This window comes from Xenopus laevis, chromosome 8L, assembly GCF_017654675.1.
Source record: "Xenopus laevis strain J_2021 chromosome 8L, Xenopus_laevis_v10.1, whole genome shotgun sequence".
Lineage (NCBI taxonomy): Eukaryota > Metazoa > Chordata > Amphibia > Anura > Pipidae > Xenopus > Xenopus laevis.
Genome location: NC_054385.1, coordinates 37,317,716 through 37,461,894, shown reverse-complemented (window position 1 = coordinate 37,461,894; position 144,179 = coordinate 37,317,716). Strand labels below are relative to the sequence as shown.

General features: G+C 39.5%; 4 protein-coding genes across 5 annotated transcripts; all 4 read right to left on the bottom strand.

Moving 5' to 3' along the window:
* Positions 1-36,054: 36,054 nt before the first annotated feature.
* Positions 36,055-49,707, bottom strand: LOC108698370 (APC membrane recruitment protein 1). The gene is made up of 3 exons (XM_018229798.2): positions 49,528-49,707; positions 45,730-45,821; positions 36,055-42,139 (listed from the first exon to the last, which is right to left on the bottom strand). Exon 3 carries the CDS (start codon positions 42,062-42,064, stop codon positions 38,813-38,815), a length of 3,252 nt encoding a protein of 1,083 aa, XP_018085287.1. The 5' UTR covers positions 42,065-42,139; positions 45,730-45,821; positions 49,528-49,707; the 3' UTR covers positions 36,055-38,812.
* A 2,837-nt stretch (positions 49,708-52,544) lies between these two features.
* asb12.L (ankyrin repeat and SOCS box-containing 12 L homeolog) lies at positions 52,545-57,406 on the bottom strand. The gene is given in 3 exon segments (NM_001093794.2): positions 52,545-52,968; positions 54,633-55,441; positions 57,386-57,406. Coding segments are annotated over 2 exon segments (891 nt in total). The 5' UTR covers positions 55,390-55,441; positions 57,386-57,406; the 3' UTR covers positions 52,545-52,834.
* A 3,478-nt stretch (positions 57,407-60,884) lies between these two features.
* Positions 60,885-73,526, bottom strand: asb12.2.L (ankyrin repeat and SOCS box containing 12 L homeolog). 2 transcript variants are annotated; one of them, XM_018228608.2, is made up of 4 exons: positions 73,489-73,526; positions 72,899-72,958; positions 64,946-65,789; positions 60,885-61,158 (listed from the first exon to the last, which is right to left on the bottom strand). In XM_018228608.2, the coding sequence occupies exons 3-4, from the start codon at positions 65,763-65,765 to the stop codon at positions 61,013-61,015; spliced, it is 966 nt and encodes a 321-aa protein (XP_018084097.1). In that variant the 5' UTR covers positions 65,766-65,789; positions 72,899-72,958; positions 73,489-73,526; the 3' UTR covers positions 60,885-61,012.
* A 13,023-nt stretch (positions 73,527-86,549) lies between these two features.
* LOC108698369 (myotubularin-related protein 8) lies at positions 86,550-115,359 on the bottom strand. The gene is made up of 14 exons (XM_018229797.2): positions 115,042-115,359; positions 108,957-109,079; positions 108,146-108,308; positions 105,494-105,651; positions 103,320-103,448; positions 98,923-99,057; positions 97,481-97,613; positions 96,316-96,425; positions 94,353-94,478; positions 92,592-92,641; positions 91,860-92,060; positions 89,764-89,889; positions 87,995-88,121; positions 86,550-87,492 (listed from the first exon to the last, which is right to left on the bottom strand). Exons 1-14 carry the CDS (start codon positions 115,063-115,065, stop codon positions 87,169-87,171), a joined length of 1,929 nt encoding a protein of 642 aa, XP_018085286.1. The 5' UTR covers positions 115,066-115,359; the 3' UTR covers positions 86,550-87,168.
* Between the last annotated feature and the right edge of the window lie 28,820 nt (positions 115,360-144,179).

The window sequence follows — 144,179 nt, the reverse complement described above, 5'->3', positions numbered from 1 at the left end:
CTGCTTCCAGTACCAAGTGCATTCATAAAAAACCTTCACCACCTTTTCAAATTGAAATTGTTCATTGAAAATACACACTGTAGGTGCAGCAATACGTGTGTATGGCAAATAAGTGGTCCCTGAAGACAGTGGGCTAGGTAATAAAAGGCCCTATGTTTACCTAGAAGCAGTAACCCATAGCAACCAATCAGCAAGTAGCATTTCCTGGTCACCTGTTTAAAAGCAAACCTCTTATTGGTTGCTCTTGGTAACTGCTCCTGGACAAACTGCCTATTAATAAATATGGGGGTAATAAGAGTACGAAAAGGAACTAGCCAATAGTGTGCACACCCCTCAGTGTGCAAGCACACACATTATGGGGATTACTGGTGAGTGGTGGGGACAAGGGCTTGAACTAGGGGTAATTGACAAAAGAGGTATGTGCCAGTGAACCACTACAGTTACACCCTAGGCCCGTGCCTCTTCTGCCTACAACCAGTGTCGGACTGGGACACCAGGGGCCCACCAAAAACCTTAGACCAGGGTCCCACCAAAGAACCATAGACCAGGGGCCCACTCTCAGTACTATTATTCTTCCTCTCCTCACTCAACCTCTATTCTTTACATACTATAATCTATTATTCCATCTATTTAGCAGCATGAGGGGTCACTGACACCTCGGCCCACTGGGAGTTTTCCTGGTATCCCTGTGGGCCAGTCCGACACTGCTTACAACTAATTCCGGCCCTGGTAATAAAGCTGGCAAATACATGGGAATTTGTCTTTTTACACTGGTGTGGCTTCCCAACACATTTTATAATACAATTTTGCTCACATGGGTATAAAGTAATATATTTAATTACTCTATGGGCCCCGGGGCCTGTTTTACATCCAGGCTTTACCTTGTAGAACAGACACTATATTTATTACCTGATGCACTGCAATATAATACTCCCTATAAAGAAATAATGTAAGTGATAAAACAACAAAAGAATTTACAGCCTAAAAATATACAGAAGAATCCAACTATTATCCTACCCAGAGTCTGTGTAAAGCATTAATTGTATGCACAGCCCTTGATGCATGAGCACATTGTAAGCCTTGTGGTTCAGGGAGGAATAAAAGCCAATAAAAGTGGCAAGCTGAATCATGTGTGCATAAGAATGCTTTATATAAAACATGAATTACATTATCATATAATTAAGAATGTATTGAACTATCTAGGATAGAGAGAGCTTCATGGGGCAGTGATGTAGTGACCTGCAGTGGTGTAAATGTGACAACCTTCCATGCAATGGAATTCCAAGAACTTAGAGTAGATAGTCAGCCATTAATTCTGTTCCAAAACAGCACTCAAAGTAGAAACATGGTGTAAAGGAGTATTAAAGGGGGTGTTCATATTTTAGTTAACTTTTAATATGATGTAGAGACTGATGTTCTGAGACAATTTGCAACTGGTTTTCATATTTTTTTATTATTTGAGGTTTTTGAGTTATTTAACTTTTTAATTCAGTGGCTCTCAAGTTTGCAATTGAAGCAATCTGGTTGCTAGGGTTGAAACTACCCTAGCAACCATGCATTCATTTGAATAAGAGACTGGAGTATGTATATGAGGGGCCTGAATAGAACGATAAGTAATAAAAAGTAGCAATAACTATAAATTTGTAGCCTTACAGAGAGTTTGAAAGCTGGAAAAACTATAACAAAAAAACATAATGAAGACCAATTGAAAAGTTGCTCACAATTGGCCATTCTATAACATACTAAAAATTAATGTAAAGGTGAACCAGCCCAGTTGGCCAGGCTCTATATAAAGCCTTATGCTCATCATTGCTCCGATATAATGATATGAAAGAACCATTTGACACATAACTCAAAGGAAACACTTGCAACAGGGCAGATTTATCAAAATGTGAAAATAGAACTCACCACAGAAAAACGTACTCACTTTCTATTCATTCCTATGGGATTTATTTTTAAAGCATATTGATCAAATGCTGAACGCCATTGATAAATACGATTCTAAAAACCCCATAGGAATGAATAGAAATTGGTGGGTGAGTTTTTCTGTGGTGAGTTCAAATCTCACGCTTTGATAAATCTGCCCCTTGATGAATAAAGGACGGGTAACATTACAGTGGGGGGAGCACACACTCTGGTAATGTGTTGGAGTTCGATCAGCTCCACAATATAAAATATCTCTTCATTGGATTACACTGAGGGAAGCAGGTTTTGTTGCTTTTAATACATCCGAAAGAGTGGTCTCATGGCAATGTGGACAATGTTGTGTAGCTGTGATCTTCTGGTCTACAGCTCATGACCTAGTCGTATATCACACTGTACCTTTTTTGGTTCTAAAGTAGTACGTCAGGACATGCTTCTTCTGTAATGCAGAAGTTCCGTAGTAAACAATGCAGCTCCGACTGTAACTGCTATAGGCCAGTATACAATTACTGCTGAATGGTTATGCTGGGCTAATAGATTTGGCATACTTGACTATGTTACTAGATAGACCTCTGCCAGTTATTCCCAGTATACCATGTATAATGTATTTCCACAAAACCAGGATGGAAGTGTTTTACATTTTACTATTGTTTTTCCAATGCAGGCAGTAGAACAAACATATGAGGCCTTTCATGTATCGCAGCCATTCAAGTATTTCACCTAGGTAAAAACAGGGAATACCCATATCCACAGACAGGATATAATGAAGATTTAGGATGGATTAAATTCCCTGAAAACAGACAAACTGCTCTCTATTCATATTCTCCAATAGAAAGCATTCCATTGGCAGCTGCCCCAAGAAATATGTCACCCTCCTCCCCTGCTCTGTGTAATAAATTAATCGTCTGTAACAGTAGGTGAAAGAGTGTATAAACCAGACTGGACTGAAAAAACAAATAACCAACGTCCAGGGTTGCCACCTTTTCTGGAAAAAAATACTGGCTTTTCAATATATTTATGGTTTTTCCCTATAAATAACATTGGCATCAAACAACATTTTTACTGGCCAGGCCGGTAAAACACTGGCCAGGTGGCAAACCTACCAACGTCCCACTAATACTACTGGAAATGACAAGTCACTATATAACACAGCAGTGAAAAGTTGCTTGGCTGTAACTTGTGCCAACATTTCTGAATTTGTCCCAAATAAATCTATTTCTATTGATTGTACACCCGGTTTAACAACTTATTTTTTGGCACAAATCATTTTATACACAGAGAAGAATATGGCTGCAGGGTGACTTATTAACTGTTCCATTCTGGGACTCAATACTAATGGCTCTTGTTGCATTGTCTATTTTTACTTGTTTACATGATAGTGTTTTTCTCTCTCTGGCTGTACAGGGGTAAAGATATCCAGAGCAGACAACAAAAGACAAAGACATAAAAGAACAGAATTCCCAGAGAGAGGAAAGATGTTGGAATTACAGGAATCCTATAAACCAAACAAGCCCTGTGCTCTGCCCCGCTCTGGCCTGCTCATTCTTTCAGAAACAATGTCACGGCTTCCTGTTCTGCCCGGCAATGTGCAACAGGGAGGGTTTTTTTTTTTATTACTTTGTGTTTGTGTGGAATTACTATAGAATAATAGAGAGGGACGTCAGCCTGAAGTGCAACTATCCTGAGCATGGGCCTTCAGACGGGCAGGGGATTTTGGTGATTGCGAGGCAGACACAGTAAGAATGGTGAGCACCAACATAAAACAATGCTACACAATTTGACTTACTTGAGCATTCTAATGAGCTGACCCATTGCCACCGGAAATCTAAATCAAACTGTTTTTCTATGATAATGGAGAAAAACACTGGGACTAAGCTAAAGGCTCCAAGGTGCAAATGTCTAAAATAAACCAGACATTAAGGGGCATATGTACTAAGGGTCAAATAACGAGGTTCAATTAACCCTCGAATTCGACCCTCGAAGTTAAATCCGTCGAATTCGAATATCGAATTCGAAGGATTTTGCGCAAATACTTCAATCGATCGATCAAAGTAAAAATCGTTCGATCGAATCGATCTTCGATCAGAAAAAGCTTAGAAAACTTATGGGGAAGGTCCCCATAGGCTAACATTGTAGCTCGGTAGGTTTAAAGTGGCGAAGTATGTAGTCGAAGTTTTTTTTAAAGAGACAGTACTTCGACTATCGAATGGTCAAATTGTCGAACGATTTTTAGTTCGAATATAAGTCGTAGCCGAAGGTCGAAGTAGCCTATTCGATGGTCGAAGTACCCCAAAAAAAACTTTGAAATTCGAAGTTTTTTTAATTCGAATCCTTCACTCGAGCTTAGTAAATGTGCCCCTACATTTACAGTAACTCGTAACATATTTACTTTATACACCCATACACCAATTTTAGGCCAGTTCCATAAATGTAAAAGAATGTTTACAGAATAAATGCAGCCAAATGGCAATGTACAAGACCAGGCCCAGATTTCTATTTGGCCCGCCCCTAGGCCAAGGGCCCCCCAGCATGCCCCCCCCCCAAGAGTGTCCCATCCATTGCGAGCATGTTCCCCTCTTTCATGCACAGGCTACCTCCAGAACACTGGGGATTAGGTGCACAGCACTGCGTCCCCAGTATTTTAAAAAAAAAACGGAATGTGTCTGGACGGCATGGCACCCCTAAAGCCTTTGGCCAACTTCCTAGGGTCCAGCAAAGCAGGGAATAGCTGGCATAGTATGTATGTATGTATGTTGTATAGTAGGGCATATCGTTTTTTGAGCAGCAGGCGGAACAAACAAACATTTGATTACCATGAATCACTGCCTGGGTGCAAAGTTGCTCAGTGTGAATAAATATTTAGGAAATATCTATGACCAATAATGTGAACCATGTCCAGTGCATAAAATGCTTTCAAATTATCATTACATATACAGGCTGAATGTTACAAGGTGCCGGAGCTCATCTTGGCAGCTTTGCTAAATTACCAACACTTAAGTACATTTTCCTGAAAGTCTTATAAAAAAAAATTACAGGACGTACAAAATGTGTTAATTACTTTTGTTCCAATGTGAATACATTACTCCCAGCCCAGCATATGCCAGACAGTAAGAGGATAATGAGTATGTGTACAGGGCAAGTTGAATCTTAATAAAGTGGAGAATTGAAGAATAGGGTAAAATGTTTGTTGCACTTGGAGAGTTATTTTAGGCTAATCTTTGTTCTGATCCCATCCTCCTCGTCTCTCTCTTGAAACCCCTCTTCCTGCGCTTTCGACACTCCCTTAAATTATAAGAGGGAGGAAATCTCTCTTAGCTATTAAGGTAACTTGGCCAAAAAAAAGGTCCTTGGTGTTTTTGTTAATATCTAAATGGCAGAAATGCAATAGAATATATACGTACACATGTAAAAAGGTTATCTCCGGTGCCTTGCAAAAGTTCTTTACCGAGTAACAAATCCTACACAAATATTGTGATATTTATTGTATATCAGAGTACTTGGTACTTGATACTCCGTCTGCAGAGACTGGGCATTTTGCAAATAGGAAAACTATACCCCCTTTTTTGACAAATGTAAATACACATAAATACTGTGTGAACATCCAGATATAAATAAATTGTTTATTATTTATCTACACAGACTGAACGGAAACCATGTTGCTCATAATAACCATTCCCAACATAAAGGTGGCCATAGACGTGCAGATTTATTTTCACATCATTCGGTGCCATCTCCTGACCTGCCACTATCCATTCAGATCAATAAAAGAACAGATCAGACGATGTTCTGCCCCTGACAGCAATTGTACGAAAGTTTTGTCTGACAAAAGTTGGTGACAGTCTTCCCCTGATATTGTCAAATCAGCAATACATGCAGAGATATTATCGGTAGCCGACAGAAATTTCTAACCTGTCCGATCGTCTGAACGACCGCTCGCCATGGCACGAAAAATGTCGGGACACTCCACACACGGCCCAAAAATTCTTACGATCAAATCTTTGCGTCTATGGCCAGCTTTAGGCTCACAGTGTAATGCAACACCTCCCTCACCAGGTACCATTGTGAAGTGATAGAGTGTGGGATCCCATAGGGCAGTGATCCCCAACCAGTAGCTCGTGAGCAACATGTTTCTCCCCAACCCCTTGGGTGTTGCTCCCAGTGGCCTCAAAGCAGGAGCTTATTTTTTAATTCCAGGCTTGGAGGCAAATTTTGGTTGTATAAAAACCAGGTGTTCTGCCAAACAGAGTCTCAATGTAAATCAATCCACATAGGGGATACTAAATGGACAATCACAGCCCTTATTTGGCACCCCAGGAACATTTTTCATGCTAGTGTTGCTCCCCAACACTTTTTACTTCTGAACGTTTCTCATGGGTTCTAATGGTTGGGGATCCCTGCCATAGGGGGTCCTGCACTTCTCTGGAAAGCAGAGTTCCATCAGTTCTCAATAGAGATGTATTTTTTCCTCTTTAAAAGAGCCAATGCTAAATAATAATGTGGCTTTGAAGTGCTGTGCAGGTATGGGACCTGTTATCCAGAAAGCTTGGGAACCGGGGGTTTTCCAGATAATGGACTTTTCAATAATTTGGATCTTCATACCTTAAGTCTACTAGGAAATCATGTAAACATTAAAAAGCTGGTTTTGCTTCCAATAAGGAATAAATATATCTTTGTTTGCCACAAGTACAATGTGTTGTTTTCTATTACAGAGCAAAAGGAAATTGGAAAAAAAAAATCTGCATTACTTGGATAAAATAGATTCTATGAGAGATAGCCTTTCTGTAATTTTGAGTTTTCTGGATAGTGGGTTCCCAGATAAATGATCCCATACCTATATTTTATATACTCTACCAGCCAAGTTTACCATATTCCAAGTTTTATATACTCTACCAGCCAAGCTTGCCTTCAAAGCTGTACACAGTAGGTTCCCATATTCTGATTTTGGAAGGCCATCTTTTCAGTATCAGTGACTGTAGCCTCATTCTTTGTTGAGCTTTAGTCTTCCTTTAAAATAGACAGAAGAATGGTTGCTGCACAATATAGGGACAAACTGCTAAAAAAAAGTTGATTTGAATATGTGTATCAAATGTATCGAGTGAAACAAGAGAATATTCAATAAGAATTCTCATTCTGTGTCTAATAGAATTATTAATAGGTGAATATATATTTATTTTGCTTTTGTATTTTCCCCATTGAAGGTATAGATGTACCTTGAAGATTTAGGTGGTTATGTAATAAAAGGTGCAAAGTTTGCTAAATACCTAATCAACTTTAGAAACCAGTCAGCAAATAGCATTTCATTGTCAGCTGTTTAAAGGGGAACTATCATGAAAATGAAAATCTAATATAAGCTTAATCATACTGAAATAAGAAACTTCTAAATACAGTCAATTAAAAATTCTGTACTGTTTCTCGGCATCTGCTTCTCTTCATTCTCTCTTCATGCAGGAGTGGGGTGTCAGATATTCATTGTCAGTTAGATCCAATATATCTTATAGGGGGGCTCCTTTTGCCTAGAAGATGTATTAGAGCTCACTCTATAAAAATCAGCAGACATCATGTCTCTCTACATGCAGGATTTGTGCAAAAGGTAGTTATTTTTGTGTACTGGAATCATTTATTTGAGTGAGCTCTAATAAATCTGCTAGGAAAGGAAGCGCCTTATAATGTGACATTTCTATTCTATGTGTACTGTATGTGAGTAAGTCCCTAAGCTGAGTAAGTGACAGCAGCACAGAGCATGTGCAGTGAATCAGCAGAAAAGAAAATGGGGAGCTACTGGGGCATCTTTGGAGACAAAGAACTTTACTGCTAAAGGGCTGTGGTTGTCTTGGGCTGGTACAGAAGCACAAAACATAATGTACAACATTTCTAACTACTTCTTTAGTTAAGCTTTACATCTCCTTTAAGCCATGCAAGAAGGGGGTGAAGTGTCATATTATTGTGGGAGAAACAAAATGAACAAAGTATAAATGAACCTCCTCATTGCAGAGATAACTCCATATAGTTTTTTCATTGCCTGTACAGTCATAAACCATAAAGCAGGACTGTCCCACTGGAGACCCCTGGGCCGGATGGGCCACCTGAAGGATTTTTATGGCTCAGAGTCTGCTCAAAAGCTCCATAGACTTCACTGTATAACATCATGATATTTTAATTTCAACTGGCCCTCAAACATGCTTATGAGAAATTATCAGCCCATTCCATGTAATAAGTTGGACAGTGCTGCCATAAAGTATACTGCGCTACCCCTGTGCTAAATACAATTCTGTGGCCATTTAAAGGGTGACTCCATTTATAATGGCCTGAGGGTTCTCCTGTGCTTGTGGGCAGTGAGTTAAAGTGGTTGTTCACCTTGGATTTAACTTTTAGTACAATGTGGATATTGATATTTGGAGAAAATTTGCAATTTGTTTTCATATTTTGTTTAATTTATTAGCTTTTTATTCTGCAGCTCTCCAGTTTGCATTTTCAGCAATCCGGTTCAAATAACTCTAGCAACCATGCATTGATTTCAATAAGGGACTGGAATATGAATAGTAGAGGCCTGAATAGAAAGAGGAGTAATAAAAAGTAGCAATAACAATACATCTGTAGCCTTACAGAGCATTTGTTTTATAGATGGGGTCAGTGACCCCCATTTGAAAGCTGGAAAAAAGAGGATGGCAAATAATTCAAAAACTATAAAGAAAAAGTGAAATCCAGTTGAAAAGTTGCTTAGAATTAGCCCTTCTATAACATTCTAAAAGTTAGCTTAAAGGTGAACCGCCCCTTTTAAATGATGTTTAAGTTTTAGCTCTAGCTTCCTGGAACTGGCTAGGTTTCATACTTGCCCAAATCCATCTGTACTTACCAGCTGCTGTTGTAATGAAATGCAGAGGAGGAAGATTAGCAACTAAGCTAAGAAAGGTGCAACATGACCATTTCTAGTAACCCCATAACAACCAGTCAGCAGTTTCTGAAAGTGCACATGTATGATATGGGTTACTACTCGTGGTGTAAACTCGAGCCTCCTGTTATATTCTACTATAGGTCTTTCATCTGTTCACTACTTGTATAGGCCCCTGCTCAATGGAAAATAACAGCCTTGTTTATCTGGGAGAGAAAACAAATAAGGAGTCTTTCCTTGCCCTTTATTGCATCAACGTTATCATTCTTTTTTACAAGGGTTAACCATCACCTTGGTTGATTTCCAGTTAGTGTCCATATAAAGGTATAGGACCTGTTATCCAGTATGTTTAGGACTTGGGTTTTTCCGGATAACGGATCTTTCTGAAAATTTGGATCTTCATACTTTAATTCTACTAGAAAATTATGAAAACATTAAATAAGCTGGTTCTGCTTCCAATAAGGATTAATTATATCTTCGTTTGGATAAAATACAAGGTAATGTTTTATTATTACAGAGAAAAAATCATTTTTAAAAATTTGGATTGTTTGGCTAAAATGGAGGAGACGGCCATTCCATATGGCCGGGTTTCTGCATAACGAAGAACTATAATAAAATGTTATAGCACTATTACCTGACAGACCTGCCAATAAACGTTGAGCAAAGTTGTCCTGTGTGATGCATGCCGTGCAATCACTTATACAATATGTATGGGGGAAAGAAAAGAGACGCTGCCCCGGGCTGGGGAGAGCCATGTGCGAGTCTCGTGTAGCACTGAAAGCCGGTATAATGAATACTGGTGTGTGTAATATTGCTCCAGGCCTCTTTTATATCTGATCCTCCCTGCTTCTCCCACGCACGAATCACAGGACAGGGCAAAATCCATTTTGTATCTGCAGCCAAAGCACCTGGGGAAAATGATCCAAATGATACTTTCGGATCTACAGTAGGGCAGTATAAATATAATACAATGTATATCTTATTCAGGGGCGGATTAATGCCTAGGCTAACCTAGGCTATAGCCTAGGGGCCCCACAGCGCTGAGGGGCCCATGAGACTTTTCAATTTGTTTTTGTATTGCTTAAAAATTCTTCCCAAGCAGACCGAGCAGGCTTCGGGGGGAATTGACCCTTTAGCACCAATTTCCACAAACTGTGAGAAAGTCGATCTGTTCTGTACAAATGTATTGAAACCAGTCAAAACCCCATCATGGACCCCTGTATTCTCCTGGGACTGCTAGCAGCTGCTGGGTCTGCTGTTGCCCAGAATATCACACACCCAGTGACGTAACTAGATGTTACTGGGCCCCACAGCAAATTAATTTTAAGGCCCACAACATATCCAGAGATTGTCCTGAAATATAGTCTGAAATTTTAGGGCCTCATGGGGCCCCTATACCTCCTTGGCACCCCTGCAGCCGCAGGGTCTGCTTCTGCTGTAGTTACGCCCTGCATACAACAATATATTTGCAGTGCAGTTGGGTTACTGTATGTTCCAGCAATAAAGAAAATATGGCATTGCAGCTTTAGAATAATTTAAGCACGGCCCCATGTGGAGCTTGTCACGCCTGTGACCTTTTAAAGGGGTTGTTCACTTTAAATTAACTTTTAGTATGATGTATAGAGTGATATTCTGAGAACTTGCAACTGGTTTTCATTTTTTACCATTTGTGGTTTTTAAGTTATTTAGCTTTTTATTCAGCAGCTCTCTTCAATTTGCAATTTCAGCAGTCTGATTGCTAGGATCCAAATTACCCTAGCATACACTAATACACTAACACTAACCCTAATACACTAACACTAACCCTAATACACTAACCCTAAACCTAATATACTAACCCTAACCCAAATACACTAACCTTAACCCAAATATACTAACCCTAACCCAAATATACTAACCCTAACCCAAATACACTAACCATAACCCTAATAAACTAACCCTAACCGTAATACACTAACCCTAACTCTAATACCTTAAACCAAATACACCAACCCCAACCCTAATACACTAACCCTAATACACTACCCCTAATACACAAACCCTAACTCTAATACACTAAACCTAACCCTTATACACTAACCCTAATCCTAACCCTGGAATATGAATAGTAGAGGGCCTGAAAAGAAAGATGAGTAATAAAAAGTAGCAATAATGATACATTTGTAGCCTTACAGAGCATTTGTAGTTGGAAAGAGAAGACAAATAATGAAAAAAGCTATAAAAAAATACATAATGACCAACAAGACCAATTGAAAAGTTGCTTAGAATTGGCCAGTCTATGACATACTAAATGTTAACTTAAAGGTGAACCACCTCTTTAAAGGGGAAGTATGCCAGCCTTTACTATGAAGCATTTATAGGTTTACATGGTAGGTGCATGGTAGGTAGTACCATGTAGTTGTAGACATTAAACAAATTTGAAGCAGAAACTACATCTTGGTGAAAGCTTCCAAACTAACACAAAAAAATTAAAATAACCTTACACTGGCCAGGGGTGTAGCATGATTTTTACTGCTATCTATCCCAAGCCTAACTCAAAACCGTGGGGGACCAACAACTACAGGGGAGCACTGATTCATTACAGCCCATGGCTAATGTTACAATTGGCAGAAATAGTATGGCAGCTCCCATTCATATTTGCTGCAGCAGAAGGGTTGTATGCAGATTCAATTATACTCAAGTGTTTAATATATCCTTTGTAGAAATGCCTTTTGAACATTAAGCTGAATAAGAAATAGAGCTTAGTTCAGCTTTAATCTTTTTTCTAATTTTATATGGGTTGCCGAAAGCCTCTGTCAGGTTTCCCTTTGTTTTTGTATAATTAAACAATTAAGAGTTAAATGTACATTTATTTTAACATATTAAGATCAGGGTTGAAGAAAGACTCCTACCTATCTCCCAAATTATCTGTAGGAAAGTGAAAGGACATTGGAATTTATCTTTCTGTTTGCCCCTGATTGAAACACAGGCATACTTAGAGGATGTTAGTAACAAATAAAATATCATACCTCCCAACAGTTTTTCACGGGACAGTCCCAATTTGGACAGCTCAGTCCTCAGCCCCTGGTTGTTACTGAAATGTCCCGACATTCTCTTTGATCTCCTTCACTGAACAGCTAGAAATAAGATATAACATTTCTAAATACAGAATAGGTGTACTTTTGTAGCAATTTAAAATAAGCAAAGAAACAATTGTAACAATTTAAGATAAGCAGGTCTCTTGGGGAAACTGTGACTTGCAGCTTAAAAGGCAATTCACATTCATTAGTAAAACTGCAATAGCACATAAAAACCACAGAAATGTGTTATTGCAGTTTTACTAAATTTTCATAAGCTGGCGCCAAATTTTGTAAAATGAACACGCTAATTAGGTGGCCACGAAAATGGGCTTGGTAAAAAAATTTGCTGCGCTACATGCATGAATATTGATTTACTATAATTTGTGTGTTTAAAGTGTTCAAGCAAAGAATAATAGCCAGACAGGCGCCCCCTTTCTTATGGCACCCTGTTGCGGGAGTGCTGTCTATGGCCATGGAATGTATACTGGCCCATTTAAAAAAAATCATGTTTCTACTAATCCCAAGGGTTTTAAAGGGATACTGTCATGGGAAAACATGTTTTTTTTCAAAACACATCAGTTAATAGTGATGCTCCAGCAGCCTTCTGCACTAAAATACATTTTTCAAAAGAGCAAACTGATTTTTTTCTATATTTAATGTTGAAATCTGACATGGGGCTAGACATATTGTCAGTTTCCCAGGTGCCCCAGTCATGTGACTTGTGCTCTCATAAACTTCAGTCATTCTTTACTGCTGTACTGCAAGTTGGAGTGATCTCACCCCTCCCTCCCCCCCAGCAGCCCATCAGCAGAACAATTGGAAGGTAACCAGATAGCAGCTGCCTAGTAGACATAAGAATGACATTTTATATGGTAGAGTAAATTATTTGGAGTGTAAACAGTGTAATTTAGAAATAATGGCCCCTTGAATATTCCTGGAATGTGATTATATCCCCTTCCAGATTTACTCTAGCTTTTGACCTAGGTTAGTTTCAGTTTTGAGTAAGGCTCCACTGTTGACACTGGATGGCCCAAAACGTTTCTGTGTTCTAGACCAATCACAAGTAACCAACAGGGAGCATAACTTGGGGCCGAATGATGTGATATCACAGGGGGTGAGATGCATATATCAGACTGTATGTGGCACAGGATTAGCAGGAACACTCTGTCAAATGGGAACATATCGGAAAACTCAATGTGCAGGGCTTTGCTGCTTTATTGGAGCCTCTAGGTCCAGAGGTTGAATTTTGGAAAGTTCCCAAACATATGGCCATCCACTTGCTCATCCACCTGTGTTGCAGTGAGGATATCCTGTACACGTGGGCTGCTGGTGCAGTTGAGAGGCACCACATTAATAGCCAGTCTGACTTCCCAGGAAACCCATGTTTATCTTTCAGGTCAGTGACAACAACCTGGGAAGACTGGGGTCTGCTTTCCATCTGGAATTCTGAAAGTGCAAATTGGAAAAATCGGATTTAAGGTTACGCTAACATTCATACGTTACGAAATTAACTCAATCATGTTATAGTCAGGCAGTTTTCTTGTTCCATTTGACAAAAGCCACGAGTAAACTCGGCAGTAAGAAGCACGGCTGCCCAAAAGGTACACACATATTGTGGATTTTTTTCCCATGTGGTTTCCATGCTGTGCACTTTTGTGTGGCTATAGCAACACATGATCTGATATCTCTCAATGGCAGAAGACCCAGAGAAGACAAATGCTGTATCCTGTATGCAGTATAAGTTGGTCTTGCTTACATACAGTATATATACATATACACTAGCTTCAGTATAAAACTTTATTATAACTTTATGGCATCACTATCACTGATGGCATTGGTATAGTTAATAAAGTACCCCCTATTGTAATATAAGGATATTATAAGTCACAGAGGAGTTCCATGACAGGTCATGACAGTCAGAGGTGACAGTTAATATCCTTATATTTTACAACAGGAGGTACTTTATTTATTATTAATATCATACACAAGTTTCAGTGAGTCAAGTGACAGAAATGACATCACTAAGCTCTGATTATAACCATTGACATCACTAAGCACCATTTATAAGGATATAATACAGGATATTCATGGCTCTTGTGTAGCATAAGGATATACAGGACATCGTTATAAATCCTTATAATCTGTAGTCTGGTCATTTCCCTATGGGACCAGACTGTAAATTATATACTTAAAAACGGCGCGTTCTGACGTCAGAACACACGGTTTATAACAGGGGGTCCCTGGCCGGTGAATTTGATGCATCACGTACGAATTTGACTCCGCTCGTACGAATTTGATGCCGACCCCTCCGATCCCCCCCAACCCCCTCCCGGCATTTCACACACAATGTAGTTTATAATGCATAATTTACCCCCTACTGAAATTTATAAAGATATAAGAAGTCACCTCGGAGTTATGTGACCTGTATAAAAACACTCGGCCTACGGCCTTGTACTTTTATATGGTCGCATAACTCCTCAGTGACATAATATCTTTATAAATTACAGTAGGGGGTACATTATCCACTATATAATGCAGGATATATATATATATATATATATATATATATATATATATATATATATATATATATAGTAATAAAACAGTACCTTGTACTTGATCCCAACTAAGATATAATTAATCCTTATTGGAAGCAAAACCAGCCTATTGGGTTTATTTAATGTTTACATGATTTTCTAGTAGACTTAAGGTAGGAAGATCCAAATTACGGGAAGATCTGTTATCTGGAAAACCTCAGGTCCCGAGCATTCTGGATAACATAAAAGCAGGATATATTAATATATTTACTATAATACAGTAATTAACCAGTTCATGACATTACATCATTTGATTGCAACCAGTTCGCAAATGCTGCAAGCAAATAAAAAAGAGAGGGGATTGATCAATGCACATTCCCTGGTCTCGTTTCATAAGTAATCTAGTATCTATGCATGTATTTACAAAAAGAACAATTGCTGCAGTCCTGTAACTTGCATTTCTTAGAAGTGTCCCTGTATTCTGAATGCATTTTTTATTTTTCATGATGCGGTAGCCTTGTAAACCACTGTGCTGTAATCTTATATAAACTCTGTGCCTTTGATTCTATTCCTTGTAAAGGTGAGACTGCTAAAAGTGCAGATGCAGAAAAAAAGAAGGGCTGCGTTTAGCTTTACAAAACTGGGGAATTCCTTTAATAAGGGCCATGTTTCAAAAGCATGCCTTACATACCCCATGAAAGACGGAATCCTGACCTTCCAATAAATCCAGCACATAAATCCTAGCACCTTGGGGGACAGTTTAAGTGAGAGCTCACGTTCTTACCCTGCCAGCCCCTGAAATATTCTGACATGCACTTGTGCAGGCAAATACAGTCAAATTAGCTTTTCTGGAATTCATGGTTTTTGTTGCCCCAGTGTATATTTGCACCAGACATTAAATGATATAACATTATGGTCACTATTACCCAGGGGTTCAACAACTTGCACATTTGCTATAGGTTCTGGGTTATTAGAGATCACTATATCCAGAATAGTATTTTTTCTGGTTGACAACCTGTGCCATAAAATTGTCATGCAACAAGTTTATAAACTTATTCCAATTAACTGATCTGCCAGTGCTGTTGCTCCAGTCAATATCTGAGTAATTAAAAAAATACAAATAATGTTCCAGGCGCTAGAGAAACACAGCCATATATGCCTTTGTGCACTCTCCCACTATGCACAAGTGCTGGTTGTAGAGAAGATGCACCATGTTTTTTGCACTCTGCCCCTTCCCTTAAAAAAATTGCCATTTGGCATCACTGTTTTCACAAGGGACAGGGGTGAAACATAGGTATCTCTTCTCAAGTCCCCTACCAATCTTTTAGATGACATAGAGATGCACTAATATAATGCATGGCAGAAATAACAATCCAAGGACGATTACCTGGGTTTAGTTAATTCTACCGGCACATTGAATCATCAGCTTTAATATTACATAATGAGCTGTAATTGCTGAAACCACTGGCAAAGAAAATAGAAATGCAACATGACAAATGATTGTTTCATCAAGTTCTGACTCGTCTAGTGAAGTTTACATTGCCCGGTCTAATGATCTATAGAGATGCACAATTTCACCCACAACTCCCTGAAAGGAGTTCTATTGCAAAAACATAATTAGATATACATATTTATCATTAAATTCCATACAGTACTAACAATACTTGTTTAAAAAAAGCCTTCTATACACATTTGTAGTGGCTACATAACAGGTAGAATAGTGGTCTCCAGATTGGGCTGGCTGGGTCCCATGGGGTAGCCAGGAGCAGAGGTTAGAGGGCCCAGTCTAAACGCCAAGTAGAGTCATTTTTGCATGGAATTCCCAGTTTCTCTCCTTGATACTGTACTTATTTGTTGTCTAACTAACTTCAATAGTACATCATTGTCGTGACTAAGAGGTGATCCTGACCAAAAATTGGACTTTAAACTAAAAAACTGTCCAAAGCCTCAGATGTTGAACAGGAGGAGCTAATTTGCCCCCTACAAATAGATAGTCCTCTACGGACGGTAGAGCAGTTGCCTTTGCCTGTACTGTACTATAGACTTCTCTGCGTTGCTCCCTTAAACCCAAGCTCGTATTATTGACTAATGTCTGTACCCACTCCAGGAATGCCACAAGCAAGTAAATGTCTATGTTTCTGCTGTCCTTAGTATACATCACAGAGGCCTGGTGGGTAGAAATTTTGATCTGCTGGAATGTAGCAGACACCTGATGCTCCTATCCTTCTGCATGTGTTGGCTTGCCTTATAAGTGAGCCCACGAGCTTTACACACAAAGACCTATCCTGTACAACCAGGAAACAGTGACATAAATCAGCTTTTCCTTCCTTGTCTCTCATGAACGGCTGTATTCTGTGTGAATGCTGTAAGAGCCATTGCTCACAATGAAGATCAGATCCTTCAACTCATACCGGCTACCCCACCCCCCTGTAAATTCCCAATAGGGTTGAGTTGCCAAGTGGCAACTTGGCATGCACATATTTTGCAAGAATTTGGAACTCTACAGAACCATGTCTGAGATTCAATTCTTTCACAATTCAGTTGGGTTTATAAAGCCAGGCACCTTCCATAATGGTGCTGCTCCACCCAATGCCGCTGGACTACAATGTCCAACATTCTCCAGGATATTATCATGAGTGAAGAGCATTATGGGACCAGCAACCATAGATATGAATTCTTAAAGCAACAGTTCACAATTCAAATATTTTCTTGGCCTCCAGGGCCAGCGACCCACTGTATGCAAGCGGATGCTCCAATGAAAATCTTGTGAGCACTCTGTTTACACTTGCTTCTCTAATCTCCATTCCATACAAAAGATTTCAGTAACTATTAGTAAGTATAAAATGTGCTTTAATCCCAATCATAACAAGGAAATGACTGACCGTGCTGGTAAGGATGATTTTCACTGGAGATGAGCTTGGGATTTCTGCTTTGTGGTGCTTGGGGAAGCAAAAGAATCACTTTTAGGGAGGTTTATGCTCACTTTAACTCACACAACTATGTGAAAGAAACTGCTTTACTTGTATGAAGACTGTAAGCTATGCGGTGCAGAATGTTCCTGCTCCTTAGAAATTCTGTTTACTGTCATGTGTTGAGAAGCCCGAGCAATAAGATACCATACTATCAATAAAAAATACATTTCCAGATTCAACAGAAAAGCAAATAATTCATTCCCTGGCAGATAAATGCTCAGGATCCTCTATCTCCATTCCCTAAATCATAGCTGTCATATTACATACCACAGCTGAAAATAACTATATTGCCTTGTTAAATGACGCCCTAAGGAACCAACCGCCACTATTCATTATTTTGTCTCCTGTCAAGCCAAGGTGTACTTGCTTCTCTGTTATTAAACTGAAGTCAGTCACACCCATACCATACTATGGGGTGAATATCACTTTATCCAACACTGTAAAATTTCAATGGGGAACAATGGCCACAGCTGTATAGTGCATGCAAAAATTCTATGTATTTGTGGATGGTGCAATTCTGAGCAACAAGAATGTGTAAGCAAAGAGGATCCATCTTGGGAATAATATCAGTATAATCCTGTAGCTCCTTACTGTCCTTATAAATGCAGTGGGTCAATTCCTAGGTAGCACAATTTACGTGTACCATGTTTATTTCCCCTTTGTTTTTGCCTGAACATTACAGACTTCAGGATACCCAGAGAGAGGGGAAATAAAGAAACCAGTCGATTGTAGGGGAGCGTCTGTCAAACTCACAAATCGTTCATCAAACATCTATCCCCAGGAAAAAGAAGCAAGAATCAAGGTCCAGCAGGGAGGAGATACAGCGATGTGTTCCGAGACGGCTGTTCCTAATTTACAGTACGATCAATAGGACTGGCTCATACTTGCCCTGTGTTATGTGAGTGCTAAATGTGACACACAAGTAGCACATTCACAGAGAGATATCTCCAAGGAAACCTAGACTAGAGGAATCCGCAAAGAAAATATATGTGTGTGTGTGTGTGTGTGTGTGTAATATATATATATTATACACACACATATGAACAGATGCAGAGGTAAATGCATATTTACTAAGAGCCTCATTTAATTTATAGCCAATGCCCCATGGAGCTGCCATTATTTCTGTTGCATATTAAGCCCTACACCCCATGAGCATCCAAGACTATCCTGGGATACTGCTAAACTTCCCTTTCTTTCTATCTGCTGCCCCCAACAGACATCAAGGAGAGTAAATATTGCACGAGTAGGAAGTGTGCTCCATTAGACATGAATAGGAATAATGTTTCCCTGGTAAGCTCTTGGCGAGGAGGGTTTCTTTTCTCGTGTATTATAATTGCACTTCCTTCTCCATATTAGGGAGGAATACTGTTCTACCCAGCATAGTACTTAAATAGCATAAACAAAATACAAATGCTCCTATAGTCATGTCTCCTGTATGCTAGCACAGTTGCCAGTGTTGTTGGCTATGTGATCATTTACTGCCCCCTAGTGGTCCTTATATGTGAATTGCAAATGATCTATTTCATCCCAGAGGGCTCGTTACTTACAGAAATATTATTTTAGCAAGTAAAACTGCATAAAGTTGCAAGTTGTTCAAATACAGATCTGGTGGCAGTATGTGCGTATTTTTTGTGCAGCAGACTATGTCGGCACTACATAAAGAACAATAATAGTTTCCTTGGAAATTATTCAAAATAAAATATATTTCAAAAAATATTATTTTAATGGCTTATAAATAAAGTTCTAATAGTCTTGTCTACAATCAGTGTGCAATGTTCGGAGAAAAGAGCAGAGAAGGAGATTTTGCAGAAGCAATAGGTATCAGCTGCAAAGGGTATGCTGGAATTACTGACAGATTCAGGATTGCTGGTAATGGCAGGGTTCTCAGGTCTATGCACTTTATTTTAACACTTTGCCTCTGTAAATGAGCCTTTATGTTGGTCCAATAAAGTACTGAATTATGTGTATAAGGGCTCTTACTGACGAGCGGTTGTAGCTGCGCTCCCCCGCGTTCCGTTTTTCTGCATTCAGCCGCAGGGTAGCGCAGGAATAGATGCATTACATTTTTTCCAGTGGAGCTGTACTCACACAGGAACGTGTAGGCGCCGAACACAGAAAAAAGGAAGCATGTTGCATTTCAACCTGCGTTCGGCGCCTACACCTGCCTGTGTGAGTACAGCTCCATTGGAAACGTAATGCGTCTATTCCTGCGCTCCCCTGCAGCTGAACGCAGAAAAAAACGGAACGCAGGGGAGCGCAGCTACAACCGCTCGTCAGTAAGAGCCCTAAGGTTAGGACTACATGGCTGACATTGATGCGATCCAACGCGACACGACTGTCGGATACAGACGCAGCTTGCAGCATTTGCGTCCGACAGTCGTGTTGCGTCGGATCACCGTTGCAACACAATCTGACTTTACATTTACTTACCTTGTTCCTGTCACATCCGACTTAACACGTGCGTTTAGTCGCCCAGTGTCGGATCGCATCAATGTCGGCCGTGTAGTCCTAGCCTAAATTGGAAATTTACAGTGCACACGGAGAGGTGACTGACAAACAGACTTCCACTCTAGTGTTTTGGCACAGAAGCCCATTTGTCACTGTTCCATGTACATCAATCCGAATTCTATTAGGGCCAGGGGTGCTGCTGCCATGAGGCGAGTTGAGAAGGTTCTGTCTCAGGCAGCAGCCCACAAGTTACCAGGGGTGGAAAAAGATTGGAATTTCGGCTCATCTAGTCTCTCTGCTGATCGGAGTCAAAAGAAACACTGCATTTCTTTCTTTCTATTGTGTACCTATGGGCTTCTGTATCAGACTTCCTGTTTTCGGAATAAACATCCAGAGCTTGGGCTTGAGCATGCTCAGTTTGCTCCTCTCCCCCCCTCCCTCCTCCCATCTGTAATCTAAGCCCAGAAAAAATGAGTGAGCAGAGACTCAGGCAGGAAGTGATGTCACACCAAGCTAATATGGCAGTTGCTATCCTAAACAAACAGAGAGAGTTTCTAGAGCTGTTTACTCAGGAATGGTAAAGCATTTTGCAGAATAAATATAGTCTTCTAGTTGCACCATTGTGGCTAATCTATTGGCAATAAATTGTCTCTGTAGCTTTCCTTCTCCTTTAACCTGCTCCGACACAAAAAATCAAAGCGGAGGGACGGCATCAACTTGACTGCCACAGGGGGACACAGGGTCCTAAAATGCCCCTGATTAAGGCCCATACAAAAGTGCATTTGTTCCTGCACCTCCCTGTGGTTATATGTCATGGGGGCTCCTTAGTTTTCTATACAGAGCCCCAGAGCCTCTAGCCCCACATGCTTATCTCTTCTATATTAACACTCCACAACTGTTATTTGAACCAGATTGTAAAATAAATATTCTATATTAGATAACTGCCTTTCCTACTGAAGAAACTGCCAGCGGACAAAGATCAGGACAAGATACCAGCCTGAAAATCTTGTATCTGGCCACTGAGCCAAGACAAATAGTAAAATCTAAATCTGTTCCATTTCTCCTATTTCTAGATAAAACCACACATTGCAGTCTTTATGCTTTTTTTTCAGGTGCCTCTTCAAACGCTATGAAAGGAATAATTCAGCAGAGAAGTGGGCCTGTGTGAATGTGCCGCTACTCTTTTAGCCCCTTTCTCTTGAATAAAATTGGAAAAATAAAAGATGACATTGCATATAGAACAAAAAGGGATACATTATGCTTCTCCCTTGTGTCGCTCAAAGACATTTCTGAGTCAGTGCAACATCAGAGGCCTGAAACTTTGTGTCTCAGATGAGAAAGAACTGTTGCCTAATCCCAGGGTGCTGCCGGGAAAATACCTACAGATGCCTGCCGCTCGCAAGAATGGCCATTCATCTGACAAACAGAGCAAATCATTTAGGAAAAACGTTTGAAATTCTGGCTAATAATAGGATGACAGCTGTTTTAAAGGGGAAGGTTTTCTTCCTAAAGGGGTTTTTCACATTTAAATCAACGTTTAGTATGATGTAGAGAGTGATATTCTGAGACAATTTGCAATTGGTTTTTATTTTTTATTATTTGTGGTTTTTGAGTTAAGCTGGGCATTGACGCAAAGATACGAACGAATCATCTCTCGACCTGCCACTAACCATTCCGATCAAATAAAGTAGAAAAGAACAGATCAGCCGATGTTCTGCCCCTGACAGCAATCGTACGAAAGTTATGTCCGACCAAAGCTAGTGACAGTCTCCCTCTGAAAATCGTACGATCGGCAATACAAGCAGAGATATTATCGGCAGCCGACAGAAATCTTTTAACCTGTCTGATCGACCAAACGAGCGATCTCTGCTGGACCAAAAAATGTCGGGACTCTCCACACACGGTCTGAAGATCTTTGCGTCTATGGGTTTATTTAGCCTTTTTTTTTTATTCTGCAGCTCTCCAGTTTGCAATTATCCCCAACTGGTTACTAGGGTCCAAATTAGCCTAGTAACCATGCATTGATTTGAATAAAAGACTGGAATATGCATATGACAGGGACTGAATAGAAAGATGAGTAACAAAAAGTAGCAATAACAATACATTTGTAGCTTTACAGAGCATTTGTTTATGGGATGGGGTCAGTAACCCTCATTTGAAAGCTAGAAAGAGTCAGAGGAGGAAGGCAAATAATTAAAAAACTATAAAAAAAAATAGATCATGAAAAACCAGTTGAAAAGTTGCTTAAAAGTGGCCATTCTATAACATACTAAAAGTTAACTTTAAAGGAGACATTTTGCGTAAAAACTTAGAATGTACCAGTGCATTATACTCATTTAAAAATAGAAAAATTATGCTTAAAAATGTAGTGTTTCAGGCTGATTTATTGAATATTTCTGCAAAAACCCTACTTATCCCTCCCGTCTTTTCCACTTCCTGCTCCCTGAATTTCCAGGCTGTGCAGGGGAGCCGGTGGCTCTCAGCTCACTGCACTGTAGGACTGGAACCAATCAGCAGCTAGCAGGACCTGAAAGGGAACTGAAGCTGTCTGTGCTTTTGTGAGTGCAGGGCTGTGATTGGCTGTCCCCTCCTACTGTGCTACTGGCAGGGACCTTTAGGACATGTCCACCTCTCATTTGTAACACAGACAAGGACCCGAGAACATCTATAGGGAGCTCCAATACAGGGGCTATTTTTAAATATAATATTAATTTTTAGCACCATGTAAAATCAACACCATATTTTACTTATAATTGCCTACAAAATTATTATTTTTTTTTATTTATCCTATGTGTCTACTTTAAGGTGAACTACCCCTTTAATGTTAACATTTACCCATTTTTATTTTAATTTTTACTCTGCCCGTGTTTGGCATTTAAACAGCTGGTTGCTAGGGATACCATTCATATCTTTTTGTGAGAGAGAGAGAGAGAGAGAACCAGTGGCGTAACCAGTTGTTACTGGGTCTGGACTGAGAATTAAAATAGGCCCTGGCATTTCAGGTACACGCAGTGGCGTAACTAGATATTACTGGGCCCCACAGCAAATTATTTTTCAGGCCCCCAAAATGTTTAGAGGTTGACTTGTTTCTCCAATATTTATTGAAATTGTACATGAAATAGGGCCTCATGGGGCCCCTATACCTCCCCTATACCTCCTGGGCCCCCCCACAGGGTCTGCTTCCTCTATAGTTACGCCCCTGGGTACACGGAGGCCCAATCAGCCGATATAGAGGCCTACTGACTTTCTATGAGACCTTATAGCAGCCCCTCTGGACAGAACCCACAGATTGCCAGTCCGGGCCTGTGGGGCCCCCTATAGCTGCAGCATCTGCTTCTTCTGTAGTTACGCCCCTGGATAGAACGTCAAATAATTAAAAAAACTCTCCAATATAAGCATCTTACCAAGTCACTTACTTTCATATTCAACAAAAGTATCCAGTCAAAATCCTAGCAAAAATTTACAGGTATGGGACCTGTTTTCCAGAATGTTTGGAACCTGGAGTTTTCTGGATAAGAGGCCTTTCTGTAATTTTGATCTCCATCCCTAAGATCTACTAAATTAAATATTAATTAAACCCAATAGGCTGGTTTTGATTCCAATAAGAATTAATCATGTCTTTGTTGGGATCAAGTACGAGGTACTGTTTTATTATTACAGACACAAAGGAAATCATTTTTAAAAATGTAATTATTTCATTTAAATGGATCCTAGGGGAGACAGCCTTTCCGTAATTCGGAGCTTTCTGGTTAACGGGATTACAGATCGTGAATCCCATACCTGTATCAGTATGCGTGCTCTTATGTAATGTGGTAAGATTGATAGTTATAATGCTGTTTTATTTGGCTGTTCTATACCACCAGAAATATGTTTAAGGTTTTCAAGACTCTCACTGGAGGATCCTTCTGCATTAAGTGGGCTGCTGGCCATGGAGAGCTACATATCACACCCCCAGCCCTACAAAATAGACATTGGAAACTTAATTACAGATGCAAGAGAATTCTCCAATGATCATCACCCTTACCAGCTCCCTGTCTCTCATCTCACTGTTAGGCAATGTTACTGTGCAATTTGCCAATACTACTTGCCAATATTAACACTGCAGTCAGACTTCAGGTAGAGATTCAGCATTTTTTTTAGCCCTATCAGTGCCAGCACAAGCCAAAAGTCAAATCAGATATATAGAATCTATGGCATTGGCACAAAGATACTTTTAAATGGATAATGGCAGGATGCTTATTGAAGGATCTTCTTGCATCAGTTGGTCTAATGGCTCAGGAGGACATGGAAATGGTTCATTTCTCTATGGCTGCTGGACTATTACTTCCATCATGCTTTAAGTCATAGTAGTTGCTGGATGCTGTAGTTCAGAACATTTGGGACCTCTTAAAAAACCCAGCTCCAATGTTTTTAAAATCCAGCTCCTGGCTCATTTAATGTTGATAATACAGGAATGGGACCTGTTATGCAGACTGCTTGGGACCCGGGATTTGTCAGGAGAAGGTGTCTTTCCATAATTTGGATCTCCGTCATTTAAACATTAATTAAACCCAATAGGACGGTTTTGCCTCTAATAAGGACTAATTATATCTTGGTTAAAGTACAAGCTACTGTTTTATTATTACAGAGAAAAAGGAAATCATTTTTTTAAAAAAATTAAATTATTTGATTAAAATGGAGTCTATGGGAGATAGCCTTCCTGTAATTCTGAGCTTTCTGGATTACGGATTTCCAGATAACTGATCCCATACCTGTATTTTGGGGAATGGTAAAACAGCACTGATATAGGAGGTTTATTTGAAGAGAAAAAGAACCCCACTGGGCTGATATAAAATGCAAGTGCAAACAATCAATATGAATACAGAATTGAGTGCAAATAAATGCTATTAAGGTACCTCCACATGCTCCTTAGCAACTGTGCTGAGCACCAAAGCAACGGCTTAGTCTGCTTGCTCTGATAAATTGCGGGCAACAGTAGGCATGGATGCAAATATATAATATTAATACATGCTTTTTATATTTGTTATTTATATAATAGATAAACATATGTTTGCCTATGTATCTATTGTGTAGGGATTGATTATCCTTGTACTCAGGTGCATTAGATATAAGAGATAAAATGAGTGAGACCATTCCACTGACCATCTTTGCATGTCTTTTTTATAGTTTTGGTCTTTTTCAAATGATGTCACAATAAAGTGTGTTTTTTTAATAGCCAGTACACCTGTGTGAGCCCTCAGTAGGGAGTATTCTCTGTTTCTATGCGGTTTCCTCCATATATCTTGTAAAATCTGGCCACCCAAGGGTGCTACCACTGGATGGGTCATTAAAGGGATACTGTCATGGGGAAAAAAACATTTTTCAAAATGAATCAGTTAATAGTGCTGCTCCAGCAAAATTCTGCACTGAAATCCATTTCTCAAAAGAGCAAACAGATTTTTTTATATTCAATTTTGAAATATGACATGGGGCTAGACATATTGTCAATTTCCCACCTGTCCCAAGTCATGTGACTTGTGCTCTGATAAACTTCAATCACCCTTTACTGCTGTACTGCAAGTTGGAGTGATATCACCGCCCCCCACCCTTTTCCCCCCCAGCAGCCAAACAAAGAAACAATGGGAAGGTAAGCAGATAACAGATCCCTAACACAAGATAACAGCTGCCTGGTAGATCTAAGAACAGCACTTAATAGTAAAATCCCATGTCCCACTGAGATACATTCAGTTACATTGAGAAGGAAAAACAGCAGCCTGCCAGAAAGCATTTCTCTCTTTAAGTGCAGGCACAAATCACATGACCAGGGGCAGCTGGGAAATTGACAAAATGTCTAGCCCCATGTCAGATTTCAAAATTGAATGTAAAAAAAATCTGTTTGCTCGTTTGAGAAATGGATTTCAGTGCAGAATTCTGCTGGAGTAGCACTATTAACTGATGTGTTTTGAAAAAAACATGTTTTCCGATGACAGGATCCCTTTAAGTTTTTTCTAATGAAGGCAATAGAGCCCTGGAATAACCTAACCTGAACTCAAGAGATAATTCGAAAGTTTCCTTTAGTGGCTTGCGTTCATAGCTGCAACTGTTTGGACGCAATTAAAGCCATTATTTATGCCATGTGCTGGAAGTGACACCATCTGGACACAAAGGCAGTAATAAAACTTAGTGGTGCACCGTGCAAGTGGTTTGTCATAAATGACAAGTAGTTTTGTGCATTGATTGCAGGTTGTATTGAATGATACAGTGAATGAGCATCCATTACACTGGAATTCTGGGAAAATGATGTATTATGGTGATTTTGGTGCAAATGTTGCACTTTGCACAGTGTTGGTAAATGAGCCCACAGTGGTACAGTTACAAAAATACCATTAAGTTTCAATAATTCCTCCAAACCTGGCAAACAAAACTCCTCATCAGACAAAATAAACATTTAAGAATTATTTTTTTCTTTCTTTCTTTACTGCTGACTTTACTGCTGCATCTGCCTGACTTTACCACTCACACCCCCTGCCCTGCTCTCCCCTCTTGCACCCCTCTCTCCCAACTGCTCCTTGTCCATAGTATTGAATACAAGACAGCTGCTCTGTTGGCAAGCAGGAGATTTCAAACCAGTTGGAGTTGTTAGCCTCGTTGCTGGAATACAGTTTAATTTCACATATGTAGATGACACAGTATGCACCTAATTAATGAGCAATTTCAGTATATCTTGATAAAACAGGTCAACTAACCAAACTTTTAGGGCTTAATATTGCGTTTGCTTAGGGGTCCGATATAAAAACTATTCTTTGTGGGTGGGAGATGCGGGCCAAAATGCATTCCTGATAAATTTGTAATATTTGTATTATAGGGGCAAGGTTGGGCAAGATGCAATCTTACCTGCTATATGACTAAAGAGACAGCATGCAACTACACATGGGTAGCCACATACTAGTGTTCCTTTTATTTAGGTTGAAACTTCTTCATACTGACATATCAAAAGCCAGTTGACTAGTAGAACAGCAAGGTAGTGTGCTGAAAAATGACAACCACTAAGCCAAATTAAATGCTAAATAAAATTGTCAAGCTCAGCATTTTCAAGATCCTGCATCCCCAGGAGGCTCAGTTTTTACTAATACTAAAGCAGTGATCCCCTACCAGTGGCTTGTGAATAACATGTTGCTCACCAACCCCTTTGGATGTTGCTCCCAGTGGCCTCAAAGCAAGTGATTATTTTTGAATTCCTGGCTTGGAGGCAAGTTTAGTTGCATAAAAACCATGTGTATACTTCTAAACAGAGCTACCAGTCCACATAGAGACTACCAAATAGCCAATCGCAGCCCTTATTTAGCACCCTGGGGACTTTTTTTAATGCTTCTGTTGCTCCCCAACTCTTTTTACATTTGAATATGGCTGACAAGTAAAAGAAGGTTGGGGACCCCTGTACTAGAGACACACACACGCCACAGTAAAGCAGCAGCTTGCAGCCCGAGACAAGGCCTTCCCACAAGTCTGTGTCTGGCTAAACTGATCTGTTTCTCCCATTTTTTTGAAGGAAAGACAGCAGAACACTAAAACTGCTCGGTAGTCTAGTACATAAAATTATCAGCCAGCATCAAATGTGAGAAAAGTCCAAATGGCTTAGCCTCAGGATACTGTACTATTCTAGCAGATACGTGAAACATAAGCTCCCTACCGCAAGGCATTAAGCGCAGCCAGATGAAAACAATGATCCTCAGAAAACCCTTTAAACCAATTTTTCAATCAAGGTACGAGACTGAATGGTTAAACGATTCCTTTGGGGACTAGGCTCGGGGCAAAGTTACTGACCCACATCCACTACCAGGCCATCCATTATTAATCAGCATTAGGACAGCAGGTGGCAGGAGCCTGGCAGAGCTCAGAGGGCAGATGGGACATACATCACAGATAATTAGCAGGAATTCCAAAATTCAAGGAATCACTGTAGCAAGCAGCATAAGAACAAAAACGACTGGCTGCAACAGTATTGCAGTGAAAAAAGAAACACTCCCTGCAGTTTTAATTGTACATATTGCACTTTTAAAACCTTGCATCTGGCATAATTGTTGGTGCATAAAGAACACTTTTTCAGTAAGTTTTTATACATACGCTGCACATTGGCCCAAACTGAAAAAACACACAATCTTGGTTCCACTGGCCACAATGTGCATATATTTACCAAAATATTTTTTTATTACATACCCCATGGTGGTGTTGTTATGAACTACTTAAATGACTGAATTTAAAAGATTCCTAAGGTGAACGCTTTCTGTCTGAAGTGTAAAGTGCATACATGTGCACAAGGGTGTGGTAAATTAGGTCTTTTAAAGGAAGAAACAAGTATACTTACCAGCTTGCACACCCTGGCTCTCCAAATCGTATATTGCCCGGTGCCTGGCCGAGAAGGCTTCGGAAACCCACAAACTTCAGAATAAATAAATTCCACCGGCACACAGATCTTAGTTGCAAGCAGGGACAACCTTTGCTGTATTTTATTTGCGTGATACAACGTTTCGGGGTGATTGCATCACGCAAATAAAATACAGCAAGGGTTGTCCCTGCTTGCAACTAAGATCTGTGTGCCGGACAACGTTAGCATGTACTTTCCCCTCCCCTTCTTTCTTCTATACCCTTTCCCTATATGACTAAAATGGTTCAATAAAAACTATTATACAAAAAAAATAATTCCTATCCATGGCTAGTGCTGATAAGACTGCAGATAGAAATTGGTTTCAATGCAGGAGTGCACCAACAGAAAAGCAGAAATTCTGATCAACACATTAGTGGAAAATTCAATGCTTGGTGGTTTGCAATTTTGTCATATCTGAGTATGAGGGGCTAACAGAAAGAGAACTAACTATTGAGAAGGGCCTGGAAATGTAATGTCTGGTTAGAGATCTTTGTGCATGGTTTAAAAATCAGATCTCTGCCGAGATGAGACCTTCCTATATCTAGCTATTGAATCAAACTGAGACCTACCCATGTCTAGCTGTTGAATGGAGCTGAGACCTATCCATATCAACCCTCTGATTGGAGCTGGAGCATTACCATATCTAGCAACTGATGTGAGCGGAGACCTTCTCATATCTAGCAATTGATGTGAGCTGAGACCTCCCCATATCTAGCAACTGATGTGAGCTGAGACCTTCCAATATCTAGCAATTGAAGTTAGCTGAGACCTTCCCATATATATTAATTGATTTGATCTGGGACCTTCCCATATCCATCAATTGATTTGAGCTGGAACCTTCCCATATCTAGCAACAGATTTGAGCTGGGACCTTCCCATATCTAGTAATTGATTTGAGCTGGGACCTTCCCATATCCATCAATTGGTTTGAGCTGGGACCTTCCCATGTCTAGCAACAGATTTGAGATGGGACCTTACCTTACCTATCAAAGGATTTGAGCTGGGACCTTTCCATATCTAGTAATTGATTTGAGCTGGGACCTTCCCTTATCTGGCAATTGATTTGAGCTGGGACCTTACCATATCTAGCCATTGATTTGAGCTGGGACCTTACCTTACCTAGCAATGGATTTGAGCAGGGCCCTACCTTACTTAGCAACAGATTTGAGCTGGGACCTTACCATATCTAGTAATTGATTAAACCTGGGATCTTCCCATATCTAGTAATTGATTTGACCTGGGACCTTCCCATATCTATCAATTGATTTGAGCTGGGACCTTCCCATATCTTGCAACAGGTTTGAGCCGGGACATTATTATATCTAGCCATTGATTTGAGCTAGGACCTTACCTCATCTAGCAATGGATTTGAGCTGGGACCTTCCCATATCTAGCAATTGATTTGAGCTGGGACCTTTCCATATCTAGCCATTGATTGGAGCTAGAGCCTTCCTATAACTAGCCATTCATTAGGGGTTTGAATGATAAAACTCCATTGTTTGCATGTGTGGCCCATCTGGAAATGCATAGGTTAATATGCTATTTTTAGCTGAGCTAAGAGCTCTCTCATATCTTGCCATTGATAAGGGACTGGAAATGATGGCTTGTATCTAGAGCCTGCATCTCACTGATAAGGACCCTGCTTCATAAAAATATCTCTGTTACTTAGTGGATGTAGGAACATAGAGTGCAGGCTGCAGTCATTAGAACTCCAATAAGCCACTGGTTTGGAGATACTCACATGACACAGTTATTGTGCTGAGAGCTTAAACCATCACCGCTAATGCTGCCGTTGATCTATTAAATCAGTTTCCCATTTTATATTTAGCTGTATAGAGAAGATGGACTGATTATTGCAGTAATATTCGCGTGATGTTTTTTTGCTCAGACGTTTAAATAATTGGGGGTCATGTAAAGTGGATTTAAGGTACACCCTCTGGCAAATAGATAATATTGGGGCAGTGCGTTGGAGCAATGCTGCTTTGCAGTGCTGGGGTCCTGTGTTTGAATCCAGCCAGGGCAGTTTTTAGATGGTAATCTCTTTTGGGCAGGGCCTGATTTACCTCTATTATCTGGAATGATTGGGACCTGGGGTTTTCCGGATTAGGGGTCTTTCCATTTGGAACCTTAAGTCTGCTAGCTAAAAATAATGTAAACATTCAATAAACCCAAAAGGATTGTTTTGACACCAATATGGATTCATGCAGCTTAGTTACCATCATGAAATCATTTTTAAAAATTAGAATTACAGTAGAATCTGCATTTTACTTTTTTTTCCAGGGGAAAATGTAAAATCATGGAAATATATTATGCACAATTTATAGCTGGGACCACAAAAAACTGAAGTAAAATTAGTAAAACTTAAAATCAGGGGATGTAAAATAGAGGTTTCTGAGCTCCCATGATAATGGGTTTTCAGATATAGGATCCCATATTTATACAGAATTGTAGAATATGTTGTCAATTTATATATATACACCGAAGAATATGAATAATACTGTTATCCCTGTGTCTGCGTGGGTTTACTACAGTTTGTTCCTACACTCCAAAAAACTTGAAAGCAGGTCAAGTAGCTGCTGATAAAATTGTCCCTACTAGAAGTGAATGTGATATAGACTTTAGATTGTAAGCTTCACTGGTGCAGGGATTTATGTGAATGATGCTTAATCTCTGTTTACATCGCTGCATATTTTGTTTTTTTCCTACAATTCAAGATGCTGGTTTGGGTGGCACACTAGACAGCAGACAGATGATGGAGGTCTCGGACGTGTGAAAGGTAACTGCAGGGGCCCACACCAATACACAATCACAATGTGTGCACTGGATTGAAATGCAGAACATTTGCTTCACTCAATCTATGCTAATTGTATAGGCTGCCAGGAAACAGGACTGGACAAGGACTGACTGCACACTCTGGTAGCTTATAGTACAACCAATGGATAAATTCATCTCACTACTGTATAGAATATAGATCTTTTCTCCTTGGCATCACCAAGCTGTGAAATCTGGCTTGAGTTTGATGGAAGCTATGAGTCCCCCCGTTTTTCCAAAGAGTATTCCAGCAAAACAAAGGCAACAGCTATCCCCCAACTCAATTTGCTTGATACCATTATTAACTGTCATGTCTTCATTCTGGTGTCAATAGGTACTACGTCCATAGTGACCCCAATCATCCATATTAGTAGAACTGCACCAGACACGTCACTTACATTTGCTTTCTGAATGAATAAATCATCTTCCCCCACCCTCGTCCTTTTGTTTGATTAACCGCTTCAATTAATCTTTGGCAGGTTGGCTTGATCTTTAACCTCTTTCCTTTATCCCAGTGTTCCTTCTGGTTTTTCCCAAATTGAATTACATCTAATCTGACACAAGCAGTTAGGGAACAGAGAGTGGGCGAGGGCTGCTTACACCCCAAGGGGCTCCAGGCTCCTTATTAGCAATGGTGTATTCATATTTTGGGTCTGTAGCAGGTGCTGGCTTACATTTAATTAGCCATCCTGATTCATCCGACAAGTAAACAGCTTGGTAATAACAAGGGGCACAAAGACACCCTTCCTCTTTATCCGTTCTAAAACATCATTAAGATAGGATGAAAGGCATATGGTATATACGGAGGCTGCCATGTTCTTTATTTCATTCAAAAGTTCCTCTGGCCTATTACAGAACTGTTGCAAAATACAGTTTTATAGAAATCACAAAGAAATATCTATCATACTTTAATCATGGTTTACCTTTAAATACTGCGAGGATAATAAATGCCAGCATTCATTAAGTGTTGGGTAAGATAGTTGCCAGTTGCGTAGCCAATCTGGAGCGGTTTGATCACTATCAGAAGTGCAGCATCTGCAAAAAGAGGGACAGGTACTCCTTCCTCAGCCAACACCCCCAAAACCCGGGGGGATAGAGTAACATTAGAGTGACTCATTAAAAATACTTCTTATTATTTGCAATTGTCTACAGACTCATATTGTACAGGTATAGGATCCATTACCCAGAGGGAGGCCCATTATCCAGAAAGCTCTGCATAGACTCGTTTTTAAAGCAAATCAATGATTTCCTTTTTTTTTCTGTACAGGTACAGGAACCTGGTATGCAGAATGCTCGGGATCTTGGATATTCCAGATAAGAGGTCTTTCCATATTTTGGAATTTCAAGTCAGCTAAAAATAATTTAAACACTAAATAAACTAAAGAGGAATAATAAAGATTCATTATATCTTAGTAACCTCCAAGTACAAGGGGCTGTTTTTTTTATTACATGGAAAAAGGAAATAAAACTTGAAAATTAGAATTATTTTCATATAATGGATTCTTCCCGTAATTCGGAGCTTTCTAGATAATGGGTTTCTGGATAATGTATGCCATACCTGTCATACTAAAACAGCAGCTTGTACTTGTACATGGATCCATATTGGTGGAAAAACAATCCTATTTTATTAAATGTTTAAATGATTTTTAGCCGATTTACGGTATGCTGACGCAAATTACAGAAAGATCCCTTATCTGGAAAACACCAGGTCCTGAGCAATCTGGATAACAGATCCAATACCTGTACAAGTGTTGGAGACCTTTTGTGGATACCAAGTCCCTGGAAAGCAGAAGCTAGGGGACTCAATACTTGTTTTAATGGACCTGTACTCATGGAACCATAGTCCCATTCTTATTCAGTCAAATGCAGTCTAATTCCTTCTTTCCTGCACAGTGAAAAATTGCCCACGTGTATAATCATTATTATTGATCACCAAATACCTGAGGTCTGGGAGGTACACGGGAGGTGTGGTTGGATGTGGCCAGATTACATCATTGAGTTTTAGGATCTATTATTTGTAATGCTTGGGATCTTGGGTTTTCCAAATAAAGAAACGTTCTAATATTTGAATCTCCATACCATACCTTACCATAAAATTATTTAAACATTAAATAAACCCACTATGGATACAGACAGCTTAGTTAAATCAAGTACAAGCTACTGTTCTATTATTACAGAGGAAAAGAAAATCATTAAAAAGAAAAAAATAGATTTTCCTAAAATGGACTTAAGGCAGACTTCCCGTAATTTGGAGCTTTCTGGATAACGGGTTTCTGGATAAGGAATCCGATATTTGTATATACAGATGTCTAAAAACTATGGAACCAAAGTTAAAATGTAATGTTTAAACTGTGTAAAGATCTGATAGTACTGTTGGAAGGGAACACTGCATGCTGTGATAGACTTGTATGTAATGTGTAATTAAAATTAAATTGAGTTTGGCTCAGAGTGGTAGTATACAAAACTGTGTAATTGTTAGGAATTCTGTCCAGAGAAGTAGGAATTAAGGGAGACTGACCATTGACCAATCAGCAGCAGTGGAAGGCTACTTATAGTAGAGTCCTGCAGCGGGTCTGGTACCCATGGTTTATCCGCAAAAACCTTTTTTCTGATCACGCCTACTTCCAATGATGTCTCTTCTGGTTTACAATGACAGCATTTCCTGTTTTAATCCTTTTTTTCTGATCACGCCAACTTCTAATGGTGTCAGCTCCGGTTTACAATGACAGCACTTCCTGTTTCTTGATGGTCAGTGGGTCGCGGATAAGGTACTTGCGGGTCGGGTAGCGGGTCCAAGCGGATAAGTATGCAGGTTGCGTGTTGGGTTTAACAAATTGTTTCCGCGCAGGACTCTAACTTATAGCCTATACGCACATGGGTCAGTTACAAGTACAATTAGTAACTTAGAAAGCACAGGTTGCTACTAGTGAGATTTGCTAATTTGTATTCTATAACGTTTCTTATTCTGAATTTGACTCCGCTTTTTCCGGACTCGCTTCCTGTTACCCCTTCGGCATCTGACGCTCGGTATTGTGCTCCTTTTTTCTGATCACGACAACTTCTAATGAGGTCACCTCTGGTTTACAATGATAGCACTTCCTGTTTTACTCTTTTTTTTCTGATCACTCCAACTTCTAATGAGGTCATCTCTGGTTTACGACAGCACTTCCCGTTTCTTGATGGTCAGCGGGTCGCGGATAAGTTACTTGCGGGTCTGGTAGCAGGTCCAAGCGGATAAGTATGCAGGTTGCGGATCAGATTTAACAAATTGGTTCCGTGCAGGATTCTCAATTATAGCCTATATGCACGTGGTCAGTTACAAGTACAGGTTGTTACTAGTAACTTAGCAAGCACAGGTTGTTACTAGTGAGATTTGCCAATTTGTATTCTATAACGTTTCTTGTTCTGAATTTGACTCAGCCTTTTCCGGATTCGCTTCCTGTTACCCCTCGGGTTCTGACTCTCGGTATTGTGCTCCTGGTTCCAGAACCTGGCCAGTCCCTGACTCTGTCTTAGTTTTAATCTCCTGTGCTCGGCTTACCCGCCAGCATTGTTCACAGCTCCTCTTGCGCGTCTCCAGTATCGTCTCCTGCTGCCGCTCTCATTCACAACGAGACTCCGCTTCCTCGCTCCTAACCTGATTGCGCCGACTGACTGCAACTGGTTTAATTCTGTGAAACCCTAACAGTAATCAAACTTTAGAAGGGCATATACAGTATAGTGTTGTTTAAAGGGCTCTGGTCACCCCCCCCCTTTTTTTCTTTACATCGCTAATAGAGCCTGAACTCCATATAACAATTTTTTTCCCAAATAAAATTTGCCTGTGCTAGGCCACCCACACCAGGAGGGACCAGTTGCCATGTTGAGGCACATGCATGCACATCTCACTCATTATGCACATGACACCAGCTTATGAGTAAGGTTGCCTCCTTTTCATAAAATTTCTACTGGCCAGTGGTGGGGCGGGAACAAAAAGGGTGGGCCGAGATATAAAAGGGGGTGGAGCCATGTTGCGCAAGGGCCAGAAGGCGGAGAAAAGTTAAGTTAAATACCGGCCAGGTACTCGTTTATTATGCACATGCACGCTATGCAAGATGGCATCTACCAATGAGGATGACCTAGTGCAGGGTATAAAATGTGCAGTCCATTGTGCAGGGAAGCCACACTGGAGGTACATCAGGAAGACCATGGGGCTGTAGAGTATATGGTAGTTAGCTGCAGGCTATTACCATATACAGTGTCTATTTACCTAATTTTTTTTGATAAACAGAAATAGACTCGTCTCAAATATAAACTTATTTGGGATTCAGCCGAATACGAACTCCTAATTTGCATATGCAAATTAGGGAAAAATATTTCTTACCTCCTTGTTTTGTGACAAAGTCACACAATTTCCCTCCCGACCCTAATTTACACATGCAAATAAGGATTCGGTTCAGCCGGGCAGAAGGATTTCGGCCGAATCCCGAATTCGATGCATCTCTAGTCTCAAGGTGAGGGGGTGAATATTTGTACAAGTATAGGATCAGTTATTTGGAAACCCTTATTCAGGAAGCTCCGAATTACAGGATGGCCATAACCCATAGACTCCATTTTATGCAAATATTCCAAATTTTTCCTTTTTCTCTGTAATACAAAAACAGTATCTTGTACTTAATCCAAACAAAGATAATATTAATCCTTATTGTAAGTAAAATAAGTCAATTGGGTTTATTTAATGTTTACATGATTTTCTAGTAGACTTAAGGTATGAAAATCCCAATTAAGGAAAGATCTGTTATCCTGAAAAACCCCAGTATTCTTGATAACAGGGTCCATGCCTGTACTGCAAATGAAAAACAATAAAACAAAACACAGTGAGTGGTATAGCATTACTGAGCCCTATTTATCAGCTAAGTTGTGCAGTGCTGCTGCAACGCTCCAGTGACTCAGTGCAGGTGCCAGGCTGGCGTATGAAATACTTTAGCAATATCAATACATTAATCAATAAGAACGACTACATACGATTTCATTGGTAGCAAAGGTGAGTTTATTGTCCTTCCACATGGAAACAAAAAACAGGATTACGTTTTCTGCCTTTATTTAAAAATAGCCAGTAATAAATTACAATTCCATATCTACAGCGGAGTTCTTCATAAAAAAAAATATAGATATATAAAATAAAATACTAGGTAGGTTCCCATCGAAATGTGAAACATACTAGTGACGTGTGGCACATACAATAAAGCACTGTTGTCCAACACAAAAAAAAATACACCAAGATTTGCATGAAATAAGGAATTCCTTTGTAGTGTATAGAATAATTTGCCTGTTCTGGTTACTGCCACAGAATTGTTGGCATGAAAAGTCGGCTTTTAAATTTTTAATTAATCAGTAGGCCCTTGGCTGAATTCTGGGTCTTGTAAAAAGTGATCATAAAGGACCAGGACTTGTTTGCAAAAAAATAAAAGCAAAAAATCAACATGTAATGTGCAATGGTCACTATGACATCTCATCTTCACTAACAATAGAGTCTGTTCTACTAACTAATAAAGGGACAGCTTGTAAAGCTCCAGGCTAATTCTTCCTCATGAATGTATCTCAGTTGGGTGGCTAAATGCATTGTGTCAATACCTACTTCTTTGGTTTCTGCTTGTTCCCAGGGGAGAATTCCCTTTTCTGCCGTTAGCTTTCAAATTAATTTTAAGTACCAAGAAATTGATTGAAAGACAAATTCAGGAATGCTCCAATGCATAGAAAATGTCAGCACGTGAATTTGCCCTTCTAATATCATAAAAATCATAAATACTGTGATTTGTAAAAACAACAGAAAATCTATGGATTGCTAATACAGTTTACTCACTATTGGATCATTATGCACTCCTAAATAAAATGCGGTTTTTTCCAGATTAAGAATTTGCTGGTTAAAACCTTATTCCAGTATACACATGGAAAAGAATGGCCATCCTAATTGAATAAAACAACAGTATTTTATATCTGCATAGCATTTTTTTTTTTTTCATTGGAAATGCCTATAACTGCTACTCTATGCTGCCATTTTTCAAACATGCATCGTACATACAACTATAGCAAAGGTAAGGCTTAGCCTAAGTGTAGTGGAACATAGAGTTGCAAAAAGCAATGGTCAGGATTTAATTATAGGTAGTGTGTGGGCGGTAGGTTATAGCTTGTGTATTCCTGTTCTAAAATATCAACAAGCCTAAAGCAAGTGGACCGGTACGGGTTGAACTTCCACTCTCCCATCCGCCAGCTTAGCCTCTACTGACTGCCTTTTAAAGACTTGTGGCTGCTTGGCCCTGCCCCCTTCCATGACATCATAACAGGGCGGGGTAGGCGCAGACAGAGGCATGCCAGGTTAGGGTCAGGTGCGGGTGGAGGAGCAGTGGGTTAGTGTTTGGTATGGGTCGAGTTTTTCTTGACCTCCATATCACTGTGGTAAAACATTTTTCAAGAAAACCTACTTTAGAGTAAGGGCACACGGGCAGATTCAGGGAGATTAGTAGCCCTGGTGACTAATCTCCTCTTCTTCGGGGAGGGGACAATCTCCCCAAACTGCTAGAATGAAAAATCGCCAGCGGGATGGCACTCGCGGCCCGAAGTTTCCACTGTCGATTTTTCTGCCCGTGTGCCCTTACCCTTAGACTTCTTCTATTAGATACTGTATTTCATGACTTGAATGAATAAGAGAGTCATCAACAAGCTTATTTTAAACAAAAGTAAGGGTTTCCCAGCATAAACAAGAGCAAGGGTAATGGCTTATGTGGCTGAAGCTTTTTCAAGTAAAAGTGAAGGAACAGCTTAAATGATCACTGACAGCATCCTATTATAGGTGAGGAGAATCACTAATACTGTGTGAGCTGATAACTATAATCTGACAAGCAGAGAACATTGTGACAACATTATGGAGAAAAGCAGAAAGTCATACCCACCTGCAACTTAAGAGTTAAACTAGTCATAATATTTAAGTATTTTTATAATATGGTTATGAAAGACCTTACAACACAGATGGTAGTTAGCAATTCACCTTCTGAAAAAAACAGTCTATCATTTCTTCAGCAGAGTATACATAGAATACATTCCATTCCACTTTATGTACATCCATATGGAATGAATACCTTTTTGTCTTTGGAGCTGAGGGTGTGCAAAATGGTAAGGGACCATGCTAGAACTAACAGAATGAGAATGGACTAAAGAAGGTCATGTAACATTTACCCTGTCTATAGGCAGTGAAAGCTAGCTTTCTTACTTAGAAATGCTGGCTTCTAGAATATTATACCGCCACATTCTAGCAAGCAGTAAGATAATTCTTTGTCCAAGCAAGTTTGGAAGAAAAAAAAAAAAAACCACACACAAGAGACAGGGCAATAGGTTAATAATAGAAGAAAAAAATAAATGTGCACCTGGAATTAAACAGCAGTAGGTACTGGCCACAAGTGAATGTAATAAGTCTCTGCATTACAAATGACAAAACCACATACATAAAAGTGTTATCTCAGATCTGTGTCACATTCAAGAATACATTTGCCTCCCGCAACTGAGAGTGCTTATTTAATACAATCAAACTAGAAATGTATTTTGTTCCCTGGCAGTTGTAGAAATTAGACAACTGCAATATCCTAGTTTTATGGAGAAAAATAAAGTAAGCCTGCCCTTTGTTAAACAAAGCTGAACAATTGTAAATGGTCCTCACCAAAAGTTACTTTGAGCAACTTCTCCTGCTAGACTCCAATCTGTTATGACAACACTGAGGCATAAACTTTAGGTTTGAACTAACTACCAGTACATTCAGTGTAGGTATTAGCCCAAGTGTCATTAGCAGAAACCTCTTGCTCCACTGGTCTCTTCAGTAAGTGTCCCTTGTAATCTGCTGGCGGTTTTATAAAATCTTCATTATTTTTGTTTTGCTGAGGCATTGCCTGTGTAATGCCAACTGGTTTGCCCGATATATGAGATTTATAAGAGCTCTGATGGATACCCACCCCCCTTCTATCTTCAAGAGGTAACACAAGTGCAAGTTTTTTGGTAGTTTGTTCTGCAGGATATCCACACATGGTGGAGACCTCTTGGGACTGCCTTGGGTTACACTGCAAGGGTGGATCAGTTGTCTTTGCCATCTGTCTGCTGTTGAGTGGCAGCTGTTTGCTTGGAATTATTCCTTCAATTGCTCTGCTGTAACCATGGTTTAAAGGTACAGAGGGCGAGTACTGATTGAACTGCCTAGGTGTTTGACTACTTTGCTCCAAGAAATTGCAGCCACCCCATTCTGTCTCATGGGCACGGAAGCATTCATTCTCATAACGCCAAGCGTTTTTTCCATCCTCCCATGGGTCAAGGAAATCATAAGATCTTAGCCCACTTTTAGATAAACGCACAGCACCGAGTTCAATCTCTAAATTTTCTGTGTCTAGAGACCTGCTTCGTCTGTTGGAGGACAGTGGTGCTGGCATAGATGAAGAAAGTTTGTAGTGGCCAAATTGCCGAGGAAGACTGGTGACACCCCAGTTATAGCTTTGAAGTGGGCTTGGGAGATCTGTTTGAAACATTTCTTCACAGTCGGCTAAAGACTCCTGTACATAGCAATGGTCAAAGGTCTCAAATGATGAAACTCCTGCCTCATCTGGGCTAAGATCAACTTGATGTTCACATTCACCTTCATTTTCGACGTCAACAACATCAAATGTAACCATGGTGGGTAGAGCATTTAGATCGTGATGGAATGAGCTGCTAGATCCAGTACTAACTAGACAATCAGAAATACTTGAGAACAATGTAGTGTTATTGGTAAACTCGGCAAAGGTTTGTGAAAAATTAACAACCTGCTCACATTCATTTTCCTTAGGACAGTCTAGGGCAGAGCCAAACACATTCTGTCTGTGATGCGCAGGGTTAAGCCTAGAGCTAGGAAAAACACCAGTGTTTATTTTTCTGTTATTACTTTTGTCTTGAGTTCCAAGGCTAGGTACATTCAACTCAAAACGTGGATCATTCATAAGGCTGTTATCTAACTGCTGGATGTAACTTCCTTTGTAGTAAGAGTCTCTAAAAGAAGTGTCCCGAGAGTTATTCCAACTCTGTTTTTCAGTAAGTGAATTTTGAGTTACCCTGTTTACTCCCCCTTTGCTCAGATTTTGCAGAACACTATGGTCATTAAGATGACCGTCCTTATTATGGCATGATATATCTGCTTTATTCTTACATTCCACATTTTGCTCTTCTTTGGGAAAAACCATTTTGTTTACATGCCCCATTTCTTTCAAAGCAGCTTCTCTTTGTCTTTCCCAAAAGAGAAGTTGTTTCTGAATAACCGCCAGTCGTTCCTCTTCCGTTTCAGTCGCACATTTCTTAAGAGCATGATCTTGAATTAAATCATTACCACTGGTAAGACTGAAGTCAAAAAACTGCTCAAAAATTTCAGAGCATGGTGTCTTCGTCTCATATAGGGACTCTCCTGCAGGTGCAGGGCTCATAAGGCTGTCATCGGGTTCATAGAATTCATAGAGAGCATCTCCACTATAGCTGTCTCTAGGGAGACGTTCTTTATGACTAAAGCCATCTCTGGAATCATCTTCGGGACCAGGTGTGTTGGAATCATAGTACCCTTCATCACTATTTGGAGCAGACTCTTGCTGATCACTCTGAGGGGTCAGTAACTCGGTGTTGTTCAGTATAGCTCTATCAATAAAGGGATCTTGTGCACACAAAGGGTAGGCAGCAGTCTCCACTTGACTAAATGCTGTTCGTACTTTGGTTGCTTCCTTTTCATCATTTAGTTCATAACTTTCTTCGGCTTCATTGGCATCCTCCAACAGTTGTTGGAGATATTCCTCCTCCATGTCATCTGGGGTTGCCATTTCTTCACCTCCTCCTTGGTATGTAACAAGACAGGAGCTTCGCTTAGTTGTTTCCCTGGTTTGCTCCATAGATATGGCATTATCACTAACAGCGTCAATGTCCTGATCAGCAATAATATCCCCACAGCCTGTTAAAGAGTCAAAACTCTTGAGTGAAGAGACATCTTCAAATATAAGGCTGATCTGGTCACCAGAAGACAGAGGGACTTTTTCTATGCCATCTGGATGTACAATCTCAGAAAATATCCCATCGTCACTGGAACAAATAGCTGCGGAATCAAGCGCGGCATCTAAGGATTGGCCTTTGTTAAGGGAACTTAGGTCATCAGGTTCTACAGGGTGTTCACTTGAGGGTACTGGAGCAACATCTGACAAACATACTAAAGACTCTGTCTCTTCTGTGCCCACAGATGTGCTCAGGGAGAGCTCCTGCGATACTTCAGCAGGAAGACATTCTGTTTCGGTTTGTTTGTTTCCTTCTTCTTGAATCTTCTCTGGTTCTGGTGTATTTACTTGTTCTAGAACAACACAGGGTGCAGCACGAACACTATGCTCCGATTTTTCCACATCAGGTATTTTGTTTTTTTTGTGGCGACGGATGCTACTGAACAGTCCCTTTAGGCCCTTCTTTGGTCTAGGGAACAAAAGAGGCTTATCTCCATTTATTTTTTTGTCAAAGCAGTCGGTGCTGCCATGGGGAGATGCATCATGAAAGCTTAAGTCAAACTGAGCTGGAGTCGTTACATTCAAGTCTGCACTATGAGAGCTAGTGAGGCATGTTCCTACACTGGTCAACTCCAACCCATGTAACTTGATGCTGGAGCTATCTGAAAAGAATTTCTTCCTGTCTGCAGTCTGTACATCACTGATACAATCGTGGGTTTTACTTTTGCTTAATCCTTTCCTAAGGTTTCCCTTGCCAAGGCCTTTGTGCTTTCCTCCAAAAAAGCTGGGAAGGGTGCAAATGCTCTTCTTTCCACCAAAAAATTTGAAATGAGCCTTCTTTGGCTTCCCAGCACTTTGCACATCAAGACACGCTGCAGTCTCTCCACAGGAGGTTTCCACCTTCCCTGAATCACCATCACTAGGGATGCTTTCATGGTTGTCACAAATGGACAAACTGGACTTTGTCACAGCAATTTTTTCTTGGCCACTCTGCCTGCTTTCCATGGCAAATGTTATACATGTAACAGGTACTCTTGGTTGAAGGCGGAGGCAAACGAGGCACCAGGAGTCATTCTAGACCTAAAAAGAATACAAAATAAGCACATTTAGATACATGTTAAAGATACTGGATACTATGTAAATAGTATTCTGTTATATGCACATTATTAATACATATTCACACCATATCCATTATGGAGGGACTTGTTTTCTCTAGTTCTGTTTCGGAGATGGAACAGGTTTCCACTACAATCTACCATTGCCCAAAACAAATAAAGGCATTTATTTACGCCGGTTGCAGGTATGCAGTTAGTCATTCCCACAAATTTATTGCAGCATTACGCCTAAAGAAGTTAAAATTACCAAATACTTCCAATATAAAGCTCTTTAAGGGCGATAAACAACTCTAAACTATAGTGTAAGCGGGTCTCTCATAAGGAGTACAGGTGTGCATACATAGGATGATTGGGTATGCTCTCTGACCAACTGGCCTGCAGCCTAAACAGATTGCCATACTCGCAAGAATCCATTCACTTGGTGAGGTAGCCAAATGAGCGCATCTCTCCCTGATATGTCCACACTGACAGGAATACAGCTTAGTTTTCCTTCTCTGGACCCTCTCTAATCCAATAATATCCCGTTTGAGCACTGTAGACCAAAAATGTATGGTATATTAGAGATGGGGCCTTACCAGCGCTCTGTACAGTGGAAGAATAACCCCCACCTCCTGCAAATCTATACCCCTTTTAATACAGCTCAAGTCCTTGTTTGCCCTTGAAGCTGCTGACTGGCATTGCTTGCTACAGCCAGGTTTATTATCTACAAGGACTCCAAGGTCCTTTTCTATTATGGATATGCCTAGTGCAGTCCCATTAAGGGTATAAGTGGCTTGCATATTTTTACTTCCCAGGTGCATGACTTTTCATTTATCCACATTGAATCTCATCTGCCACTTAGCTGCCCAGATTGCATCAACAAGCCGATGCGGTCATTTCTCCGATGGAATTTTCAAACCTGTGCAATTGATATCTGGACAATTTCCTGCCAGATATCGATTGGGGAAGACCGACGGAGGGCCGCATACATGGGCCAATAAGCTGCCAACGTCTGACAGCAGCTTTTATCGGCCGTGTATGGCCACCTTTAGGGCCATACAGTATGGTTGCCCCTCTATTGCCTGGATAGTTAGGGAAACGATTTAAACAGGGAGTAAAGAGGAGCTGCAGCTTAATAAAGAGGAGCTGCAACTTAACGTCAACATTTCAGAGCATGTTGTTTTTATTTCTAAATTACACTGTTTACACTGCAAATAATTCAAACCAAATTCTTTAAAGAGCATACACCCAAATAAAGACAATCTTCCACCAGGCAATAGATATAAGTACAATTTTATATTATGTCAATTTCAGCCTTACGTTTCATGTTGTTAACAGGAAACATGTAAGGCTGCAATTGACAAGATAAATGTACTTATATCTACTGCCTGGGGGAAGATTGCCTTTTTTCGAGTGCCTGGTCTTCAAAGAATTTGGTTTGAACCGCTCCCATTGCTGAAGGCTCAGGGCAGTGCACCTGGGCCTCCTCCTTGATCTGGTGAGTTACCAAGTGACATAGGACTACCGTTTGTTGTATCACTGTAAATAATTCACTCTACAATATAAAATTACACTCCTGAAACAAGTGTATTTTTATACACTATTTTTTAGTGTGTAATCAGCCATCTCAGGTCATTTTGCCTGGTCATGTGCTTTCAGAAAGAGCCAGTGCTGCACTATGGAACTGCTTTCTGGTAAGCTGTTGTTTATCCAACTCAATGTCACAATAAATGTGTTGCAGTGGGACCTGGATTTTACTATTGAGTGCAGTTCTCTTGGTAAATATACCAAGTAGCTGTATTCTTGTGCTAGGGAGCCATCTGGTTACCTTCCCATCGTTCTGTTGTTAGGCTGCTGTGGGGGGGGGGGTGGAAGAGAGGGGATGATACTCCAACTTGCATAACAGCAGTAAAGAGTGACTGAAGTTTATCAGAGCACAAGTCCCAAGACTGGTAGCAGCTGGGAAACTGACAGTATGTCTAGCCCCATGAAAAATTTAAAAATTTATATAAAAAAAAAATTTGCTTTTTTGAGAAACGGATTTCAGTGCAGAATTAACTGATGAATTTTGAACAAAAAAAATCTTTTCCCATGACAGTATCCCTTTGGTCCCCTTACTTGTTCTTAAATGACTTAGGGGAGGGTGTTGTAAGTAATGTATCAGTGTTTGCAGATGACACAAAACTATCCAGCCCAATTAATTCCATCCAGGATGTGGCATCCTTGCAACATGATCTTGACAAACTGGCAATCTGGGCAGCTAAGTGGCAGATGAGATTCAATATGGATAAATGAAAAGTCATGCACCTGGGATGTAAAAATATCCAAGCCACTTATACCCTTAATGGGACTGCACTAGGAAAATCTATTATGGAAAAGGACCTTGGAGTCCTTGTAGATAATAAACCTGGCTGTAGCAAGCAATGCCAGTCAGCAGCTTCAAGGGCAAACAAGGACTTGAGCTGTATTAAAAGGGGCATAGATTTGCAGGAGGTGGAGGTTATTCTTCCACTGTACAGAGCGCTGGTAATGCCCCATCTCTAATATACCATACATTTTTGGTCTACAGTGCTCAAACGGGATATTATTGGATTAGAGAGGGTCCAGAGAAGGAAAACTAAGCTGGTAAAAGGTATGGAAAATCTCAGCTATGAGGGAAGACTGGCCAAGTTGGAAGCAATTAAGGGGGATATGATAATTATTGTATAAATATTTAAGGGGATCGTACAATAACCTAATGCTTTATTTAAAGGTAGGTCCTTTCAACTGACAAGAGGGCACCCATTCCAATTAAAAGGAAAGAAGGCTCCATCTAAATATTCAGAAGGGGTTTTTTAAAGCGAGAGCTGTGGAATGCTCTACCAGAATCAGTGGTTCAGTCGGATACATTAGATAGCTTTAAGAAGGGGTTGGATGGTTTTTAAGCAAATGAAGGAAAACAGGGTTATGGAAGATAGCTCATAGTACAAGTTGATCCAGAGACTGGTCCAATTGCCATCTTGGAGTCAGGAAGGAATTTTCCCCTTTCTGAGGCAAATTGGAGAGGCTTCAAATGGGCTTTTTTTTGCCTTCCCCTGGATCAAGTGGCTGTTAGGCAGGTTATATATAGACTTAAAAGGTTGAACTTGATGGACGTGTCTTTTTTCAACTTAACTTACTATGCAAGTGCCATGCTAAGTTCTGTGCCACTATCGGCTTCTGGTTTTCAAGACAACCCCAGTTGGATGTGGGCGAGTGCATGTGCAGCATAGAACTTCAGATATTTCTGTACTGTACATACACCCTTCTAGACAATGGCACAGGAGACACCTGGGAGAATATTGGGTTCTCAGCAAACAGTACCCCAGGCTGGTGTGTTTTCTGCAGAAGAGAAGTGCCAGCCTGGCCTGCCAGCATGACCAGTGTCTTCTCCCTAATGTGATTGTCTCAGGACCCAGAAAAGCATTTGGGACATGGTAAAATGATACTGGAACATGTTTTTTACAGCATCTATGCAGATAAACACACTCATATGCTTACACCTCACATTATGGATATATTCCAAAATGACAGAAGAATAAAGAGTGTTTTACATACCGTGCAAGTGCTCCCATGGGTAGACATCCTCAGTCCAAGACATGGCATCTTTCCATGAAATGTACAGCAGGTCCCCACCACATACAACATATCTGTAATGAAACAGGAACATTATATTAAGGACAACAATATAAAGGTCAACTGCATTTGAATCTGGACTACAGCAAAGCAATACTTGAAAATAAAAATCAGCTTAGATATACTAAACTGGCTGCTGGTCTGCAGAGATCAATGCAAAGTATAAACATAAACAAAGTATAAAGCATAAACATAATGTATGAAATCAGATCTACAAACATTTGAACTCCAATAAGGAGCTGTGATGCAATCTAAGGCATAAAACCTATATTGTAGGGAGTTACACAGCCTGAAAATGGTGTTTTATGGTTATGAGAATTATATAACAGGATAGATCACAAATCCTGTTCAGGTCGATATAGATTTGTTATCTAGGATGCTCGGGATCTGAGATTTTCAAGATAAGGTATCCTACTGCAATTTGGATTATCATACCTTAATGCGACTTAACTCTTAAACGTGAAATAAATCCAATAGGATTGCTTTGCAACCAATATGGATTCCTGCAGCTTAGTTAGCATCAAGTACAATGTACGGTTGTATTATTACAGAGAAAATGTAATTTAAACATGTCTGGATAATACAGACATGTTCTTTAAAGGGAACCTGTCACCTTAAGAAATAATTTCAAATTCTTTTCTATCATGTTAGTTGAGCAAAATAAACTTTACTTACACTGTATTTATTATTTAAATTTTGTTTCCTTCTGTCTTGGAATTATACAATCACAGCAAGCAGGCAGCAGCCATTTTGTGGACACGGTTATTAAGGGAAATTGTATATCACCCCAAAATCTTGTGTATGCACCAGAATGGGGGACCTAATGTCCATGTGCAGTGCCCTACACAATTATAGAGCCTGAGGAGGGAAGGGGGAATGTGAGGAGAGCAGTGACATGTAGGAAGTGCTGAATGGAAAGTGAAAGTAATTGACTGCCCCTCCTCTATGCCACGGGCATAGAGGCGGGACAGGTAATATTTGATTGACAGCTTAGATATTTAAACACCTTTATAACAGGTATGGATGTTTTAATGAAATTTTTTTTGGGGTTTCATATTTAATTTGCAAATGACTTTCATTATGCAGCTTTTTATGTGTAGGTGACAGGTCCGCTTTAAAGGAGAAGGAAAGCTACAGAGGTTTTATTGCCAATAGATTAGCTGCAATAGCACAAGCTAGAATGCTATATTTATTCTGTAGAATGTTTTACCATACCTGAGTAAAAAGCTCTAGAAACTCTCTGTTTGTTTAGGATAGGAGCTACAGTATTAACATGGTGTGATATCACTTCCTGCCTGAGTCTCTCCCTGCTCTGGGCTCAGATTACAGCAGAGAAGGGAGGGGGGGGAAGAAAGAGGAGCAAACTGAGCATGCTCTTGCCCATGGCAATGAGGTTTAAGCTGAAGGCAGGAAGTCTGATACAGAAGCCCATGTGTACACAATAGAAGGAAAGAAATGCAGTGTTTCTTTTGACGGGGACTCAGAGCAGCACTTCTTTGGGGGTTTACTGGTATATTTAGATGGACCTTTCTGATAAGGCTTACTTAGTTTTAACCTTTCCTTCTCTTTTAATAGACAAAAATGGGTCAACGTTCCTTATAAATAAGGCCATTAAATTATTTTTTTGTTTAGCTTACCCCAGTTTTTGTTTAATAATGTAGAAAGGGTGCAGTTTCGGTCAGCCAAACTACTCATCTCATCATTTAATATGGTGGAGTACAAATGTAAACAATGCTCCAGCACAGCATGAGTGATACTACCAGCTCTCAGCTGCAGACAGTTTAAGCCTAGTCAGAGTGTTGGTAATGTAGGGGTAAACAGCTTTGTCCTGGGGTGGCATAGGGGTAATTTTGTCCAAAACCAATACTGTGGTGCATCGTAACAAGAAACACTGATGTTACAGGTGACTAAATGTTAGTGACACTTTAATGATCTGACAGCCACACCAAATAATCCTAATGATTTCCAAAGAATACAGTAACTAGATTTTTAGGGCAATTTGTTTATTTGAGGAAAAGTCTCAAAGGCAAACGATGGAGAATTGTAGCAGACAGTCACTATTTATTGGGCTGAGGAGATTGTTTGGGTCTCTGTGTACTTAAAGGGGAACTCCACACAAACATAACTTAAGCTTTTTGAAAAGTAAACATTAATTCAAACAACTTTGCAAAAATATTATAAATATTTAAATAAAATATATCCAGACTTTCCATGATTTTTAATGGTTTGGAAACGTTCCCTAAGCCTAGCCCCTGCTGATCTGTCTACTTTGCTTAGCTGGCTGACTACTGTTACATTGTATCAGCATCCGCTGTATTCTCCAAACCCCACAATTCCCTGCACATGTGATTTCAATAAGGAACAGAACATCACAGGACAATGCACTATGGGTTATGTAGTTCCTGCATGCTGTCAGTAAGCTGTGGAGAAGTTTTTACAATTTGTAACGTCACGAGTCCCTCCTACCCTGCTGGGATTTCAAAAAAAAACTGGATTTCAGCATAGAAATGGGTATTTATTCATACTTTTTGAAGAAACAGGTAACTGTGATGGGTATATTAGGGGTTTCTGTGTTATGTGGGCCTCTGTGTTTGGTTTAGAAGCCGGAGTTCCGCTTTAAAATGCCAGGACCTGTACTGTTACAACAACTACAACAGAGGCAGCTTCCTACTCAGGATAAATGCAATGGAAACTGATAAACACAGTCGAATGCTTCCACCCTTAGGGCAGAGACATGCTGCAGGGAGATTAGTCTCCTCTTCTTCGTGGGGTGACTAATTTCCCCGCCGGCTAGAATGCAAATCGCCGGCGGAATGGCACTTGGAGCGCTTCGCTTTCTGAACTCACCGAAGTTCCGCGTAAGGCGCTCTGAGTGCCAACCCGCCTGCGATTTACATTCTAGCCGGCAGGAAGACAATTCGTGGAGATTAGTCCATCCGAAGAAGAGGAGATTTGTCGCCTGGCGACTTAATCTCCCGAATCGCAGCGTGTGTCTCCTAGGTATTAACAGATAACGAGCTAGAGAATGGACTATTTGTTGCCTATAAATCGTTATGATGTTGTTTACAGTGAAGAATTCTAAAGCCAGCTGTGGTGACGCGAATCCTCCAGTGACATGTATGAAACTAGAATGCGCCACACCATTTTTACACCATATAAACAACACACTTGAAATTCTCATACACAGGAACATGGAGCAAAAGGACTGAACAGGCCTGACTCTGTAGATTTACTACGGTGTGTGTGTTGCCAAGGAGTGCCTCCATTGAACATAGGTAAGGAATACAGTGAATAGATACAGACTGATGATAAAGAGGAAGGGTGCAATATGCTGTCTGCAAGGAGAGGGAGGCACATTAAAGAAGCACAGAAGGAAAATAAGGGTACGAAGAGGAAAATGGAAGGAGGTGGGGGGGTTATGTAAAATGGGGGGTTCAGGATTGCTATAAATCCTCCTGCATATGGGGGGGCGCCTCAGGGAGGGTGGGAGACATCCTGAAAAATGTAAGTGGCAAAGGCGACTCTCTACAGACAGGGGTGTTGTCCCGTGTAACCATAGCATCAGGCGAGGCGCAGTGTGTGTGTGTGTGTGTTACTGGGTGCAGCTCTCACAATAAAACACAAACACGCTGCCCTGCGCACTAACATAATTGAGCGCGCGCTTCACCCGAACGCCGACTAAGCAAAGGAGAAAAGCTTTCTAATGTTAGCAGCTCTCACCTGCATTTGCATCACACGGTGCTAGGCCTCAAACCTTGGCTCGGCTCCTTTCACTTGTCCAGGTCTCCTCCATCCCGAGCTGCTACGAAACAGCGCGGCCTGTACCTGCCCACAACCTACTACGACAGACAGTCACAGCAGCCATTTAGAAAGCTGCGTAGGTCTTTTTTTTAATGGGAATCCTTTCAGCCAATCAGCTAGAGGCGGCGGAGATGAAAACATTTCGTTCATTGGCTCCGATGCAAAAGATACAATTTAGCCAACCAATCCAAATCCCCATTAGTTAGTCTGCGTTCCAGCTGCTCTCTCTAGGCTAGACCCCGATAGTAGAAGATTTTAATGGAAGTTGTTTATGAAAAGTCACGCAGATTTGTAGAAAATCGCTTCTTGTAGGCAACCCAAAGTGTTTGCGACTGAAGATTACATTGGTCTACTTCTTGTTCCCACTGTGGCTCGCTCACTTTTATAGGGCGATTAGGAGAAACAATAATGGCATTTGTTAAGTGTAAAGATGAGCTCTTTTTAGGAGGGAAAATGTAATTCTTAGCAATTTTCCATAGTACATTAAATACAGATGATTTCTATTCAAAGAATCATCTGTTTATATGCTTAAATTCCCTGCACTGCTAGTTCTGACTCCTGCAACAATGTAGCCGCAGCAATCTGAGCTGTTTCAAGAGTCATAACCAAGAAGCGTGTGCAGAGAGCAGAAAGGGACACATACGTTTTTACTCTGCGTCCACAAATAGCATTAAAACTACTTAAAATGGCTTAGGGGCAGGTTTATTAAAGTCTGAGTTGGTTTTTCAATGAAAATTTGCGTGTTCAATTTTTTTTAGCAAAACATTTTCGGGTTAAAGAAAAAACTCGAAAATTCGAGATTTATTATACCCCGACACCGGAAATAACTTGAATGGTTCAAGCGATTAAGAGTTTGTTTTTTTTCCACCAAAACTCGAGTTTATGGGTTGCGGGATTTGAACTTGCAGAATCTGGTTTTTCACATTTGCTTTCCAGGTAAAAAAAAACTCGTAACACTCGACCTTTGATAAATAACCCCCTTAATGTTCATCATTATGGGAATGTTGTTAAAGTTACCTTTGAGATAACTTTTAGTATGATGTAGAGGAGTCATACTCTAAGACAATATGCAATTGCTTTTCATTTTTTATCATTTGTGATTTTCGAGTTATTTCATTTTTTATTCAGCAGCTCTTCAATTTGCATCTTAACCAATCTGGTAACTAGGGTCCAAATTACCCTAGCAACCATGCATTGATTTGATTAAGAGTCAGGAATATGAATAGGAGAGGCCTGAATAGAAGGTGAGTGATAAAAAGTAGCAATTACAATACATGTGTATTCTTACAGAGCATTTGTTTTTTAGAAGGGAGTCAGCGACGCCCATTTGAAAGCTGCAAAGAGTCAGAAGATAAAGGCAAATAACTATAAAAAAATAAATAATGAAGTTGCTTAGAATTGGCCATTCTATAACGTAATAAAAGTTTCCTTGAAGGTGAACCACCCCTTTAAGAATTAAATTTCCTTTTGTGAAAAAAAACACACACACATATATATATATATAATATCCATTATCTTGTTTTTTGTTTAAATCAACACATGGGTAATTTGGACCCTATCAACCAGATTGCTGATAATGCAAACTGGAGAGCTGCTGAATAAAAAGTTAAATAACAAAAAATAAAAATAGAAAAAAAAGAAAATAATATTACTCTCTACATCATACTAAAAGTTAATTTAAAGTTGAACAACCCCTTTAACCAACTAAGTGTTCAGGCTTTAATATAATATCAGGGACTGTATTTCACCACTAATGCACCCTAGGCACATTCCTCTTCTGCCCACCCCCAGTTCAGGCCCTTTGCCAACACCTACATTTAACGGAATAGGTTTAGTGCCTCAGCCAAGAAGAAGGGGAAGACTTTTGGATTAGAACCCTACATTTAGAAGCCCCACATGAATTCAACGAATACTGCACATTTGTGCCAATAGGTGGATTTTTACTTATTTCTCATTTTGTACAACATATGTATGACCTTGTATTTTAATATTGAACAATGTTCCAAAAAAAATCTTTCTAGATCGCTTCCTCTTCTATAATCTATAAATGTTCAATGATGTTGAGGCCAGACATGTTCATTAAAAGAAAATCTATAATGAAAAGTTCCCAGTGTGCACCAGCATCTATTTATCCGTAGACATATACATATATTAGGTACATAGATATAAGGTTGCCATTTGAAGGGGGTACAGGGGTTATAGCACAAGGGGGGGGGGTCTCAAGAGATACAGAGGTGCAGGTTGTGGGTAGAAAATGGATTTTGATTACAGGTCGGTGGCGGAGTGTGGTAGACAACAGGTTGTGGTTGGGATGTGGCTAATCTTGCACTGTTTTTTTTTTTTTGTCTTTGCACAGGGTGACCAATAAGCTAAGCTGGTGACCCCTGTGTCGAGGGCACAGGTTAAATGAACTAGGTTTTGTGACACCTGCACTAAAAAGTTTAGCTAGCATCTAATAAAACAAGTCTAGTAAGCTGAAAAAAGCTGTATTGTGTCAGCCGCAATCCCTAACTAGGCCCTGGTACAAAAACTCTACCCAGGCCACTCCATTCTGCCCTACAAAAAGTCGACCCTAACCCACCCCTCATCAATCTGCCCCTGACCCTAAATCGGTGCGGCTTGGTATTTATAGGCCCCGTCTTCCCCGACATCTCGTAAGGGACGGGGCACGCATACGCAAGCCTATATAAATCACCTAATGGAGGTGGAATGGAGCCATTGTTAAGTTTGGCAGCAGGGTAGGCACATGAGCAAGTTCAGCCCGAACCTGCTAAAGATTCCACAAAGATTGCATGGAAGTTGTCCCACCCATGAGTAAACCCATCAGTCTGTGATGCCATTTTGGGGCATTTCCATCGAACACCATATTCATCTCCACTGATAGATTTTCTTGGTTGCCATCATCCTAAACCATTATACAAAGAAATCACAACTGCATCAGTGTGAGCTTTATTTAGAATATGATCCGACTATTGACCAAAAAAAACTATTGCCCTTTAGTTGTTGCTAGCCTTTATGCCCAGCATCTGCCAACAGCTGAAAGTGTCATATTTGTAGTTCAACAACAGCTGGTGGTGCAGCTTGCTTCTTTAGATCTGGGATCTTCAATAATGGGAGTGTTGCTTTCTAAAAGCGTCATGTTAAACCTGCAAAGCTGATAAAACTACATCTATTGCTGAGAGTTGTAGTTCAGATGGATATTCACTGCTATAGAAATTCATCTGCCTTAGGGTTCATACTGTAAATAGTTGATCAGTGCTTGGGGAATCTCCAGCTGGCCAATGAGATGTGTCTTTCTTATTCGCATTAGATGATTTCTTATGGTCAAACGACACTCAGACATTAAAGCTCTTGGACGACCTGCAAATAAACAGAAGTATTCAATTGTTAATTGTGTTAGAGGCAACAACAAAACCAGCTGCTGGATTAGCATACAGCTCTCATAATTAACACGTATATGCGGATTTTATTGACAATGCAAGTGGTCTGGAAAGTGCTAAAACTGACACTTTTACCATACCTACTATTTTCTCCAATTTAATTTCCTACAGACAGCAATGATACAGCTGAAGTGAAGTTACCCCTAGGAATCTCTGGGCAGTTACTTCACCTAAAGCGGCTCTGTGATCTAAGCACAAGATACTACCTTAAAGAGAACTACTCCATATAATCGTTTCAGTTGCCAAATTATCACTTGCTGGGGTGCTAGGAGCTGGAGTTTACTAACAGATGAAAAGCAACAAGACGCTAAACTATCTAATGTATCTAATCCCTGTATAAATCCTTAATAAAACTGTCCCACTGCGCCCCCTAGCTTTTGAATACAGAAATAGATACTTTAATCTTCACTAATGAGAATCCTGCTGCTACATATCTGCTCTTATTGAACATACCGAGATAAGAGTGCACATTTTGGCTTCCCAATATTACACTATAATCAGATTTGAGGAGGGAGTACATACGCTGTTTAGTCGGTCTGTGTACAGAAAACTGTTTTCAATGTTTCCAGCTCCAGGTGCAGGAACAAAGAAAAATGGCACCACATTTACACAGATCAAATGCGATCAGATGATCCTCTTGCATTCCTTAGAATTTCTTGTGAATGTCTCCATTTCCTGTCTCTCTACATGCAGAATTTGTGCAAAAGGCAGTTATTTTGTTAGATTTTGCAATCTATCTACAATGATTGGAACCTGCTGCATTCTGGATAAGGAAACTTTCTATTATTTGGATCTTCATACCTTAAGTCTACTAGAAAATCATGTAAACCTTAAATAAACCCAATAGGCTGGTTTTGCCTCCAATAAGGATTAATTATATCTTAGTTTGGAACAAGTACAACGTACTTTTTTATTACTACAGTAAAAAATGAAATACGTTTTAAAAATTTGGATTATTTGATTATAATGGAGTCTATGGGAGCTGGCCTCTCCATAATTTGGATCTTTCTGGATAACAGGTTTCCGAATAATGGATCCCATACCTGTACTGGAATCAGTTATTTGAATGAGCTCTAATTAATCTGCTAGGAAAGGAAACCCCAATAAGATATATATAGGATCATTCATCTGACACCCAACTGCTGCATGAAGACAGAATGAAGAGAAAGAAATGCTGAGAGGATTAGCGAATATTTTAATTTTCGCTATAGTTCCCCTTTAAAATTTAGCTTCATATTCTGCTACGCATGCGCACCCAGTGAGAAGAAGAAGGAAGATTTCATCCTTGATGCTCACTGCAAAATGCCCCTGGCAGGTTTTTTTATGCTAATAGTAGTAATGGCCCAGGTATCAGGTATGTTATTATAATCATTGGGGAGTTCCTTACTTTTGCCTCACGTAAAAGAAGAGCTACTTCCTGTGCCCTAACCTAAAATCAGCCCTGTCCAGGGCACACTGGGCTATGAGTGTACAAGCCACACTAAGGGAAGTCCAGAGCTCACACTTGCACACATCCAGGAAATACATGATCCGAGCAGGCTGAAAAAAGAAGGCAACATTAAAACATTCTGCACAGTATTTTACCCTTTTCTTGCATCAAGAGTTCCGCTGCCTCATTATTCAGGACTGATTTAATAACATCTTCATCCACCAAGTGAACATTGGCCCCAAATTCAATAAGCAGTTTCACAAAGTCCACCCTCAGGCCGTGTTTTAGACATATCTCCAGCACAGGCCTGGGGCGCTTGATCCTTTGTAGAAGTTTCTGATCTGTGCAGTTGTAATCTGGGTCAGCACCATGAAGAAGCAAAGTCTTAAAACAATGTAAGTGGTCATATATAGCAGAAATGTATAATGGTCCAGTGGAGGTCTTAATACCTAAAGCACAGCCAGGCCGTTTCGACTTGACATTGGCTTCAGCTCTATATTTTAAGAGCTCTGTTAATATGTTGTCATTCCCATTCTGCGCTGCAGTAAGTATGGGGGAACAGTTATTGTACATGCTCCCACAAGGATTAGCTCCAGCTTGCAGTAATGCTTTAACACACTCCAAATGGCCAGCACTGACAGCAGTAAAAAGTGGAGTCTGGGCCTTCACATCTAACCTGTCAACCTCTGCTCCATTGTCCAACAGGATTTTCAGACAGTTTAAAAAGCCATGAGATGCAGCACAACGGAGAGGGGTTTCTGGAACGCCCCAGCCGCTAGGGCTGTTGATAACTTCCTTGTACCTGGATTGAGACAGTAGCTCGCTGAGTTGATGAGGATCATCCTTTGCCACTGTAAGGTGGAGCTGACAGCTTTCTGTAAGGTCATATTCATGCCCTCTAAGCTGAAGCATAATGCCGCCAATGGGATACACAGTAACCAGACAAGGAGTTTCCTAGCTGAATCTAGAAGTATGAAAATGGATTACTACACAACAAAGAAAGGCAAGACTATAGATCATATACGGAGAAAAGGGAGTGGGGCAAAGGGTTAGGGTGCTCTATCCTTTTGTCTCCTTGACACTGAGCACTTAATCTGTAGTGTAATTATATTTTATATTTATGTGAATTGTATTTCTAATAATGCACTTATTGCTACTTAGTGACCCCTTGTTTGTTACTACTAGGGGCACATTTACTTAGTTCGAGTGAAGGAATAGAATCGAATTGGCTACTTCGACCTTCGAATACGACTTTGAATCGAACGATTCAAACTAAAAATCGTTTGACTATTTGACCATTCAATAGTCGAAGTACTGTCTCTTTAAAAAAAACTTCAACCACCTACTTTGCCACCTAAAACCTACCGAGCACCAATGTTAGCCTATGGGGAAGGTCCCAATAGGCTTTCTAGCCAATTTCTGATCGAAGGAAAATCGTTCGATCGATGGATTAAAATCCTTCGAATCGTTCGATTCGAAGGATTTAATCGTTCGATCGAATGATTATTCCTTCGACCGTTCGATCGAACGAATATCGCTAAATCCTTCGACTTCGAATATCGAAGTCGAAGGATTTAACTTCGACAGTTGAATATCGAGGGTTAATTAACCCTCGATATTCGACCCTAAGTAAATGTGCCCCCTAATGTATTGTTTTGCTGTGCAGTGCTTTGCCCTCAAGGAGCACTATACAAATACAAATATACATAAATACACACATACATACAATCTGCCATGTAGACAGTGCACAATCAAGCCTACACGTATAGGAACATATTTTTTTTTTAAGGACAGTGATTTTGGGTATACTGTGTGCTGAAACTCTCAGCAGTACACCGAACCCATAAACTGACTGAAAGCTGTCAACTTGCTATTTAATTCCATAAAACAACATTAATTCACATATGTATTAAGTTGTAAATGTACACTTTTTTATTTTCTGACAATGTGACACAGATTAGCCCACTTATTTCCAAGGACTAGCCTGGAGTTCTTGCAATTGCAATGCTGCAGGGAGAAGCAAACAGCCTGTATCAAGAACCCCTTCAATTTAGTACCACACTAAAGAGATTAGCGCTATGGCTAGGGTTGTCACCTTTTCTGGAAAAAAATACCGGCCTTCCTATATTCTTGGCATTTTTTCCTATTAATAACATTGGTAGCAAGCATAATTTTTACAGGCCAGGCCGGTAAAATACCGGGCATGTGACAACCCTAGCTATGGCCCAAGTCATGTTACAACGGTAAGGAGTGAGGTCTGGGGAAATGTTTTCCATGGGGGTCTGTGAGGCCCAAGTCACTTTACAGGGCTGGGGGAGGGGGAGAAGCCTTGTAATGATGGGTGATCCCAATGTTATTAATAGGAAATATATATATATATTACACAAAAGCCATGAATATCTTGTAAATTATATCCTTATAAACGGTGAGTTCTGATGTCATCAGTTATAAACGGTGAGTTCTGATGTCATTTCAGTCACATGACTCACTGAAATTTGTGTATTATAATAAAGTACCCCCAGTTGCCCTCATGTTTTTATATGGTCATGAAACTCCTCGGTAACTTATAATATCCGTATATTTTACAAGAGGGGGTACTTTATTCACTATATATATATATATATATATATATATATATATATATATATATATACAGTATATACACACACACAGTGTAAAAAGGATAAAAACGCAGAATAGGAAGTTAATGTAAACCGCTACAGTGTTCAGAAGAGCAATTTTGTGTGGGTTTAGAGCCCAAATGCATATTTAACAGTGTTGCTTTATATAAATACAAATATACATATATCACCTATATAAGGTGGGACTTACACCACATCATCAGTACTGGATTTTCCTATAATGGGGCACAGCTTGTTGGCTTATATAAAACAACAAGTGCTCTTACCTTACATGTTTCTTCTTTCTCATAACATTCTCTGACACCGGCACAGAAAGCTTCTGCACTTCCTGGTTCTCCCAATGATTGACAGTCAGAACCACTAATCAGGGCAGAGCTGACTAAAGCTACAGCAGCAAATCCATCTAATTGGGAGGCGGTGCCTCTGAGCACAATACACACAGCCTCTCACTGGCCCGAGTCACTGCAAACTCCTCAATCTTGCTGTTGAGACTGCTGAGACACTTTAGTTCTGTGAGGGACGTAGTTATTCTCCCTTTGGTTACCTCAGCACGTTTCTATCTAACATTATTAAAAGGGAATCGTCCTCTTAATATATATATTCTAGTCTCATTCAAATCAATGCATGGTTGTTAGGGTAATTTGGACCCTAGCATCCAAATACCTAAAAACTGCAAACTGGAGAGCTGCTGAATAAAAAGCTAAATAACTCAAAAACCACAAATAATAAAAAATGAAAACCAATTGCAAATGTCTCAGAATATCCCTCTCTACATCATGTTAAAAGTTAACTTAAAGGTGAACAACCCCTTTAACATTATAAAATTGGCAGTGAAGCAAGAAGTCTTTCTGTGCTTTGCTATTGCCTTTTTCTGGACAACAAAAATATAAAATCTCCTCCAACCAAGACACCAGTTGCCACAATGCCTTGTATAAGTATACAGTTGTTCTTTGCAGGTCTGTACATAGGGTTGCCACCTGGCTGGTATTTTACCGGCCTGGCCAGTAAAAAGGCTAGTTGATCCAATGTTATTAATATGGAAAAAAGATAAATATATTGGAAGGCCGGTATTTTTTTTCCATAAAAGGTGGCAACCCTATCTGTACCTGATTATTGTACACTAACTCAACCTCCATGTGAGGTAGAATTTGGGTGATGCTCAGTATTCTGCCTGCCCATTCTATGTCACACACATATTGACTGACATTCCCTGGATTTGAAATAATTCAGCGTGCCCCAGCATAGGAGTAGACACAGGGAGTATGGCTGCTGCAGTTCTAATAAGGGAAGGTGGGTATATTTTAACTTATAAACTTTTTACCCTCATCTGGAATGCAAAATGTTTGCAGAGCTTGATTACTACACACAATAGACTCCAATGAAGAATCCCGACAATTAATTAATGCATTTTCACTTTCTTGGTTGAAAGTGAATGGCAGAAGACTGAAAATGTTGCCCTAACTACCTGATTTAACTGTATCCTAACTACTTGATTTTTTTTTCCCTAGTCACATTGACCAATTTCTTTAATTAAAAAGAAACCTTTAGGTTTTTATCAAGTTTAGTTATAGTTACCCTTTCATTTCTTATTACAGCACTCAAGACAGTGGATATTGCTGCAGAAAGGGTTCTGTTTATTCAAAAGGTACACTTCAAAGGGATAATTAAAATATCTGACATAATTCACAAAATTGCTAAATCACCCAATTCCAATACTCACTCAAAGACGCAGACAATATGAGCACATGCAATGCACAAGGCCCAGCAAGAATCCTATATAAATACAGGTTTGGATCCCCAAAATAACCCCAGTAACAGCTGTCTGTAGTATCAGCTGTGTGATCTCGGCTGCTCATATGGCAGAAATGGAGGATGGTTTGTATGGAATGCAGCTCACCTAGAAAAAAACATTCTTACATCTAAGTTATGGACATTCCACACCAGGGAAATTCTCCTATTCTTAGAAGCAAACTAATAAATACTGTTAGGTGTGGCTTACAATGTCATTATAAAATAATATTTAAGGATTTACTATAGTTATTAGATTTAAATATGTAAAGGCTATTGGGGAGACAGGGAATTGTACTACTAACGTATTTATAAAGCACCAACATAATATACATCAGCTCTGACTTTTACAAATCAAGACTTTTCGGGACCCTAGTTAAGAACTGTTGTAGCATCCTCCATAAAGGTTCTGGGCAACAGCACAGCAACTGAATTATTCTGTACTTGTCTCTGCCCTTTCTCATTATCTTTTTTAATTTTTGAACGGTTGGGTTAACATCTTGTAGTTTAATGGAATGTTTCAGTGACATTCCCTACAGTTCTGCTACAGTTCACAACAGAAGGTTCAGTGGCTAGATTGGCAGGGCAGCAACTGTATTTATTCTATACTGGGAGGAAGAGGCTGTTTAGTTCAGCTGTTCTAAGGCTGCAAGAGGCTGAATCTGCCTGGGTTTTACAACCTAGACTTTCAGTCGAGAAAACCTGGCATTTGTCACATCTGTAATTTTCTTTTGGTCACAAAAGACCAATTAATTTATACGGTATGTCTTTTTAGGGCACTGGGCACCACATATGTCTTCATTATATAAAGCAAGGTACAAAATATGCAAAATAGGCAACAGTTATCCCACAAACACACTCCTTTCCCAGAGGTTATTATCCCCACTGCAAATATAGGCACAATCTCTCCTTATTATACCTATACTATAAGTACCATCTCCTCCTACTGTACCTGCTATCCCACAGCCACAGGCCTTCCCAGAGGCTATTATCCCACTGCTACTATAGGAACCATCTCTCCCTACTATACTTGCTATCCCACAGTCACACTCCCTTCCCAGAGACTATTATCCACTGCTACTAAAGGCACCATCTCTCCCTACTATACCTGATATCCCACAGCCACAGTTCCTTCCCAGAGGCTATTATCCCACTGCTACTATAGGAACCATCTCTCCCTACTATACTTGCTATCCCACAGTCACAGTCCCTTCCCAGAGATTATTATCTCACTGCTACTGTAGGCGCCATCTCTCCCTTCTACATCTGCTATCCCACAGTCCCTTCCCAGAGGCTATTAACTCCACTGCTACTATAAGTACCATCTATCCTTACTATACCTGCTAAAACATATCTCTCAAAGGTGCTGTTATTCCCACTGCTTCATTATTCATTGTTGAGTTGCCTCTACAACCTCTACTGAATTTGGAACACATTAATGAGCTTTTGCAAACATTTTACTACAAAGAGCAGCTGGTCGCAGGGCTCAACTTGTGCTGGACGAGGGCAGTTACCTAATCTTGGACTACCCTTTAACAATTTGATATAAAAACCTATTTCTTTGTTTAATTTTGCTCTTTTTGGGAACCAGAGTTGTTAAAGTTTCAGGTTATTTTAATGGCATGTGCTTTCCCTGAAAATATATCTTATTTGCAATGTACATAGCCCAATACATATGGAAGTTCACACTCAGTTTACACAACAAAATATTGCAACGTAACCTTAATGGGAATGTACTTTGCCTCCTTGAATTACAAGCACATATTAAACATATGTATGATTTTTTGTATGAAATATTCCTGGAAATGCAGATCACTGCAGGAGGAGTGATGCTGAGGAGCAAATGTTGTTGCCATCCACTCCTAATTTCCATGTATGAAAATGTAAAGTAGGCACAGTAAGATCCTTTCTCCTCAAAGAGACCAAAGGTACCAGTACCTAAAGCTTTGTTCTATGAGAAAAAGTAAAAAGTCAGTATTTGGCCATGTGTTCATGAATTTATTCAAATCATTGATTCAGTCTCCAACCCTACTAACCACTCCACTCTGGGATATATTTGGTGTCCATGTTTCTGACAGGGCTGTCAGCGTGGGGTCTCTGCTCTCTCATGTTTGGTGCTGTAGGTATCTGATCATTGACTGTGGTATCTCTAGCTGCTCAATGAGATGCTCAGTGCAACGTGCCCATCGTGCTTCTCTCAGCTGCTTCCTTATGGCCAGGCGACATTGTGACATAAGGGACTTGGGGTGAACTGAGAAAGAAAAATAAAAACAATGCTATTTAGGATCTATTATCTGAAAATCTGCTGTGCAGATAAGTCTAAATAACACACATTTTCCATAGAGTTCTGTTCAAACTAATTTTTTTACCTAAACCAGAATATGAAACATGCATGCACAGACCATATATCAATTTGTGTTGTACAGAGTATGAGATTACAGCTCACCCACTTTCTATTCATTCCAATGGAATTTTAGTGTAAAACCACTTAAAATCGTACCCCTACCTCGGGCATGGTAACTGTTGCTGCATTCTGTAATTAAAAAGTCATGTAAAATGTGAGTATGCCTGTGCCCTGTGCTTCACTTGAGAGGTAGATGGGGTACTTCCCAGAAAAATTATGTTATTGATTTGTTATTCCCTAGTTATTTTGCTGAACTGGCCTAAAGAAAAAGTAGTAGTAGCTGTAGTACACAATTGATTAATCCAAGTGTGGAAAACCGTCTTGATTTAATTTGACTAAAATACAGTAATCAAAAATAACAATATAAAAATAAGAATAAATGCAACTATTATAATGCTATGCTACTATAATATGGTGGTAGGGAAATCTATAACCTTCTAAAATAGCCAAGCTTCTAAAATAGCAAAATACCCAATGGTTTTAAATATGAATTTATACTATACATTATACTTACAGTATTTTACAAATCCCTGCATGATGCAAGATAAAAAAAGAGGTTATAGAATTAAGGCCAATCTATTTTAGAATTTATAGTGCTACACAGCAATGTGTCCAGGAATATAAATGAATAATAACTCTTGCTGTTTCATAAGAATATTGTTTGCTTTTGTGTCCCTGCCCCATTAACTAAATCCCAGGGGGAACCATTAAATGAATGGCCGCAGAGAAGAATGTTTTATAAAGTAGTCGTTTATAGATATTTCAGTGATGCAGTGCCCAAAATTATACCATACACTATGCTATAGGTACACCCTGGGAGATAATTATAAAGGACAATAGGTACTGGCAGTTTGTAAAGGAACAGCGATATATCTGCACTGAGCAATTTCATGTCATTAATAGCAGATCAGAATATTTTTTGCTGGAGTCAGTTCAATTATTATTTGCTGAGCGTTTTCACCCATTTATAATACATAACCATCACTAATAAAGCAAATTCAAATATCTGATGGTCTGCTTGCTGCTTAAATATTTATATATACTTATTCAGTGTTATTAAATATTTCCTTCATCTTGAAACTCGTAACCCATAAAACATCTTTGTGCTCGTTTACTAAATGGTGCCCACTAGGTTTTGCAGGGCATGCATGCGGGCATGACTGACACCTGCTGTGCAAAAAGCTTCTTATGGGGTGTCTACATGAGCTGCAGAGCAAACCCCCATTGCAGTAGAGGTAGGTGCAAGTGGTGGTAAGTGAGGGTGCTATAATATATAAGAGGGCAGTATGGAGAAGGATCACTGGTAAATCCAGCTTAAGTCATGTTGATAACTGCCGCTAATATATAAATATATGTCTGTGCTCAAAGAACATTCCTGCCCATATATATATATATATATATATATATATATATATATATATATATATATATATATATATCCCAAAAAAAAAACGCACCAACAGGGCTTGTTATTGTCAAAATATCAAAAATGTATTCTCAACGTTTCGGCCCCGTTACTCGTGCCGTCTTCAAGAGTTAAGAGACGGCTCGAGTAACAGAGCTGAAATGTCGAGAATACATTTTTGATATTTTGACACCAGGCCCAGACTGGCAATCTGTGGGTTCTGGCAAATGCCAGAGGGGCTGCTGTAAGTTGCCATAGAAAGTCACTATTTAGTGGGCTGGTGGGGGCTGTTTGAGCCTCTGTGTGGGCCTATTTTAATTCTCATTCCGGACCTGTTTGACACTATAACAAGCCCTGTTGGTGCGATTTTTTGTTTGGCTATAAACTATCAATGTTTTAACCAGCACACAGGCATCGGATGATTCTTACCGTGTGCACTGGTTCATAAGTTACTGATTATTTATTTGCATAAGTTTGTGTTCCAACGTTTCGGCCCTTCTTAGGATATCCGTGAAAAAGGCCCTAAGAAGGGCTGAAACGTTGGAACACAAACACACATATATATATATATATATATATATATATATATATATATATATATATATATATATATATATATATATATATATATATAAAACTACAGATAGTATCTGATTTAAAAAGTACTCTTAAAGCAGCACATTTGTCAAAAAATGGCTTAATAAATTGCAAATTCATTAATATGAGTTGTCATAAATCTGCCCCATGTTGTTTAGATGATTTTTTTTTTCATTTTAACGTGGAGGACCGAGCTTTCATGGGGATCCCTAGTGATGACCAAACATACTATTTCATTGAATGCTAACCACTGTATATGTATTAGTGCATCTGTGCATATGGTACTGAGTGCTTAAGCTCATTAGGCTCAGCACAGCTGATTAGCCATAACAGAAAACTAAACCGACACATGATCCCATGGCTTTCATGTATTATGTCATTATCTTTCCCACCTCCATTCCTCAGCCAGTGTGTGGCCAGCTTTAAGGTCCCTATAGACGCAAAGATTTTTCTTTGCTGAACGACCGTTTTTAGCGAAATCCAACCAATCTGTCAAATTATCGTTAGTGGGATTCGAACGATCGTACATCGTATGATTTTTCGTCTGACATCTGTCAGAAAATTGATCGCCCAGGTTAAAAAATCTTTATCTGTCCCAGTGCAATCTATCTATGTTTGCACGGCCAAGCAGGCAGCTACCCTCAGTTTTGCTGGCAATATCGCCTGAAATGGTCTTTTTAGTTGATGGACACACCGTACATTTAACCGATTGTTTCGAGATAAGTGTGGTCTCATGATAAAGAAAAGAAATTTTAAAGATCTTTATATCTATGGCCATCTTATAAGTCTGACTTTGCTTGCATCCAGCTTAGTGCTAACCAATTCCTGTAACTTGCCAGACTTACAGTGAAATAACTCTTTTGTACAAATGGTCAACCATCTCTACTCCTACCATTATTTTGGTATTCATGAAAAGAGTCATTTTCACTGTGTGGACAGAGCGTTAAAGCCATATTCCTGTCTCTACAACGTGTGTCCATGTCCACAATAGGAAAAAAAACTATAAATTTACTAAATGCCAAAATAATTTGAAGTGCAATATGTAGCCAGGACAGCCTCAAAAGTTCTACTATGCACACCTATGTTCAACAATAGTCTATTCTTTTAAAAAGAAAAAATACATTTTCTTTATTTTTATATTTTTTATTCCTGTTATATGCTTCTGCAACCAGAAGAGTCAAGCTATGATGACAGCTTATTGGCCATATCTATGGCCTCTCCAAAGAATATGTAATCAGGGTAGGTCATATATTGATTGAGAAGGCTTTAAAAACCCATTGACCAAGGATCATACTGCGGGAAAGGGGTTACCGTGTGATCTGATCAGTAACCTGGGGGTCAAACGATTTGGTAAAGTTATATATATTTGGTCTGCTTTTGTTTAAAGAGAAATAGCAAACTCTGTATGAGTGAGCCACTCCCACAAATTGCTGCCCCTCTGAAGCTTTAATGGAATTTGTTACATGGAGGTTAGGATTCATTTATACTCTCACAATTATTATAGAGATCAAGTGTAACATTAAAATGTTTTCAATGTCATTGTTCTGCACAAAAAAACATTTTATAATTAAAACTCAAAGCAGAGTGATTTTCCAGAACAGTAATAAATATCAGTAGTCTGCCAACTGTTACCTCTTTCTCTCATCAGAAGTTCCATTGCCTCATGGTTGGGGAATGCCTTATTCGTATGGATATCAGGCAAATACAAATCAGCACCGAAATCAATGAGCAGTTGCACAAAATGTGTTCTACAGCCGTGCTTCAGGCAGATCTCCAGTACTGTTTTGGGTTGCTTGATCCTCTGCAAAAGTTTTTGGTCGGTACAGTTATAATCAGGATCAGCTCCATAAAGGAGAAGAGTTTTGAAACACTGTGTGTGCCCGTACACTGCAGAGAGATATAAAGGTCCTGTGGTGCTTGTGTTGTTTGAAGCCCAATCAGGCAACTTTGATTTAACATTTACTTCTGCTCCGTGTTTTAGGAGCTCCCTTAAGATGTTGGCGTTTCCTTCCCGAGCAGAAGTAAGGACAGGAGAACCATTATTATGGATGCTGCCACATGGGCTGGCTCCAGCTTCCAGCAGTTCCTTGACACAGTCGAAATGTCCAGCACTGACTGCAGCAAAGAGTGGTGTCTGGGCCTTCACATCCAGGCTGTCTATCTCTGCTCCATTGGCCAACAGAATCTTCAAACACTCAAGAGATCCTTTGGATGCAGCCAAGCGTAGAGGGGTCATTGGAATTCCCCATCCACATCGTGTGTTTATTAATTCCTTAAATCTGTCTTGTGAAAGCAAAGAGCATAGATACTCAGGATTATCCATCGTTACCGCTAAGTGAAGCTCACGCGCCTCTGCCAGCTCTTCTTCATCCTCTTTGGGCTTTAGCATGGAGAAAATCTTGTTGATGTCCATTACACTCATTTTAACGTATTTGTGGAGTAGTGTTTTCATGCCGAATGAATCAATATCAAAATGCTGTGGATGAAATAAAGAACAGTTTAGGTTATGTGGCCAGTTTGTAGCTAATTTGTAGTATGAGGATAGTCAGTTCAATCACTAATACCAACCATCATTTTAATAAACTATCTAATAAACAATAATGCTGATTTGTTTATTGAGTGCAAAGTGTAATAAGGAAAGGGTGGAACCCATTGTTCGATTGTGTGTGCTACATTGAGTGCCTGTAGATGCAGTTTACAAAGGGTGCTCCATAGTTAACTCCATGTCCTGATAGGTGTTGCGTACAGTGCTCCCTTGTGTCTTTGCATTCTTTTAGTTTTTAAGATATTTAATTATCTGTTAGCGAGACCCACACCAGTCATTTCTTTCATGCTGCAAGCATATCACTGTACTGTGAGTCCCAGACTGACAGGGAGAGATATTGCTTGCAGCAGGCTCATTGCACATAGGATGTATTTCCCCCAATGTTTTTCAGTTGGTGGAGCAGCACCCATAGCCAGTGGAGGAGCAGTAAGAGAATAAGTTAGCATGCTAATAATTATAATTGGGTCTCCCAACACCTAGAGAAAAGCAAAAAGCTAGAGATCAGTCACAGGAGGTCTGTTCATCAGTAGATTGTGTCTGTTGCCACTGCAGCCAAAGAATTGCAACTCCCTGCTTGTACCTATCCCCAAACAAAAGGGTGCTGGGATTTGTAGTTCTGCAATGGCCTGTTCCTGTAAATGCAGCATCTGCTACCTACATAGGAGAACATTTCAAATATATTAAAAAAGATTGGCCCACTGGTTAAACCTACAGATTAAGTAATCCTGCTCAGGGATCTTTATTAATCTGTTGATTTGATATGTATTGGTTTGAATGGCATTTGCCATTTTGTTTCAGCTGTTAAGGTAAAAATGCATCGATATGTCTGCAAAGACTTTTACAAACAGCTGCAGCAGTACATGCCCTGGGATCGTAGTGTCACATGTGCCCCTTTTGGGGACAATGTTGATAAAAGCACAAAGGACACATCCATATGTATGTATGCCATAACTATTGTTTGAGATATAAATTACAGGTTTGGGACCTGTTATCCATAATACTCGGGACCTGTAAAACTCAGGAACATGTTTGCTTTCAATTAGGATTAATTATATCTCAGTTTGGATCTACTACAAGGTACTGTTTTATTATTATAGAAAAAAAGTAAATCATTCTTTAAAACTAGGATTATTTGGATAAAATGGAGTCTATGGGAGAGGGCCTTTCCATAATTCAGAGCTTTCTGGATATATATCTATTATCTGGAATCCATTATCCAGAAAGCTCTTAAGTTATGGGAAGGCTGTCTCTCATAGACTTAATTTTATCCAAATAAGCCACTTTTTTAAGAAGTATTTCCTTTTTCTCTGTTGTAATAAAAACAGTACCTTGTACTTGATTCAAACTAAGATATAATTAATCCGTATTGGAAGCAAAACCAGCCTATTGGGTTTATTTAATGTTTAAATGATTTACTAGCAGACAAAGTATGGAGATCCAAATTACAGAAATATCCCATATCCAGAAAACCTCAGGTCCCAAGCATTCTGGATAACAAGTTTCATACCTGTATATATAGATACACACCAAGCAAAGTGAGAGAGTGGGAGCAATAACCTTACACCAGATGTACCAAAACTCTATATTATACTTCTGCCCCTTACAATCTGTTCCTTTTCATGGAATAGCTGTATAGATAGTATATGGCACAAAAATACAGGGAAATATTCACTGGGTGTGGGACAGTTGTTAAGCCAACCCATCCAAGTGCCCATGTTCCAGTGACTTACCTCTGTAAGTTGTGCTTGGATTCGGTGCCAAAGCTGGTTACCCTACTACCATTGTGACATAACCACAGCTTCGCTGAACTTCCTGCTCTCTACTTACACACAGTAACAAACTGGCCAAGACTTCTAAGCCCAGTCATGGTTTCTCCTGAAGGTGAAGTGATGTGTTGGGGGGGGGGGGGAATAGCTGTGTGTGATAAGAACTCCCACCAAATGGATAAGGCACTTGGCTCTCTGTTTTTGCTAAAAATAACTGTGCTTACCATGTCCATTCTTGGACTGCGGAGCCTGCTGGCTGAGTAAATATAGAGAGGTGGCTGGCAGGTGCTCTTGTCTGTTTGGAGTCAAAATGTATCTAAGCTTGGAATTGGTAAGAATACCATTAATACCCATTCTAGGCACTCTGCTATGGGAGACATGCACAGAATGTGGAGACCAGAGGCACTTTATAAACATTTTGTCACTTAAAATGGAACTTATGCTACTTTATATGCTGTTTTTACAAGGTTTAGGAAGCCTTTGCACTTATCACTGCCTAGCCAGAACCCCCAACAACATGCTATCTACCATAGTAGATTTTGTCAGCCAGTGATAACAGCACTGGTGTTCCAAAATATAGAAAAACAGGAAGGAGCAGTCACCATATTTGCTTGGGCTTTTATATTTAGCAATGTATGTGACAACATGGGTTCAACATATTTGGGGGAACACTAAATGCGACAAAATGATGCAGACTTTTAAAGGCTATGCTGTCCTCCCTCAAGTCCAAACCAAAGAGTTAGGGCTGGGACACACTGGGCGATTTGGGGAGATTTAGTCGCCTGGCGACTAATCGCCGCGACTTTTCTCCCCGAATGCCTCCCCTCGCTCTGCGCCTGGCTAAAATGAAAAATCGCCTGCACTAATCACACGCGGCGATTCGTTTTCCGAAGTTGCCTCACGAGGAAACTTCGGGCGACTTCGGAAAACGAATCGCCGCGTGTGATTAGCGCATGCGATTTTTCATTTTAGCCAGGCGCAGAGCGAGGGGAGGCATTCGGGGAAGATTGGTCGTGGAAAGTCACGGCGATTAGTCGCCAGGCGACTAAATCTCCCCAAATCGCCCAGTGTCTCCCTACCCTAATACTGTATGTGAAAACCATTAACATACAGGCGTATTCCAATACAATGGAAACAATGGACAAGGGAATAATAGATGTATATGAAGGCTTAGCCTCCCCTAAAAAGAGACCAACGGGCATAAATAGTTATAAGTTCTTTAGTAGTAAGCCTTTTTTTTTTACTAATATCTCCAGAAACAAATGTCAGCCCTGGAAACTGTGATGATACTTGCACTTTGCACTCCTTTAGTAAATTAGCCCTTATATTTACTGTACATGTATATTGCCATTAAAACAACATTTTATTGAGTGTTGGAACTTGGTTTAAATTTAAAATAAAACATAATAAAACAATCATCCATGGGCAGATTCCATTGTGAAACATGCAGTGATATTGGTGATTTTTATGAAAGGGAGAAGTGAAAATTCTCCATAAAACTCTGTGTAATAAATCTACCAGTGAATTGGGCTGTGAGGAATTTTCTGGAGATAATATGTCCTTTGCTGCCAAAGACTATTGACATGAACTGACATTCCTTCATAAAAATGAAAACATAATGCTGAATACAATGAAAATGTATATGCTACAGCAAACAAGGGAGCTGCTTGGAATGCCTACAGTGTTATTTTAAGGCACGTCTGGGGGAGAAGGGATGGACCAGGGATCTTTTAAAACCTATAATTAAATGAAATGTGAGTGTGGCAGCTGTTATCTTGTCCTGTGATGTGGATTTAGGAATTTAAGTTTATTCTATGTACAGTGAATTTGCTGGAACGATACAATTTGCTAGGACACAGGTTAATATAGGAATATACAGTTTATTTAAGTGGTCTTAAATTGTTATATGCAAGAGAAATCAACATTTTGCCAATTTTACATAAAATTTCAATGACCAGTATCATTAAAAACAAGTTAAAAAAACATAACATGCATTCTGGCTCTTTTGCGCAATAGGTGCGCAATAGGGCCTGCAAGCAATGGACATCCCGGACCTACCTACACCATGGACCTGGCAGTAGATCCAGGGTTCCTATACCACATTGTGTATACAGACCCAATAGATTTGCACCTAACAAACACCATTTTAAGCACAGCCTCCGGACATAGACCTTTACTCTGGGAATGCTAGATGCCCAACTTCAGCAGACACAACTCTGCTCTTGCCCAAAATATCACTGGAATTGTGGGGGGAACACTATATTGTGGACTTTGTGAACAAAATTGCACTTTGCACACTACACTTGCAGTCATAAATGACTGGAGTTGTCTCCAGAATGCTATACCTTTTCGGGCCCATTTATAAATGAAATAGGTAGACTGGGTGCCTTTTATAGTGACAGTATACACTATTTTTCAACATGAGCTCAGTAAATAGGGTTTCTGCTAAACACACTTTTTGGCTTATGTTTTGATTAAGAAATATCTACATTTTTGTTATTTTCATGAGGCATATAAAGAATATGAAGCCAGTGTCAATTAGCACTTCCTGTCACTTTCTGACAGGGTCAGATACCGGGAAAAAAAAACCTGGTGGGCCCATGTTCTTTTGGGCCCCGCTGGCCCAGACCCACTCCCTGCGCTGCCACTTACCTTCCTCCCTGATGCCAATTCTCTTCCAACACACAGGTAAATGTGCGCTGAAGGGGGTCCTGAAGGGGGTTTGCGACTGGGGGGCCCAGGGGATGGTGCAGGGGCCCATGAGGCTGCAGGCACGGTGGGCCCTGGGCCACCCAGTCCGATGCTGCTTCCCAGGGCCAGCCAAGGTATTTTGGCACCCTAGGCAAGGGCTTCAATCAGTGCCCCCCCACCCGGTATTGCATTACCATTTCCCACCGTACCATTCATATTGCCCCATGTACCTGTGCCAACAGCAGTCAATCCCTCATTGCTTCCAAGCCCCCAATCTGTACCTGTGCCAGCATAAGCCAAAACATCTTTATTGTACCTGTGCCTGCAGGAGCCAAAAATCCATCATATTGCCCCCAACATCTGTGTGCCTTTGCCAACATCCACCATATTGCCCCCTATACCTGTGCCAGCAGCAGCCAAAAAATCCACAATATTGCCCCCAAATATGTACTTGTGCCAGCAGGAGCCAACAATCCATTATATTGCCCCTAATCATCAGTAGCAGCCAAGATATTTCCCACAAATATGTACCTGTGCCAGCAGCTGCCAAGAGGGAGGTGGGAAGTGCTTTTGCCTGCAGAACAAATCACAGGCAAGAGGGGGTTGGAACAGGCAGTTTATAAAATTGAAAAACTATTAAAGCCCAAGCAAACTAAGGTTTAAAAAAAAGAAAAAAAAATTTCCCTTAGAAATGTGCAACCTTAGGCTGGCGCCTACTCTGCCTACCCCTAGTTCCGGCCCTGCTGCTTCCTGATCCCAACAAACTTCATAGGATCTGATAAAACTAGTAACCATTCCACCAGGCCCGGACTGGCAATCTGTGGGTTCTGGCAAATGCCAGAGGGGCTGCTGTAAGATGCCATAGAACGTGACTATTAAGTGGGCTGGAGGGGGCTGTTTGGGCCTCTGTGTTCTAGGAATGCCAGGGCCTATTTTGAATCATAGTCCAGCCCTGCATTCCACTGAGAAACATCTATTAATGAGCTGCTCAAAGGCTGCTGCTTTGAGAAACGAGGGGTATGTTCTAAGGAAGATAGTGTGGTTTGAACAAATTGCCCTTTTTCTAAAGAAAGGGGGAGTAAGGTAAGTGAAATAAGCCCAACTCTCAAATTGGTGTTTTACAATGGCAAAGGAAAATTTTAATTAAAACAACAGACAGAATGTAAATATGTTGTGTTGATTTTTAGCAAAGGTGTTTTTAGGTGTATACTGTCCCTTTTACTTATTTTAATAAAATGTTTCATATATGTTTGGGTGAAGAAAAGTAACAGAAAGGACTTTATTTTGTTGTACTGTACAGCACTGCATGCACAACTAGTGATATATACATAAAAAAACATATACCAAAAAAAACAAACAAATGAGGGTGCGCACTGGGAACCTTTTGAAAAATGTTAAAATCTCATAATCTTTATTCACTACATTTTAAAAGCAAGTCAACATTTCGTTTTTTAGAAAGACCTTAGGAACAGACCGTAATGACCTGCTTTTAAGATGTGGTGAATAAAGATTATGAGATTTTAACATTTTTTAAAAGGTTCCCAGTGTGCATTGTAGTTTCGTTTGTTTTTCTAAATGAAGCATTCTTGGGTAGCACCTGGGTCATACAGTTTTCATTAAATGGTGTGCTGAACACAAAGTTGTTTAGAAAAGGAGAATGACTGTGAGCTCTGGTTTAGCTTTATTGTGAATTAATACACGGCCGGCTCTTGAGGTGTTTGACCCACATAATCTCACAAGTAAATGGGGGCACCAGACTGGTTTTAATGGTTCTATATAAACGACACGGAAATCAATATTTTTCTATATATGTATCTGTATATGCACTGACATTACTATGAGCATCTATGATTGTATTGAAATTACTATGAGGATCTATGTTTGCACTGCAATTACTATGAGCATCTGTCAATGCACTGAAATCACTGTGAGTATCTATGTATGCAATGAAAGTAAAAAGACTGTAGCCAATTCTGGTCTGTGTAGAAGCAGGTGATAAACAACTGGAGCACTTATTTGGACTTCATTGATGAATGCCTCCTGCACTATGTTGCACCATGTACTACTTATCCCAAGGCCATCTCTCTTTCATATCTGTCACGTACAGTAGTGGAAAAAAACCAAAGTATGGCCTCAAAGCAGAGCAACTTCTGCCCATCCATTTCCTGGGACAAAAACAGGTAATTGGGTAATTAGTGTCATTTACAAATGGGGTTCAAGGTACAAAGCATGTTTTTTGCCCCAGAAAAGTGTTTGATGCTCACATATGAAATTCACTAAATGGAGGACAAAGAGGCAGTGCCTGCTATTTTTAATTTTCTAGAAAAATATACCCCTCTTGCTTGTCATGAGGGTGTAAGTTGTAATCCACAAAATCAGTTCTCTGCCCTGTTTTCTCAAAAAATGTATCTCCCTGTATTCCCATAGCCCATAGGGCCATTACATTACAAGAATGCCATGTATATAAACAGTAGGTTATAGGTTTTATTACATTTGCAGTGCCAATAAATCATAATATAAGCAGGTTAGAATGTGCAGCTAGGCACACCTTCGTTTAGAAGCGTTTTACTCGTGCGTGCTTACCCAGTATTGGAGACCTGGTCCCAGCTATATTTCCATTCTTTTCGTGTTGGTTTCTTATTTCTGGGAAGAAGAGAAATAAAAATGGTGTCGTTTCTACCTTTTAACTGTGATTGGATATTATATTCCCTAGCAGCCATATACTACTGATCTTGGTGGAATTACCCTCAGTCATTAGTGCGCGTGTTTGTATACAAGGAGTCCTCTGTAGAAAGCTCTGATGTGGCACAACTGACTTCAGTTAATTCCTTCTTACTATTTAACTTATATACCAGAAGTACCAATAAATCTGAAGGAGTAGTGTCTTCCACCCTTCTCCCAGTTACCCTGTAGTATCTCATTGTACTGCACCCCTAGAGATGCCAATATAGATACAGTGTTATATTTCATAGCATAGTATAACATTCATAAACTAGGAAGATAAATGCACTGCTCTCATGCTCTCATGAGTGGAAAGTCTGCTGAAGATGTAAACGTGCTACTCACTGAAAGAGGTCCATTTTACCATGGATAATTACATAGCTTACATAGCAATTACTGTTGAAAAAAGACACACATCCATCAAGTTCAGGCTTTGCTCAAATAAATCCTACCTAACATCTAGGTGACTCAAGCTGGGACAACTTATTTGGTGCGTCTAAAGGGGTCATTGCAAACAGTTGGAATATTATGTCGGTAGGTTTATTGCATTAAACACTACACGGTAGCATATGTCTGTGTTTAAGCTCCTATCTGTGTCATACAAGGTTCCTGTGATGACAGAAATATGTTTTTTTTACTTCCCACTGTGGTAAGACATGGAAAGGTGGGAAGTATTGCAATGGCACAGTCCTGCATAAGTCTGGGGATCACCTGCCAAGTCATGACAGTTATAAACAAGTGAGCAGAGCAGAGAACAGTTGTCTAGGGGGAGAGAAGCAGACAGAAGCAAGGGAAGGAGATTTTTAGATTTAAAAAGGGCCGTGGGGGTTGTGGAGGTGGGGCTCGTGGGGGTAGTGAAAATGGGGTTGCCAGGCCCTGATGGGCATGGACCCTCCCAGTCTGACTCTGTGCCTCTAGTCTAGGCCTTACTAGGCCTAAAATCTCTATTAAGCCTCAACCTGAATAACCTGGTAAGAAGAGTGATGGTTTTCCCAAGGGTATAATGTAGGTAAACCTTTCTGTCTGCAGTATGATGATACACAATTACAATGAGATTAATACTGACTTTTTGGAGGTGCACCTATCAGTGTTCAGCAACACTTATTCTACTGCATAACTTTGCTGCAGGTGCAAGAGGTGCAGGTGCCAGTATAGGTACAAGCCTTCATTTGAAGATAAAGAAGTGAACTCCATGTTCTTTGGTTACACACCAAGATGGCAGATTTATTTTTTCACTATTAGTATAAAGTTGAGACCTATACATTTAAATGCAATCTGAAAAGTAATATCTGTCAATATATTTCTCCACTGAAATAAAAAGCTGTAGACTGTCAGTGTAAGTCAGCGATTGGTCCCAGTCCCATTAACTCTTCCTTTTTCGGGTTATGTTGGCTTCTTGTACCAGCAAGCAAAAACTTATAGTAGTCAAGATCTTGGCTAAGGCCCGAAAAGGTAAGAAAGAAGCTTACGTTTAATGGCTTGCTGTGGGAAGCCCTTTCCTGTGCCGTGCCTCTGCAGCATTTCAATCAAAGTTAACAGCCTTAGGCCAGTGTCCTTACATGAACTTGCCAACAAACTTTTTCTCAGACTGAAATAAGTCTACCACTGTATGAGCAGAATAATCAGGGTTTACCTACTTTTCAAATTCTGGATTTCAGTTGCTTCCTGTTTGCCTTTGTAACTAGATGTAAACCTTCCTTGTCCTGGAGTATGCCAGTGGGGGCACACTTTTGGATGGAATGATAAAAGAGGCACCCATTAGTAGAGACAGCATTGTGCGAGTACTATTGTACCTATAACAGCGGTGCCTTTAGGAAGGGACAAGGGGGACGACAGTACACAAAAACTGTTATTACATCAGCATGACTTTGTATTCTTATAAGAAGGTATGGATTAGCGGAGTATTAAACCTATACAGAAAGGGAATGATCTTTTTTTTGGGTTTCTTTGCCTTTTTAAGGTTCTACTTGGTGGAGATGATCTGTGGACTTTCTGTTCCTTCATGCCAATGGATGATGTGATACTTTCGTTATTTTATATGGTTCACCTTCAGAGTTAGGCACCGCCAGACCTTCAGATTTCACAATTCTTAAATAGGACTCTGGAGAACCAATTGCTGATTCAGTGATTCATTTATTCAAAAAGTGCACGACATGTTTTGGGCCCAGTGACCCTTCCTCATGTGCTTATAAGCACCAGGTTAAAACATTTTCATCGTTCATAGTGAAATCTATTTATATTTGCAGGGCCAAGCAGGCAGCTTCCCTGGCTTCAACTAGACAATATAGCTTGAAATGGTCTTTTTAGTTGATGGATAAATTTAACCTTTTAAACATTTAAACAATCGTTTCAAGATAATCTTGGTCTCATGATAACGAAAAGATCTTTTAAAAATCTTTACATCTATGGCCAGCTGTAGGCATATCGATATCCAAGTCTACCATAAAGAGAAGACTGCATGAAAGTAAATACAGAGGGTGCACTGCAAGGTGCAAGCCACTCATAAGCCTCAAGAATAGAAAGGCTAGATTGGACTTTGCAAAAAAAAAAAACATCTAAAAAAGCCAGCACAGTTCTGGAAAACATTCTTTGGACAGATGAAACCAAGATCAACCTCTACCAGAATGATGGCAAGAAAAAAGTATGGAGAAGGTGTGGAACAGCTCATGATCCAAAACATACCACATCATCTATAAAACATGGTGGAGGCAGTGTGATGGCTTGGGCATCCATGGCTGCCACTGGGACACTAGTGTTTATCCATGATGTGACACAGGACAGAAGCAGCTGAATGAATTCTGAGGTGTTCAGACATACTGGGGCTCATTTATCAACACTAGGCAAATTAGCCCATGGGCAGTTACCTATAGCAACCAATCAGTGATTAGCTTTTTAAAGCCAGCTGCAAGTAGAACAATAAATGCAGCAATCTTATTGGTTGCCATGGGTTACTGCCCATGGGCAAATTTGCCAAGTGTTGATACATGACCCCCACTGTCTGCTAAAAATCCAGCTAAATGCAGTCAAATTGATTGGGAGGTGTTTCATAATGACCCAAAACATACAGCCAAAACAACCCAGGAGTTTATTAAAGCAAAGAAGTGGAATATTCTTGAATGGCCAAGTCAGTCACCTGATCTGAACCCAATTGAGCAGCATTTCACTTGTTGAAGACTACAGCGATTGGGAATATGGAGCACACGGTGGTTTGGAAAAATCACGCCTTCTTTATTGAAAAAGTAGTTTTAAAATCATCAGTGCAGTACATATGTGGACATGACCTCCCCCACACTTGACGCGTTTCGTGGCATCTCGCCACTTCCTCAGAAGCATAGGGAAACCCACCCCCAACACCGTTAATAAAACCACTAGGCCCAGCCCATAAAAACATTTAACCCAATCAGGACATTTAGCATATAATATATACATCAGAACAATCCAAAGCAGCAGGTAATTATGTTAATCCACCTACTGGGCAGGTCAAACTCATCTGAGAAGTAGAAGTTTGTCACAGCTTACAAAAACAATGTTGCAACAAGCTTATAATCCTGTAGAAATGTATACACTTAAATTGCAACATTTTATGAATAGCCAATTCATATAACATAATATATTCTATCACAGACTCGTACATAGTTCATAACGTGGGGATCAATGTAAATCAAAAAACATATAAATAAACAATATTTGTTATTATATATATACACATATAGATATATTGCAAAAGCATTCAACTATAATAATTCATAATCGATACCACATATAATAATACAGAACAAAACAATATAGATAGAAATGCATCAGTTACAAAAGCAAGATAACTCCCATTCTCTATTGAGGCCCCCATAATTCTCTGTAGTTTTCAAATAAAAAATCCAATAGGCCTCTAGCCTCAATAATTTCTGATGCAAATCTCCCTTTCTTATATTTCTGGGGGGTTGTTGAAGACTAAACTTCAGACAGAAAGGCCGACAAACAAACAACAACTGAGAGCCGCTGCAGTAAAGGTCTGGCAGAACATTAAAAAGGAGGAAACCCAGAATTTGGTGATGTCCATGAGTTCAAGACTTCAGGTTGTCATTGTCAGCAAAGGGTTTTCAACCAAGTATTAGAAATGAACATTTTATTTTCAATTACTTTTGAGCCCTTGAAATGAAGTGATTGTGTTAAAAAAGGCTTTAGTTCCTCACATTTATAAGCAATCTTTTAGTTCAACCCACTGAATTAAAGCTGAAAGTCTGCAGTTCAACTGCATCGGCGTTGTTTCATTTACAATTCATTGTGGTAATGTACAGAACAAAAAAAAATGAAGAGAGAATGAAAACATGGCATTATTCCTTTTGCGCTCTGGCGAACAAACGTAACTAAGCTAATTCACTAAGATTGAGATTTGACTGAACGTTACCTCTTGCGCCAGATTTGCCTTCGCCAGCTCAGACCAGGCAAAGTGCAATAAAGTAGATAGGACTTGGTCAAAAAATAGTTGAAATTCCAAAAAACACTGGCGTCTTTTACTTTTTACAAGGTGATAGGCTGCAAAAGATCATAATTTTTGTTGGGGGGTACCCGGCTTCCCCCCTACATTTCTTAACATATGGCAGTGGGCACATGTGTAGGGCATTATAACAACTCTATTTTCTTTTATTAAGGTTCCCTGGGCTTGTGTAGTGTAATGTATTGGCTGCAACATATACGTCCATTTAACTTTAACTCCCCGCTGTATGCAAATTATCCAATGCTAGCATAGCTTTGTTTGCCGCAGTAACACTAGCGCAACTTCGCAACCGCTCGGCACCCTGGACGCAATTTGGGATTTTTGTGAATTAGCGTTGTCCTGGCAAATCTATGCCTGGCGAAGTGTTGCGATGTCAGTGAAGCTGATGCGGGCACAATTTTGGAGGTAAGTAAATTTGCCCCTTGGTGTGCATCAGGGCCTGATTGGGAGGAAAAAGCAGCCCTGGCAAAAGTATCAACGCAGCCCATGTATTCACGCGCATGCAAAGCATGATATATTTTTACAACCCCAAGGTTAACTAGAATTAGTGTATAATCTCCAGAAATATTATACACCCTATGTGCTGGAACTGGCCCTTGCAACAAATATCTCACCCTAGTTTCTATCACAACTGCTCTATCAGATGGATTAGTGGCCCTATAGTTACAGTATATTCTAAATTTTCCTTTGTGTGCCCCCAGCTAGACCATGCACCCTGGCAGATAAGAGGACTTTAATTACCATGTGGGGCCAAAGTGTGCCATACTTGAAGTGACTAGGCTGCCTCATGCAATTAATACATATCAGTTTTCCATATACAGGCTGAAGTGATTGTTCTGAGCATGGATCCTCCTTTTGCCAACATACTGTACCTATCATACACATAAGGGATTGGGTATATAGCAAGCAACTCTAATATTACTAACTGAAGTAGTTCCGCCGATATGCTTATACTGGCATGTGCACTAACAAATGCAGGCATTGGCTTAGCTGTGGCTGGCTGTTACGTACAGCTCATTTACATTCCTAAAGTGAGTGACTCGCATATTAAAGACAGACCTAATTAGCATTTTTAGGTGAACAGCTCATTTACATTTTAGAGCAATTAGGCCATCGGGCATTTGCCGGAACTTGCCAGTCCGGGTCTGATGTGCATGGAACCACATAAATGCATCTAGAGGAGGCACTATGATGCCACTGTGCATGATACTATAAGCAGCAACTGAAGGCTTCAGTAAAAAGAATAGCCCCTATACCTTTACCTCATGCTGATGTCCTTGTCCCCAATAGTTGAGCACGGCCCTGTGCATATGCACCTGTGGCAGCCAAAACGTTGACTGTACTAATTTGTCAGCAAGAATTTTACAGCCACAGAAATACTTTAATTTCAGACTTGTACAGCACGATTATGAAATACTTATATTCAAGATTCCTAATCTAGTTGCCCTTTAAGGTATGTTAAATGGAACAGCATGCAAAGCCTGGGCCCTGACTCTACATCTATAATGTTTTGCAGACACATGAATAAATCCTTGTAACTGGTTGCAGTTAGTGCTGCAGGGATACATTAAAGCTGGGACAAAGTTTGCATTCTGGACTTGTGCCTTCCCTTTCCCCCCAGGGGACTTCTGTTCCATTATACACTACATCATTTTGCCGCACCTTGCTTCCCAGGTATCATCAGTCATTGCCTTAATTAATGCCATGCTACATCACTGGCACTGATGTAGTGAAACGACCAATGGCATGGCTTCGATTTTTGAATGTAAGGAAATCAGTATAATTTAAAAGGTGAGAGAAAGAGGCACGGTGTGCGCTAGGGGTACATTTTAATAAGATTTTCTACCTCACATTTACTGGGCATAGTTATTGAGCATTCGATTAGATGGAAGTATCCAACTAGACATGTTTCAGGGTTCTACAGGGCTATTATTAAAACTGTGAGGCTCACGTTAACTGGGAATAAATAGGCCCCTTGGCCCCCATACATGACGCTAGCTGCTGCTACTTCAATCTCCTCTTGTACATAAAAGCAGAGGGCGTAGCAAATGGGTTTCGACTTGGTGTGTTTCTAGAATGCCTGCTATAAAGCAAGACAAGACTCTTGGGGGCCGATTCACTAACTTCGAGTGAAGGATTCAAAGGTAAAAAACTTCGAATGGGCTACTTCGACCTTCGACTACGGCTTCGAATCGAAGTAAAAATCGTTCGACTATTCGATAGTCGAAGTACTGTCTCTTTAAAAAAAAAAAACTTCGACCCCCTAGTTCGGCTTCTAAAAGCTACCAAAGTGAATGTTAGCCTATGGGGAAGGTCCCCATAGGCTTGGCTAACTTTTATTGATCGAAGGATATTCCTTCGATCTTTGGATTAAAATCCTTCGAATTGTTCGATTTGAAGGATTTAATCGTTCGATCAAAGGAATTATCCTTCGATCGAACTATCTGCGCTAAATCCTTCGACTTCGATATTCGAAGGATTTTAATTCCTAGTCGAATATTGAGGGTTTATTAACCCTTGATATTCGACCCTTAGTGAATCGGCCCCTTGTTGTTTGATCAGAAAGCAGTAGTGATTTGCTTTCTATGACTGTAGAAAGCAGTGGACAGTTCTCCATACAAACAGGGCCTCCAATGGGAGGCACAGGCAGGAAACAGGTAGAATGGAATCCTTAGAAATGGAGATGGTTAACCACAAAGTAGTCAAGGTTTGGATGTGTTTTTTTTCCCAACAGAACTAGGCCAGTAATCAGTTGGATCATCTACATATTTTCAGGAAAATGATATTTAGTCCTTCCACAAACCTTCACGAATTTGGATGAATCTATGGTAGGTCAGGGGCATAGGCAGGCAAAGTATGGAGCTTTAATGGGTATCTTTATGTGGTTTAAAATGCCCCAAGGAACGGGGCACAAATTAGTTTAGCGAATGTACATTGAATGGTTTCTAATCAAATTTATCCAAAATTCATAGCAATTTAGCCAAACCTTCACAAGTTGATGTTTAGGCCACATTTTTATAACTGTTAAAGCCGGAGTGCCCATACTCTACTTTTAGTGATGTTGTCCTATTATGGTCTACATCCATAATATCACTGTTCCATGGAAAATATTACTTAAATATTATATTGATTTATGAGAGAATTTATATTGCTTTATTTAACAACTATTTCTTATGTAACCTTAACATAATAAAATATCTGAATGAAAAGCATGAAACAAGAGGGTGATTTCAATAAGCTGTTTGTTGACAGTATCTTGAGATCTACTGATCACCAGCTAAAGGTCTACCGGTAGATCTATCTTTTGGGCACCCCTGTGTTAAAGACATTGGAGCAGATTACCTTTATCATGACCATGCGGCTGCTCCTAAACTTCCACAGCGTCCCCACTGCATATCACACTCAAGACCAAAGGAAGAAGATGGCACTCCAGTAAAGGAAGGCAGGTTTATTTGGCTTAACCTGCAAATTTTCGTACACTTAACGCGTTTTGGGAATAAATCCCTTCCCGAAACGTGTAAAGTGTTCGAGTTTTGCAGGTTACTGCATTAAACCTGCCTTCCTTTACTGGAGTGCCGTCTTCTTTCTTTGGTTTTGAGATTACCTTTATCAACAGCTATAAAGGTATAGCTTATTTGAATGGGAGAGATCAGAAGGCCAAGAGAGAGCTTGTCGTCTTTGGAGCAAATGCCATTGTCCAGCAATGTCCAGAACCTATTCCTAAAGCAAAACACAGCATGCATAGTTACACAATATTTATCAACAAAATTAACAACACAGCAAATAACTAGAGAAACCTTTAGAAAAGTGCCCAAAAAGTGTTTTATTTCCTTTAGAAAGACAACATTTATCAACAGGACGGTCACATTGTATTTCCACAGATTGTAGATGGGCAATAAAGCAGTGCACTGTACAGCAGTGTGTGTCCTTTTATTTGCCTCCCCTACTAAAGGAACACACACATTGTGCTACATCACAGGATCGGAGTCTGAACACAAGACACCCTCACACTAGCATTCATATGACCCATAGACTCCAAGCAGGTAACATCAGTAAACATGAAGCACAGAAGAGTAAGCAGCTATATTTTGTGAATGGCTGAGTTTCCCATTCTGTTGGAGTACGGTAGGTGTTTTTTGTTTTTCGTATATGACTTGTCTCGCTTTCAGATATAGAAAATGGAAATCATCATCCTTAGGGCACGCGCTATCACCTAAAATTGCTGCCTGATACACAGATTGGGTTATAGATGCTCATACGTGTTTTAATTCCCATTAACTACAATGTAAGTTTTTGGCATGAGCGAGCAATGTTTCTCTGTTCTGTGCTCCAATCAATAAGGAGAGGACACTCATTTCCTGACCCAGAGAACAGAGGGAATTGTGGCTGCATCTAAAGCCGACGTTCAGAGGATTATGGTTTTGATGATGAAATTAGTTATTGCTAACAACAATATTATTAAAGATCTAATTATGAGAAAATGTACATACTGCATACCTTTCTAGCAGACAAGTCTTAGTGATTCTTCCTACCGATCAGTTGCACCCCAGCCCTTTCGCTCTCACGTAACAGTCATATTTAATTGGATTAATTATCCTTCTAATCTGACAAGAAAATCAAATTGGACAATACAAAGAAAGATACATTTAATTACATTACATTTAATCTTCATAAAACCTATAAAATCTGTGCAAAGTACAGCAAAGCAGAAATCTAGGACATATTCATCTATTATACATACCAGCAATCTGTAGATGCTGGCAAATGCCATAGACTCTATAGCCACTATTTCTTGGACTTGTGGAAGGATGTTATGGCCTCTGTGTGCATGAAACGCAACGGCCTATTTTGAATCTGTGTCTGGATCTGCATACCAACTCCAACAGCAACAGAGCGCAAAGGGAATCTTAGATTAAACTCTTAAGAGGCCCATTTATCAAAGGTCGAATTACAAATTCATGTAAGCTTTTATTAACTCAAATATATTCGATTGGGAGGTTAATAAAAAAAAAACGAATATTCAAAACTCGAACTAATATTACCTACACAAAAACTCGAATCAAATTTAACTAAACTCGAATAGAGTTTTTTCTCCGAAAAAATTAGAACGTCGGAAGGCTATTAACATCTTCGAATGGGTCACTGGTCTCCCATTGACTTCTACATAAACTCGGCAGGTTTCCGGTGGCGTACAGTCAAATTTGAATTGTTCCATGGGTCAAGGTTTTGATAAATTAAAAATAGAATTGAGTTTGGATTATTACCATTCAAATTTGAGAGTTTTGACAAAATAGAAAAAAAAAAGAGAAGGTTCGAATTTACAACACGACCCTTAATAAATCTGCCACTAAGTGATAGTCCGAGACAATTTCTAGTTGGTTTTGCTACATTTAGGACAAAAAATGCAGTAAATACTCAATTTGATTACTTATATGCAATATCAGTTTTTGTTTAGCTCTATAGAAATTGAACACAGTGTTTTGGCTCAGGGCAAATAGGCAATCTGGCTGCAACTGGTACAAGCACTTCTTGTTGGGAAAATGAACATTAAAGTGATTTCAGGCCGAGAACCAAAGGTACTAGCAGGGTCAGGAATTTCCCATGGAAGTGTATGGTAGTTGTCCTGTGTCTCAAATACTTCTCTACAGTGTAAAAAGTACTCCTTAGTTGCGAAATCATTTCTTTCAGGAGTTTCTATAGTGAGTTTTGGTATTAAAAGAAAAATAAAGCTTAATTAAAGAAGAAGGCAACCACTGTCCTTTAGCAGTAAAGATGCATCTCCAAAGATGCCCCAGTAGCTCCCCATCTTCTTTTCTGCTGATTCACTGCGCATGCTCTGTGCTGCTGTCACTTACTGAATTTAGGGACCCACTCACAATATACAGTACACATAGAATAGAAATGTCACAATATATGGCTGATTACTAAATAATCCAGATTATTTCTACATGTCAGCTCAGAAAGCAGCGTAATTAGAATCAGAATTTAATCAGCCTCGTAGCATCAGCTTATATTACATGCCATCAAGATTTTCGGTTTTATAATTTGCAACAACCCCTAAGCTTAGCTTCTCAACAGCTGCTCAGAGCCCACTGAGAGTGTTGCAGATTGTGACCCCCTGTGACCAGTTTGAAGTCCAGGATCATTGCTGCTATTGAGAAGCTGAAACTTTAGGCTGGTGCAATAAGTTCAGTATAAAAGATATGGCATTTTAAGCCATGTTCATTTTTAGGGTTTACTTCTCCTTTCAGAAAATCACAGCTATTAAAGACTAAAATGACAGCTACAACTGCAATTTGTATACTGACTACTTTTCTTTGAATTTGCAATTGAAATTGGCCGGAATGCCATATGTAAGTGCTATGTGTAAGCCAGGCCAAACACAAAAGTTACCAGGGTTCATTCATGGAGGAGGAACAAAGCATTCTATCTTTACTTCTTTCACAAAATATCACTTAGTCCTAATATGAAAGGCTGGCGCATATATTGGCTGCTTTAGTGCTGTGTCGTACTGGAGATAGACAGGCTATGGGCAGATCATATGGCACGTTAATCTTAAAGGGATTCTGATTCATGTAGTTTTTATTTCTAACTTACACTGCAAATAATTTACTCTACCATATAAAATTGAATTCCTGAACCAGACCAGTTGTAATATTGGTGTGTAAGCAGCTATCTCAAGGTGGCCATAGACACACAGATCCTATCGTACGAATCGAGGATTCGTACGATTTTCGGATCGTGTATGGCGTGTGCCGACATCTTTCGTCCGGCGGAGATCGGTCGTTTGGTCAGGTTTGATTTTGACCCGACCGATCCCGCCGGAACCCAGGGCACATCGTAATCGGATCGTTCGGCCATGCGGCCGAACAATCAGATTACACCCGATATAGCCATGTTTGTTAATGGCATATCGGGGAAAGATCCGCTCGTTTGGCGATGTTGCCAAACGAGCAGATCTTTGCATCTATGGCCACCTTCAGGTCATTATGCCTGGTCATGTGCTTTCAGAAAGAGCCAGCACTTTAGGATGGAACTGCTTTCTGGCAGGCTATTGTTTCTCCTACTCAATGTACCTGAATGTGTCACAGTGGGACCTGGATTTTACTATTGAATGCTGTTCTTATATCTACCAGGCAGCCGTTATCTTGTGTTAGGGAACTGCTATCTGGTTACCTTCCCATTGTTCTTTTGTTAGGCTGCTAACGGGGAGGGAGGGTGGTGATATCACTCCAACTTGCAGTACAGCAAGCAGTAAAGAGTGATTGTTTTATCGGAGCACAAGTCACATGACATGGGGCAGCTGGGAAACCGACAGTATGTCTAGCCCCATGTCAGATTTCAAAATTGAATATAAAAACATCTGTTTGATCTTTTGAGAAATGGATTTCAGTGCAGACGTCAGCTGGAGCAGTACTATTAACTTATGTGTTTCGAAAAATTTTTTTTATCACAGCAGTATCCCTTTAAGGCATGCTGAGCAGCTAACACATTTAACTATAGGCACTTAATGAAATATAACAATATGACTACAATACTATTAAAAAACCTATTCATCATTTTTGCCCAGCAGCATTTTGCTCCATTTCTTACCAGTAGCAACCCTACACAGATTTCCCTGCTCGCTCAGTAACTAGGCTACATTGCAGTTCGGTTGGTGGCTGCAATATTTGACCACAATCACACCTGGCACCCAGGCTTCCAAGTAAACATTGAGAAGGAGCATGCACGCTTGTAGCCAATCTGGTCCTGAATTCCAGTGACCATGCTCATACTGAAGGGCACTGAATTCCAAATTATTATTTTAGGTCTACATGTTGAGTACAAAGAACATATACTGACCCTGAAACTCAAATTCCTCTACAGAAACCCAACCACAAATTTTTCTGATTCTGTTTTAGTAAAATGCTTTGTAACTGAGCGTTCTATAGAACAGAATAAGCAATGGGACAAATGCAATTTAAGTCAGACATTAAGAATATTTCCCACTCACAAAGGAAACATTATTGTGTCTTTCTACCCTCATTCTGTAGCGGATGCTAAACAATAGTTAAAGGGGTTGTTCACCTTTGAGTTAACTATGAGTATGATGTAAAGAGTGATATTCTGAGATAATTTGCAGTTGGTTTTCATTTATTATTATTTGTGGTTTTTGACTTATTTAGCTTTTTATTCAGCAGCCCTCCAGTTTGCAATTTCAGCAATCTGGTTGCTATGGTCCAAATTACCCTAGTAACCATGAATTGACTTGAATAAGAGACTGGAATATGAATAAGAGAGGCCTGAATAGAAAGAGGAGTAATAAAAAGTAGCAATAACAAAACATGTGTAGCCTTACAGAGCAATTCAACAAAGGATGAGTTCACGCATTTCGTGCCCATGACTACCGGCACTTCATCAGCGCTCTGATAGTGTGTGCACGAAACGCGTAGGCTGATTTTGCCACCTTTTGTCACATTGTTTGCTATAACAAAGCCTCATACTTCAATCCGGCTGAGCGCCCATAGCGCTGAATTCATCCTTTGCTGAATTGATTCGGGAGTGTGTGCACCTGTAGAGTTCTTGTGGGATGCCGCTGGAGAAGAGACGTGCTTCGAAAACGATGGATAGGTGAGCTCCGCTTCATACATATTCTCCTTACTATATGTTATAAACAATAGCCTTACAGAGCATTTGTTTTTTAGATGGGGCCAGTGACCCCATCAGAAGAAGGCAAATAATTCAAAAACTATAAAAATAAATAAATAAAGACCAAATGAAAAGTTGGATAAAGCTGGCCATTCTATAACATACTAAAAGTTAACTTAAAGGTGAACCATCCCTTTAAATCGACCAATTAAAAGGGCAAGAAAGTTTTACATTTTACAGATGACGATCACTTATTTACTATAGTAAGTGCAATGGCACCACCGAAGGCACCACTTTCTCCATGCAGTGACCTGTGGTTGTGCACAATGAAGCACAAAGTGTATCCTTATATCTATTACAGAGTAAATACTGCAAAAAGGAAGTTAGACAAAAAGTGAAAAAGAAGTTATTTAGCAACAGATTTCCAAGAACACTAATATCCCTACTTTATTCTCAGAAAAAACCTTGCCCAGTGGCTTTAAATTATACTGAATAAAAAAAACCCCACTGTCATCCATTTTAGCAATAAACTTGGCTACAGAAAGCATATATGTTAACAATTAACATGGCATGAAATGTTAGCTCAGTATTTTATAAACCTATTACAGGCACATTTTGTTTGTAATGAAAGGCATCTATAATAACCCCACACCTTAGGAGCATCTGCTGTCGTCTTGCAATCCTCCACCTCATTCTTAATCATTTTAATGCCAAAGGCAAACACTGGAGTCCATTAGTATTTGCATATCATTCTGCTATAATTTTTTCCCCTTTTCTTAGAGCTTATCCTGGAAGAATATGCCTTTTAGATGGCTCACAAATACTATATGAGGAGGAGATCTTGGTCCAGATAAGATACGTCAGCAGATGACTAGACTGTTGTATTTCAGCCACACTTGGCCTTTAGAACTCTTAGCTAAATGATATGCTAAGATGTATACATGCATCGTGTCTGTCCTGTGGGATTTTAATGGATATAACTCACGGTAAGGACAGTTGGTAGACCTATTCAAATCTCCTGTGATGATCCAGACTGAGTAATGATAGTGCCAGTGCCTAATTTCCCAGTTGAAGGTAAAAGGTTACAAGTGGAAGTCCTGTCCTCTTCTCCAGTAACATTATGACCATTGGCTACTGACTGTTTGTTCTCCACGGTCTCAAATAAATGACTGACACTATCTGTCATGGATCCATTTGAGAGCTGTGCCTTGGTCTCTTCTTTAGAGAGTTCTGGAATGTCTTTATTTGGTATTTCATCAGTTGTAGGTACAATCTGTAAGTGCATGGATGATATACAGGGTCCTTTTTCAGGGATGTCCTGTGCAGCAAGTTTCTGTTCCATGAGACAAAAAAAAAAAAAAGTCAAAGCCATATCTTCCAAAGTTTCTAATCTAATTTAGTTCCTAGTTCCTGTGATATTAATACACACACACACTGATACCTTTAAGGGCCAGTAAACAACTATATATCCTACTAGGATTTGTTTTAATATTAATCAGAGCATTTTATGGGTGATTAAGTACGGTCTGCCTCTACTCATACAGGCAATCAAAACTTCCTTCCCTACTAGCAGCCTTTTCCCTTCTGAATCTGAAATTTGGCGTCCACATTTTTACCAGAAGGCCAGACACCCACTTACCATGTGGGATTTTATTCAAGTCAAATGTAGCAAAGAAGGATGCTTTGATCGCCATAGATTTTACTCAAATGACTACAACTAAAATGCTCTGTGCCACGACTAAATGTATTGGGCTTAAGTTATTTTTAGTATGAATGTTCCATTTCAGTGTTCACTGGTCTTTGACTTGCTTGCCTCATGTATTTGAAACACTTACATTTTCCAACTCCATCTCACTTTTCTCCAGTGTGGCTTTCTTTTTCATGCATTCTAGCAGGTAATCCAAGACACACTGCCTGGGGTGCATTCCTTTGTCAAAGCGGTTGTACATTCCACACCAGAATCTGCTCCAGCAAAATAAAGATTTTTCAGAACGTTTATAATGAACGGCTATGTCCCAGCAAGTATAAATGCAAAGGACATGGAATAGTAAAAACAAACACTTATAGGACTAGACTGACAGGACTTGCAGTGTAGTATCAGCTTGCACCTTATGTATAAAAGAGTAACAATTACATCAATGATACATAGGAAGGCCTGAAACCCATAGGACCAGTTTGTGTTATAGCATGGTCTTGAAAAGTTTTACTGCTATGGTTTTGCAAGACTTAAATGGTGCCAACACCAGGAAAATGAAGGCTACCTGGCCTGGTGTATCTTTCACAAAAGAAAATGCCAGCAACGGGGTGGTTGTTGGACTTTTGCATCATCAAAGGGAACCAGTCACCCAAAAAAATATTCAAAATCCTATTTTTATCACATTAGTCAAAAATGAAACTTTAATTACACTTTATAAATTTTTTGAATCTTGTTTCCTTCAGTCTGGGAATCCATAATTATAGCAAGTAGACAGGAGCCATTTTGTGGACACTGTTATTAAGGCAAGTTCATCCCCATGCACTGGTTACACAATTAAATGGTTAAGAGAGCTGGGGGAATGTGTGGAGAGCAGTGACATCTAGGAAGTGCTGAATGGAAAGTGAAAGTAATTGTCTGCGCTGTCTCTATGCCTAGGCAAAGAGGAGGGGCAGACAATATTTGAATGACTGCTGAGATTTTTAAATGAGCTTACAACAGCTATGAATGCTTTCATAAAAAATAGAAATTGGATTTCATGTTTAATTTGAAAATGACATATTATACAGATTTTTGTGTCTGGGTGACAGGTTCACTTTAATAGATATTATATTATTTGTGCAGTGTTATGGCTGGTTATCTATGACTTGTCAGTGAACTAGAGTCTATGTCCAGTGTATCGAGCAGTGACCTTGCAAAATATATATATATATATATATATATATATATATATATATATATATATATATATATATATATATATATATATATATATATATATTATATAATGGGCAGTTTGTAAAGCTTTGCTTTTTATTATTGATATGACTGGGAGATTGATATTGTTTGACAGTCTATTCTAAGGCTATGAAAGAAGCAAGGTGTATTTAGGGTAATGATTATGTTAAAAAAAATGCCTATAGACTATGAATGTTGGACGTTTATACCCTACATCTCCTTTATAAAATGCTCATCTGACATGTAAGGTTTCTTCCCTCTTGTTTCCAAATGGTAGCATAGCAAACATGTAGTAGTCCCAAATATATATATGTAAGCATAAAAACATCTAATTATAGTAAAAACTTACCAAAGTAGAATAGTGGTCCAGGTGCTCCTGCCCCAGGCCCTCAGCTCAGGGGAGCAGACAATCCGTATACAAAGCAAGAATGGTTTAAAGCACTCTAGAAAGTCTAGAAAGCTACAGCCTATGATTAAGTGTCTTAGGGATACGAAAAACGAAAAGGCTCGAGAGGATTCTTTGAATAAAGATTTTTTTCTACTTTTTAAACCAACTATTTTTGGTCTGATTTATCCGTGGCTTTCTAGAGTGCCCTAAACCTTTCTTGCTTTGGCTAAAGATACCAAACAATATGCTCAAGACAAATGACACACAGACTCGGGAGGACTTACTTGAAGGTAAATGGTAAAGTGATTGGCCGAAGTGTTTTGTAGGCCGTGTGTGCATATAAGGGGTTCACAAACTCTTGTTTCCGGTGCAAGAGGAATGGCCACAGAGAATGAGTCCTTTCAAAGATCCTATGGATATATTAACATGTTTTATTATTGTGAAGCAAAACTTTTAACAAAGCAGACTGGTGTAAAATAAAAGCCTCTTAATTAACAAATCTTTTTGTGTAAATTGTATCTGTTGGTCGGATGCATGTTGTCACGATGCAAATCAATTAATCCTGTTGGCCTACAAGTCAACAACATACTTGAAATATATACATGAGCCCAAACAATCACATTAAAGTTGCACAACGGACAGTTGGTTCAACTATGGTGGTGCCATAATTTGTCAACCTGCATTTTTGAAGCCCGGATTATAATAAAATGATTAAGCCCTTGACTAGACTGGGGACCACACTAATCTCTTGAAGGGCCACATTAGGCTTGCAAGATGTAAAGTAAAGGGGAACTTTGCCTTACAGTTGTTGAATTGATGTGGACGATGACATTCTAAAACTTTTTGCAAAGGCATTTTTTCCCCCAATTATTAATTTTTTTGTTCTGCAGCACTCCAGCTTTAAAATGGAAACTGTTGCTTGGCTACTAGCCTCATTGGCTATAGAAAACAGACATAAAAATAAATAATGTTAAAAATAAGCAATAAGATGACAAAAAGTTGTTTGCCTGTAAAGCCCTAATACCCTTTAAGGACAGGGGCACACGGGCAGATTCGGGGAGATTTAGTCGCCTGGTGACTAATCGCCTGTTCTGCGGGGTGACAATCTCCCGAAACTGCCTTCCCCCTGCTATAATGAGAAAACGCCTGCGCCAATGCACTCGCAGCGCTTAGATTTCCGAAGTCGTCAGACGTTTCACGTGAGGCAACTTCGGGCAACATTGTAAATCAAAGCGACCCGAGTGCATTGGCGCAGGTGTTTTCTCATTATAGCAGGCGGAAGGCAGTTCGGGGAGATTGTCGCCCCGCAGAACAGGCGATTAGTCACCAAGCAACTAAATCTCCCCAAATCTGCCCAGTTCTTAAAGCATGCAATTTAAGATTAACTCATTTGCCCAGTTTAACCACTCACGCGCAGGACCTAATTGAATCAAAATTTAGGCTTACAGTGACCAGTTGGGTGAGGACTGTGTCAATGCAATTATGCAGTGCTTGCCCTACTTGATTGATATTGCCTGTTTCAGACAGATTGATCTGGCAGGACCTCCTGAGGGCCTCATATACTGGAGACGAAGGGGAAAATTCACTAAAGCGCAAAGTGGCTAACGCTAGCGCAAATTCGCCAGCATGACGTCATTTCATTAATTTGCCGATTTACTAACGGGCGCTGGTGTAAATTCGCTAGCGAAGTGGACTTACTCTAGCGCTACTTCGCACCCTTACGCCAGGTGAAGTTGCGCTACGGCGATGGGACTTAACTACGCTAATTCACTAACTTGCACATTTTACTGAACGTTACCTCTTGCGCCAGACTTGCCTTCGCCACCTCAGACCAGGCGAAGTGCAATAGAGTAGATAGAGATTGCTTCAAAAAAAAAAAACACTGGTGTCTTTTCCTTTTTTAAGGGTGATAGGATAAAAAAGATCAAAAGATTTTTTGGGGGTACCTTCCTTCCCCCCTACATTTGCTAACGTATGGCACATAAACTATACAGTGGGCACATGTATAGGGCAAAATAACAACTATTTTATTTTATGAAGGTTTCCCAGGCTTGTGTAGTGTAATGTATTTGCTGCTACATATACGTCCATTCAACTTTAACTTGGCGCCGTATGCAAATTAGACATCGCTAGCGTAACCTCGCTTTGTTTGACGAATTAATGCTAGCGCAACTTCGCTACTGTTCGCCTCCCTAAACGCAACTTCGGATTTTAGTGAATTAGCGGTGCCCTGGCGAAACTTCGTCTGGCGAAGTGTGGCAAAGCCGGTGCTAGCGCAACTTCGACCCCAAGAGTAGTCTCAAGTTGGATGAAAAAATATTTTAAAAAAAGCTTGCATTCTAGAGCTTGCCTCTGATACGTTAACCCTTCAGAAACTCACTTTAGTTCTTCACGTTCCTTCTGGGAATTTCCAAGAAAGTTGCCAAACTGACAGGAGAAAATATGGTCATGGATCTCCAGTAGGAACCTCTCGTTGAACTCGAAGGCACAGGGAAACTGCTCAGTGAGGTGCCACACACACTCAATAAACTGCGTAAATACAGGTGAAACCTCTTTGGGATCCACGTCTAAGTGGCCACATCTGCAATGCACAATTCAAACAAGAGTTTTGCAACAGTTAAAAATAATATACGTTTGTGCTGATGCGTCTCTATCTAGCACTAGGTCCTGTTTGTTCACATACAGAACCTAGTTCTTTATTGGATTGTTGTAGAAGCTTTACGAACCCACCAAGTATTCATGATGACTCTTTTGACCAACATTTTGAATATGTGATGTTTTAAGAATGATTTCACACAGAAGATTAACCAGAAAGGAAACAAAATCAAGTGTGAGAGAACAACATGGATGTACACATATCTGAGCCAAGATATATTATTATCCAGAAACTATTTATGGACAAAGCTCTAAAATATGGCAATATCATATACCATTTCATAGCATAATTAAACAATTCTCCATTTTTGGCTGGCTTGCTCTATAGGTAATGTTAATTAAGACAGAATAAATTCATGTAAAAAATAGACAGGTTATGGCAAGACCTAGGCCTCAAACAAACATTCTACATAATAGATCCCACTTATATATATTTATGTGTGTTATATACACTTACCTTTGAGTAAACTTGTGTCCCAAAGATATCCACTCCTTTTCTACAAGAAACTTTTAGAAGGACAAAAAGACATGTCACTTTGGTAATATTATTTCAGATTAAACTAAAACTGTTGCAAGTACCTAGAGCACAATTCTATATGCAAGACAAATAAAGTTCACTGGCACACAGGTAATGCTGGCAGGGTGAAACCCTTGCTTTAAATGTATTTTTAAATAAATGCTGCACTAAATAAATTTAAAGCAAGGGTTTCATCCTGCGAGCATTACTTGTGTGCCTGTGAACTTTTTGTCTTGTACTGCTGATGGGTTGCCGATGACCTGTTTGCTGAGCACCAGGGATCCAGTTTCCAGGAGGGCCAGGGTGTGCGTCTGCAGTTGGATAAATCCACAATTCTATATACACCTGAATATTTTCCTACACTATTAAATGTAATCCAGTTACTGCTGGATGGATGTAGCGCCCACAACACTACCTAAAAACAAAGGAAGAAGAGGATTCAGGGAGTAGTAATTCCACAACAGACAAATGCGGAAGGCTGTACCTCATATATATTATAATAGTAAGGGCTGTAGTAAATATGAACCACGAATGTGGCCAAAATGGCATGCACTCCTTATTTCCCATCAAACAGTAATCAACACTGCTGGCTTTAACATGGCCTCCAAGAATGACATATTCCATACCGCTGTTGGTGAGTGTTGGGCGATATATGCAGTTCTTCCTAGCGAATACTGTTTATATGTTTTCATAACTCTGTTACTCCCTGTTCCAGGATAATTACCACCTGGACTCCGATTGGGAAAGATAGCCTGGCTCCGGATTAAGTTCAGAGTTAATGTGATTTGGAGTCCTGTAATGGGGCAGCGCATGACCTTCAGAACTAGAAACTAGAAGTGCCAACTGTGCATCCAAATATGTCAAGTTGTGGAGTCTTGAATGACATCAATTTAGAGATTCTTGATTCATGATGCGGAAGGTTAAACTTATGGTTTAATGTAAACACCAGTCCTTCCTTCTTAGGGTGCAAACGTGCACATCCACCCATTCCCCACAGTGCTACACTTGAGGGTACTTGTGTTTTATGCAGCTATTTTGAGAATGTACATAGTTTATTTCCCTTTTCATAACTGCACGAGAGTGGGGAATATAAACAACACCTTGACCAATTTTCCAGTCATGTGACGCGGTGTATGATACAGTATTCTGCATTTCAGTTGCATTGCTTGTTTGACTGTGGTAGTCCTCACAAGTTAGTACTATTGCCAAACCCACAGGGGCTCATTTACAAACCAGAAGCAAGTTTGTCACAGTGCAGTAAGCCCTAGCACACAATCAGCTTTAAAGGGCAAGTCAGCCCCAAAATAAAAATTTGCCTAATAACAGAAAACATAATTCTGAGCAACTTTGCAATATACATTAATTACAAAAGTTCTGTGGTTTTGTATATGTATTGTTATTGAAAGCAGTGTTAACAGACCTTTCCCAGGGGAACGAAGACTTTTGCAAGATTGTTTAAAAAGTATCAGCCAGGTGTTGAGCAAATGCTGCTTTCAATACTAACGTTTTTTACAAATAGTTTTAAAAGCATTGATAAATGATAATGGAAATTTGCTTAGTATTAGGTTTTCTTCTTTTTGGCAAATTTTTATTCTGGGGTTGACTTTCCTTTAATTAGTATACTGCAGGCGCAATAACTAATTAAATCTCTAGTTGCTTTGTGATACCCAGTGTTAATAAATTCCATTAATCTCTACTCACCATAAATCCTTTGACAGTCCTGTAGAAAGGATCCAACAGAATGCTGGCTAGTGAGCACACCTGAGCTGTTCGGTCCCAACCATCAGAACAGTGAACCAACACACTTGCATTCTCGTCTTCCACTGCCTGCCAGAAAGAACAGGGTTAAACACGGTACAGTTCCCTAACAACACTGGATGATAAGGACCTTGACAGTATTAGAGGCAAAGCTGCATTTTAACTAGTGATGCACTGAATCCACTATTTTGGATGCGGCCGAACCCCTGAATCCATCGCGTAAGATTCGGCCAAATACCGTACCGAATCCTAATTTGCATGTGCAAATTAGGGGTGGGAAGGGGAAAACATTTTTTACTTCCTTGTTTTGTGACAAAAAGTCACATGATTTCCCTCCCAGTCACTAATTTGCATATGCAAATTAGGATTTGGTTCAGACAGACATAAGGATTGGGCTGAATCCGAATCCTGCTGAAAAACGCCGAATCCTGAACCGAATCCTGGATTTGGTGCATCCTTAATTTTAACTAGACAAACAGTTTTAATAAGATTTCCAAACAAATAAAACCTGGAATAACTAAAATATTTGCCTAATGGTTTTAATCTGCCGTGAAGAAAAAAAAAAAATCCCTGACAACAAAACCATTACTACCTTTCAAGTTCAGGAATAAGAGAAGGCATAAAACCACAGTCCGATTAAACCATGACAATATAAATGACAGAAGGGCCAAAAAAAACAAAAACTCTGGAGAGAAAATCTTGTCAACTTGGCAAAGATTAGTGGCCCATTTTTTTCCTTCAGTCTTTTTAATGCTGTTCTTGTAGCTAGGTCCATAGCAACAAGATGACAGTCTACTTGGCAATAACAACATTGTACATCCCCTATAAATTCATTATGAAAGAAGCACTCAAATGTCATAGGCATCCCAGTTAACCTTAGTGGGTTAATAGCTAGTCACCACTCCACTGCAGTCTAGGAGTGGTTTTGGTTTAATCCATAACCTTCCACAGAACCTGCCTGAAAAGGGAACTAATACTGACTGCTAGTGAACTTTCTATGCAAGTTATGCACATGCCCACCTCGGAGCCATCCTATTTGACATTAACAGGGGAATATAGAAGAAAAAAACATCTACACAAAAAGCAAATATATGGCCACTTAGGGTTATTATTATAGACAAAACTGTTTACTACATTGGTGGAAGCTGCACAGCTAGCAAATCAGACCCACTGTTTCTTAAAGGGGAACTTTCGCAAAAATGAAAATTTAATACAAGCTTCATTACATGGAAATAAGAAGTTTTCTAAACATAATCAATTAAAAATTCTCTTCACTATCCCCCTCTCAGCATTTGCTTCTCTTCATTCTGGAGTTGGGACTCTGATTTTGAATTTTTTTTGCCTATTTGACCTTTGCCTATTGACTATTTAAAATCCGGACTCTCTACATGCAGAATTTGTGCCAAAGGTAGTTATTGTTAGATTTTGTTTGTACTGGGATCAGTTATTTGAGTGAGCTCTTATACATCTAAAAAGGGAGCCCCCCTGTGAGATATATTCGATTGAACTCTCAATGAAAATCAGACTCCTGCATGAAGACAGGATGAATAGAAACAGAGGGATAGCAAAGATAAACTCGATTATTTCAGAAACTGGTTCTATTTAGAAAGTCTCTTATTACACAATGATGAAGCTTTCATTTTCACGATAGTTCCCCTTTAAGATAATCTTACACTAGGCTGGTTTTAGGTGTAGAAAATGAATACAGAAATGTAATTCCCTTTAATTTAAAAACTGTCAATGTACTAGAGACTTGGTCTTCCCTAAACACTTGCCTGCCAATGCAATGAAGACCCTTGTAATTCAGCAAGCTGCCTGTACTCGGCACCAACGCCACATTGTTATTGCTCGAGTTAAAAGAACAAATAAGGAAACACAGCCCAATGGAAATAATGGCATGAAGTACCTTTGCCAGGAAAACACCGGCGTCCATCACAGCTTTAATATGCCGTAACCATCCAGAGTTCTCAAGGACAGTCAGAAAATTGCTCATGGAGGGACTTTTCATTTCACACACTAGACAAGAATGAAGAAAATGTATTTAACTGTTGGTGCTTTACCACTATCTGAATGAGCAGGAACTGGCTGACAAGCTGCAAGGGAAAAAATAAACTAGTGCCTCCACCCCATGATGTTGATTTGCATGTCTGTAGCAAGTAGAAGAAAGTGCACTAGGTTTATTAAACATACACTGAAACAGATGGCTGAGTGGGTGATCTGTTAAAACAGCTCCACAGTGTAGAAACATGGTATGCTCCAGCTTCCATTACCATCAGCATAGGTGGATGTTTAGGAAAATCTCAGAGAGATCACTTAACTCTGCATGCTAGACAATAACTACTTTAAAGGAGAACAAACCCTAAAAATAAATATGGTTAAAAATGCCATATTTTATATAATAACCTTATTGCATTAGTCTAAAGTTTCAGCATCTCAATAGCGGCAATGATCTAGGATTTCAAACTTGTCACAGGGGGTCACCATCTTGTCAGCGACACTAACATGCTCAATGGGCTCTGAGCAGCTGTTGAGAAGCTAAGCTTAGGGGTCGTCACAAATTATCAAGCAGAAAATGAGGTTGGTCTGTAATATAAGATGATGCTAAAGGGCTGATTATTAAATGTTGATGCTAGTTACACTGGTTTCTGTACTGCCATGTAGTAATTATCTGTACTGATTACTAATCAGCCTTATATTGTGACATTTCTATTCTATGTGTACTGTATTTTGTAAATCAGTCCCTAAGCTCAGTAAGTGACCGCAACATAGAGCATGTGCAGTGAATCAGCAGAAAAGAAGATGGGGAGCTACTGGGGCATCTTTGGAGGAACAGATCTTTACTGATAAAGGACAGTGGTTGCCTTGGGTTGGTACAGAAGCCAAAAAAATAATGTACAACAACCCTACTTCTTTAGTTAAGCTTTAGTTCTCCTTTAAATGTACTCCTCCACAGACTACCTGAGCTTCAGATGGCCATCCACACCAGATTAAAAAAAAAATGATAAGTGTGGCACTCACATACATATTTTATGCAGAAAGGGAAATTTTGGACAGGTGCATAAAATATTTACCTTCTAACAGTTTTTGAAGGCTGTTGCGCATAACATGAATGTTTTCAATCCCAATAAACTTAAATCGAATGTTAGGATAATTGTCTTCATTCTCGTAGCCTTTCCCCGCAGCTCTGTTAGCCATTGCATTCAACTGTTAAGTAAAACATAGAGGCGTTTAGTAACATGTGAGAAAACTCTATTCTGGTTGCAGCAAGTGGAACGTGTAGCAGTAAAGGCAAAACTGACCTGTTATTTGCTCTGCCTTAGTCACACAGCAGAATGTTGACCAACACATGTTCCTGCGCAATAGGCTATCAGCAAACAATGCATTTTTCATTTGCACCGAAGCATATAAATTCTGACAAAAATTTGGCATATGGACTATAATCTGTTAAAAGCATCTCCACAAATTTTTTAAGAGTCTTGATTGTTCCTGTATGCCATACATTGCAACTGCTGAAGATTCCATGCATACTACTGCCACCATAACATTAGCCTTTAAATCTGCAAACAGGGCCTATCTTTAAAGGAACAGTTCAGTGTAAAAATAAAATCTGGGTAAATAGATAGATAGTGCAAAATAAAAAATGTTTCTAATATAGCTAGTTAGCTAAAAATGTAATCTAGGCTGGAGTAACTGGGTGTCTAACATAACAGCCAGAACACTACTTCCGGCTTTTCATCTCTCGAACTCTGAGTTAGTCAGTGACTTTAAGAGGGGTCACATGGGACATAACTATTCATTGAGTTTGCTATTGATCCTTAGCATGCAGGCCAGATTCAAAAGCAAACAGTTATGACCCAGGTGCACCTCCCTTAATTCACGGATTGGTTACTGCCTGGTAACCAATCAGTGGAAACCAAGAGAGCAGCAAAGCATGAAGTAGAGTTCTGACTGTTATGTTAGACATCCAGTCACTCCAGCCTTTATAGATGACATTTTTGGCTAACTTTATTGAAAATATTTTTTATTTTGCACAGCCTATTTACCCAGTTTTTATTTTTATACAATTCCTTTAAAAGATAAGTTCCTGAAAGCAACACATTGACAAAAGGATTGATCTTCAATAATAATATTAAAAAAATAACATTTATGCTTCAAAAACATGAACCGGTGTCATATTTTTTTCCATCATAAACAACAGGAATCTGAATATGGCTAATACCCATTAAAATGAATATCATAAATGGTCATAGAAAGCCCTTTTTGTCTTTAAGGGACAGTTTACCTTTAACAACTTTTAGTATGACTAGGAGAATAGAGTTGTTCTGAAACAAACCCTGCCCAGTAGTGTTTAAAATCAAAGTGTTAATGAACCACATTTGAGAGTTGAAAGAAATAATTGAGAAACTATTTTTTTTTTTTAAATGAAGACCAATTGAAAAGTTGCTAACAATAGAAAATTCTGTAACATACTAAAAGGTGAATTGCCTATTTAATCCAAACTTTAAAGTAGTACCTTGGGCCTTGTGTCTACAACATACATGAAGGGACTTCCGGGGTTGGCCTTGCCGATTGTCTCCAGCATTTTCTCATCCTCCTCGCAGCGAGTACTAAAGCCGGACAAAGGTTGGCTACACCTACAAATCACAGCCTAAGGAAATAAAAAAATGATAGGATGAAAACAATTAAATTTTTTAAAGGTAGGTTTTATTGTTTTCAACATATAAACACAAGCAGAACACTACAAAACAACCCATATGCATTACATGGAGTCAAGTATAAAATACACGTCGACACTTAGGGGCACATTTACTAAGGGTCGAATATCGAGGGTTAATTAACCCTCGATATTCGACCATCGATGTAAAATCCTTCAACTTCGAATATCGAAGTCGAAGGATTTACCGCAAATACTTTGATCGAACGATCGAATGAAAAATCGTTCGATCGAAGATTAAATCCTTCGAATCGAACGGATGTACACTATTTCAGGTCTTGTCTGAGAAACAAATTACATTTAAAGGAAAAGTGTTGTTAGAGCAGTTTTGGACGGGGGTAAAAAAAGACCTTTGCTGCTGAAAAGGTTATTACCACTTTTTATGCTCGCGTAGATGAATCCATTTCCAGTGAGACATGTGACCCTTTCACTTTGCTTTCAGGCAAACAAGACACCCTCTTTCATTTTTTGCCAATATATGACCAGAAAGTTTCTCTGCCACTGAAGAAAAGACTGAAACCACCCATATTGTCTGTTATTACGTCTAATGGAAACTATCTGTACCTGCGGTGACAGACGGTTTCCATTACACTTAATGGCAGGCAGCATGGGCGGATTTTTAAGTGTTTTTCAGCCTTTGGAGACAATGCCTAGATACACTCAGGATTAGAGCCACTGTCCATGACCAATAATCTTTCATATGTATGGCTCATTAATATTTACTACACTGCTGCATGGAGTACATGTGGCTGATTTAACAAGTGTGAATGAGATAAGGAGGTTGATCTGAGGCCATGTAAATGAATGACACAAAATCTGACTTTTTGATTGCATTATAACCAAACAGCCAATTATGTGAGGCCAATATCGCTAGGATAAGTAAACTTTAAAAAAAATTAATGTACAATTGCTTTTTTAAGAACTTTTGCTATTTACCGTTTTTTCCCCGTTTCAGAGCGATTTAAGTACAAATAATGAATTTTGTAACAGCACCACATTCTGATCAGCTCCCATTACTGTACAGTAAGAGACAGATATACATTCAGAAGGAAAACAGAGACGTGTTCTTCCGTTAGTCTATTCAGGTAAGAGATCAGAAACCTTTTCCATCTCTATCCTGAACAAAGCACCATTAGAACACTTCTCTGGTTACCTTCTGAGGGTATATCTCTCTCTGACTTTACAGTTAGAGGAATGGTTACAAAATTCATTATACAGGTATGGGATCCTTTATCCGGAAACCCATTATCCAGAATGCTCCGAATTACGGAATGGTCATCTCCAATAGACTCCATTATCATCAAATAATCCAAATTTTTAAAAATAATTTCCTTTTTCTACCTAATAATAAATTAGTACCTTTTACTTGATCCAAACTAAGATATAAATGATCCTTATTAGAAGCAAAACCAGGTTATTGGGTTTATTTAATGTTTACATGATTTTCAAGTAGACTTAAGGTGGCCATAGACGAAAAGATCTGCTCATTTGGCAAACGAGCCGATCTTTCCCTGATATGCCACTAATGGGTATGGCTATATCGGGGGTAATCTGAACGTTCGGCCCAATGGCCGAACGATCAGATTACGATGAGAGCGCAATAGGCTCCGACCGGATCGGTCAGGCCAAAAACAAACCAGGCCGATCGACCAAATGACCGATCTCCGTCGGACCTGTACTGGCAATTAATAAAAAGTTAAATCGCTCTGCAACAGAAAACAATAAATAAGATTTTAAGATTTACTTATGCTTTAAATAGTTTAACCAAACACACACAAAAAAGATGGAAAGATATTTTATAATCTCTTCAAAAACACAGATGAAGATACTGTTGTTATTCAGATGGCCATATGTATGCACAAAAAATACAATCACTGTTAGGTGAAAAATACCAGTGTGTGGCCTGTTATGCAGCGACTAAACCAAAGAATAAGCAGGATAATAGAAGAGGCACTGCTGTATTGAAACTCAGTCTACTAAAAATAAACCATTATTATCAAGCAATGCATATTTGATCTAAGTCGCCCCTAGATCAAGATGCCTTTCCCTCAGCAACTGTTAGTTACAAAAAATTAACAAAGAGAGCATACTTTAACAAACTGTGGTTTTCTGCCCCATCTGTTAGTGAATGATTAGCGGTTATGAACACCCACTAAGCGGTAAATGGAGGGGAGGGTTAGGATAGGGCAGTGAGGCACAAAAGAAAAACAGCAAGATTTAATGGACATGTAGGTCATCCATATGATCTACCGGTAATATGCGTTTCACTCCTTTAAAGCTAAATGATTTGTATGGTTAATATTCTCCAAATATTAGGTTAACAGTAAATTTAGTGCTCTTATTTACAACTAAATAAGAAGTTCCTTATTTATAATTGCTCATCTCTCTCTCTCTCCTAAGGCTAGGGAGAGACAGGGCTACTGTTGTCACCTGGCTGCTATTTAACCAGCCCAGCTGCAAATAGGGTTGCCACCTGGCCGGTATCTTAGCGGCCTAGCCAGTAAAAATTATGGCTGATCCCAATGTTATCAATACAGAAAAAAGATAAATATATAGGAAGGCTGTTTTTTTTTTCCAGAAAAGGTGGGAACCCTATACTATTTCTCCATCTTTCTGCTGCTGATCCAGTCTTCACAGCAGCGCTGTCTTTGCCCCACCCAATCCAACTATTTCCCTGCCCATTTCCGGGCCTACTGTCCTGCCCCAGCCACCTTTTCCTGCCCAACCCAGTAATTTTTCCGCCCCATATGTCATTATCCCCACCCCATGTGACATCATGGCCAGCCCATCAGTGGAAAAAAAAAAAAAGTCAGCGCTAGACGAGGCAGAAATCAGCCTGCTGGTATCCACAGGCAAATTTCATTCCACCAACAGTAACAGAATCCACTTGTTCACGTCCCAAAGCCTTGTGTCAGCTCCGGCACGCACACACAGGAGATTTCGGCTCAAAATGCAAAAACGTACGTTTTATCACTGAAATTCGCCAAGTATGCTCGCATCTGAGTAGACACAAGGCTTCCAGACACGAAAAGAGCAGAGGATTCTGCTAGCGGTGGGGGGCTGAAATTGACCTGCAGATTTAAGCAGGCTGAATTCAGCCCTGTCTGGCCATAGCTTTAAAGGAAAAGTAAACTCTTAATATGAATATGGCTAAAAATGGCATATTTTATATACTGAACTTATTGTACCAGCCTAAAGTTTCAGCTTGTCAATAGCAGCAATGACCCAGGACTTCAAACTTGTCACAGGGGGTCACCATCTTGGAAAGTGTCTGTGACACTCACATGCTCAGTGGGCTCTGAGCAACTGTTGAGAAGCTAAGCTTAGGGGTTGTCGCAAATTATCAAGCAAAAAATGAGGTTTGTCTGTAATATAAGCTGATGCCACAGGGCTGATTGTTAAATTCTGATGCTAGTTACACTGGTTTCTGAGCTGCCATGTAGTAATTGTCTGTATTAATTACTAACCAACCTTATATTGTGAAATTTCTATTCTTTGTGTACTGTATATTGTGGGTGGGTTCCTAAGCTCAGTAAGTGACAGAAGCACAGAACATGTGCAGCGAATCAGGAGAAAAGAAGATGGGGAGCTACTGGGGCATCTTTGGAGACACAGATCTTTACTGCTAAAGGGCTGTGGTTGCCTTGGGCTGGTACAGAAGCCCAAAACATAATGTACAAGATTTTTAGCTACTCTTTAGTTAGGCTTCAGTTCTCCTTTAATGCGTGTTATTCAAAAACTAATTAAACTCAAGCTTAAGATTCCTATATCCACAAAAGAATGGTATCCTCATATGAAGCATGGTCCGCAGCATAGACAGAACAAACGCCCCCTTCTATGTGGATTGTGGGGTGGCATAAGTAGAAAGGATGCAGCTCCTCCTCATATTGACTAATTTTAGTAACAGGTGTACCATACAGTTGTTTTCAAAGAACCAAAGAGTCACACTATGTTGAAGAAAAAAATATGTCTGATATTAATTAAGATCTGGTTTAAAGAAAAAAAGTATGTCCGCGGCTTGACATTGTTAAAAAACAGATTTCCCGGGCATAAACGAAATATACATTTATCATATCTTCTGCTAAGTCTGCAAAGTTAAAAAGCTATCATGTTCCTGTTCAGCCAATCTCAGGAAATCAGCACTTCCTTTTCTGATCCCTCCACAGGTCAGAAAGCCGTAAGCGCATGTGACTCACATTGTTATCTTTGAAATAATACGACAGCACAGGAAACCGCCCTCTGCTTCTGAACTTGGAACTCCCAAGAATTGTAGCTTCAGTAGCTTCCTTTGGTACAACAAGACAGGTTGGATAGGTGCTACAAACCTGCAACAAAAAAGCACAAACATCATGATGTTTGAGATGCAAACCCTGGAAAACTTAGGGAGTGGTGCTTCAGCATCTCATGCAACTTCTTATTCCCCCATGCAAACAATGTAAACTTCAACCAAAGGAAAAACTGCCAGAAAGCTCCCAGGGAGGACAGAAACGTTGATTAGATAAACATTTGTTTTCCTATATTTTAAAGGGATTGTGTCATGATTTTTATGGTGTAGTTTTTATTTCTAAATTACTGTTGACACTACAAATAATTCACTCTACCAATTTTTATTTCTGAACCACCAAGTACATTTTTTTAGTTTAGTTATATTGGTGTAGGTAGCCATCTCAGGTAATTTTACCTAGACATGTGCATTCAGAAAGAATCAGCACTGATGGAAATGCTTTTAAAGAGGCTGTCGTTTCCCCAACTCAATGTAACTGAAGTGGGACATGGATTTTTAGTATTGAGTGCTGTTCTTATATATACCAGGGAGCTGTTATCTTGTGTAAGGGAGCTGCTATCTGGTTACCTTCCCATTGCTCTGTTGAAAGACTGCTGGGAGGGAAAGGGAAGGGGGTGATGTCACTGCAACTTGCAGTGAAGCAGTAAAGTGTCGAAACAAACTTTTACTTCAGTGTGTGGGATCTCTGATTGGTTCCAGACATCACATGTCTCTGAATCCGGGTTCCTGGCCTGAGAACTCTCTTCTATATCACAACACTTAACGGATTCACTCGAACACGATTTCAAATTAAAATGACGTTGCTTTATTCATACCTTTAAAATTTGTATGCTAAGGTACAGTGCATGATGGTCACCACTGACGCGTTTCATGCCCTATGGCACTTCCTCAGAGTGTTACAGATTTTCAAAAAGACACAACTTTATAGCAAGTCTAATGGCCAGACAATTTACATAATATGTTTCTTAAAGGTGTATTACATATATGCAGACCACATTTAGTCCCGCTCCTATATCGCCTCGTACAATCAATAAGGTTTTTTTTATATATATAAAAACATCTTAAGTTATTAAAAGAACTCTTTTTGTTTTCATGTATGTTATTTGAACACTTTTGGGGATAAAAAGAAAATTAGTGGATGTTGGCTTGGGGGAAGCCTTGAATCATACTCCATATAAACTATTCTATTCAATATAGTATCTAATCTCCCAATCTTTATTTAAACCAACTGTGTACCTTAGCATACAAATTTTAAAGGTATGAATAAAGCAACGTAATTTTAATTTGAAATCGTGTTCGAGTGAATCCGTTAAGTGTTGTGAAGCAGTAAAGTGTGCCTGAAGATTATCAAAGCAGAAGCCACATGACTGAGGACACCTGGGAAACAGACCTGTTTGCTTGTTTGAAAAACAGCTTTCATTGCAGAACTCTGCTGGAGCAGCACTATTAAAGGAGAAGGAAACCCTGTAAAAAAAAAAAAAACCCTGTAACCCCCCCACCCCACGTAGACCCCCCTTCCTCCTTCCCCCAGGCTAACTGCCCCCCCCCGGGGAAATGCCCCATACTTTATACTTACCCCGCGCCGTAGATTCTGGCAGCGGACTTCACGGCATCCACCTTCCGGGTCCTCCCAATCAGTTTACCGAGGATGCCGTGAAGTCCACTACCAGAATCTGCGACGAGGGCTAAGTATAAAGTATAGGGCATTTTCCCGGGGGGCAGTTAGCCTGGGGGAGGAGGGTCTACGTGCGGTGGGGGGTACGGTGTTTTTTTTCTACAGGGTTTCCGATTCCTTTAACGGATGTCTTCAAAAAAAAAAAAAAAAAAAGTTTTCCCGTAACAATATCACTTTAAGTCCCTTGTGTGTGCCATTATATGCATATATAAATGCATACATATCTATATCATTATCACTCTGTGTACATTAAACCTCAATAGAATTCTAGGTTTGTGGATGGAAGAAGTATTCATGTACAAAGAATTGATTGCAGTAGTTCATATCCAAAAGGTGAAAAAATCAGTGCATTCATTGAGGTACAGCAATATAAAAGGGGTCATTTCCACTGGGTTCTGGTAATGCAGTACCTTATAATCCTTATTAAGGTCAGTCAGTGTCCAGAACTCATTAGGGATGCCCATTCGAAGGAATTCCACCTCCAGGGCAACTTGTTTCCACCCCACAGCCCGATCAGCTTTGTCTGGGGTAGGATTGTATGCAAATGCATACAAGTCTTCATATTTTGCTAGAAAAGAAAAGTTATTCAGAAAAAGAAAAAACATACGGTTTGCTAGAAAATATTTTTTTTTAAAAAAGAAAACCTACAGAGAATGTATTCAATGAGATTTTTATAGAGGAATAATGAACACTAGCTGAGATATTTCAGCTTTTGCCTATTTTATATTGCATCAGCAGGCAGCATTCTTCCCAAATGAGCTTTTCTGTTTATGAACTGCATGCACGGCTGTCACTTATTTAGCTTACACGAGGTCATTTAGAATTTGCTTTACACCCACACACAAATTGTGAACCCCTTGGCTTGATACAAATTAGTTTATAATCATTTCTTCAGCACTTATAGGGCTGACTTTAGCACAGAAATCTTTAAAGGGTAAGCCACCTACAGACGATGATTATCCCATTATTTTGGTTACTTGTGTGCCAACATAATATAACAAAGCTAGAGAACAGAGCTTTCTTGATGTGAATTACTTGATACAGCTACAACTAGGGGAAACAGAATCTGTATATCAGTGGTTGATCCAGTAACTGAGGGTTTCTATTTAGTGCAGTACAGGAAAGCCTGGCTCCTCAGAACTGTCAAAGTGACAGTAAAGCAAACTTGAAATGTATTGCAATAACTGAAATGTGTATACTGTATGTAGATTGGGTTTTTATTTGGAGGGGTTGACCTTGATGGACTTTGCCTTTTTTCAACCCGATTTAACTATGCAACTATGAATTGTATGTTTGGGCATAGCATGCTAGCCTTCTATGAAGAGATATACAGCGATGAATATGCTACGTTCTTACTATAGCCTAAAGTAAAGTCATTTTGAGATTTAAAAACAATGATGATTTTACTGTTCTGATCTTGGTCATATTATCCATCCCACTTGGCTCAGCCACAAGAGATGCCCTGGAGGATGGATATATTGTAAATTAGAATATGATCCCGCACAAATTCAGTGATGAGTTTGAAAACCCCAGATGTCTGGCAGGGCATCAGCCTTTGTAGCAAAATGAGAAGCCCTTGCAAATAAACCTTAATCAAACCTTAAACAGGACTGCAATAACTATTTGGAGTGTTTATCGTAAGTTGATTTGAAGTTCAAGCAATGCTGTGAAAATCCCCTTGATAATGAATGCCACCAAGACCTAAGACATATCATATGCAACAAAGAATGTGTTCTTTTCACCTTCTTTAGCCCTACTATGGTGTCACAAGCAGGCAAATTTTTATTTTTGGGTTGACTTGCCCTTTAAAAAGAAGCCAGAAGTGAGTGCCAGGGGCTCCTTATGAAGTCAGTGGGGGTTTCTCATTGTCTGTACAAAGAGATAGTGTACAGCAATTAAATTCGTATTCGTAAGTAAAGACTGAACTATGATTCATATACCAATAGGAAAATAAAAAAAATGGATGTTCATTTATCCATGTCTGCAACTCAATGGTAGCTATAGTAGTAGCAATTTTTCAATGGCAGGCGCCCTTTAAAAAACACAAACGTACAGGACAAACAGCAAGGACTTTGCGAATGAGAGTTGATAATTAAACGTCCAGGATTTGTATTTTCTTGAAATCAGCAATCAGAAATGCATGAAAGGAATCTGCAGGGCACAAGGTTATTCTCCTTGGGCAAGGTCTCTGCAAGTACTATTAAGAAACCTATGGATCATAGCTGCATGAAGTCAGGAAGGCCATCAAACTATGGCACTTGTCAAAATAATGCAATTGATTAAACCAAGACACCAGGCATTCAGAAATAGCAGATTAAAGCAAAATCTTTACACAGTCAGCTCAGTAAATGAAAACCACAAAGTTATTATAAAGAACTAACAGAGATAAATGGGATCATGTAGTAGGATGTAGTAGGGATCCAATTAATCCACAACCTGATTTTAAGGCGGTTATTTAGTCTGAATGCCAAAATCTCCAAAAAATAGGAGTTTTGGTTTTTTTTACTATAAAATCAGATTGTTTTGTGGAAAAAAAAAACAACTCACATTTTTCAGGATTTATTATACCCCGAGGATTGAAAAAGTCAGAAATGGGAAACCTGGCATCTCAGACCTGCCGAGGTTGCATATAAGTCAATGGGAGAAGTCCCGAAGATATCCTGATCTGTGCTGGGTTTCGTGCCAATAATCCGAAGATTTCATGTTTTTCGGGCAAAAATCCTAAACAATCTGAGTTTTTGCGGAAAATGTATTGATAAATAATGGGGAAAAAAAACGTCTGAATTTGGTCTCAGTAGATTTCAGAAAATTAGATATTTTTAGATTTTGATAAATAATCCCCTAAATATCTGGACAACTGACAATATTTTGTTCACAGATGATGCTGTTTTTCAAAATGATATCAAATTGGAATATGCAAATGAGGGTTTTGGTTAGATTCGGTCAAATCTTTTGAGATAGATTTGAAATTGGGCCAAATCTTTGCCTTTTTCTGCCTTTCTTTGAATAACCACTTAAAAGAATACAACATATTATGACACAGTGTATCAAATCTCCAGTACCTGGTTGGGAAAGCTTGAGCAACGACGTGTACACTTTATGGCAATCTCTTTCTCGCTGGATGACAAAATGCGCCACTCGAAAATTCTTGCAACGAATTACAAGAGGACAACCAGTGGTGTTAAGTGCCAGCTTCTCCACTAAGGAAATGTGGTGATGTGGAATCTAGAAGGAACAGAAAGCATCAGGGTGTAATGCAAAGTGCAGTATTTATTTGCAATACTCCAGTTTAAAATTTAGGAGGGATGCATCCGGAACCATGGTGTTGGCTCTGGCACAAACACATTGGGCGGATTTGGCAAAATGCAAAGTCTTGTGTTTCTTCCCTGAAGCCCATAGACAGTGTTCTCAAAGGGAGCCAACACAAAACTGTTTTCCCATGCAAAAGAAGAAGGAGGCTACTGCCCGCGGTAGGGGCTGAAATCGGCCTGCGTATTAATGCAAGCTGATTTCGGCACTGTGTACTTGGTGTCTGATTCTATTCTAGCAACCAGCCATTGGTTTAAGGATAGGCTTTAAAGTGAAATTTAAATGTAAAAAGGTTTAAAAATGGTCTAGCTAAACAATCTGTACCCTGGTTATTAGGTTTACCATCCAGCAACCACATTTTAAATTTTAGGAGTGATAAAGGCCGAATAGACCAATAGAGGTCAAATACAAAGTATTCTGCCTATAGGATCCGTAAAGTTTATTTACTAGGTCCGAGCCAAAGCCTGGGCAGAGAAGGGATAAACAGGAAGCAGAGATTATGGCAGCATTTTACATTCCCACCAACCGATTTGTACCAAGATAGCAGAATGAACAGAAACATACCCATGTTTCCTTACGGGCTCCAACTCCAGATTCCACATAAATGAGGTGAGTTGCTGTTAAATACAAAGTCCCAACGGCAGGTCTCTTATTTGTGTAGCGGTCAAACAGCTTTACATTCTCCACCTGCAAAGGAATTTAAAAAAATTAGAAGACTTAAGGTATGGAGATCCAAACTACCAAAAGATCCCTTATCCAGAAAACCTTGGGTCCCAAGAATTCGGGATAACAGGTTCCATGCCTGTATAGGTACTTTGCAAATTAATGTATTCAATTGAAATCATTTATATTATAAACCTATCAGCATTTTGTTTGTTCTGCACTAGTATGATAAAGAGCTAAAATAACTCAATGTTTAATTCATAGCAAGCTGCACTTCCTCCCAATATTCTAACTTCATGGTGTGCAGAGATCCATGTAATGCCACAGAAATAAATTAACATGACAAAAATGCCACTGGTTTGAATGACCTTACATTGCATGAGGACTTACCATATTTACAGTGTATTCTTTTTTTTTTTGGTAGGAACAAGATGATCTTTGCCCAAGGCTGAGCCAAAAACAGGGCTGATCCTTTAGGGTCAGCCCACACGAGCAGATTCAGGGAGATTAGTCGCCGCATCAACAAATCGCCTCTTCTTCGGGCAACAATCTCCTTGAACTGCCTTCCCACTGCCTGAAATGGAAATCGCCTGCGGCAATTCACATGAGACGCTTCATTTTCCGAAGTCGCCCAAAGTTGCCTCACGAGGAAACTTCAGGCGACTTCAGAAAACGAAGCGCCGCTTGTGAATTGCCACAGGAGATTTTCATTTTAGCCGGCGGAGGGCAGAGGGAAGGCAGCTCAAGGAGATTGTCACCCCCAAGAAGTGGCAATTTGTTGCTGGAGCGACTAATCTCCCCTTATCTGCTCGTGTGGACTGACCCTTAGAACTTAGAAGGCCAAAAATTTTTCTTAAATCTATCCAACAGATATGTAGCTGAGATCACTTGGGAAAGACTTCAATTTGGCCCCAGTCCACAGTCTAATAAGGTACAGACTTTGGAGGTGCCAAATCAGCAACTAAAATAGGTATGCAACTACCTGAACTTAGTGTCCCATACTAAGAAAATCAAACAGGTGTGGTGTGCTAGGCTAAGCAGCCCACAGTCACATAAACGTTTGCAAAAGGAAAAACAAACGCTTGCTGGAGAATCAGTTGATCATCAGATTATTATACAGGTTTGGGACCGGTTATCCAGAATGCTCGAGACCTGGGGTTTTCCAGATAACTGATCTTTCATACCTTAAGTCTACTAGAAAGTCATGTAAACATTAAATAAACCCAATAGGCTGGTTTTGTCTCCAATAAGGATTAATTATATCTTAGTTTGGATCAAGAACAATGTACTGTTTTATTATTACAGAGAAAAAGGAAATCATTTTTAAAAATGCTGATTATTTGGATAAAATGGTGTCTATGGAAGACGGCCTTCCCGTAATTCGGAGCTTTCTGGATAACAGGTTCCCGGATAACGGATCCCATAACTGTATATACATGTTCTAGTATCTAATGCAATCTTCTGATCAAGCTATTAGTCACATAGGAGACAGTAGCCCCTTTCTCTCAAAAAAGAAGGGGGAAGCATACATAAGAAATAGAGTGAAATCTGGTAAAAGATGTGTACAAACAGTAAATAGGATGCTTTGCTTTTCCAACATCTCCACTGCTCTCTACCCCGGCAATATTCTGCATCAACAGAGTTTCTAATTACAGCTTTCAGTTTTTTAGTGCAGATATCAATGAAAGCACATCCCTATGTGTTACCCGATTCACTCTGGCTTGACTTGACAGTCAGCTGCCCTTTTCATTTGCGTTATTTCCCAAACTGATAGTTTATGAGCACTGTGCCCTCATTAAAAACAAAAAAACAAAAACAGTTTGTGAAGAACAACTGAAGTAATAAAACTGTATTGGGTTAGGTTTGGGCACACAGCCAGTATGTACAGATATTAGTTTTTTTATGAGTTGGCTGCTGTGCCCAGGCCTAACCTGGTACATTTGTCCCTTGGCACATTATTTTTTCTAAAACAGCGTGACTGATTTTTACAGGTCTATTGCTGCAGACTGCTACATGGTTTCAATACTCAGAACCAGCAGTGCAGAAAACCTGCAGAAACTGCTTTCACTGGCAACTACTTTACAAAGAACTTAAAAACCATTTAAAATGTCGTGTTGCTAGCAAATATGTTTAGTGTTATATTTTCTTTCAAAAGGCAACATTATTTTGCGATTACAACCCCTTTTAGAGGCAATTCCCCTAAAATCAACTTAGCAAGACACAGACAGTGAGACAATTTTCAACTGGTCTTCATTTGTTGTGGTCACCGTTTAATTTTTTTGTCTCTCAACAGACTAAAATTTGGAATGCTATTTAGCTGCCAGAGTCATGGACACAGCAAACAGAAAGCAGATTGAACCGAACGCTAGGTTTTATTGTTGTTATCTTAAAGGAAAACTATATCCCCAAAATGAATAATTAAGTAACAGATAGTTTATATCATATTAAGTAGCATATTAAAGACTCTTACCAAACTGGAATATATATTTAAGTAAATATTGCCCTTTTAAATCTCTTGCCTTGAACCCCCATTTTGTGATGGTCTGTGAGCTGCCTCAGAGATCACCTGACCAGAAATACTACAACTCTAACGGGAAGAAATGTTGAAGCAAAATACAACACTGTCTGTTAATTGGCTCATGTGACCTAAGAAGTATAGTTTGTTTGGTTGGTTGGTTTGTGTGCACCGTGAATCATACGATCCCGGGGGCGGCCCTTATTTTTTAAAATGGCAAGTTTCTATTTAGGGTTACCCAATGGCACATACTACTAGAAAAGTATATTATTATGAAAACGGTTTGTTTACATATGAGCTGTTTTATGCAATATCTTTTTATAGAAACACATCGTTTAATGTGTTTCTATTTCTCTCCTAGAAGCCCATTCAAACCAAGCCTAGATGCTAGGGAAAGAATGCAATGGATATAGGTGCAGGCAAGGGGCTGATTCTCAGTCTGCATTTTTCAGCCCTGAGCGACAAGAGTCAAAGGGGTATTCACCATAAATTACCTTTTAGTCTTGTATAGACCTGAGAATTTAAAAAACTGCAACTTGCCTTTTTATGGTTTGAAATGTTTATATTTTTGTTCTGCAGCTCTCAGACTTGGAATTTAAACTATTATCTAGCTGCTAGAGGCTAATTACCCTAGTTACCAAGGAGCAGTTTTAACATCAAAATGAATTGTAGAGAAGCTAACTAAAGAGAAATAAGCAATAAAAAACTAAAAGCAATATTCTGAAGCCGTGGAGAGACCCCCCAACAACCACACAGCAAAATCAGAAAGCAAATGAATTAAAAAACCATACAAAGAAATAATGAAACTGAAAAGTTGCTCAAACCAGAGCCATGTACAATACAGTGTTATTTATAGGTACACTTCTCCTTTCATTTCAAGGAAAAGTCTACATATTAGAGGTCTCCAGAGAGAGGTCCCTAGATCAGACTTAAATTAGAAGGAAAGACTTCTTCCACTTGGGGGTGGCAAATGTTAGGAACCCCCAAGGGATTATATTTACTTACCTGAAACTCTGGGCCTGTGCTCGTATCAGCAGAAAACAGCACAGGCATGGGGTTATTCCAGTGAGCACCACGGAGCGATCCTCTTCTGGCTTCTTTTTTCTTCTCGCGGCTGTGCATGCGTAGTAGAACGAAAAGCCGAACTTTAACTAAAAAGCCGGCTATTTCATTCTACTGCGCATGCATCTGCCCAGAAAAATTTGAAGCAAGAAGAAGCAGGAAGAGGATCGATCCGTGGTGCTTGTTGGAAGAACCCCCGGCCAGTGCAGTTTTCTGCTGATAGGAGCACCGGCCCGGGGGTTTCAGGTAAGTAAATAAAATCATTTGGAGTGCCTAACATTTGGCACCCCAAGTGGAAGAAGACTTTCCTTCTGCTTTAACGGACCAGTAACCTAAAAAAATTCAAGTTTTTAAAGTAAAACAAATATAATGCAATGTTGCCCTGCACTGGTAAAGCTGGTGTGTTTGCTTCATAAACACTACTACTGTTTACATAGACATGCTTCTATGTAGCAATGGGGGCAGCCATTCAAAGGAGAAAAGACTCAGGCTACACAGCAGATAAGCTCTGTAGAACATAATGGTGTTAACTTGTTATTCACAATTTAACCTGTGCCATATAGCATTTTTTCAATTCCCCCCATTGCTACACAGCAGCTTGTTTATATGAACTATAATAGTGTTTCTGAAGCAAACAGATCAGTTTATATTTGAATTATTTTACTGCAATGATAAAAGTTTAGTGGGTAGCATTGAGGGCCTGAGTTCAATCCAAGCTAGGGTAATATCTGCAAGGAGTTTGTGTGCACTTTCAGCGACTGTGTGGGTCTCCTGTTTTCAGAAAGCACTTTGGTAATGTGTCAGCACTATACAAATACCAGGAAATATACCAGATGTGAATGCAATGAAAAGCCAGTAAGTAAGACGTAGCAAGTGCACAGCGAAGCTTTGTGTAAAGGTCCCCATAGACGCAAAGATTTTTCTTTGATGAACGGCCGATTTCAGTGCAATCCAACCAATCCATCAAATTATCGTGAGGTTAGTGGGAATCGAACGATCGTGCATCTTACGATTTTTTGTCTGACATCGGTCAGAAAATTGATCGGCCAGGTTAGAAGATTTTCATCGGCCACATTGAGACCTATCTTTTGTCCAATTGTTTGCAGGGCCAAGCAGGCAGCTACCCTCAGTCTTCCTGGCTTCAACTAGACAACATCGCTTGAAATGCTCTTTTTAGTTGATGGACAAATCGTACATTTAAAGCATCGTTTCACGATAAGCTTGGTCGAACGATAACGAAAAGATCTTTTAAACTTTACTTCTATAATGAGGTGCAATTTATCAACACGGTAAAAATGAACAACACAGTTGGCCCTGTCTCAGGCCTTTCACATTGATTCACAAGAAACCCCAGAGGGTTTAAGTTAAAAAAAAAAAACCCTAATGTTTGTGTGTACCTCAGAATGTGAGCCCATGGCAAACACAATGCCCAAACGTACAGCATACCAATGTTTTCCAAACTTAAGCTGGCCATAGACGCAAAGATCTGATTGTGCGAATCGAGGACCATGTTTGGAGAGTCCCGACATTTTTCGTCCGACGGAGATCGGTCGATCGGACAGATTAAAAGATTTCTGTCGGCTGCCGATAATATCTCTGCGTGTATTGCCGATCGTATGATTTTCAGAGGGAGACTGTCCCTAGCTTTGGTTGGACATAACTTTCATACGATTGCTGTCAGGGGCAGAACATCGTCTGATCTTTTGTACTTTATTTGATCGGAATGGTTAGTGGCAGGTTGGGAGATGGGGAAGACCGATCATAAGTTGATTCGTACGATTGGATCTTTGCGTCTGTGGCCAGCTTTACACCTTCTGGCAAATACTCCTTATCAGGCAAAATCAACATCAAATTCTTCCGCTCCCACAATGCAAGTAAAAATTGAAGACACTGCAGCACGCCTCAAGAAATCTTGATCATGATTATGGATGCCACCGCACTGATTTCATGGGAATAGGATTTAAAGGACCAGTGACACCATAGAAGATATAGGTTACATGACATTCTCGGTGTATAGTTCAGTATACAGCCCTGGGGCCCTTGAGTTACATATTTGTAGGCAATGATTATCATTTATAGGATATGTACACGTGATCTATTGCCCAATTAAAACCCAAATAGCAGCTCGTGTGCATATAAACTCTAGCAGTGTGCCTGTGATGCAAAAACCATTAATTTCCTTATCTGGTGTCACTGGCCCTTTAACGAAAACTACACACACTGTATATATGTATATATATGACGGACGCGTGGATTATTCCATTCCATACATGAGCCAATGACAGGAGCATTTCAGAAGCGAAACTATAACTCTTAAGCAGCTCTACCTTCAACAACAGGGAGTGTGTCGTAACCTGGGTATTAGTACCGGTCACAATTCTGTAATGTAATAAATGTCCAGCGCCTCACCTTCGGAGTAGATATGTGTTCCATGGCTACCTGAGCTCCTCACCGCCTCCTTGTCAAGTTCCCCGCCCATCCTACTCTTGCGCTGCCCGCCATCTTCCTGTCGGCCCTTTCACGAGTCATGTGATCAGAAGCGTCACTGGCGGAGATCAAAGTTCGCGAGATTTTGAATAGGACGCCAATGGCTTGGTTAAAATGACCACGTTGTGTAAAACATTGCTACGCATACGTACAGTATATGCAAATGATACTTTTGTAACCTGCTATCTCTTTTATTACTTTTAGCCTCGCCTTCCCTTTTGATGAGCCCTCCTATTAATGTTTGGACCCGCTCCTCCGTGTCCCGCCTTCTTGGCCTCCCAGCCAATTATCGCCTCCCATGTGTTTATGAGCGAGCGTGTAAGACCGCCCCTTTCACTTCTGGCCAATCAGCGTCTTTGTGTACAGTTTTGCTGTCAATGCAGTGAGATGTATAGAAAGAGTTATTATAAGGGAACCTGCAAGGGGAGGCAAAAGGATTTAGGCGAGCTTTGAACAGGAATGAAAAATTTGTGTCAGAACAGTGTGTTAAGTTTTGTAAATATAGGAAAAATATGATTATTTATGGAAAAAGGCCACAGTGTAATAACATTTATTGGATAGGATGTGGAATGACAGTTATCTACTGCCTATCTTAAAACTGTAGCATATAGTGAATAATGTAACCCCTCAGTGGCATATAACTAGGAGACTAGGCGTCTGGGTGCAAAAGCCTCAGTCTGCCACCCTGCGGGGACTTATGCCCCAAGCAAGCTCTTACCCTTCATGTTGCATGCTTAGGGGGGGAACATACCAAGGTGTACCCTTGTATTCCATGCTGTAAAATATATAGTGAATAAAGTGCCCCCTATTGTAAAATACAAGGATATCGTACGTGACTGAGGACCATATAAAAATTTATACAGGTCATGGAACTCCAAGGTGACTTCTAATAGTATCCTCATACTGTATGTTGCAACAGAGGGGACTTTATTTATTATAATACACAGGCTTCAGTGAGTCATATGACAGAAATAACATCACTAAGCTCCGATTATAACCAATGACATCACTAAGCACCGTTTATATAATGAATAAAGTACCCCCTTTTGTAAAATATAAGGCTATTATAAGTTACCGAGGAGTTTCATGACCATATAAAAACACGAGGCTGAAGGCAGAGTGCTTTTATACAGGTCATGGAACTCCAAGGTAACTTCTAATATCCTCATATTTTGCAACTGGGGGTACTTTATTCATTATAATACACAAGTTTCAGTGAGTCATGTGACAGAAATGACATCAGAACTCACCGTTTATTAGGATATAATTAACAAAATATTCATGGCTTTTGTGTATTATATAGTGAATAAAGTACACCCTCTTGTAAAATATAAGGAGATTATAAATTACCAAGGAGTTTCATGACCATATGAAAACACGAGGCCGAAGGCAGAGTGTTTTTACACAGGTCATGGAACTCCGAGGTTACTTCTAATATCCTCATATTTTGCAACTGGGGGTACTTAATTTATTATAATACACAAGTTTCAGTGAGTCATGTGACAGAAATAGGGATGCACCGAATCCACTATTTTGGATTCGGCCGAACCCCCGAATCCTTTGCGAAAGATTTGGCCGAATACCGAACCGGGTCCTAATTTGCATATGCATAGGGGTGGAAGGGGAAAAATGCTTATTTCTTTGTTTTGTGATAAAAAGGCACACAATTTACTTCCCCGCCCCTAATTTGCTTATGCAAATTAGGATTCGGTTCAGCTGGGCAGAAGGATTCAGTGCATCCCTAGACAGAAATGACATCAGAACTCACCGTTCATAACTGATGACATCAGAACTCACCGTTTATAAGGCTATCATTTACAAGATATTCATGGCTTTTGTGTATTATAAGGATATAATATACAGGATATTCATGGCTCTTGTCTATTATATAGTGAATAAAGTACCCGCTTTTGTAAAATATAGGGATATTATAAGTTACCGAGGAGTTTCATGACCATATAAAAACACGAGGCCGAAGGCCGAGTGTTTTTATACAGGTCATGGAACTCCGAGGTAACTTCTAATATCCTCATATTTTACAACTGGGGGTACTTTATTTATTATAATACACAAATTTCAATGAGTCATGTGACAGAAATGACATCAGAACTCACCGTTTATAACTGATGACATCAGAACTCACCGTTTATAAGGATATAATTTACAGGATATTCATGGCTTTTGTGTATTATATAGTGAATAAAGTACCCCCTCTTGTAAAATATAAGGATATTATAAGTTACCGAGGAGTTTCATGACCATATAAAAGTACGAGGCCGAAGGCCGAGTGTTTTTATACAGGTCATGGAACTCCGAGGTAACTTATAATATCCTCATATTTTACAATTGGGGGTACTTTATTTATTATAATACACAAATTTTAGTGAGTCATGTGACAGAAATTACATCACTACTCACCGTTTATAACTGATGACATCACTACTCACCGATTATAAGGATATAATTTACAAGATATTCAGGGCTTTTGTGTATTATATAGTGAATAAAGTACCCCCTCTTGTAAAATATAAGGATATTATAAGTTACCGAGGAGTTTCATGACCATATAAAAACACGAGGCCGAAGGCCGAGTGTTTTTATACAGGTCATGGAACTCCGAGGTAACTTCTAATATCCTCATATTTTACAACTGGGGGTACTTTATTTATTATAATACACAAATTTCAGTGAGTCATGTGACAGAAATGACATCAGAACTCACCGTTTATAACTGATGACATCAGAACTCACCGTTTATAAGGATATAATTTACAGGATATTCATGGCTTTTGTGTATTATAAGGGATTATAAATCAACAAGGAGTTCCATAATTATATAAAGGTACAGAGCTGAAGGCCAAGTGCTTTTATACAAGGCCAGTAGTGGAACTCTGAGGTGACTTCCAATATCCTCGTATTTTACAACACAGGGTACATTATGAAAATAAAGAGGTTTTCGGTGAGTAATGTGGCGGAAATGACACCAATTATAACCAATGACATCACTATTATAAGGATATTATTTACAGGCTATTCATAGTTCTAGTGTATTATATACCTATAATACACAAAAGCCATGAATATCCTGTAAATTATATCCTTATAAATGGTGAGTTCTGATGTCATCAGTTCTAAAGGTGAGTTCTGATGTCATTTCTGTCACATGACTCACTGAAACTTGTGTATTATAATAAATAAAGTACCCCCAGTTGTAAAATATGAGGATATTAGAAGTTACCTCGGAATTCCATGACCTGTATAAAAACACTCGGCCTCGTGTTTTTATATGGTCATGAAACTCCTCGGTAACTTATAATATCCTTGTATTTTACAAGAGGGGGTACTTTATTCACTATATATATAGACCTTTTTTCAATAAGAGCACAAATAATAGAATTTATCCTGAAAATACATCACAGTGGTGAGGTGTTTCATTAATGAGAGAAGAAAAAGAACTAACCCTTGAAGTTGCACCTCCCCATCCTATGATCTGATCACTCAGTGAACCAATTAAAAAATAACTTTTACTATGTAAATTAAGAAGAAAAATCCAGGGGGTAGGCAGTCAGTGTCAATGCTCTACAGAGTGGGTCTCAGACCCGCCTAATCGGCTTGCAGCCGGCTACTGGAGTCACCTAGGGATACCCCTTCAGTAAACCATTGATCAGCCACCTCTTCTCCCGCAAACAGCCCCTCCCGGTTATGCGGACAAAGAACAGTTAATTCAGCTCCACGTGAACATGAACAAATGTCAAGCCTGCCAGGCTGAATAGCTTTCCCGCATTGAAGGTGCAAAGGCCTTTGACAAAGCCTGCTTTCTGCAGTCTAACGCATTTTAGATTGGTTAGGCAGGGGGGCTGAATATGACTGATACTACAGCTTATTCGCTACCCACTGAACTGGGAGAGGTGCTCCCTAACCTATATTTTTCATAGTGAGGTGTTTCATTCAACTCTGTGCAATACCTTCTATGTGAAACATTAGCCATATTATACCCTATATGTAGCACACCAATGAATGAGCCTGAGAATGGTGTTAAGTAGTGTGACTTGCTGCCAGTGTATCCCAGATACCCTTCGGATGTGGGCAACTCCCAGCAGTGTGTGTTGCCTCCTTTAAGCACTTTACACTCAGGTGCATCCTGTATGTCTCCTGGTGCACAGATCAACCAGCTTGGAAGTAACAGCAGTCCAGTAGGATGCTTCAAATAACTTGTTTATTGAACAAATGGAATTAGATCTGTTCACAGCATTCAGGCAGTATATATCTTCATAAACATTCCAAATATTCAGTGGAAAACCTTCACACTTTTATATTGCATGTAATTCCCTTTTAGGCTGTTGTGCAAAATATCTTGGTGATTTTCCCCAGTGCAAGGCATCCCATGGGGTATCTTGCTCCTTGGCACTTTCCCTGCTCCTGAGTTCACCCACTCATGTCCCAGTCTAGCCGCTTGATCAACTCAAGGATGCTAACCCCAACTACTCTCCTGGTTGGAGCTAGAAAGCTGGCCACTAGATACACTGCCTCTAACTCTCACTCCTAGAGCGACTATTACAGAACTTCTGACACTAAATAAAACTAACCCTAACCAGGGCTTGTCATCTGCCCAGACCCAGTCCTGAACCCACCTCCCCGCAAGGTGGGATCCAAGAAGAGAAAGCCCCGAGCATCTGCGCTCTCTCTTTTATACTTTTAAACACTGCCACCTACTGGGCAATCAATAAACCACCTCAGATTACTGATAACATTCCGGAAAAGGGTCTTAAAGGAAAACTAAACCCTAAAGTTAAAAAAACCATACCCTACATAGACCCCCGTCCCCCTAGCTGTTACCACTGGCAAATACCCCTAAGTCTTTACTTACCCCTCCGTGCAGATTCTGTCCAGCGGAGTTCAATAGTAAATAGTAAGTTTATTTTTTCATTTACTTTTTGGAGCAGTACATAAATATGTATTATCCAAGGTTCATTTAAACATAATATACCAGGCAGAGCTTTTTTCTTGGACAAGACAGGAAGCAAAATCTAGCAACCCCTAGGTGTGCCTGGGTTTTCTATGCACCTAGAACTTTAGCCTTAAATTTCTTTTTCATATAGCATTTACTTTTGGCCCCTTAACTTTCCTTTTCTCTCTCCTTGACAATTTCTATTGTAGAATATAATTTTCCATTAGTAAAGAGGATCCCTGAGACCCACCCTGAAACAGCACGAGGACCCAGGTTACTGTTTGGGTTACATTGGTCACAACAGAGCCCATCTTCTTTATAATGTTGCTGCTTCATCCCAATAAAATCACACACACACATAAATTCTACATTCTGTAGCACTTATTAGTAATTTTTTACTTTTCAAGAAGAAGCCACATAGAGACCTTAGCAATCTCCAGGGTGTATCTCTAATATCATTCATGAAGTATGTGTCTGTGTGTGTGTGCGTGCTGGGGTTACCAGTCCTGGTGTATGTATTTTAAATTAAATGCAGCAGCTTTAAAATAAAGCAGTGGTGATATCTTCACCGATTTATAACAGAGCTATTGTATAAATGCCAGAAGAATGCATCACCAGTGAATGATGATGGGATTCAAATGCAATGCAGGTGGATCAAGAATTCAGCTTCTTCAGCAGAGCATCTGAAGGTGAAGAAAGGACCAGCTTGCCAGCAAAGAGCCTTTACTTGCTTTTGGACTCCTATAAAATCAGTTCTGGCAACTTTTTGCAACAGTCATCAGACACTGCTTTAGGTAGGCAAGACAGGAACAACCTTGAAAGTATTGAAAGTCGGCTCTCTCCCAACACCTATTATCAGTTGCCCATTATAAACACACTGCACATCCATCCTACACCTAAAACTCTGTATAACAGAGATATTTATTCGGTAAACTGCATTAAAAGAGAAGGAAAGGTTAAAACTAAGTAAGCCTTATCAGAAAGGTCCACCTAATTATACCAGTAAATCCTCAAAGTAATGCTGCTCTGTTCTCTGTCAAAAGGAACACAGCATTTCTTTCCTTCTATTGTGTACACATGGGCTTCTGTATCACACTTCCTGCCTTCAGCTTAAACCTGCCAGGATTACCTGCAGCAACAGCACCGGCAGGCGTCTCCCTCTCCTCCGGCGGCGCATCCAAGATGGTGGGGCCCAGGATCCACACGTGGGTGCAGGGACATCGTCGTCAGGACGCCGGCGTGATGACGTCACTGACGCCAAATTCAAAATAAAGGAACGACAGAGGCGCCGGTTCAATGCCCGATGATAGGTCTTATTTTCTGTGAGTACCTGGGTGTTATTAACTACTGTTTATTCTTGAATTTGACCCTGCCTGGACTTCTGACGTTGTTGTATGCTGCCTGCCTTCTTGACCTCTGCCTGGACTTCCGATTCTGTGCCTTTCTGCCTGCCATTGAACCTTTGCCTGGACTTTGACCTTGAACCTGCATTAACCCTTGCCTGTACTTTGTGCCTAAACTTTCACTGTAAGGGCTTCCTCCTTGGTCCTGACTTCCCCGCTGGGAGCCGACAGGCCCCTGAAAAAACCTCCTTGCCCTGGGCATGAGCATGCTCAGTTTGCTCCTCTCCCCCCCCAAAGGAGTACAGGTATGGGAACCCGTGGGAAGGCCATCTCCCACAGACACCATTTTAATCAAATAATATACATTTTTAAAAATAATTTCCTTTTTCAATGTAATAATAAAACAATACCTTGTACTTGATCCCAACTAAGATATAATTAGTCATTATTGGTGGCAAAATGATCCTATTTGGTTTATTTAATGTTTAAATAATTATTTAGTAGCCTTATGGTATGGAGATCCATGAAAAGACCAATTATTCAGAAAAACCCAGGTCCTGAGCATTCGGGATAACAGGTCACATACCTGTACGTATCAATATTTAATCTCACAAACAATCTGCTTTCAGATTTCTGGGAACTCCCCCTATGATGCATGGCAGACTGCACGGAGGCTACAGCACTTGTCAAATCCCTTGCTTACTCCATACACCCCTCTGTGGGGCAATTCCCATCTTCCCCACCTTCGACATCTGCCTGATTTTATATATTGGCCCATTCGTAACATTAAAACCCTTGGAGACCTGTTGCAACATGGGTCATTTCCAACTTTTCAGCAACTACAAGATTTTGTGGCTCCTATGAGTTTGAATGTGTTCCAGTTTATGCAACTGCAACATGCTTGTAGAGCCCAGTTTGGTCCGGGTCCCATTACTTATCATACTTTTCGGTTTGAAGATATTCTTCTTGGTCCTGCCCCAAAATTGTTCGATTTTGGGGTACAGTGGTTAAATGTTTGAGCGATAACCTGGAATTGCCTCAAGTCCTCTCTCCTGAAGCCTGTCTTTTGGGAGTCGTAGATTATATGGTTCCGCAAACCCATGTTAGAATTCTGTATCGTACTTTGCTATTTTATGCAAAAAAAGCCATCATACTTCATTGGCTTCAGCCTGCACCTCCCTCAGTTCAGTATTGGATTGCTTTGGTCAACCGCACCTTACCACTTATCAAACTCACTTATGAAGCGCGTGGCTCCTCAACTAAATTTGAGAAAATCTGGGAGAGATGGCTTGAGGTATATCCTAACCCCAATGTTCAGTGATTGCTTTGATTCAAACCTGTCCTTGATGACTGTACTGTTTTATTTGTATACCTGCTTGCATATACTATGTGGACTGTATATTTTTGATCACACTTGTCTACTTGATATGTACTGATATGTCAATTTGCCTTTTTGTTGAATAAAAGAGAACTTTAAAAAAAAAAAGATTTCTGGGAACTACTTAACCCCAACAACCACACTGCTTCTGAATTTTTAGGTTGGAGAGAACTGGAATAATTTTATAAGCACAAAAGTACAACTGAAAAACACAAAATGCCATAGAAAATCAATGTCTACATCATATTTTGAAGTACAAGGAATGTCTAACTCACTTGGGGCGTCCAAAATGTATTAGGCTTCCCCAAGTGAGCAAAATCGTTACTCCAGGTCAGTATCCTCCAATTTACCTTCCATTTGAGTGCTATGCCACCGGGTTGTTTTATATTCCAGTGATGGTCCAACCGGGGGTGGGGGCATGGAATATTAAACTAGATGTCAGAATGGATCTCAGATGCAAATTATATTGGACACATGCATTTTTTACCATACAGGAGCACCACTGGGGGAAAGGGGTGAGTGCATAAGTGAATTTGACGTTTCTTGTCGTTAAAATCATATCTTCACCAGCTACCTCCACTTCTTCAAGCTCTGAAGTAGCTCTTAAGGCAGGAACTGGGTTATTAACCACAGAAAAACACTCAGCTAATGAGGTGCCAAATGTGCAAACTTGAGTGAATTGTTTTCCTGCTGAAGTTTCAGTGAAAGTGTGAAATTCATGTGGACACAGTAATTAAAGTGCTATTTTTGATAGCGAGCTGTGTATAGGATGCAGATTGGTTTCATGTAGAACAATATTCTGCTAATTAATTTTGCCTTGCTGACCCCAGTGAGCCAGTCAGATGTAATTAAGCAGAGAGGACTTAGGACACACAGAGGAAGTTTCCAAAAGAGTCACTAACTAGATCATTTTCCTTCACAGAAGCAGCACCTGCCATCGCTCATCTTTTTAAACATTCATTAAAATGAATGGACAGTTTTGTATTGGAAATTAAATATATTACATTTTAAAATTTAAATATTAAACTAAGCACTGTGTAATTGCTTTGGTATGCATACAAAAGTTGCCTCCATTGGGAAATAACCTCCCCTTCACTAACGTTTGTTAGCAGCTGACCATATAATGTGTTTACCTTATATAACTGTGAAGTAAAACTGGAGGAAGAAAGATTAATGTAGAAAAGTTGTCCGAAAAAGAACATTAAATAGACATACTTAAAAGGGTTTAGAGCACTATGGTGCCCAGTTATGCCATATCAGATCTCGACAAAGTTTTAGGATAACTATATTTAGTAAAACTTAACTGATATTTTGTCATTTTCTGCTGAATGTATGGCTAGATTTCACAGTGATATATTGTGATTTTGTTTCTTCTTTTTTACAAGGCTCAATGGCTTCTCAGAAGTATGAGACCAAGAGAAGACAAGACCAAGAGAAGACACTCAAGATGTAGCGACTTGCCCCACACTCTCTCATACATTCTTCTATGTACATCTACAAGTACTTACTCCAGGGTCCCATATTTATTACACCCTCTAGGGTCTTCAGAATTTATAACATCCTCTAGTCTAGGGGTTGTAGATCTGTGAGTTATGACGCACATTAGTTCCTATGATCTTCCCTAATAGAGTGATGTTTTCTCCTACTGTAGAAAATAATAATCAAAAGGAGACATTCTAAATATCATTTTGGGTTACCATTCTGAAAAAGTTAAGAAACTGGGCTGCTTTAGCCGACTACAAATGCCTTAAGTTTTCTTTGTATTGTATGGCATTAATATCAACATCAGAAGTCTGAATTTCAGATAAAGGAATACTGCTTGTCTGTTGAGAAAATGACACGACTTACAGGAAATACTTTCCTTCAGGCAGGCAAAAAACAAACATAAATTCTGCAGAACTCAAGTAAACCACTTTCCCCATGCCACAGAGAAATGTACATTGCTCTCAGGCACACCTACACCTAAAACAAAGTCATTTTTAATGAGAAATACAGAATTGTATTATCAAAAGTTTTACTTCTCTATTTGTGTAACATAGTTGTTTCTTTTACTCCTTTTAAACACATTTTGACATATTTTTTAGCATAAAGAATAAGGTTGGTCTGGTTTGTCTTTTTTTCGGGATAAAACCAATCCCGCAAGTATGAATTTGTTTTAATTGGAGCCTTTAGATTATTGTTATCTTTAGGTAAAACAGCACCATCTAGTGGTTTCCTTTGTTTTTATTTGCCATTCATTATACCTGTGAAATATTCCTTTTCAGGCAAAGAATGCAGTAAAAATTAGGTTGATGCATGGACTTTATTTCATACAGAGATATTTCCCTTTGGGTTTCACATTTCCCAACAGCGACCAAACCCATACAACACCATTCTAAAACACTACAGACAGATAATTTAAAATAGCAGAGCAAATGATGATCTGTTGATTCTACCAATAGCCTTCTACACCTCTAGTCTGACCTGTACGGTCTAAAGTTTATTCTAACAGTCAGGATTATACAGACATTTTGGGAGGTAGTGAGAGGATTCTTGTGACTGGTAGCATAAGTATTAAGCATGTGACAATGGTAGTGGTAACAAGGTATGTTGGTAATAGACATATAGCATATGACAATGGTAAGTAATTAAATATGGAATAAAGCCCCCTTTGCAAAACATAAGGATATTAGACACCACCATAGAGTTTCTTGACCATGTAAAGGAACAAGGCCACATGCCTAATGCTTTGATACTGATCATAAAGCTGTGACCTTATATTTTAAAGCAGTTAAAGGGGTTAATTGTTTCTTATAGTGCAAAAGTGTCATCTAATTATGTGATGCAAGCGGCATCACTAGCCATAACTTATAAATAAGTTGAGTAGTCATTCACAGTGTACAAAGTGAAATTTTGGTCACAATTTGCCATCATTTTTGTCCCCCAAATTGTGTAATTGTGGCTGTGCACAGATATTTACAACTGTGTCTGTTTATATGACATTTGTGTGCACCTATTAATGCAGCTTGCATTGGGAACCATGGAATTTTCGCCACATAAGAGTTAGCTCCAGGGTTTCCTTGCATCAAAAGGCGCACTAGCCTGTGTTTCATAACAGCAGAATGGGTAGGTGCATCGGCAAGTACACAAAAGTGCAAGGAGCATATTAGGACACGTACCTTTCAGGAATAGTGTCAGTACCTGCAACCTCTGTGTCCATTTCAGCTGTGTTAAAAAAAATAGACCTTACTTTACTAAGGGGCAGATTTATCAAGGGTCGAATTGATAAATCAAATTTTAAAATTTGAATTTTTGAGCTAATTTTAGAGTACTTCGACTAGGGAATAGTCCAAATTCGATTCACATTTGAAAAAAATTTGAATATCCAAATTTATCATTATCATTCAACTTCGACTTTTCGCCATCTAAAACCTTCACGAATTGCTGTTTTAGCCTATGGGGGACCTCCTATAACCCAATTGGAGTCATTTGGTGGACTTCAAATCGAATTCGATCAAATACGATCCGAATTCGAATTTGAACGATCGAATACAGCCTATTCACTAAAAGTTAAAAAAAAAATTTTTTAATACATTTCAGTTGGTCTTTTTTTATTCGAATTTCGAGTGGATGGGATTTTCAAAAAACTCCCATCACCTCGAAAATCGACCCTTGATAAATCTGCCCCTAATTATCAATTATATAGTTAATAATTTACCACCCTATTGTAAAATAGAAGCATATTATAAGTCATTTGGTGCTTCTATACAAGTCATGGAACACCGTAGTGTGTCATTAACAGAACTAGAAGAGGGAATCTTTAGTAGGATATATTGTAGTTTAAGGTGCAACCATGAGTTCTTCACTATGTTATTATTGCAGACTGGGAATTAATGATATTTAAAAACAAAATACAGTGAAACCTCAATTTTACATCCCATTTTTCCCAGATTTTATACCATTTTTTCTGGTCCCCTGAAAAACATAAAATGGGGGTTCTTCTGTAGCACTCCATTGCATTAGTTAATAAGCCCAACCGGTGAGGAAAAATAAATGAATTTAAAGGTTTAAGCATATGAGACAAAGAGCTTTGGAGCACTAAGGGCAATTAATAAGATAATCACTAGAGCAGAGTACCGAGCTAATGCTTGGATAGAAGCAGGGATTTCTGATTAATTTCCCACAAAGAAAATATAAAGAAAACCCACATCGTTATTTCCCTGTGCTGGATCTGAAATCTTTAAAATTGAATTATAGATGAGTACTGTCTGCTCCCTGGGAATGCAGCTCTCGAGCTTTGCCAGAGGTTTTAGAAACCCATATTGCTTTGAAAATAGAAATATGCCTTTTTTTCCTGTGTCCATTACATAAGAGAAGTGAATCATTCTTTCCTAAATTGTTAGAGAATATTGTTAGCAAAAAAAAGAACAAGATAAAAAACTTTTATTACTTGTATTAGAACATTTTGCTACAGGAAGACAAAATCTCTTAGATTAGAAAAGAAAAATCAGGGGAACGTCTAGAATTTTCCACCTTGAAAATGTTCGAATGATAGTAATATATTTAAAATAATGGGCTAAGTCATCTCTGGTGTAAGCAGTTATACATTCACTTTCATCCAGTTCATTTAGAATTGCTATTATTTTCTATGTATTTATATAGGTGCTACATTATACCCACTATTGCCCTACTAAAGTTGAAGGGTAGTTCACCTTTAAGTTAACTTTTAGTATGTTACAGGATGGTCTGTTATTAGCAACTTGGTATATTTTCTTAAACTATTTGCCTTTCCAATTTGCAATTTTAAATGATATGTAGTTGGTTGGGTCACTGACCCCAGCAACCAAAAACTTTTGATAATCTTCCAGCCTGTCAGTAAAACTGCTGCCTGCCAACCAGCTGTTCGAATTCCAGACGGAAGAGCTGCTAAGTAAAAGGATAAAAAATAACACAAATAACGAAAGATGCAAATGTCTCAAAATCATTTTTGTCTACATCATACTAAAGTTAATTTTTCAGTGATTTACACCCGAAGTTCCCAAATGATTTACAAAAAACTGAAAATGGTGGGACCTACATGGAGCTGGCTAGTGCCCCTGTACTGTATAAGCTAATAACAAAAGGGAAAGTTATACTTGTCCTTTTTTAAATTATAAGTGGTGAGGGTGTGATGCATACTTTGTAAAGACAGAAAGCAAAAAACAACTGCTGAAATGCTGTTAAACAAACTAGCATTGTTATGCCATATAATGCAATATAATTGATTTGGCTGATTGTGCTAATATTATCCTTTTATGAAATCAAAGATAAATCAGCCCTGAAACAATAGTAATAGTAAGAACCTATTTAGTAACAACACAAGGATATCATGCATTAACAGTGAATATTTCATAAGCTTCTCAATATTTTACTGGATACAGCCTAAAACAACGTTTCCCATGTTTTGTTATATTCATTCATATCCATGGAATGCATTCTCTGTAAGAATTGTTTCATGTATACTGTATTTTAATATGTTGCTCTATTGGCTGTGCTGCCTGTAAATAAGTGTAACCCCCCCAATAAGAAAAGCCCCTACCTATTGTACTACCCTAGATAGTCCCCCACCATGTTTCCCCCCCTTGCATAGTTTACTACCCCTGAAAGTGTTTCCAGAATAAATTGCTCACATATCAGTGCAGAGAAAGCATAGCAGAGCTCATGGGCGCCATCTTCTGGATCTTCGGCCTTCTTCAGGTCCTCTTCCCTTCGGCAATTCACGGCACTTTTGGCGCATGCACAGTTGCTGAGAACAGAAAGACTGCTCCAACTGTATATACTCCAATAAGGCGCTCCAACTAGATGAAGACTGAAGATCCAGAAGATGTCGGCCATGAGCTCCACTGCTCTTACTCTGCACTGATATGTGAGCAATGTATTTGGGACACTTTCAGGGGAAATGAACTATGCAGGGGAGAAACAGGGAGGGGGGGCGTTAGTTATCCTTTAAATGACAAGGAAAACTACTGATTACTAAACTATAGTACCCGCTGCTAATCTCACATTCTACTAGATGTTCTCCTACCTAAAAGAAAAGAGGCGGTGGCGAGTGGGCGAAGCAAGCAGGGCAGGTTGCGATTGCTGTTGCTGTACTCGCTGGACCCCTTTGCAGATTCTCTGGTGCGGGGTTTGCCATGGGACGTTACACCACTGCTCAGCCAGCTTCTAGTTGCAGAAGGGCCAGTACTAGGGGTAGGCATGAAGAAGAGGTACATGCCTAGTGCCCCCAGCATTGTGCCCAAGCCTTTTGAGTTCTGGCCCTGGCTCTATCTTCTTCATATATTCTGTTGCCTTGTTTTATAACTTGATGTGAGTTTCATTGGGAGCCAATGAACCTCCTCATATGTTTTTAAAATGTGGGAGGAAACCAGAGTGCCCAGCAGAACCTTTAGGAAAACTTTACCCCCATCAGACACTGCTTTAGGTAGGCAAGACAGGAACAACCTTGAAAGTATTGAAAGTCGGCTCTCTCCCAACACCTATGATCAGTTGCCCATTATAAACACACTGCACATCCATCCTACACCTAAAACTCTGTATAACAGAGATATTTATTCGGTAAACTGCATTAAAAGAGAAGGAACGGTTAAAACTAAGTAATCCTTATCAGAAAGGTCCACCTAATTATACCAGTAAACCCTCAAATTAATGCTGCTCTGAGTCCTCTGTCAAAAGAAGCACGGCATTTCTTTCCTTCTATTGTGTACACATGGACTTCTGTATCAGACTTCCTGTTTTCAGCATAAACCTCCAGGGCTAGGGCTTGAGCATGCTCAGTTTTCTCCTCTCCCCCACCCTCCTCCCCTCCCTGCTTTAATCTGAGCCCAGAGCTATGAGTGAGCAGGGTGAGACTCAGGCAGGATGTGATGTCACACCAAGCTAATATGGCAGCTGCTATACTCAATAAATGAAGAGCTTCTAGAGCTGTTTACTCAGATATGGTAAAGCATTCTACAGAATAAATAGTGTTATAGCCTGCACTATTATGGCTAATATACAGGTATTGCCAATAAACTGCTTTGCTAGCTTTCCTGCTCCTTTAGGGTAAGGACACACGAGGAGATTCAGGGAGATTTTGTCGCCTGGCTACTAATCGCCTCGTATTTTGAGCAACTATCTCTCTGAACTGCCTCAGCGTTTTTCCCCATAGGCTACAATGAAAAGTTGCCTGTGTTAATGCACACACGGCGATGCGTTTTCAATAGTTGCCTGAAATTACCTCACTGAGGCAACTTTGGGCAACTATTGAAAACGCATCGCTGCGTGTGCATTAGCGCAGGCAACTTTTCATTGTAGCCTATGGGGAAAAACGCTGAGGCAGTTCAGAGAGATAGTTGCTCAAAAGATGAGGCGATTAGTAGCCAGGTGAAAAAATCTCCCTGAATCTCCTCGTGTGTCCTTACCCTTAAGTGGCAAATTAAAGAATCGTATCAAACTGGTGTAAATATTTAAGTAAATCTTGCCCTTTTACATCTCTTGCCTTGAACCACCATTTTGTGATGGTCTGTGTGCTGCCTCAGGGATCACCTGACCAGAAATACTACAGCTCTAACTGTAACAGGAAGAAGTGTGGAAGCAAAAGACAGAACTCTGTCTGTTAATTGGCTCATGTGACCTATCATGTATGGTTTGTTTGTGTGCACTGTGAATCCTACGATCCCAGGGGGCGTCCCTTATTTTTTAAAATGGCAATTTTCTATTCAGTATTATCCAAAGGCATATACTACTAAAAAAGTATATTATTATGAAAATTGTTTATTTACATGAAGCAGGGTTTTACATATGAGCTGTTTTATGCAATACATTTTTATCAAGACCTACATTTTTTTCAGGGTATAGTATAGTTTCCTTTAAACAGTATACAGACAGTGTTCTAGCCAAAATTGAACCCAACAGCCAAAGCAATGCCAGACAGTAATGCTACTGCATCATCACCCTAGTACATACAGTCTCACAACAGCCTAAGGTTTCAGGGGTCAACTGTACTATCACAATGCTGTTGGGATCATTACTGGGCTCAGTGCTTTTAATGGCTTTGTAAATGACCAACAAATTATTGCTAAGGGATACAATTTTATAATTAAAAACCTAAAAATCTAATTAGTTTAGGTTTAGTAAAATGTCAGAGTACAAGAACTTCTTTTTCATTATAAAAGAAATCTGAAATTGATGACAAAAATGATTAAACAAGCATCTTCAATAAATGATCCTCCTTTCCAAGTTCATGATGTGAATATATCAGTTATAGTTTGAAGGCATTTAGTCTTTCCAGCACTGAATCATGCGTGGCGGGCACTTTCTGCTGAGCTGTGCTGAGTTTCAGAAATCTATTCAATTATTCAATATAGTATTGAATACAATTACACAGCAAAAATGACCTTGTCTCCCTTTATTATTTTCAGGTGCCATTAGCATGGGAGAAATTAATTTATCGATAGCAATAAAGTTGAACCTGATCATGCTTCACGTTTATGTGAGCTGAATTCAATATGGCCTTTGCCTAAGATTACAATAAAAGAGAAAATCCGCAGTGAATGAATCTATTTAAATTCCACGGAGTTAAGGAAACAACCATGAAAGTTAAATCATTTGTGTATTTTAATCTGGTGGCAATCTGGGACAGTTTGGTGTAGGAAAGGCATATCATTGTGGAATTGGTCCATGCAATAATGTGTCTTAACCTTGTTAAATTCTAACAGTTATGTTATGGAAATGGATTGTGAGGTAAACTATTTACTGTTATTGCTGTATGTCAGAACTTCCATTATGTAAAATCTATCAATAGCCACAACAAAGTAACGATCCACTATTTATAATTAATTATTGCATCTGTTAAGGATCTAGATTATTGTTAAAATTTTATGTTAAAATTTTTACTTGCTCTTACACAAAAGGGTAGATTTACAAAGGGTCGAATATCGAGGGTTAATTAACCCTCGATATTCGACTGCCGAATGTAAATCCTTCGACTTCGAATATCGAAGTCGAAGGATTTAGCGATATTCCTACGATCGAACAATCGAAGGAATAATCGGTCGATCGAACGATTAAATCCTTCTAATCAAACGTTTCGAAGGATTTTAATCCATCGATTGAAGGATTTTCCTTCAATCAGAAAATTGTTAGGAAGACTATGGGGACCTTGGTAGGTTTTAGGTGGCGAACTAGGGGGTCAAAGTATTTTTTAAAGAGACAGTACTTCGACTATTGATTGGTCAAATAGTCGAACGATTTTTACTTTGAATCATTCGATTCGAAGTCGTAGTCGAAGGTCGAAGTAGTCTATTCGATGGTCGAAGTAGCCATATTCGACCATTCGAAATTCGAAGTATTTTTTCTTCAATTCCTTCACTTGAGCTAAGTAAATGGGCCCCCAAGTGTAGCACTGGCCCACTGGGCCAGAGTGGACCTATGGTCTGAGGCAGTGGTCCCCATCCAGTGGCTAGTGAGAAACATGTTGTTCACAACCCCTTGAATGTTGCTTTAAGTGGCCTCAAAGCAGGTGCTTATTTTTCAATTTCTGGCTTGGAGGCAAGTTTTGCTTGCATAAAAAACAGGTTTATGGCCAGAGAGCCTCCTGTAGGCTGCCAATCCACAAAGGCTACCAAATAGCCAATAAATGCTTTATTTGGCACCCCAGGAACTTTTTTCATACTTGTGTTGTTCCCCAACCCTTTTTACATTTGAATGTGGTTCACGTATAAAAAAGAGTTGGGGACCCCTGGTCTAAGGTTTTCTGGTGAGCCTCTGGCATCCCAGCCCAACATTGCTTACACATGGGCCTTTAGTCATACGCTCCCCTACGGTGGCTTTTTATGTGTTTCTCCCTACAGGAACACCTGCGTTAAAAGAGCCCATACATTTCAATTGTCCTTGTACTCAATGAACTGCACTGAACCACCAAATGCAGGATTGACAAAGCATGTTGAACCTCACCTGCTTTCTGTGGTTTAGTGCAGTGCTGTGGGTACAGGGAGAGTAGAAAAGAATGATCTGTAAAATGTGTAAATAAACACCTGTGGATGAAGGCACTTACTGTTGCATCAAAACATCTAAAACCTCAACCACACTGCCCAATCACTATCCATTACAGGGATTTCATATGCGTGGTGACATATGTATATTTTTGGGCTAAAACCCATGTCTATACAAATGTCCTGTCCAGTCTCCAGTGCTGATGCAGTTGGATGGCTCGCTCACTTCACTTTATCTTAGGCCAGGGCCCTCAGGCCATCCCACAAATCCAGGTCTTGACAGTAGAAGTAGTTACACAGTTAAATGCACAAAAATATTTCACCCTGAACTTGACTTTTTTTTTTAAAAACAAAAAAAATATTTGCAGATAAATTCCCATTTTATCCTTAAATTTGATAAGAATGATATTAAACAAGCCTAAATAAGGTTTCTGTTGCCATTCTGCTTAAAGGAAAACTTTACCCCCAAAATTAATAGATTTATAGTTTATATCATATTAAGTGGCATATTAAAGAATCTTGGAATATATATTTAAGTAAATATTGCCCTTTTACATATTTTGACTTGAGTCCCCCATTTTATGATTTTTTTATGCTGCCTCAGAGATCACCTGACCAGAAATACTACAACTCTAACTGTAACAGGCAGAAGTGTGGAAGCAAAAGACAGAACTCTGTCTGTTAATTGGCTCATGTGACCTAACATGTATGGTTTGTTTGGTTTGTCTGTGTGCACGTGAAACCTACAATCCCAGGGTGCGGCCCTTATTTTTGAAAATGGCAATTTTGTATTTAGTATTACCAAATGACTCATACTACTAAAAAAGTTTTTTATTATGAAAGTAGTTCATTTACATGAAGCAGTGTTTTGCATATAAGCTATTTTTGCAATATATTTTATAGAGACCTACATTGTTTGAGGGTATGGTTTTCCTTTAAAAGATGGGATAACCAGTAGCTCAATCTCATGTGAGCTTGCAGCTTTCTTTTAGACAGAGGCATACCTGCCAACAGTCCCGTTTTTTGCGGGACAGTCCAGATTTTGACATCTCAACCCGCAGTCCTGGATTGTTTCTGAAATGTCCCAACTTTCTCTTTGATCTCCTGCACTGAATAGTCAGAAAAAGATACAAAGTTTCTAAAACTGAGGATTTTGGGAGATGGAAGGTGCACTTTAGATACATTTGAAACAATTTAGGATGAACAAAGAGACAATTGTAACTATTTAAGATAAGCAGGTCTCTTGAGGAAACTGTGGTTTGCAGCTTAAAGGGCAATTCACCTTCATTAGCAAATTGTAATAACACATAAAACCTGAACCCTAAAACCTCCATATATGTGTTCAAACTTTCCATAACCTGACAAATTTTGTAAAAAGGATGTGGTATTCAGGGGGTGTGGCCATAAAATGGGCCTAGTCCAAAACTGTTTTTGTCCCTCTTTCTATTTTTGGGAGGTATGCAGAGGAGAAACTACACAGAGACATGCCTATCTTGCTTCATGAAGTTATAACTTTATTAACACTTCTGCATTAGCAGACAGAAATCATGTCACATGACGCTGTATCGGTATCAGATCAGAATGAGAGCACACCCATTAACACATATCTTAATAGTTTCTAACTTAACTAGAGAACCTCTTGCCTAAACTGGCCACCCATGTGCTCAAGCGTGCACTAGTGAGCAGCCAGAATTGACTTGTGTATGTGCCTTTTTAGAGTGGATGACATTTATTTTAAAGTAACAAGGTTGGTCATTGTTCCAGACCCTGCTAGGCCCAGTGGGAATATTGTGCTGCCATTTGGCCATGTGTCGGTAATTGGGATGACTGAAAACAACTGGCTATGATTTTCCCATTTTGTTGCTCGCCCATGTTGTAAAACAATGACATTTTGATTGATAGGCTGCAGATAAATAATTACAGAGCCGCCGGTAATAATCTTAGGCTTGTTAAATTTCACAAGCTAATTATTGAATTAATGAACTGACCCTAGTTTGCATAACTGTGTTTAGTCAAATATATTGTCTAACTGTAATGGCATGCATGGTTACATCTCATTAAATACCTCAGCACTGAGTTCATTTTGGCACATCTCATCTAAGGTGCCCGCTCTTGTAGCCACTAATCAGCAGCTCTGCATTGATACACAGCGCAGCCCTAGATTTGCTCACCCTCCAACGCACTCTCTCCTGTCCAGTAGGTGAATGTACAAGTGTGCTTGCTTACTGATTTGCAGGGACAGATGGAACTAATGTCCAGTAACACACAGGTTGGCATGGAGTGGAATAACTAGATCTATGATTTGTGAAAAATGCATTAAAATGTACTCATGGGTTCATATAGTGAGGCTACTGACAGACAGATTGCATTTGAGCTTTTGAATTTGTTTGTTTATATAGTCCTTTAGATTGTAAGCTCTTGTGAGCAGGGTTCTCTGATCCCATTTTTATTTGGTAACCCTTGTTTGTTAAATTATTGTAAAACCCCTCTGCTTTTTATAAATTCATGTAAAGTACTATGTAATGAGGATGCTGCCTCCCATTGAGCCCAATACTCAGGCTGAAACTGCACAGAGAATTTTCAGGTTAATAACTACTTAAAGGGCACCTGTTGGGAAAAAAAATTATTCCCAACTAAGGTTTTGTTTTTTTTTAAATTGCCCCCCGCCATTTCTATGCCGCCGACACTGAGAGTGAGCTCCCAGTACGACCAGCGCACATGCATGTGCATAATAAGCAAATGCTGGGACTTGCTCATTATGCGCATATGCATGATGTCTGAAGTGCATTATGTGCATGCGATATGTACGACATGGCCCCTCATACCGGGAGCTCCCTCCTGGTGTGAGTGTCCGAGCTCTGGTGGTGGGCAATTTTTTTAAAAAAACAAACTGTTACCCCAACCAGAATGCAGGCTCTATTAGCCTGCACCTTTGGTTGGGAATAATATTTTGACCAACAAAAATAGTAAAAGTAGTTATTTAGTAGTTTTTTTAAGATAGCAGTGTCAGCCAATTTCCAATAAAGTCACAAAGGGGCAGATTTCTTAAGATTCAAATTGAAAATTCTAATTTTCGGAAAAATTGTCAAAATTTGTCAAATTTGACTAGGGAATTATCCAAACTCCATTTGAGTTTTTTTTTAAAAAAAAAAATCGAAGTAGATTTTTGAGATTTTGAATTTGAATTCAACTATTTACCACCTAAAACCTGCCGATTACTGTATAAGTCAATAGGAGAGGTGCAGTGACCAATTTGGAGTAGTTTGTAGTCTTCCTGACATTCCAGTTTTTTTCGTAACAAAACTCGAATCGGGTTTGGTCGAATTTGACTCGAGTTTTCGAGTCGGTAAAATTTGCCCAAGTTTAAGATATTCAATTTTTTTCTTAAATAACCCCCCAGTTGAATTTCGAGTATATTCGAATTTAAGGGTGTTTAAAAAAACTCACATAAATTCGAAAAATCGACCTTTGATAAATGTGCCTGATAATGTGTTTCTTTAAGTGCCCCACATGCCATTAGCCTTTAGGCTTCTACTTTTCCAGTAAAACCCACATTTTAGGTTTTTTGGAGGACCAGGAAAAAATGGTGTTAAATCTAGGAAAATGTAAAATCAGGAAAATGCAGAATGCATTTTATCTTAGTGGGATCACAATAAACAGTGGAAAATGATGGCAAACATAATCATTAGTGATTATCTTGTATTATATCTCTTGTAATTTGGTATGGAGATCCAAACACCCCTTATCTGAAAAATCCCAGGTCCTGAGCATGCTGCATAACAGGTCCCATATCTGTATAGGGATCCAGAGTGTCTTGTGTCCCCTGTCAAAACTTCCTAGTACCCTCTGAATGACACACAGAGAAAGGGAACACCAGTAGTGACAGTAGCCCACCCATGTGCAGTTGAGCCTGTTCTGAATGCAGTTCTGGCATAGAGAATAAAGCATCCTAGTGCTGGGTGCCTGTTAGTTGCACTTTGCACCTTTCTCCTTATAATAAACGAGCCCTAAAGTTAAACTGTCTCCATTTTAATCTACTACTATGCCCCATATGTCTTGCCTCACCAAGACAAGTGGGACCTAAGGCAGAGTCCTGCAGCGGGTCGGGTACCTGCGGGTAGGGTTGCCACCTTTTCTGGAAAAAAATAACGGCCTTCCTATATATTTATCTTTTTTCCCTATTAATAACATTGGGATCAACCATCATTTTTACCGGCCAGGCCGGGAAAATACCGGCCAGGTGGCAACCCTACCTGCGGGTTACCTGCAAAAAAGTGGGTACCCTGCGGGATGAGGTTAGGATTTTTGGGTGCTGGTATAGATGCGGGTCGCGGGTTGCGAGTATCATATATATTTCTTATCGTATATTATATTGTCTACATTTTACTCCTTTTAAAATTTTGCAAAACTTTTTTTCTATCTCTGCCCACTTTTGATGATGTCAGTTCCGGTTTGCAGCAACAGCACTTCCTGTTTAATGGCGGGTTGCGGATCGGGTTGCAGATAAGGCAGTTGCAGGCCAGGGTCAGGTAGCAGAGCCAAGTGGGTAAATATGCAGGTTGTGGTTCGGTTCGCGGGCTGTGGGTTCTGGTCCGGGTCTCAAAAATCGCGGACTCTAACCCAAGGCATTCACCCCTATCTGCAACCAACTAAAAATATCTTTGGATTGTACATGTTATCAATATCAGATCCATATAATTAAACAGATCATTGGTGTTGATCATAAGTGAGTAAGTATGAGGAAATTGGCAATACATACTATTTCATTTGTAAGCATTTAGGCTAATGCCAAATGGGGCTGAAAATTGGCCTGTTGAAATAAGCAGGTTGAGAATCTGCTACAACCTTGGCATTAGCCTCCTGTCTTGCCTGCAACCAGGTCCAGAATGGATATTAGGGCTGCCATAAGATGCCCTAGAAAGTTAGTGGGCTGATGGGGAGCTGATTGGGCCATTCTGTACTTGGAACACCAGGGTCTATTTTGACTCCCAGTCCAGATCTACCTGGAACAACTGTGTCTGCCCAGGTACAGGCAACACACTCCAGATTTGGGAGCCAAAACTTGTTTGCATTTCTTTGATGAAATCTGACATGTGTGCGTGCACCCAGTCAGATGTAGCTGTTCCGAATGCAGGCAGGACAGGAGGCTAATGCCAGTGTAGGGGCTAACGCTCAGCCTGCTTATTTCAGAGTATGGGAGTTTCAGCCATGTGTAGCATTAGCCTAAAACTACAACCATGAAGTAGTTTATTGCTCAATAAACATAACTTTGTATGCCAATTCACACCCTATACAAAAATACAATAGAAGCATTTTTTAAGCATTTAAATATTTCACTCCCCCTCAAACAAAAAAAAAAGGATTACACAGGTCCAAGGCAATTAAAATCAGTCTACTATATAATGTTGATTTAATCTGATTGTGTCTGTGTGTATTTTACCTATTACTTGCAGTCTGTTTATTGAACAACAATGGTGCGATGCACTACAGGTCACCGCTGCAAGTTCTTTTTGGTTTTGCAATCACAATAAGTGCAAAATGTGCTGATTGCCTACCAGTGGGTGCCACATTGATTTGCAGGAGATGGGAAAAACAAATTGTCATTAAGGCAGCTTATGCAAAGTCTCCCCAAAGCCTGGTGGGTGCTTCCTGATCAAAGCACTGAATGAATTAGACTTCCATTTGCAAATTTCATTCATCCCTAGTGGAACACACTAATTGTGTCAATACTTTACCATCCTATAAATATTTTAACTGTACTTTTTAGGCTTGCTTACCATTATTTTATTTGGCTTGTCATAGTAACCATTTGCCCCTGCTTATGTACAATAAAATAAATTATTTTCCGTGGAGACAAGCCCATCACCCTAAATGTTGGAAAGAAAATCATGTTTCCTAAATAAATGTACAGGATCCTTTTTCCAGAAACCTGTTATCCTAAAAAGCAACAATACTTTCCTGACTCTGAATTGCTTTAATTCTCACCTGATGTAGAAAGAAAGGTCTATGGTGCCGGCTGTCCGGTCAGTGAGCGAAAGGGAATTTTGAGTGCAATTGTCATGTTTTTTCCCCATAATGCAGCATTTTTCCAAGAATTCTAGGGTCAGTTGTAAGGGTACAATGCACCTGAAGCTATCACATTGCCCCTGATGCAGTTGCAGTGATGCACAAAAATTAGCACAATTGCGTTCATACTTTGCTGTAAATCGGACGCAAGTGCGCTGACAGTTTTACAAGTCCAGTTGGCTTCATTTTCTGTGTTTGGCACAAGAATGACACGTATGCCTGATTCTTTAAACATAAAGTAAGTGTGCTGTGCCTATTGATGCACAACTTTGAGGGGACCCTGGGTGCAACTAAGCTTGATTCGAATGGAGACAGGAAGGAATAGGAGGCACCGACCACAACTATATGGAATTGCAAAGAGCCCATTTTGACACAAGTACCTTTAGGTTAAAACTACATAGATTAGATTTTGTGGATCAGATTTTATCTGATCTTGCCATGCAACTGCACCCAACACCATACAACACTGCGCAACATCACAAGATTTGTAGGATCCTACGAAATCTGATCCTACTGTAGCTGGAATGTAAAGTTGGATTTGATAAAGTCAGATGGTATTCATGTATCTACATCCAACAGTCAATGGATTTCAATGAAAAAAAGTTGGTCAGACACCAGGAGATTTTATCACGTTGGATGAAGATGCACCATGTACTGTTTCCATCCAACAGTTGTGTCTCTTCAGATGGACAATTTTCCATGTAATTTACAGATCAGATTTTAGTATCAGTCCCATTATATTTTGACCCATGCAACTACATCTGGCTTTTATGATGCGTTTTGTCATCCAACACCATCCTACAAAAAAGTTTAACCCTCAAATGACTGCAGGGAAATTTGAGCTAGCGAAACTGCACTGTGTCACAAATGATAACTATTGTGGCATAATCCAGAAGGAAAAAAATGTTAGATATATATTTTTTAAAATTTTAAATTATTAAATGAATAGTATTTGTGCCTGACTCCAATCCAAACCAATCCAAAATACATGTAAATTAAGAGCAACACTGTACTGCGGTTTTATTAAGTACATATGCTTTCCCCATTATTTAAGACAGTGGTCCCCAACCAGTAGCTCGCAAGCAACATGTTGCTCTCCAACCCCTTGGACGGTGCTCCCAGTGACCTTAAAGCAGGTGCTTTTTTTTGAATTCTTGGCTAGAAGGCAAGTTTTGGTTGCATGATAACCAGGTGTACTGCCAAACAGAGTCTCCTGTAGGTTACCAGTCCATATAGAGGCTACCAAAAAGCCAATCACAGCTCTTTTTTTGGCACTTTTCCATGCTTGTGTTGCTCTCCAAGTCTTTTTACATTTAAATGTGGCTCACGAGTAAAAAAAGTTGGGGACCCCTGATTTTAGATAATAATCTATAAGAACAATGGCTGATTCATATGTCATAGTACAATGTAGAAAAGTGAAGTTATAAAGGAGTCTATGTAGATTGAGAAGTATGATATGCTGATTTTTGCCAAACTCAAATGTTGCGGGTTTGGATAAATAGGACAATAAAGACTTATACTTCATAGTTAGATTCAACAGTAATGAATGTGTAGACGCAAAGATTACAAAATAGTCTTTATAACATAGACTTAATCTACTCTCAGCTGTCTAATTACCAGGATGTATATGCCTCTATTTGGTAATAATATTGCTTGCCCCCTGCTTCCCCTTTTCTTTTTTCTGTATCCCATTTTCTTTCTCTTTATTAAAATGAAAAATAAAGAATTTATAAAAAAAAAACAATAGACAGAGGTTTGTTTAACCCAAGCCCTATTCATATAACAGGAGGGTTTAATAATCTTATAATGGAATGAGTTCATTCTCAAGTCACTGTAAGTGCAGTATGTCAATTAATGGGGAAAATTGTAGGTCTCTGTAAAAATATATTACATAAGCTAGCTCATTTGTAAAACACTGCTTTATCTAAGTAAACCATTTTCATATAAATCGCCCCTGTTGCAACTTTGCCACACTTCAAAGAATACTGCTGCTGCTTTATCAAGGATGCTGTGTTACAAATAAAAACACTTTAATTCAAAAAAAAAATTATCTATAAAAATTCTGGGTAATAGATCTCACTGCTTATATAAATTCAAGATATTTAATTGTATAGAACAGAGCTGTCCAATGGAGAATCCAAAATATTTTTCTGGTTCATAACTTGCCATAGCTCCATAGTCCTCCATCATCATTATTTTTAGAATAATTACTGTATAATATACTGTAAATATATTAAAGTCTTTTTAATAGCAATAATTGTGGTTTTCTAATGATCTGCTCAACACCTCACTCATCACCCCTTCACATACAAGAATTGTAAGCATTTGCATGACAAAGCCTAAGGAATTTATTGTGCAATAAACATGCCTGTGCCTTCACACCTTACGATGTCGTTTAGAAAGCACCAATTAGGCACCTAAATACTTCACTACCTGGAAGACGATTATTACAAAGAGCCAAATCAATTACAACCAGTGTATTGTATGGTGTTGATTTAACCTGATTAGTTTTAAAGAGGCTCGTCTTCAAAAACTGTTTTTTTTTTGCATAATGAAAGAAAATGTAATTCAAAACAATTTTCTAACTTACATTCATTACACTTTTCCAATGGTTATTCCAAAGCTATTTGTAAATGTATTTGACGTTCAAAAACATTTATCAATTTCCGTTCCCTGGTTTTGACTCTTGAAACCATATAGCAGAAGTCAGTGCTCCTCCAGCTCCTCCAGTCATCTGCTTCAGAAGCCAGAGCCAGGAATGCAGAGAATGTAAAAAAGCAGCTTGATATTACTTTCAATAGCAATTAATTTTACAAATAACTTTGAAAACTTATGAGATTTTAGAGTAAAGTTGCTTAGAATTACATTTTCTTTGATTATGCTTAGAGTACAGGTTTAAACTGTTAAAAGAGTATATGCTTTTTCAGAAAGTAAAAGTATTAGGTCCTATTCTCTCACGTCTAAATAAAATGTAAAAGCTGTTGTTTTTTCACTTGTTATCATTTGCCTCATTTTGTTAGTATTTATTCGTAAAATGGCAGATATCCTGCTAGAACATCCATGCATTAATGACAAACATGTGTTGCATTATGTACAATCCCTCTTTATTTCTGTAGAAAAATAGCAGTGAATTTGCAGCTGTAATTTGTGTTGTGATGTTACACTATTTCTTTCATAATCTTGAAAGTGCTGCTAAATCTCAGTTTAAGCCCACTAAACCCCTCCTGGTCTTCACTTGTACTAGGTGCTCTTGAACCAAACACCAATAAAAGGGTATGGTGAACTGAAGAAGTACATTTAAATTGTTTGTCATTATCTTCTCTTTAATGTGTTTCTCTCTGAAGCCGCAGTGACCAGGTACTGTAAAACTGTGAGCTCCAGCAGGACTAAAAGCTTCTAAAGCTCTAAATGACTCCAACAGCAGGAGTGATTTACTGCAAATTCTAGCTGGAAATGATGGGCCCTTCTGTGATATCGAACAGCAAAGGTTTTTCTGTTACAAATACAGGTGTACAGTATATACAGTATACACACCAAGCTATGAAGCGTTTTCATTATAAAGGTGGCCATACACGGATAGATCCGCTCGTTTGGCGATGTCACAAACGAGCGGATCTCCCTCCGATATGCCCACCTTGAGGTGGGCAATATCGGGCTGATCCGATCGTGGGCCCTAGGGCCCAACGATCGGATCCTAGCGTTCGCCAAACGGGCGGTCGGATCGCGGGACCGCATCAACGAACAGATGCGGCCGCGATCCGACGGGATTTTTAATCCCATCCGATCGAGATCTGGCCGACTTTCGGCCAAATCTCGATCGGGGAAGCCCGTAGGGGGCCCCCATACACGGGCCAATAAGCTGCCGACTCGGTCTGTCGGCAGCTTTTATCGGCCCGTGTATGGCCACCTTTATTTTAATACTACAATTAATTTCCTCTCATTTTATCTTTGGGGTTGTGTCTTGTGCCATTATTTGCTGAGCTGTGATAAGTGTACCCCTTAAGTGGTGCCCAATGAGTACTCCAATTAAAGGAATTTATCATATCCATACCCAAATGGATAATTGTGCTCAGAAAAGCCACTGAAGATGTATAGAATTTTGCTCCTGGCACTTTTGGGTCAACTCATGACCTACTGTCATCTCTATTAATGGAAAGCGTGATAATATGTAAGTTGCAAATAGGCAGCCCATATACAGAATACAGAGGGCATTAAAGCAAAACAAATACAGATATGGTCGGACAATGCTATAGGCAGGCCCAGATTTGTGGAAAGGCCACCAAGGCCCGGACCTAGGGCAGCAAGACTTTAGGAGGTGGCACACTGCCCAACCACACACACATTGGTTTGGAAAACTGGGGATGCACAGGAGATACGATCGTTTTTTAAATTTCCAGTGCACCAATCACCATTGTTCCGTTCCCGATGATGAAAATTTGAGCTAATAAAAGGGAGGGGACAGGGGCGATGAATGGCAGCGGGCCTAGGGGTACCCACTTTGTAACTCCGGCCCTGGCTACAGTTAGCTAACCCAACCATATTGGCACTCCCTGTCAGGCCCAAACTGGCAATCTGTGGGTTCTGGCTAGGGTTGCCACATTTTCTGGAAAAAAATACCGGCCTTCCTATATATTTATCTTTTTTCCCTATTAAAAACATTGGGATCAACCATCATTTTTACCGGCCAGGCCGGTAAAATACTGGCCTGGCCAGGAAAAAAAACTCACTACCCCTGAGTCTTAGGCACTTGAGGTGACTCTCATGGCTTTACTACATTAAAAAAAAGTAGATGATTTTTTTAATAACTGCCAATAATTCCAGATTACAGAAAGTCAAAACCAAAGAACTTCCATGGAAATTGGGTGCAACGAATAAAGAAGTACAACAATGCGGTAATCTCCGCATGCAGGGGTGTAACTACAGAGGAAGCAGACCCTGCGGCTGCAGGGGGGCACAGGAGGTATAGGAGCCCCATGAGGCCCTAATTGATATATAATACACAAAAGCTTGTCAAATGTCTTGTAAATGATATCCTTATAAACAGTGAGTTCTGATGTCATCAGTTATAAACGGTGAGTTCTGATGTCATTTCTGTCACACGACTCACTGAAATTTGTGTATTATATTAAATAAAGTACCCCCCAGTTGCAAAATATGAGGATATTAGAAGTTACCTTGGAGTTCCATGACCTGTATATGGTCATGAAACTTCTCTGTAACTTATAATATCCTTATATTTTACAAGAGGGGGTACTTTATTCACTATATAATACACAAAAGCCATGAATATCTTGTGAATTATATCCTTCTAAACGGTGAGTTCTGATGTCATC

Bases quoted from the DNA above. Each gene is read 5' to 3' on its own strand.
- LOC108698370 (XM_018229798.2), bottom strand. From the start codon at position 42,064: ATGGAAAGCAGGCAGAGTGGCCAAGAAAAAATTGCTGTGACAAAGTCC.
- asb12.2.L (XM_018228608.2), bottom strand. From the start codon at position 65,765: ATGAAAACACTACTCCACAAATACGTTAAAATGAGTGTAATGGACATC. The intron at 61,159-64,945 runs GTAACAGTTGGC...TTTCTTTCTCAG, and splicing joins ACTTCTGATGAGAGAAAGAG to TTCACCCCAAGTCCCTTATG.
- LOC108698369 (XM_018229797.2), bottom strand. From the start codon at position 115,065: ATGGAACACATATCTACTCCGAAG. The intron at 105,652-108,145 runs GTACTGGAGATT...TTTCTTTTCTAG, and splicing joins GCTCAAGCTTTCCCAACCAG to CAAAATATGAAGACTTGTAT. The intron at 88,122-89,763 runs GTAAGTCCTCCC...TTGCTGGAGCAG, and splicing joins ACTTTACCATTTACCTTCAA to ATTCTGGTGTGGAATGTACA.